This window comes from Sciurus carolinensis, chromosome 8 (genome assembly GCF_902686445.1).
Source record: "Sciurus carolinensis chromosome 8, mSciCar1.2, whole genome shotgun sequence".
Classification (NCBI taxonomy): Eukaryota; Metazoa; Chordata; class Mammalia; order Rodentia; family Sciuridae; genus Sciurus; species Sciurus carolinensis.
The window spans coordinates 28,559,625-28,703,803 of NC_062220.1; the positions used below are offsets into that span (position 1 = coordinate 28,559,625).

The 144,179-nt window shown below is 33.3% G+C and overlaps 1 protein-coding gene across 9 annotated transcripts; it reads left to right on the plus strand.

The window, feature by feature from the left end:
- The first annotated feature begins 3,805 nt into the window (after nucleotides 1-3,805).
- Nucleotides 3,806-118,664, plus strand: Pot1 (protection of telomeres 1). 9 transcript variants are annotated; one of them, XM_047561781.1, is made up of 20 exons: nucleotides 3,806-3,940; nucleotides 4,659-4,840; nucleotides 10,522-10,594; nucleotides 16,396-16,481; nucleotides 32,415-32,528; nucleotides 34,018-34,065; nucleotides 38,919-39,033; nucleotides 59,664-59,794; nucleotides 63,311-63,601; nucleotides 68,894-69,049; nucleotides 74,993-75,162; nucleotides 76,184-76,272; nucleotides 79,367-79,423; nucleotides 92,106-92,262; nucleotides 94,821-95,026; nucleotides 100,015-100,150; nucleotides 111,529-111,617; nucleotides 113,657-113,748; nucleotides 115,204-115,309; nucleotides 116,686-118,664. In XM_047561781.1, exons 2-20 carry the CDS (start codon nucleotides 4,718-4,720, stop codon nucleotides 116,796-116,798), a joined length of 2,352 nt encoding a protein of 783 aa, XP_047417737.1. In that variant the 5' UTR covers nucleotides 3,806-3,940; nucleotides 4,659-4,717; the 3' UTR covers nucleotides 116,799-118,664. The 9 variants fall into 9 exon arrangements, 8 of the variants coding, with proteins under 8 accessions (XP_047417737.1, XP_047417739.1, XP_047417738.1 ...); XM_047561782.1 differs by having other exon boundaries at nucleotides 3,866-3,915; XM_047561783.1 differs by lacking the exon at nucleotides 32,415-32,528.
- The last annotated feature ends 25,515 nt before the right edge of the window (nucleotides 118,665-144,179 follow it).

A 144,179-nucleotide genomic window follows, 5' to 3' on the forward strand; every position in this document is an offset into this window, starting at 1 on the left:
CTAAAAATGTATTGACTCAGAGTATTTTATGCTTAAAGCTATTTATTGTAATAGGACTGAAGTTTACTTTAGAAAATCAATGTGCCTTTATTTTTTGCTATATTATCATTCAGCTTAAATCTTAGTTTCTCGGGAAAGTCCACTATGGCTTTCCTATTTAAGTCAGTGGCTTAAGTAGGCTTGACTGTGATCTATGTATGTCCCCCAGGGGTTCATGTGTTAGAAGTTGGTCTCTGTGTGACAATGTTAAGAGATGGTGAGATCTTTACGAGGTAGGCCAAAGTGGGAGGCCAATGGGTTAATGGGAGCCATGCCCTTGGAAGGGATTGACATATTTTCCATGGACCCCTCAGTCCTGCTCTGGCTTCCCGTTTGCTATGTGATCCTTTTCACTCTATCTCCCTCCATGACGCCATCTACCATGAAGCCTTTACCAGAGTAAGACCAACGCTGGTGCCAGGTCCTCAAACCTCTAAAACTGTAAGCTCAGTAAACATCTTTTCTTTATAAAGCATCTGATTTCAGGCATTTTATCAGAGTAATAAAAAACAAACTAGTACATAAGTTCTTCCATTATATAGTTGCCTGTTACTACATTGTGTCTTCAAATTTTAATAAAAAATTGGGGTTGATTTCTCTGAATTAAAAAAAAAAAAGCCAGACATGGTGGTGCATGCTTGTAATCCCAATGACTCAGGAGGCTAAGGCAGGAGGATTACAAGTTCAAACCAGTCTGAATAACTTTGAAAGACCCTAAGCAACTAAGCAAGGTCCTGTCTCACAATAAAAAATAAAAAGGGCTGGGAATGTGGCTTGGTGGTTAAGTGCCTCTGGGTTCAGTACCAATACAAAACAAAACAAACAAAAACAAAACAAAACAAAACACCAGACACTGTTTCCACAGCTAGCTCCAAATTGTTAGGGACCTGGCTTGGTATTACTCAATATTTTGCTCCAGGACTCTGCTCTGTGCCAGTTACTCGTCAACATTCCCTGAATATTCATTGAGTAAGGTGAGTTTGCATAATGCCTTTTATTTATTTATTTATTTTTTATAGACTGCATTTTGATTCATTGTACACAAATGGGGTACATCATTTTGTTTCTATGGTAGAATGAGACAGACATCATTACCCTATGTACATGTATGATTATATGAATGGTATGAATCTACATCGTGTACAACCATAATGCCTTTTATTCACTTTAAAAATGTTATGTATAAGTAAAAATATTTATTAAGCTTTTTACTGAGAACTCATACATTTCTTAAAGACTTTGAACATGAGAACATATTTATAATTTATTTATATGAATTAATGCACTGTAAAACATTAATTTACATATGGTTTATAGTTAAAGTTTGAATACATATTTTTCTTAGACAGCAAAGACAGTTTTTAAAGTGAGTAGGATTTGAAGGGAACTGGAAGTTATACATGTAAACTAAAAATAATATTACCATTAAAATACAAAAGGTTTTGGGACACTCTTCAATGGACATTGTTTTCTTAATTTGTGGTACACAATAATATGTTTATACAATATTTTTATTGTCTTCCTAACATGCATTTAGTGACTACATGCCTTGTTATTTCAATTTACAATTTAATCATAAATTTGACATAAATTTATATATGAATTGTATCCTGGTTCAACTCTATACCAGTATAAAATGTGATGATTCATTGAAATATGATTTTATAAATCAATGAAGGTATTCAATAAGACTGGACAGAAGTGATATCAAAATAAGGTAAGGAAGTACAAGATATTGTCAGGCTGGTCCAATGTAACATGATAAAAGCTGGCAGGATAGATAGATTACAAATAGGAATAGGTTAATGATCCCACAATGAATGCAAAAGAAATGAATTTGAAGTGTTGGACTACTAAGGCAATTCAATTTAACATTTAGAGCTTGCAAAGCAGGTAGTAAAGAATAATTTGAAAATGCTAATGAGAGGAAATATGTACCAGAAATTTGCAGATTAATTTTTCATCTTTGATATATAATGCATAATAACTACAGACTCCTTATATTTATGCATTACCTAATAAAAATACCCCTTCTACATTTTTGTTCGTTACTGAGAATATGAATGACAATCTCATTTTAAACTTTCCTTAAACATCTTTCAACTATAGATTTTATATCAAAATTGTTTTGCATCACATATTTATTATAATTTGCAAGTTATTACATTAATTATTAGCCTTGGAGTAGTTATTTTATGCTGCTTCAGTAGGCAGAGAAAAACAATAGTCAATTGCTTTGATATTAATGTCTTTGGTGTCTTTTCTGGTTGATTCAATCTGTTTTTCTTCTCTTATTCTATCATTTTCCCCCTTATTTTAAATTGTCTGATGTGTTTGTGTTCAATTTTATTCCTTTATTGAAACTAAATTCTAATGTGAGGGAAAACAACACCGAGTCTGGTGCAACTTGCATCTCCAGCTCTGTCATTAATTGGGAGATTATGAAGAAGAATCAAGATCAGAAATTGCTTGGATGTGTACAAAGTTTTTGCATCCTAGAGAAATTGGGAACCACCAATACATACTTTTGTCAAGTATCTTCATCATATCTTATAGAATATGGATGTTAGGAGCTTCAATGGAGGAAGAGATAAAAGTTTTAAAAGATTCCTTTGATAGAGAGGAAGAGGACTACAGAGCAGCAAAATAAAAAAAGTTTTCAAAAAGGTGAGACTGGAAATGTCCTTTGGCTTAGCAACAAAGAAGTCTTCAGTGTTTTCCTCAAGGCAAGTTTCAGTGTAATGGGGTGAAGATGGGAGTGGAAGAGAAGAGTGTAAGTTAGAGGTGAGGAAAGAAAGAGTTTTCCTCAGCATCATTCATTTGACTAGTCAGTACCTATGATGCATCAGAAATTGCATAAGATCCATAGATATTATAGTAAACAATTCTCCCTGCTTTTAATAAGCTTGGGGTACTGAAAGAAAGTGTTAAAATGCAGATGGGAAAGAATGATTAAGGAGGGAAATTTGAAAACATGTTGTGAGTATATTATTGCTGACAGAGAAGAGATGTAAATGGTTGGGATACAACGCTCAAGAGGAGGAATTCATTTAGGAAGGAGGAACGTATTTCACAACTGGGTGAAGCCTGAGGAGGAACAAGGGCATGATCTGAGCCTATGGTTTTCCTCCAGTGGCAGCTCCTGAGCTCTCAGTTCTTACCCCTGGCTTATGTGAATACAGAGATGGGGAGGGAAAAGGGAAGATGGGCTTAATTTGTGTCATATTAGTTACACCAGTGTCATAGCATTGTACATCAATGGCAAGTTTAAATCAAACTTGCCTGAAAATAGCATAACTCATTTGTGGAGTTATGTCAATGCCCGAAAACTGCTATAAAAACTATCAAAGGACACTGCTACACTTGTAAATATTTCTTTGTAAAAAACTGCCTTCAGGAGCTTACTTGCTACAGTAAGAAAGATGCAAACTTCAAAGGTCCAGGTCCCAGCTCCCAGTTCACCAAATGAAATCTGCACTCTTGCTCTGGTTTGGAAGGCTTCTTATTGGCTACAGGATTTAGGAACCATGCAGCCTACAGGAACCAACTTACCCGCTCCTCCTACGGAGAAGGCGGGAAAGGCCGAGGGGCGGGGCAAGGGGGAGCAGCGAGAATCCTGGGTGGATGTGAACGAACTGGGCGGGGCTTGTACGGCGACCGCCCCTCCCGCCCCTCCTCCGCTCCTCTCCCTCCACGTATTTCAGGAAACCTGCACGTTGCCTTAGGTCTGGGAACCCTCGCGAGCTTTTTCCTCCACCAGTAGCGGTTGACCCCTAGTGACTGTGCACGCATGCGCGAAGGCTCAGCCTCCGGCGTGCATGTGACGTCACGGACGCGCCGGTCGGGACGCTTCCTAGTTTTCTTTCTACGTTGGGGGTGAGTGAATTTCAAAGTGAAAAAGGTAGGTTGGGCCCTGGGTGCACGTTATGTCGAGGTGGATTTAGTTTAGATCAAGATTTGATGTAGTAATTGCAGAGAAACTCGCCGTGTGTTTTTCGTGAAGCGGCTGCGCTCAGCATCTTGGCTGGTGTTTTGAGAGAAGCAAACGTAAATCCAAGTCCTTGCTCTAAGGGAGCTCAAGTGACTTGGGGAAGGTTGGCGCGTACACGTTAAAGTTGAGTATCGATACTAGTGAGGGTTCCAGGCAAACAGTTTGAGAAGGATTTAATTTACAGTGCTCAAGTTAACAACAGTTTATCTTTGAATTACATAGGGGTTGGAGGGAGGAGCAACAAAAAGATGTTTTGTTGCAGTTTGCTTACACAAAATTGCAATTGTCAAGGTTATTGAAAAAAATTTTTTTCAGCTCCCCGCTCCCAATTTTTTTTACAGTGATAACACCGGTGGAGTTTGTTAGTGAACTTCTCACACATCTTAAAGCTTTTAGAGGTATTTTAAATGCCTTCGCTAAATAGAAAAAAAAAAATTGTTTCCATTCCTTAGAATGTTCTATATTGATAATTGTAATAAGGTTATGAAATAATCCATTGTTCTGCTACTCCTTAAACCCCAACAGAGATAAGTAGCTTATTAAAAGAAAGGAAAAACCAAACTCAAAGAGACTTAAAATAATTTTGAGTATATTTTGGATGAAACCCTGGTCTTTGTATCTTTAACAGCGGGCTGTCAACTTCACTAGTTGAATTTGCTTTGGATGTCATTGTGAAGGAGAATTGATATGCCACTAGAATTAATAAAGGAAGTCAGTGGGGTGCCTGAAGTTCAGCAGCTGAGTAAATTACACAAGGTAGATTTCAGATCTCTACAGCCAAGTTGTGATTATAGCAAGAAATATATTCAGGTAAGACGTTTCTTAACTCAGAATGCTTTTTCTTTCTAAAGGGAATGCGTATTTTTATGTCCATTTTCTTTATGAGAATTATCTTAAGAATGGCTTTTATCTTTCACAGTAGACTGAATATTTCAACAAGTGATGCATAATTATCCATACAAATACTAGAATTTTGTAATACATTGGAGTAGGTTTCTGAGGTACAAAAATGAATAAATATAGTAGTATACTAAAGGTGATTATATTTTTGAGTTGTTTGATAGGATTACTTAATCACTAATTCTAAATACTAAGTGTGATAGTAGACTCGTGAACATGAGAAGACCTATTTAGTTATGTGAGTATTCACATATTTTGAAACTTATTAAGTTCATATATATTTAGCATTGTTATGTCTTCATAATGGTTTGATCCTTTTGTCATTGCCAGATGTCCCCTTTTGATCTCCACTAGCTCTTTTTCTTTGAATCTGTTTGGTCTGATGATGACAAAGCCTTGCTGACATTTTTATTTTTATGTTTTTTATTTTATTTTTGTGTTACTTCAGATTGAATCCAAGAGAATTTTATTTACTTCTATATCCTTAGGTCTTTTTTAAAAATTTTACTGTGAGACAGTGTTTTGCTGTGCTTCTTAGGTTGCTCCAAACTAATGATCCTCTTGCTTCAGCTTCCTAATCACTGGTATTACAGGCACGTACCACCATGTCTGACCAGGCCTTGCTAACGTTATTATCTTTACTGTTTGGATGTTATGACCTTGTTCTTTTGTTTTCTGCTTGTTTTAATATTTTAAATATGTCTTACTAGATTATGCTTCTTAATCCAGATGACAGTCTCACTATTTTAGTGTTCTCCTCCTAGATAGGCCTGCTGTACTTCAGTAGATTTAGCTGGTGAGGAGACAGGGCCTTGTTGCCGTCTGCAACAACGAGATCGCGGGAAAGAATCGGAGGCGGACTGGGAATAAACTACTTCTTTATTTTTCTCTGAATGTGCTCTCTATCAGAGGTGCTGCTTCCTATCAAAGGTGCTTCTTATCAGAGGTGCTTTCTATCTTCTTAGAGGAAGGTGCTTTTTTCAGAGGTTGCTGCTTCTTAGAGGTCTGCTTCCTGTAAGAAGATAGAAAGCACCTCTGATAGGAAGCAGCACCTCTGTTAGAAAGCACATTCAGAGAAAAATAAAGAAGTACTTCATTCCCAGTCCGCCTCTGATTCTTCCCATGGTCTCCTTGCTGCAGGCGGCAACAGGGCCCCTAGATGGATTTACATAGTTTATTGCTTAGGTCACAACAGGTGACACAACTTCACATTTGCATTGGTTCCCCTTCCCATCCAAGTCCTATGGTGCATATTCACATAGTTCACACAGAGTTTCCATCATAGCTCAGGGTCACTGAGTTCTGAATATTCCCAAATAAGCTTAACCTGAATTTTAAGGGGTGTTTTAGTCTATTAGGAATGTCGTAACAAAATATCCCAAAATCTGTGATTTAACATTTTTTTTCTCATAATTTCTGTAGACTAAAAGGTCTAGATCAAGGTGTCCAATTCCCAAATAAGCTTAGGAAACTCCTGAATTTTAATAGGGTGTTTTAGTTTGTTAGGGCTGTCATAACAAAGTACCACAGACTGGGTTGCTTAGACATTTATCTTTTCATAATTTCTGTAGGAGAGAAGATCAAGATCAAGGTATCTGCAGGCTTTGTTTCTTCTGACGCCTCTTTCCTTGGCTTGTAGGTGTTTACTTTCTTACTGTATCTTTCTTCTGTGCATGTGTGAGCTCCTGGTGTCTCCGTGTATCCTATTCTCTTACATAGTCACTGATCATGCTTGATTAGGACCCATCCTAATGGCTTCTTTTTTACTTAATTAACCTCTTTAAAAGCCGTATCTCTAAATATAGTTACATTGTGAAGTATTGAGGTATAGTGCATGAAATTTTAAGATAACATTCAGTCCACATCAAGGGATGTTATTTTTTTTTAAATATCTGTATTAATTCATTTTTATTCTGAAGGCAAACAGATTTCTAGAGTATAGGCAGATATTAGTATTACTCTCAGTACTCCCTGTACTTCAGCTTATCTCAGCAATAACATCATGCCTACTCAGAGTGATGCAGTGAGGACCCAATGTCTTCCTACATATGTACAGGGAATTTCTAGCACTGAAGAAGAGGACTCCTTAGATGATGAATCTGAGTTTATATAGGACAACTACCCAACTTCACTCTTCTGAGGAAGAGAAATATCATTTTCTTAAAGTAAATACATCATTTGGAGTAGAAAGGAATGACCCTAGGTTTCATCTCCTGTTGAATTCAAAACAAATAACTGTGGACATAAGTCATGCTGAAGTCTTTCGCTGTTCAGTTATCCTTTAACTTCCAAACTTGTTCTTTAACTCAGGTTCCATTTTTGTTTGCTCACTTCAGCTAAGGTAGGAACAGATTTCCTACCTTATGGAGGAAAATCCACCTTCCTAATGGAGTAACTTCCATTGTAGGTAAAGCTGTCAAGATAATATATAACTAAGGGCTATAGTATCAACCAAAGGTATTGTATTAAATACTTGAATGTTTATAAACTGCCCCTGGGTACACCTCACACTGCTTTTGTGGTTTTCTGTCTTTCACACAAGAAACACAATCCCAAGGGCACATTTTCCATCCCTGGAAACAAAATTTACAATTATTGGGAGCCCCTCAAAGAAGGACATAGATCACTTAGGCAATGTGACTTGACAGGATCCCTTATGAGGTCTGCCACTGATAAGCCCTCTGGCCCCCAGTTCAGTCCCAGTAATTCAATTTAGATGTAGTTTTCAGAGAGACTGCCTGAGGACAGTCAGTTTAATGTGTCCTGTCTGACCAATTCATTTGCCCTGAAAGTGAACAACATTTGGAGCTATTCTCCATTTGAAGGTGCAAGAGTGGGCCATGCCCTGATGGCTCATTGTGAGAGCCCTGGGGTGGTGGATAATAGTAGTCTCAGTAGTTATTTTACTTGCAAATTTCCCAGTTCTTTGTGAAAGTAGCACTAGTTCATTTTCCTTTGGGTTGTGGGAAGGCTTTTTGAGTAGTTCTGACATAGATCATTAACCTCCCCTTCCTTTGTACCTCTGGGGTCTTGGTGTTGCCTTCCCACATCTAGGAAGCACCCTTGTCCAAGTGTTCATATCCCTCCCCAGGTATGGGGATCTCTCTCTAGGGTACCAACTTTATGAAACTAGCTTGTCTCATTCCAGTAACTGAAACTCATATTTTCTCTGATCATCCTTTCTTCTCATCCAGACCTTTCTTCTTGTTGGACCACATGTAAGAAGAACGAAACCACTTTCTTTGAGTATAATTTGATTGATATCAGGTAATCTTACTCTGATTCTCTTGGTTGCTTTGTGTCTTGACAGTGTTACTTCTTGCCTTTTTATATGCCTCAAATATATTGTTGAAAGCCATTTACCTTGTATAGGACTATGGAAATTGAAGCAAATAATTTTTATTCCTGAAACTGTATGTGGTGCATTAAACTAATCTAGAAAGGAAGAGGGCAAGGTTAGTATGGTTATTTCAGAGCTCTATAGGCTGCAGATTTCTCTTAGGGTTACTTTGTATGTAGCATGAACACAGATCAGCCAGAGGATTTTGCTCTCTGTCCTTCATCTTTAGTTTTAGGTCTTTGCTTTGCTCTTTACCACAGATAAGGTCTCTCTCCATGCTGTGGTGCTTCTCTTCTAGTTGTAGACCATGTTACCTTTTACTTTGTATGTGTTAGTCTTTGATAGATGGATGCTCTCTCTTCTGATTATCTTAGCAGGCAGTGATTGGGTTCCTGGGTCTTGTGAGTGGATCCTTCTCGATGATCTTGTCCTGCCCCTAGATGCAGGTCTGAGCCTTGTATGGGTATTCTTGTTCCTGCCCATCCCTAGCAGAGGTAGAAGGTGGGGTTTTGTTTGTTTGTTTTTGTTTGTTGTTGTTTTATTGTTTCGTTTTCTGTAACTCCCTTCTAGCATTAGTGAGTTTTCACCAAAGTTATTACAGGTTTTTTGCCTTTTCCCGACATTATCATGCCTTTGTTCTGAAAAAATGGTTGGGGAGAAAGATCCAAGCAGGTGTCCTCCAGTTTCTGTAGTAATCCTGCCAACCTTACCCCACCTCTTGGTGTGAATCTTGTCAGTTCTTTGAGAAGAACCTGTAAGTGGATGTGAATTCCCATGTGTTTGCAGTTTGTTAAAAATGTCAGATGAATTTTTCTAACAGATATCTGGCAGCATCTGCCATATAAGCAAGTGTTGTTTACCATCTCTCACTGAAAGAGTGCTTTCCATTAAGATTTTTGATTAGTTGGTTGCCCTATGACCTTAACTCTTTAATGGATTAAAAAAAAAAAAGGGTTTGAAATTTGCAAATGGTTTATTTTTATTGTCAGTCTCTGACTTTCTACCTCCTAAGCAGAACTGTTTATCTTTACTTTTGAATCATCATGCATTCTTGATAGCTATATTTTTCTTTGTGAGTACTGTCTTACAAATAAAATTGACATATGTATTGATTTCTGTCTCAACAATAATCTTGATTTCTTTTTGTTGTTGACTGTATCAAAGTCTGGAATATTAATTAGGGTGGAAGGTGTGTGTTATAGGATCTTTTATAAGACTGTATTCAATAAGTAAAATAGATACCTTTTTGGAGGTTTTCAGAGCCTGGTAATGTATTCAAAATTATTAAATTTTAGAGTTGTAAAAAAGTAACAAACCATTCAGATGTAAGAACTTCATTTTATCTGAGACTCTGATGAAATAACTTTGTAAATCTGACAGTTTTGTTAGTTACAGAAATGAAACAAAGGTTAACCTGTATTTGTGTCTTAGTTTATTGATTTGGCCCCACTATCTTTACTTGTGAAATGACTTTGCACTTCAAAATTTTTCTTGTTTAGATTTTCATTCCTTTCTAGGAGCAAACCTTATTTTTTAAATTTTATTTTGTTTTATTTTTGTTAGAGAACAATATGATGGATTAAAGCAAAGCTGGGTAAAGTTGATATTTTAACTAATATGATTGTTCAAAAAATTAAATTACTAAGTATTTTTAGACCCTCTGGTTTTTCTCTAGAAAAATTTATTCATCAGTATTTAATGTCTTAGAAATTTTTTTTGAATATAATATATTGACGTCTTGATCAACCTCAATAAAAATTAGAGATTTTCTAAAGATTGATTAAGCTTATTTGGGAATAGAATAGCATTACAATGGAATGTGTTCCAGAAACTTGAGGCACAAGGAGATGTTTTTAAACGCAAAATGAGGAAAATTATGTATTTTGAGAAAATAATCTTTGGCCACAGGGATTAATAACAAGGACTACACCAGTCTTAAGCTGCTGGGCAGATGTCCTCACAGAAATATTTTATATAAGTTTGTAGTAGCCATTATACAATGTTTTGGTTCTGTCAGAGTTGTGATCATTACTGTCAGAATTTATACATAGGAACCCTTCTGTCAGAAACCTCCCAGTGACTTTATTTATTTATATAAGTAGTTAGGGTCTGTAGAAAGCAATTCTATTTTGATTTTGAGAGCATTCACAAAAGATAAAATTCTAATGCTTTAAAAATCATTCTGATTTTTATTTATATCTTGGTATTATAATAAAATCCTCTGTTAACTATTTTTTTTCTCCCATTTTAGGGAAAACTTTCATTTATATCTTCTTTAACTTATTCTGGAAATGGAAGAACTATTTTGAAGATTGGACTTCAAGGTATGTAGTGTAAGCAAACTGATTATGTTTAGCTTTTTCCTGTAACCTATAAATATGTACCTTTGTGTACTATATGCATACATACACCTGACTGATTTTAACAGGTAATACACTCACATTAATACAGAAATCTGTGCAATGAAGTTAGTTTTTCCTTTACTAAACTTGTCAACATCTCTTTCCTTCTTCCTCTCATTTCTTCTGTTTTATACTTAATATCCCTTTTTTTTTGTATCTAGGCTATTGCAATGATTGGTCTCCCTGCTTTTAGTTTTACTGATAATGACCTAAACATTGTAGTAACTAAACTTTCTTAAAAGTTTGCCTTCAACATGTTACTTCTTATAGAGGCGCCCTTGTATAGGTAAAAGTCCTATTTAGTAACCCTCAAATAATCTTGGTAAGCTAGGAAGAGTACCTTGTAGCACTTGAAAACTGTAAAGTAAAACACTTTAAATTCTGTAATTGGTTGGGAGAATGATCTAGAGCAGTGAATGGGCAACACTTAAAAACCACCTAACTACCAGACATTGATAAAGGTACTGGGTATGTAGCAGTGACTGAAACTCAACCCTTGTCTTCATAGAATTTACAGTTTAGGAGAATAAAGAAATGCAGTAAATAATTATAAAAAGTAATATTGGATTCTTTGGAAAGAGCAAATTTACGTTGGTAGAGCATAAAGAAAGATATTCTAAATTATTTTTCTGAGGAAATCTATGATATCTGTATTTTTCAAAGTCACAGATATTGGCAGAAAATTGAATTATATCAGGAAATGTTTTTTTTTGTTTTGTTTTGTTTTGTTTGTTTCTTTGTTTTTTATTTGTTTGTTTTTGGTATTTCCAGTGGTTAGTGTTTCATGTGTAGCAAAAACTTGGTAAAATACTTTTAAATGAACTTTAAATATTGAAGAAAGCCATAAATTAAGTAACTAGAACAATTTTGGACTTCCTGTATAAGGTCTTATCAGTTAGAGAAGTTACCCATTCATTATGAAAAAGAAGATTCTCAGATAAATATAATGTAATATGATAGAAGCATTCATAATTTTGGTCCATCAAAATACATTTATTTGAGGCACTGGATTCTTTTTTAACAAGTATAGATAGCATATATATATAGAGAGAGAAATGAACAAATATTGCATAATGATTTTTTATGAGGAGAACACACATTTGTAATTAGCATCAAAGTCCAGAAAAAAGACCTCCTTAATACTCTCTCCCAGAGTCGCTATTCTCCCATCTTATGCCATAGATTAGTTTGCTTGTTTTTTGAAATTTATGTTAATTGAATTTTATGGCATTATCTCTATTTTAATGTGTGGGGTGAACATTTTGTTAAAGAGATTTGACCAATATTGATATTTTAGTTCATTGCTTTTCATAGCTCTCCAGTATTCTGTTTTGTAAATGTATTAGAATTTTATTTGTTCTCTTGATAGGCAATTGGTTAGTTTTGTAGGTTTTGACTATACTATATATACCTGTTCATGTTTTTGGTAAATACAAAGCATTTCTTTTGAGCATATGTACATGGTAGTGGACTTAGGTATTGCCAGACATTTTTCCAAAGGATTTGTACCATTTTACATTTCTACAGTAGGATATCAGACTGAGATTACATGTTGCCATCATTATTTGATCTATTTAATTTTATTAGTTCATGTTTTTTCAGTAGGTGTAGTCCAGTTCAACACCAGTTCATGGTGAAAACACTTGGACAACTAGGAATATAAAGAAACTCTCTTAATCTGATATGGAATATCTTCAGAAATCCTACAGCAAATGCTATTCTTATTAGTGAAATATTTAAACCTTTCCCCTGAAATCAGGAATGTAATAGGGTTGCTCATTTTTACCACCCTTACTTGGCATTGTACAAAAGGTTCTTGTCATAAAAAGACAAAAGAATTGAAAAGCATACTGATCAGAAAATAATTAATAGAATGTCATTACTGACAGCTGCCATTACTGAAGATGTAAAATTTCTAAAGATATCTATGGAAAAATATAATATTTAATAAGCAAATTTAATGAGGTTTTGAATAAAAGGTTAGTAAACAAAAGTCAGTTTTATCTTTTTTACCAGCAATACCCAAATGGGATTAGATTGCTATTGTATTGAGTCTATAGATCATTTGGAGAGATTTCACATCTGAAACATGATACCCATGTTTCAGATTCATTCGCTCTGCCTAATGACCCATTATTTAGTTCTTTAATTTTTCTTAATACTGTTTTATAAGTTTGCAGTGTTCAGATACTACACATACTTTAATGTATCTCAGAATTTTCATGATTTTATTTTTAATAATTTTCCTTTATCAGACTTAAGGAATTCTTCTCAATTCTTACTTTGTCAAGAGTTTTATCATGATTTGATATTGGATTTTGCTAAATGCATTGTCTGCCTCTGTTGATGATCTTAGTTTCTTTTATTTCCATTGGTTAATACGTTTTATATCAGTTGATTTTGCCACATTAAACCAGTCTTGCAATCTTGGCTTAAAGCCTATTTAGTCTTGATGTATTATCCTTTTTAAATATTATTAGGTTTGGTTTGCAAATATGTTAAATATTTTGCATCTATATTTATGATAGATTTTGATCTAAAAATTCTTTTCTTATAATGATTTTGACTGGTTTTGGTATCATAGTGATGCTGTTCTCATGAGATGAGTTGTTAATTGTTTCCTCCTCCTGTTTGTTGAAAGTATGAAAAATTATTACTTCTTCCCTAAATTTTTGTACATTTCACTATTAAAGCCAACTATGCCTTATTTTTATGGGAAATCTTTTTAACTAAATTTAGTCTCTTAATTTGTATAGGGCTGTTCATTTGTCTCCTTCATCTTGAGGAAGGTTTGGTAGTTTGTGTTTCTAAAGGAAGTTATCCTTTTTATCTCATTTGACCATCATATTGGCATGAAGTTGTTCATACTATTTCTTTAATACTCCTTTAATGTTGATAGACTCTGTAGCAATATCTCATTTCTAGTTTTTGGTTTGGTAATTTGAGATGATTACTCTCTTATGTTCTTTCCTGATTCATTCTGGCTAGAGGTCTTTTTAATTGATCTTTACAAATTATTACCTTTTTGTTTTATTGGTTTTTTGTATTTTCCAGTTCTTGTAACACCTTTTTCTATATTCATTGACTATTAACCCCATTCAGTATACCATCAATTCTAATATTTTTTCAACTCTAGAAGTTTCATGAGTCTTCTTTCATACCTTACATTTCTCCTCATATTCATGATTTTCTGTACTTTTGTGAACATGTTTTTAACTTCCTTAAAGTCCTCTCTGCTAGTTCTATTTTCTGTTGTTTCTGCATTCTTTTCTATATATTTTTTTTCCCTTGCTGGTGATAATGCAGATCCTCAAGCATTTCAGCCTCTCTGCCACTGAGCTACTTATGTCCCGAGCCCTTTTATTGATTTCCTTTTTCCTATTTTATGTGCTTGTTCTTGTTTGCGTGACTGGCAGTTTGTTGCTGAATGCTGGACATTTAGAATTTTACATAATCAAATGTTGGATTTGTTACCCTTTGAATATTTTTAGTGTTTAGGGATACAATTTGTTGGATTTGACATGATTAACTTCATTAAGTTAGTTCCAAACTAGCCTTTATTCTGGGACATACTGACTTTGTCACTAAGAAAATATCCTTCTGAGGAATTCATTCTGTACTCTAAAATTGAGGAAGTCTTTCCATTCTAGCTGGTTGGTTGTTCCTGGCTCTTTGTGAATCTCAAGATGGTTCTGTATTCTCTGTTCACTTGACTTTTCTCTTTCCCAGAGGACTATCTACTCATACAGTTGTAGATGAGTACTTGGGCAAAGACCTGAGCACAACCTCTAAAGATATTCAAAACATTCATTTTACAGCTCCCTTCTTTTCTGCACTCTGTTCTGAAAATTCTAACCACTGTGATGTCCTCAGACTCCTAACTCTTCTTAATTCAGTGAAATTGCCTCACTTTGTTTGGATTCAACCCCCATATTTTCCTGCCCACAATCTCTCCAGCAAGTAAGCTGAGGTTATTGCTTTTATTTTCTCAAAAACAAAACAAAACAAAACAAAAAGAAAAAAATAGTCATTTTGTGCACTTTTTTTTTTTGTCTAATGTCCAAAAAGAGTTATTTCAAATACCTTTTTTTTTTTTCTTCCTTTTCTGGCTATTTTAAAGCTGCAGGATAAATCCAGTCTTAATTGCTTTTTCATGGCCAGAAACAAAAATTCTATAGGTTATTTAAGACATTGAAGAAATGTGTTATATTTTGATTAGTAGACACTAGTTTTTGTATTTGAGGAACAATAATGTTTGAATTTGCATATATACTTGTTTTGAGGGATGTAAGCGAAAGGAACAATAGATAGCTCTGTGGTAGTTGTTTCATTCCATATGCTACTAGATCTGATAGAATAGCAGATGCAAGAGTTCTCAGAGACTTCAGATTTTGGAAAGATGTTTCATGTGCTGCATGAAAATAATAAGGGAGTCTTGAACTAATTAAATGTTTGCAAATTCATGTAACTTTAACTTCTCTCAGATTGAATCTTAGCTTCTGGCCCTGCTGTAGTGGCTTATAGGAAGTGGATAACCTTTGGAGAATGAGAAAAATGGACATTCTGTCAACAAATCTAGAAGATCTCAGTGAGGTTCTTTATAGAACTTGGGTAACTCTTCCACAAACAATGATTCGGCCAGGATGTGCCATTATTTAGAAGAACTGATTATCACCTCACCAATTGGATTTGTTTCATGCATTTCCTTTCCTCACAAATCTTTGTTGAACATTTTTAATGAGTTTGTCACTGTTAAATGCATCCCTGCTCTTCAACACTTTCTAAATTTTTAAAGATTTGATAAAATGACATTGCCTCATTGGTTCTAAGTATTTACTTCAGTATAATTGACTTAGACATCAGTTTGAAGAATATTAATTCCTAAGTATGTTAGATCCTTGGTTCATGTGTTTGGATTGTGTTAGAAATAAAAGAAGTAATATAATAGGGTCTTTTAGGTACTTAATACCCTTGATATTTTCACTTAAAAAATAATGCATTTTAGAATGGAGCCCTAGTGTATTATTATACAATATGCAGTGTTTAGGGAATATTTTTAGGGACTATATAAAGAACTGATTGTAACCTTGTTAGTGAAATTTTTTTGTAATTCATTATTAAGGTTTTATCTAGACTTCTGTAGTCTTCTCTTCCAGCACATATTTATATATATGCAAGTATGAAAGATCAGAGTCTGTGTTGCAAAGTACCCTGTAATTTTGATAGAGAAAATAATTAGGGAAATAATGAACAATACAGGAGACTCTGCACTGATAACTGTAGATTACTTAAAGTTGACCATCATTAAAAATGAAATATTTTGTAAGATCTCAGGCCTTAAAATTAAATAATTAATTTAAATAGTAAATAATTAAGAAATTTTTAAAAATTTCTTTTGATTACAAATATGAAAAAAAAAACATAGTAGAAGATGGCTATTCTGGGATGTTAATGTGATATTTATAGAATGATATACAACATGCATTCCAGTTGAAACTTGTTACAATTTTGATTTTAATATGTAGTAACATTCTGTACATTATTTTTATAATTCTTTAGGTATTAAAGCAAGCTAAAATTGAGTCATAAGCAATTTAATTATTTTCTTCATAATTAAGTTTTGGAGTAAATAGTTTTAAGATATAGTTGTCATCAATTTTATTATGTTTATAAAACTATATCTAATACGCGTTTCTCTGTATGTGTTATGTTTTTCTCATTAGAAAAAGAAAATTCAGATGTCAACACCATCAGTGTATTATTTTTCGGAAAATTAGCAAAGGACTGTGCAAAAGTTTTCTATGAAGGGGTAAAATATTTTTATATTTATTGTTTTAGAAATAGAGTTATTATTGATGTTATGTTCATATTACAGACTTTATAAGATGTCATTTATTTTCACACATGTAAAAAATATAAGACTTATAAAAGTGACATCTTTGAATTGCAACAGTCCTAAGAGATGAATAAAACCAATCATTGGCATAAGCAAGAATGATTTCTCAGTTCATTTCAATTTTTAATATTAAATAAGATATCTCAATTTATATACATTTCTCCCTTAATTAAAATAAGTTAATTAAAGATTAATATGAGCTTTAATTCTGTGTCTATAGTCTTTTCTTATAGTTATTTTAAAAATACATGCCTTCAAAATCCTGAAAAAAATAGTAGTCAACCTAATCCAACAACATATGGAAAGGATTAAACTCTATGAGCCAGTAGGATTTACCCCAGGAAGGCAAAGTTCTTTCAGTGTAAGAAAATAAATCACTGCCTTACACCACATTCATAGAAGAAGGAGGAAAACAAACACACACATGATAATATCAGTTAATGTAGGGAAAAGGTTATTAGATAATGTAAGAAAGAAATCTCACACTTTTTATGACAAAACATTTAAAAAACAAACAATAAAATGGAACTTCCTCAATGTAATAAAGGACATTTATGGAAAAACCCATTGCTAATATAATGAGAGACTGAAAGCTTTCTTCTAAGATCAGAAACAAGACAAGTATGCCCCTGATACTCAGCATTGTACCAGAAGTTCTAACCAGAGCAATTAGTTAAGAAGAAGAAATATAAATCTTTCAAATTGGAAAGGGAGAAATAAAACAAGCATTACTTTAAAATGACTGATCCAATATAGAAAATTCCAAATACTTCAGAAGAAAGCCATTAGAACTAATAAATTAATTCAGTAGTGTTGCGAGGTATGATCAACCCACATACAAAAGTTAGTTGTTTATATATACCTGCAATGAATAGTCGGAAAAGGAAATTATGAAAGCAATTCTATTTATACTATCATGTAAAGGAATAAAATACCTGAATTTAACCAGACAAGTGAAAGAGTGGTGCACAAAAATTAAGAAGGCATTGCTGAAGGAAATTTTAAAAGACCTTAATGGTAGGAAATAACCTTCCTGGTGCTTAGGTCAGAAGAGTTAGTTTGTTAAGTTGCCTATACTAACTACTCAAATTGATTTCTAGGTTTAAGAAAATGTGTCTGTATCATAGTTCCAAATCTGTTTTGTTTCTTTTTTAAGAAGTGCAAAGAAAGGGAAAGAAAGAAAGAAACAAGCAAACAAACCCATTCCTATCAGTTAATTTTTGACAAAATATCAGGTCCAGTCAATGAACAAAACAATTAGTACAAAAAAGAGATATGACATCCAATATCCAAAAGAAAAATAAAGAAGTAAAACTATCTTTATTCACAGTGACCTTTTATCTTTTTAACAAAAGAAGAGGCACCTGGGTTTCCACAAGTAAGAAACTGAGGTAGATCCTTACTTGCACTATATACAAAATTTAACTCAAAGTAGATCAAGGGCTTGTGAATAAGGGCTAAACCCTTAATAAATACAGGAATGAATCTTAATGAGCTTAGGTTTGGCAGTGGATTCTGAAATAGGACTCCAGATGCTTTAGAAACAAAAGAAAAAATAAATTTGGCTATATCAGCCGTTTAGAATGCTATGTATTAAAGGACATTATCACAGAAGTGAAGCAGTTTATAGAATGGGAGAAATATTTGCAAATTATATATCTAATGAGGATTTGCTATCCAGAATATGTAAAGAAATTCTTGAGATGATCTACAAATGACCAAGAACTGCATGAAAAAGATAATAGTATTATTGGTTCTTAGAGAAAGGGAAATTAAAACCAAAGTGAAATGTCATTTCACAACCACTAGGATGGCTGTAATAAAAAAGACTCAGAAGTTCTTGTATTCATCAAAAGTTGAAGAAGTCGGAACCTTTGTATCTTTACTGATAGGAATGTAACATAGTACAGCCACAGTAGAAAATTGGTTGGTGGTTTCTCAAAAAACTAAACATAGAATAACTGTACGACCAGCAGTCTTAATCCTAGGTATATAACCGAAACTAAGAACTAAAAACTAGGTACTAACTACAGGTACTGAAATTCACACCTGTAGACCAATTTTCATTGCAGTATTATTCACAACATTTAGTAATGGTGGAAATCGTCCACATGTCTATCAACAGATGAATGAATAAACACAATATAAATACACATACAGTAGAATATTAGCCACAAAAATGAATGAACTTCTGATTCATGGTGTGTTTGAACATTGAAAACATTAAACTAGGTGAAATAAGTCAGATACAATGACAACTATTGTTTAATTCCAGTTAGTATGTAGGAAAAGCATATTCATAGAAAATTTAGAGGAATTAAGGGAAAGTAGAAATTACCAGGGCCTGAAAGAAGGAAAAACTGGGAAATTACTGCTTGACAGTTAAAAAGTTTGTGTTTGCAGTCTTGGAAAGTTTTGGAAATAGGGGTGATGCTTGCACAACTTTGTGTTTTTGATTAATTCTACTGAGTCAAATTCTTATATAAGTGGCAAGTTTTGCATTGTTTATATTTTGCCTAGGAATGCACACCTACTATACCATATTTAGACAATACAGATAGGTAATTGAAAAATGAGAATCTAAGTTAACTATTTCCCTAGACCAGCATCATCTAAACTATTTGCAATGATAGAAAGATGTTCTATATCCACACTGTTGATATGGTAGCCATGACATATATAGGGTAATGAGCATTTGAAATGTGGCTCATGTGGCTGAGGAATAGTGTTTTAAATTTTATATAGTTTATATAGTTTTGTATAGCTGATTGATACTATATTGAACAGCATATCTCTAGAGATTAACCACTATTTGGTATTTAATTTTACAAATTTCTTTTCTGAAAATGTATTGAAATGACTTAAAATTGATATTTTTAAGAATTAGATATCTTTGATGTTAATAAGAGATACTCTAAATATTTGACAAACCAGATTTGGCAGATGCTAATATCAACACATGTGGCTGTTAAATGTATCCTTGAGTCAACAGTAAATTTCCAAATAAGTTGTTTATTATTAGACCTTTCTTCTAAAACAGTGTTGCAGGAATATAACATGGTTTTGAGCTCTTTTGATTAGGGTTATTATTAACAAGTAAATGATATATGGGATAAAATGGCTTTTCTGCAAAACCACATATTTAAATGAGATTGTACTCTGTTTTTTCATTTATATTCACTTATATTCAGTAACTGTTTAAGGGCTGACATTTTAATAGGCTCTGTGATTGACTCTGTAGAAACCAAGATTAATAAGACATGGTGCTTATGGAGCTCACTATCTCCAATCCAATGGAAAATAGTTTAATAGTGGTAACTGTCAAAGAGCTATAGAAGCAGCCTTAGTAAACTGAATCTGCCTAGAGGATTTGGGAAAGTATCAAACAGTTGGCAGTTTTGTTTTTACTGGATCATTTTGTTTATTTATTTTTAAACTTTTTATTATGGAAAGTTTTCAGACATGTATTAGAATTGTTTCATGAATGTCCATATACCCATTGTCTAACTTCATTAGTTACTTCATCTGTTTCATCTTCTACTCTTTTTATTGCCATAGATTATTTTGAGTCATATTTCAGGAACTATTTAATTCAAACCACAAAATCCTAGGAAGTTAAATAGACTTCAAAAATTATTCACATACTTATTCACACAAACATATATATATATTTTTACATATATAAAATTATTCACCTATATATAAATTACTCATACATACACACACATACACACAGTGAGTATATGCCACAGTACCCCGGTGCTACCTAAATATTAATAGCAATTTCTTAACATGAAATATCAATACATTCATGTCTGTATATACATACCTATGTATGTCTCTTTTCCTGTATATTTGTACACATAATTCCATTATTTCACTTAAAATAATTCTAATTCATTTATATAATCAAACGTCAAGTCAGTGTTCCATTTTTCTTTATTAGCTTAAAATATTTTTCAGTGTTTTTCTTCTGTTAGAGGATAGACCAAGGTAGGGAAAACATTGTGAAGGTTTTACAGTAATTGAAGAAGGATCCTGAATGATCAGAACTAAAGCATTGGTAGAACTGACATGGGTTGATTAGTTATGCATGTATATGTGTATTCCTGTTGGGGGTAGGGGGCTTAGTTTTCAACTTTTGAGACAACCTAAATATAATATCTCCCTAAGTTCATGCTGAATATTAGTCCCTATTTTTATACCTTAAGTAAATAGAAATAGCAGTTTCAGTGTTACATTTCTATATAAATTTTGTTAATCTAGTTTAACATAAGTGGTTCATGTTTATTTGACACTAGAAAATGTATTACCTAGGAAATTAAATTATAAATTTGGGAAGTAAATCCTCTATCATTATATTCTGAAATACTTTCTTGACTTAACTTTTTCTTAAGCATTTAAATTTTGCATCCTAAATTAAGGAAGCAGTATGGCAAATTGCTGATATAGCAAAAAATAGAAGTTATACTGAAATGGTTGTCAAAAATCTCATCTTTAATAACAAAATTTTTCATTGTCATCAGTGTTACTTTTGTTATAATGAAATGAGCACATATGTAAGTGACTTGTGTAGAAATTTATGGCATTGTTTGGAATGTTCTCATTTGCTCAGGTCACATTATCTCTAATTCCTAACTTTTAGGGCAAACTTAAACTTCTTTTTTGCAGTTCTTTTAAATTGTCTTTTCTCTTCATATATCAAGCTAAGATTTGAGAGGTCATTATAATATCTAGTAATTGATGAATGGATTATGGCATTTATCTAGGTGAATTATCTGAATAGTTGTAATAGAACTGATAAGTATGTTGTGACTAACCAGTATGCTTAGGTATATGACTGTAGTGGTTGTTAAAAATATTTAAAATCTTTTCAGCAGATAGTAAGTGCCTTTGTTTGGAACTTCCCAAGACCTTCCCATAGCCTTAATGTGATTTTTCTTCTGTCTTCCTGAGTGCCCCATATGGTAGGAGAGACTATGCCTCTGAACATGGTGCTTAAGTTCTGGTGGGTTTCTTGTCCTAAGAGGCTGTGGCCCACTGCTAGCTTTGTAGGAATTGGAACATCTACAGTATATCTTACTAGTCCTGTATTTTAAATATTACACTTGATCATACCTAAATTTTCTAGAGAAACATGCATAGGATAATTAGTACGCATTTAGTTGGTCATTTACACACTTATTCAACACTGTTTAATACTTGTTAGGAAACAGCCTTTACCTCAGCACTAGTGGTCTAAACAAAGTTGTTCTTAAACAACTTACTTATAGTAGAGAAAAACAGACAAATAGGTAAATACATAAGTGTATATTTTTCTAGTAGCAACAGTGCTTAGGAGAAAATAAAACAGTGGAAGAGAAATGAGGTATATAAGAAGGGGAGGGAATGTCTTTTTATCTAGTGATAAAGAGAAGACTGATAAGGTGACATATGAGCAGGGACTTGACAGAGATGATTCCTAAGATATTTGAAGTAAGCTGTTCTAGAGAAGAATTAGCAAGTGCAAAGGCTCTGCAGTGTAGGTTTTAGACAGCAAGAGCAAGAGTCTGCTAAATTCTGGGGACGAAGCCCTTACCACTACTCACCTTTTTGGTTTTCCCCATTCTTTAAGATCAGGATACTAATAACCTGCCTTTCTGAATTTTTGTCCTGATTAGAGACAAACTGTACATATGATTACCACATAGTGGAAACTTGGTACATGGCAGTTGTTACTATTATTGTTATTGTCATGTAATTAGATAAAGCCCTATAAGAACCAGGCAGAGGGAGACGATATGGTCCCTCAGCCAAGGAGTTTGGTTCCTTGTTCTGCTTTTCCTCTTGTTAATTAATGTACCTTGAGTTACATTAAATGTCTCCTCATTGAAATTTAATCAGATGTAAAATAGGTACTGGATTAGTTCAGAATTCTCAGTAGTTTTTTTTTTTTTTTGATAGTTTTCAACCACTTTCATGTTATTTTTTAATTTTTAAGTCAAAACTTTTTTACTTGTGGTAAGTGCACACAACATAAGTTTACCATCCCAACCATTTAGTAGTCTCAGATACATTTTCATTTTTGTGCAACTAATCCCCAGGATTCTTTTCGTCTTGCAAAACTGAAATTTTATACCCATAAACAACCCTTCATTCTTTCCTTTCCCCAGGCCCTGGCACCTGCCATTCTTATTTCTGTCTTTTTAAATTTGACTACTGTGGGTTCCTCATATAAGTGGTATGCAGATCTCTCTTCAGACCCTGCCTTCAGTTCTATTGGGTATACATGTAGACTGTGCTGGATCTTCTGGTAATTCTATTTTGACAGTACTGTAGTAGCAGAAGTTGTAGTGGTTTATATTTCATCCAGTATACTTGTGAAGTGATGTTGTTTTTGCAAAACCTGACTTTAAAGTCTAGATTAAAGATCCATTTCAAAGAAACTTCGGTTTTTGCTTTGTTTTATTTTCCATGTACAAGATTGTCGTGGGTATATTGCTTAAATGAAGTTTTAATCTATTCTGTTTTGCTGATGCTTTTATAAAGAGGCAATAAATTTTTTCCTAATTTTTGTTTTGAACAAACAAAAGGAGAATCAGTATAGCAGTATTTTTCCTTGTGCAAATCTGTTATTAAACCAGTGGTATATCTTAAACTCTTTCTTTGGAATTCAAGGAAAGTCAAATAGTTGCTATATAGTTCATGTCTTAAAACTCATGGGACAGCTCATGAGACCATTTCTCCCAGGATGAAAACTAGAGTAGCTTTAGATACAAGTTTGAAGATTCTCATTGAGATATGTTTTTAATGTTCTTGGTGTGAGAGAGAAATTCTAGAGACAAATCTACTACAAAGTGTTAAATAGCAATCTTTTTTATCAGGGAAGGGGACTAGAAAAATAGGAAAAACCCTATGCCCATACAAAGTCATTCCTACTTGAGCCATTTATGCTAAGAATTAATAGCTGTAAGCAGGTTCTTATAAAACTGTCTTTTATGATGGGGTACTTTGGTGATGGGTAGCTCCAGTCAATCCCTGTTGTTATTACTATTATTATTCCTTTCTTTGAAGATGTGGATTTATATCAGTTTAATTAATACTTGAGATGACTGTTTTGAGTTATTAAAATTCAGTGTGTAAGAAGACCTGAGATGTAATTCGTTGAAGAAAGGTATTCTTCAGAAATGATGGAATGAGAAAGACAGGGAGAGAGAATATGAATGAAAGTTAGTAAGGAGGTGAATAATGTCATTGGTATTTTGATGGGGTAGGGATTGTATTGAATCTGTTTAATGCTTTTGGTAGTATGGCCTTTTTTTTTTTGGAGGTTATTGCGAATGAGTTAATTTTCATTCTTTCTTAGTGGATTAATTATTGGAGTATAGGAAAGCGGTTGATTTACTTATGTTTATCTTGTATCTTGTTAATTTGCTGATTTTATCAACTCTGTAAGTCTGGTTGAGTTGTTTGGGTCTTCTAAATGAAGGATCAGGTCATTAGAAAATAGATAATTTGACTTCTTTTCGTATTTGTATCCCTTTAATTTACTTTTCTTTCCTGATTGTTCTGGCTCGTTTGAAGAACTGTTTTGCATAGGAGTGGTGAGAGTGAACATTCTTGTCTTCTTCCTCATTTTAGGGGAAATTCTTTCAGTTTTTCTCAGTTAAATATTTGTTGACCTTGGATTTATTGTATGTAGCCTTTACAATGTGGGAGTAAGTTCCTTCTGTCCCTAGTTTCTCCAACATTTTTAACATGAATGGATGCTGGATTTTGCCCAATACTTTTTCAGATTGTATTGAGATGGTTTTTGTATTTATGGTAATGCATTATATTTATTGATTTGTGTATGTTGAACCAACCTGGAATGAATCAATTATGGTGTACTATCTTCTTCATATATATATATATATATATATATATAGAGAGAGAGAGAGAGAGAGAGAGAGAGAGAGGGAGATACACAGATTTTTTGGGGACAGGGGATGCTGGGGATTGAACCCAGGGCCTTGTGCATGTGAGAAAAGCACTCTACCAACTGAGCTGGTCCCCAGCCCTTCTTCATGTTTTTTTTAATGTGGTTTATCAGTATTTTATTACAGGTTTTTTTCAACTATATTCATCAATTATATTGGTCTGAATTTTTCTTTCTTTGAATGAATTTGTCAGTGTTCCTTCCCCCTTTGTATTTCATGAGTAATTTGAGGACAAATAAAGAGACCCAGAATAGCCAAAGCCACTACTGAGTAGGAGGAACAATGCTGAAGGCATCACGATACCAGATCTCAGAGTATAGTAACACAAACAGTATGGTATTGGCATCAAAACAGACATGAAGACCAATGAGACTGAATAGAAAAAACAGACAAATCCCCATAAATACAATCATATCATCTGGTACTCAATGGAGGAGCCAAAAACAGTGTTGGAAGAAGGTAGACTTTTTGAGAAATGGTGCTGGCAAAACTGGATGTCTGTATCTAGAAAAATGGAACTACATCTCTTTCACCCTGCATAAAAAAACCTGAGTCGAAGATCTAGGAATTACACTAGAAACTGCAACCGTTACAGGAAAACACATGATCAAAACTCCAACATACCAGTGCAGGCACCAACTTTCTTAAGACCCCTAATGCTCAAGAAATAAAACCAAGTCAATAAGTGGGATGACATCAAATTAAAATGCTTCTGCACAGCAAAAGAAACAAGAACATGAAGAGAAAACCTATGAAATGGAAGTCTGGGTTATAAATACTATCTACCATTATAGTATCCACAGAGGATTTTCAATGCCAAAAAATCTTCTATACTCTTTCTAATCATCTCTTCCTTCCCCGAATCTGTGACCACTTATCTTTTCATCTTTCTATTGTTTCTATAGTTTTACATTTTTCAGAATGTCATATAGATGGGATCATACGCTTTGTAGGCTTTTTTTTTTTTTTTTTGGCCTGTTAAATTATTGATTTGATGAACATTTTTTTTATGTTAAGAACACATATACTGTTTTCATTCTTTTTTTTTTTTTTTTTTTTTTTCCTGAAACTGGTTTGCAGTAAATATTCCTCTTGGCTGAACTAAACAGGGAATTGTTCAGTGACAAGGAATCACTCACTGTTCCTGAGACACAGTGAAGGATGGAAAAGGCCTGAAAAGGAAACAACACCTCTAGATTTCAGTTACACTTGAGTGTATGTTTACTTTTATAAATTCAGCATAGGCATCGATAAACCCTGTCAATTTTAGTAACATGGTATTCTTCTCAAGCTGATTTCTTAATACTTTTTTCAACAGATTGAGATAACTGCTCTGATACATCAGAATGTCCTCTTGGTATCAAACTAAGTGATTCCTATACTTTTTTGAATGACTTTGGTGTGCACTTCTCAGAAACTTAGAGTTTTAATACTACATTTTAAATCTCATTTTCAATTCAATCTTGAGTATTTATGCAAACTAATATTTTGTAATGTTAAATATCTTATGTTCTATTTATTTGAATAAATATAAAAATATGTGTGGATTCATGGGAACTAGAGTTGAAGAGCCATTTTTTCTCCTCCTTTGTTTGCTCTTACTTCAGTTTTTACTAATGTTAACTCATTTAATAGCTTTGTTGACTGCTGTGAATAGAATCCTGTCAGTCACACATGAGATGTACACCTGGGATCGGACATTATTTTTAAAGAGCTTAACGGGCTCTAACATGGCACTAGAGGTGTTGAGAAAAGTTTGAAGTTAGGAAGTAAAAGAGTACAAAGAATTTTTAAATGCTGTATGAGAGAATTCAGAAGAATTTTTTTTTTTCTTTCTGGGAAAGATATAATTTAAGATCTTATCAGAAAGAAACATTTATTCAGTTTTTGTTTGGAATAAATTGAATAAATGTTTCCAAACAAAAATTGAATAAAGAAACCATAGATCTCAATAACACAATCAGCAATTTAGGCTTAACCAACATATGTAGAATATACCATCCAACAAAGAACGAATACACTTTCTTCTCAGCAGCACATGGATCCTTCTCTAAAATAGACCATATTTTATGCCACAAAGCTACTGTTAGCAAATACAAGAAGATAGAGATACTACCTTGTACTCTATCAGATCATAATGGATTGAAATTAGAAATAAATGACAGAATAAAAAACAGAAACTTCTCCAATACCTGGAGATTAAATAATACACTATTATATGATGAATGGATAACAGAAGACATCAGGAGGGAAATAAAAAAATCCTTAGAAGTAAACAAGAACAAAGACACATCATATATCAAAATCTCTGGGACACTATGAAACCAGTACATAGAGGAAGATTTATTTCATGGGGCGCATTCAACAAAAGAAGTAGAAATCAACAAATAAACGACTTAACACTACAGCTCAAAGCCCTAGAAAAAGAAGAGCAGACCAACACCAAAAGTAGTAGAAGACAGGAAATAGTTAAAATTAGAGCCGAAATCAATGAAATTGAAACAAAAGAAATAATCGGAAAAATTAACAAAATAGTTGGTTCTTTGAAAAAATAAACAAAATTGATAAACCCTTAGTCACACTAACAATGAGAAAGAGGGAGAAAACTCAAATTATTAAAATTCGGAATGAACAAGGAAATATCACAACAGACACAAGTGAAATACAAAACATAATTAGAAGCTATTTTGAAAATCTATACTCCAACAAAACAGAAAACCTCGAAGACATCAACAAGTTTCTAGAGACATATGAATTACCTAAACTGAACGAGGAGGACATACACAACTTAAATAAATCAATTTCAAGCAATGAAATAGAAGAGGTCATCAAAAGCCTACCAACAAAGAAAAGTCTGGGACCAGATGGGTTCTCAGCGGAGTTCTACAAAACCTTTAAAGAAGAGCTATTTCCAATACTCCTCAAAGTATTCCATAAAATAGAAGAGGAGGGAACCCTCCCAAACTCGTTCTATGAAGCCAATATCACCCTGATACCTAAACCAGACAGAGACACATCGAGGAAAGAAAATTTCAGACCAATATCCTTAATGAACATCGATGCAAAAATTCTCAACAAAATTTGAGCAAATCACATACAAAAATATATTGAAAAGATAGTGCACCATGAACAAGGGGGTTTTATCCCAGGGATGCAAGGTTGGTTCAACATCCGGAAATCAATAAATGTCATTCACCATATCAACAGACTTAAGGTTAAGAATCACATGATTTATTTCAATAGATGCAGAAAAAGCATTCGATAAAATACAGCATCCCTTCATGCTCAAAACACTAGAAAAAATTGGGGTAGTGGAAACATTCCTTAACATTTTAAAGGCCATCTACGCTAAGCCCATGGCCAATATCATTCTAAATGGTGAAAAACTGAAAGCATTCCCCCTAAAAACTGGAACAAGGCAGGGATGCCCTCTTTCACCACTTCTATTCAACATTATTCTTGAGACTCTAGCCACAGCAATTAGACAAACCAAAGAAATTAAAGGGATACGAATTGGAAAAGAACTCAAACTATCCCTGTTCACTGATGACATGATTATATATTTAGAAGAACCTGGAAATTCCACCAGAAAACTTTTAGAACTCATAAGTGAATTCAGTAAAGTAGCAGGTTACAAGATCAATGCTTATAAATCCAATGCATTTTTATACATAAGTGATGAATCTTCAGAAAGAGAAATTGGGAAAACTACCCCATTCACAATAGCATCGAAAAAAATAAAATACTTGGGAATCAATCTCACAAAAGAGGTGAAAGACCTCTACAATGAGAACTACAGAACACTCAAGAAAGAAATTCAAGAAAACCTTAGAAGATGGAAAGATCTCCCATGTTCTTGGATAGGAAGAATTAATATTGTCAAAATGGCCATACTACCAAAAGTGCTATACAGATTCATTGCAATTCCAATTAAAATCCCAATGATGTACCTTACAGAAATAGAGCAAGCAATTATGAAATTCATCTGGAAGAATAAAAAACCCAGAATAGCTAAAGCAATCCTCAGTAGAAAGAGCGAAGCAGGGGGTATCGCAATACCAGATCTTCAACTCTACTACAAAGAAATAGTAACAAAAACGGCGTGGTATTGGTACCAAAATAGACAGGTAGATCCGTGGTACAGAATCGAGGACATGGACACAAACCCAAATAAATACAATTTTCTCATACTAGACAAAGGATCCAAAAATATGCAATGGAGAAAAGATAGCCTCTTCAACAAATGGTGCTGGGAAAACTGGAAAACCATATGCAACAGAATGAAATTAAACCCCTATCTCTCACCCTACACAAAACTCAACTCAAAAGGGATCAAAGACCTCGGAATCAGACCAGAGACCCTGCATCTTATAGAAGAAAAAGTAGGTTCAAACCTTCAACTTATTGGCTTAGGATCAGACTTCCTTATCAGGACTCCCATAGCACAAGAAATAAAAGCAAGAATCAACAACTGGGATAGATTCAAACTAAAAAGCTTTCTCTCAGCAAAGGAAACTCTCAGTAATGTTAAGAGAGAGCCTACAGAGTGGGAGAATATCTTTGCCTCTCATACTTCAGATAGAGTGCTAATTTCCAGAATCTATAAAGAACTCAAAAAACTCTACACCAAGAATACAAATAATCCAGTCAACCAATGGGCTAAGGAAATTCACAGACACTTCACAGATGAAGATGTACAAGCAATCAACAGATATATGAAAAAATGTTCAACATCTCTAGTAATAAGAGAAATGTAAATCAAAACTACCCTAAGATTTCATCTCACCCCAATTAGAATGGCGATTATCAAGAACACAAGCAACAATAGGTGTTGGCGAGGATGTGGTGAAAAAGGAACACTCATACATTGCTGGTGGGGTTGCAAATTATGCAGCCACTCTGGAAAGCAGTATGGAGATTCCTCAGAAAGATTGGAATGGAACCACCATTTGACCCAGCTATCCGTCCTTGTCCTATACCCAAAGGACTTAAAATCAGCATACTACAGAGATACAGCCACATCAATGTTCATTGCTGCTCAATTCACCATAGCCAGATTGTGGAACCAACCTAGATGCTCTTCAGTTGATGAATGGATAAAGAAACTGTGGCATATATATACAATGGAATATTACTCCACAATGAAGAATGATAAAATTATGGCATTTGCAGGCATATGGATGAAATTGGAGAATATCATGCTAAGTGAGATAAGCCAATCTCAAAAAACTAAAGAACAAATGATCTCACTGATAAGCGGATGAGGACATATAATTGGGGGTGGGAGGGGTTAGTGTTAGGGTTAGGGTTAGGTTTAGCGTTAGGGATAACGAGGGTGTTAAGAATGGAGGAAGGAAGGACTGTATAGAGGCAAAAGAGGGGTGGGAGGGGTGGAGGGAAGGGAAAAAATAACAGAATGAATCAAACAACATTGCCCTATGTAAATTTATGATTACACAAATGGTATGCCTTGACTCCATGTACAAATACAGAAACAACATGTATCCCATTTGTATACAATAATAAAAAAATATATAAAAATATATTTAATAAAAATGTTTCTAGATAAAAAAGTGTTTATGTGATAAAATAAAGCTGTAATACATCTAAGTAAGCAACTAGAAAAAAAAAAAAAAAGAAAGAAACATTTATAACCCAGACTTTGAAATACGGATAAGGTTAAATATATACAAATGGGGAAATGTTGTTCATTATTCATGGTGGCTTAGAATAAGAAAAGAATATATGTGGAAAAGTGCTAGATGTATAAGAGAATACAGTTTGTCCTTAATTGAATGAAAGTAGTTGGAAATAGGGTCAGCTGAGATGACATCACTGAGGGCCTTCAATACAATTTATATATGTGTGTGCATATTTGTGTACATATTCAAAAATAAATCTGTGCTTATAATAAACTTTCATTTTTTAAGAAAAGTTTGGTAATTTCTGTGTCGTCAAGTATATGGTCCGGAAATAATTAATTATAACTTCTTACTGAATCGTGCAACTAATATTGACATATTGAAAATTTTTTAATGAACGCTGGTGCACAGCTTTTAGTCACTTATTCTTAAAATATTTTCTACGTCATGAAAGATATTTCTTTACTGAAAAATTGAGACCAAAATGTTCATCTCTCCCTCATCTTTTGCTTTTGGTGTATTTTTTTTCCCTTATAATGTTTATGTTTGAAAATGTTTTTAAGTCAAATAGAGAATAACATAAGGACAGGTGTGTGTGTGTATATGTGTGTTTTCGTGTACTGATAAACCATGCTTATTTCAATAGACTTTGAATCTTTAACTAAAATCTTATGTTTTCATTTAAGAGAATTTATTGGTCTGTGGTCAGTTGAAAGCAGAAAATTTATTGGTCTGAGGTCAGTTGTAAAAATTTATTCCAGAAGCATGTTAATTGTATTCCCCTTTTGAACTTCCTAAAACATGGTAGATATTAATAAAATCTTAATGAGATTTTTCTCCAGTTTAACTATGAAGATTTATAGTTATTTTATGTTTGTAGTCTCTTAAGAAGAAAAACTAGTGCAAGAATTTGAAGAACTAAAATGCTTGGTTAAAGCAAGAGATTTTATAAAAGACAATATAACATTCTTCATTTGATTCAGTTTTCTTATAGAGGGCCTGCAAACGTTGTGACAAACATTGTAAACAGAAGGCATATAAAGATATAACCTCTTTTCTTCAAGGGACTTAGAGCCTAGTTTATGAAACCAAATAGAAAATTCTGGAGACCGATACTAGGCCCTTGTATATATAAAGCAAAATGTAGTAATGTAGAAGACTTTGATTTGGTGGAGATTAAAACTTTTGAAGAATGATGACCTAAAGTGCAGGAATTTAATTTTTTTTTTTTTTTTTTTTTTTTTTTGGTACCATGGATTGAACTCAGGGGCACTTAACCACTGAGCCACATCCCCAGCCCTATTTGCATGTTTTATTTAGAGACAGGGTCTTACTGAGTTGCTTAGCACCTCCCCATTGCTGAGGCTGGCTTTGAATTCACAATCCTCCTGCCTCAGCCTCCTGAGCAACTGGGATTACAGGCATGCACCACCACGCCCAGCTAAAGTGCAGTAATTTTTTATACATCTTAAGAGTTGTTATTAAAATTAGAAGAATAAGAAAACAAAATAAGTGCAATGAACAAGGCATAACTCAGTTTATAGTTCAGTATCTGAAAAATAAAAATTAACCGAAGAGCAATACAGAAATAAATGGAGAATGACTTCTTACTGTTCCAAAAATAAGTTTGAAATATCTCTTCTTACTTGGGTATAACTGGAAATTTACTAGTTTTGTCTCATGTCTGGATTTATATACACATGTATTTTGTAGTAATATGGAGTTTTTGCACTAACTATGCCTTTCTCAGTGAAATCTCTTGAAATTTATTTTTGTTCAAATATTATTTTTAATACTGCTAAACCATCTCTTATCTTGTGCTTATATATTTATATATTTACATAAACTAAGATAAACAATGATTTTTAAGTCCCACTAAACAGTCTTCTGAGTGATTTTGTTAGTGTTTTCCTGGGCCATGAAGTGGGGCATTATATATTTCTATGGCTACCTTTTGGCTGTAGAAGTTGAGAGTCAGAAGAGGGTCTAGTTTAAATCATATATTCAATAAACATGAAATCAATTTAGGTTAAGCAGTTTTCCATTTTATTCCTGTTTTGTTTTGTTTTTTTTTTTGTGGAGAGCAGTGCTGGGGATTGAACCCAGGGCCTTGTGCTTGTGCGGCAAGCACTCTACTAACTGAGCTATCTCCCCAACTCCTGTTTTTAAGTAACATAATGATTTATATAACATTCAGGGTTATAGATATTTAGTAATTGAATAACAAACTTTTTTTTCCTATGTAGGACACCATTGCAGTGGCTAGATTTATTGTTTTGTCAGCATCTTCATCTAAGAGCAAAAATACTAAACATTGTGTATTTTTGAAAGCATTTGAAAACTTCAAATCAACTGTTTATGTAAGTGGCAACTTTTATTCTCTAACCATGTGTATTATAGCTTCACTTAGCTGAAGTAATGGGATGGAGGTGGTATTTTTGAAAAACTGCAGATAAATTAGTCTGAATTGTGTAGAAAGCTCAAACTTCTGAAGTTTCAGTGGTTGAGTCTGCTGAAACAAGCAAGCAGATTAACAGGAGAAAAAAATGTACAAATTTATTAATCAGAACATATGTACAGGAACCATACAAAATGTGACATGTAAGCTATTTGAGCCTCAACAGTTGACTATTTCAAGTTTTAAAAAATTTGAAATGTTTAGAATTACTCTGAAAAAGGAAAGAACTATATGGACACAGTCATGTATTTCTTAATGATGGGAGTATGTTCTGAGAAATGCATTATTAGGTGATTTCATGGTTATATAAACATCCTAGAATGTACTTTCACAAGCTAAGATTGTTGCCATGTCATAAGGCAGTGTTACAGGACCACCATCATATATGTAGTCCCTTGTTGCCTTCTTGACTGACGTATCCTGATTGACATATGATTGCATTTATTAATGAAACTTATAAAACTGCATAGACATTCAAGACCTTATCGTATTCTTTGTAATTATCCTATTGGGCACTCTTGATAGTTGACTTGATTGCACTTCAAATTAATTAGGCAAAACAGATACTCTCCTGTATTATTCTTTGTGAAAATGACCATTCTCTTCTTTCTCTTGACCTCCTTTCTCCTTCACATGCTGGAAAGCTACCTTTTTGGTCAAAATCATATATTGACCAAATTATGCAATTGTTTGATTGTCTTTTTTCCTAGTATGCACAAAGCATTTCAGGGGCTATGGGTGACTTTATTTGATAGTAAAATTAATAAATTAGGTTGAATATGAGTGAGATTTACAGGTAAAGTGATCATTGCTACATTTATTTTTTCTTCTGTAAAGTTCAGGGTTCTGTGTAGAAGTTTTGAACACCAATTCTGATTTTCCATTTCCTTTGGGCTGAAAATTCTGTGTTCTTTTATATTCTTTCCCGAGAACTAAATATTGGTGTACTTTGAATTTCATGTCCAAGTTTTTTTAAAGTACATTTTCATTAGAACTTGACATTTTTTTAAGTTTTTTAATTTGTGTCTTAGAAAACTTTGTATGTGCTACCTTTTTTTTTTTTTGGTATCAGGGATTGAACTCTGGGGTGCTTAGCCACTGAACCTCATCCCCAGCCCTTTTTAAAATTTTTTAAGTTTTGAGAAAGGATCTTGCTAAGTTGCTGAGACTGGCTTTGAATTTGTGATGCTCTTGCCTCAGCCTCCAGAGCTGCTGGGATTATAGGTATGAGCCACCATGCCTGACATGTATCTTAATATATAATCTATAGCTCTTATCATTTTAGTGATTTTGAATATTATAGTGTTAAGTGTATTGTGTTACCACAGTTTAAGGTCTGTAAGCACACTGCAGATAGTTTGCATACAACTAAACCCTCTCTCTTTTTTCAGGTTTATGTCAAATCTGTGAGAGATTTTTCTACAGAATCAATGTCTTTGGTAAGATGATATTTTAGAATACATAACACCTACATCCACATATACATGCACAATGATATGCACAGACATATTTATATCTAATTTTTAGTCAGATCTCCTTTATAGTTTGATTTTGAATTAGTCTACCTTATCGTCTGATTTTGAAATAGTATCAGTACCATGAGAGTCTGATTTTGAAATAGTATCAGTACCATGGGAAAATGCAATTTTTTTTTAATATCAGATATTGTCATATCTCAGTTATATACTTAGTAATTAATATCTGCTTATTGTATTATCTGCAGTATTTACTAATAGTTTGTATAAGCTATATTTACACAAGAAAATTAAATTTAAAAAGATTTTTACTATAGGAAAACAATAATATTTTTGATAGTGTTAAATCATAGGAAGAATCCTTTCTTTTTCATCAAGTTATATATAAATAGATTATTATGTGCTGAATTGTGATTTGACAAATTATATAATTTTAAGTAAAGTTGTTCTTTATATTTGTGATACATTTTGCTTTTCTTTTTTTATACCATTTTTTTCACTCTTAAAGAATTTTGTTACAAAAGTAGGAAGGTTCCCATTTTACAGGTAGGCTACTTATGATGAATCTGTTAAAATTTAATTTAACATTTATGTTCTGCCTATATTTTTAAACCTTTACTTAAAAACAGGCAAATAGAGAATAGAGACTTTATTTCTTAAAAAAAAAAAAAAAAAAGAATATGAGACATAGGTTTTGAATTTGGAATAGTAATATAATTAAAATTTGTCCTTGGGGGAAACTAATCATAAGAGAGTAGATAAACTTTTTTAGAACGTGAATTGGCCCTGGTGTTTGTATTTCCTAAAATTGTTATAGATTGATCAACTTCAAATACTTGGTACATCTTTGAACCTGCAAATAAGAAAGAAATAAAAGTCTCTAAATTTGGCAAAAAAATTTTTTTTCACAAAGCTCAGGCCTCTTAAATAAATCAAGTACAAATTTATTGGACTTTATTTTCATGATTCTAGTGCTCATTTTCACATTTTTATACTGAACTTGGACCTTGCAGTGTTTTCAACAAAGCATCCAGTTATTGTTGGTGAGGTTTTTACTATTTTCCTAAGAAGATTTTGAGGTTTTCCTGAGAATGTATTATTTAATGGCTAATCTGTCATTGGACCAGTAGTCTTTTAGAATTTAGGAAATGGAGTATATTGTTTTATAGTTATGGAAGGATTGCCCTTTTCAAATAACACCAATTATTTGATCTTGTACTGTCTTCAGGATTTAAAAACATTTGGCCCAATTCTATTATCTAAAGGGTCAACGTATAGACTAGCCCCTATATTCCTATCCAACCTAATCTTGGTATTATTAACTTTGCCCGGTATACTCTAATCATGTACACCTTCTTCTGGATTCTCAGACATTATTAAATTTGTTTTCTTAGAATGCTCTTGTTTATCTCATTCCCAACTTCTGTTCTTTACTTAATTGGTTCCTTTCTGTAAATATCTTTTCAAAGGGAATTTTCTAAGCACACACTCTGCTGCCTCAAAGGGACTTCCTAAGACTACTCCATTTCAGTCATCTCTCCCAGTTTATGGTTTGTCCTTCCAATAGCGCAAGAAGTGGTTGTGTTATATTCACCTCTTTATTTTCAATACCCTGTGTGATACATGGCCCACTGCAGAGGAAAGGAGGAAGAAGGAAAAGAAGGAAGGAAATTTATGATGTTATTGTCTTTTTTCTCTAGGCTTATATTTTCTGCTGTGCTTGATTTTTATCCATTAGTTACCTTCTCTGCCTATATTGTAAATCTCATTCCATGTTTTAACCTAGTGCTCAACATTTTCTTGACTAATTCTCTGATGGGCTACCTCTTAACTATTGGAACATAAAATAACCTTTAATGTCTATGTGAAATGAAGACCAAGTGATTTACATGCTGAATGTTTTTTTAAATGCTATTAAATTATTTTTAATGTATGGGCCCATAATTTTCTAAGAAGAATGTTTTAGTGAATGTATAGATCTCTGCTATTGAGTACTGTAGTAGCTAGACATGTGTGGTGATTAAAATTAAAAGTTCACTTCATAATTTGCACTAGTCATATTTAAATTTCTTAGTGGCCGCAATATTGTGGAACATTTTCATTGTCACAAAAGGATCTGTTGGACAGTGATGATGTATTTTTTTACAGTTATTTGTAGAATAATGTGTTCAAAGGCATTGCCATAGCAAGTACTGTTTCCTCTTAACAACCTAGAAGGTGGTAGCTTGCTGTAAATATTCTATACTTATTGTTATTGATATTGATATTAGAAAAAGCATTTGCATCAATTTTGTCAAGCTATTTTCAGATCCCTAATTATGTAATGTTATAAGCAATCTCTTGTAAGTACCGTTCTCTTTCTTGTCCTTCCATATTTCATTATTTATCCCCTTCAGAAAGACTTTGCTTACCACTCTTCTTACTTAACCACACCATATCCCTTCCAACATACATTTGTCTCCTAAGTTAAAATTGATTTGGGTGTCTCCTCTGTAATCATTTCTTGTGGAATGCCATATTTCATTGTCAGCAAGGGAGACAAATTAGTTACTTAGGTAAGGTTTATTTATTTATTTATTTTTTAATTTGGTGGCATGGATTAACCTCAGAGGCACTTGCCCACTGAACCACATCCCTAACCCTGTTTTGTATTTTATTTAAAAAAGCATCTCACTGAATTGCTTAGCACCTTGATTTTGCTGAGGCTGGCTTTGAACTCATGATCCTCCTGCCTCAGCCTCCCGAGCTGCTGGGATTATAGGCATGCACCACTGCATCTGGCAAGTAAGGTTTATTGGGAATTATTATGTAAGTTTATTTGCTGTCTTCCCAAATACATACTTACTTGAGAATTCATTAACTGCCAGGTGCAGTGGTGCATGCCTGCAATCCCAGCGACTTGGAAGGCTGAAGCAGGATGATGATAAGTTTGAGGCTAGCGTCAGCAACTTAGCACACCCCTAATCTACTTGGTGAGATCTTGTCTCATAAAAACAAAGTACTGGGGATGTATATCAGTGAGCCCCTGGGGTCAGTCCCCCATACCCAAAAAAATACATTATCCAAACTTTTAAGAGAATATTAGCAGAAACATCAATTTATAAATATATCATTAAAAATACAGCTTACTTGCTACATACACAGAGAGTCTGATTACATGGAAAGCCTAATTTATAATTCATAAGTTGTGTTTGGTCATGAATTAACAAGTACAGTAACTCGAATCATTCCATTAGCTGTCCTAACATTCCCCTTTAATCTGTGTATTTGACTATATTGTGTCCAGGCATTTTGTCAGCCAAGGCACATCTCACCTCTTTTCTGTTCATTTTGCTGAACATTGTTCTTTCATCATTGATGAGCTACAGTTTTCTTTTGTGTTAAACTTTGATGCAGTTTCTAAGCCCCACCCTTCCATGTTTGACTCAAGGAATCAGCTTCCTTGAAAAAATGAATTAATTTAGTTTTATTTGAGTTTTAAAATTTTCGCTTTCAGAGTGATGGATAATCTTATTTTCTGTTGGGGTAGAGGCAGGTGGATGACAGCACCACCCAGCTGAAACTATAGGATTGATTTACATCCCTCTTGATGTGCAAACATAGCTTCACAAACCACTTTCTCTTTTTTCCCCACACTCACGTAGTTATTTCAGTAAATATTTTTTCTTGTTACCACTTTTAATCACAATATACTATTATGAACCAAAATCTATATATTTAAGTCCATGTGAAGTCTTTGTTACAGTAGAGGGGAAAAAGAAAGAGAAATTATACAAGTGTTGAAGTGATATTAGTTAGTTACAAACCAAATCCAAAATTTCATAGACTACATTTTTTAGAATTTTTTCTGATAGCACTTTTTTTGTCCTTTTTGTTTAAATTAGTTCAGTGTAGTTACACATAATAATTGATTTCATTTTGACCTAATCATATAAGGATGAAATATAATTTGCTTCAACTTCAGTCCTTAGGCCTTCCCTTCCTTACCCTCCCCTCCCCTGTTTCCTTTTCCCCACTCTACTAGTCTTCATTCTGTTTGTTTATGGTTTTTAAAATTATGCTTTGTAGATCACATAAACTGTGAATTTTACCTTCCAGTTATGACTTCATTTCCACATAAGTTGGGGAAGTATTAGAGTAAAAGTATCTAAAATGATTGAACAACTGAAGGGCCCCTCAGAACCTTTAGTACCCTTGGGAATATCCTAGACAAAATATTTTTCCTAAACTTATAAAACATAGAATTCTTTATTAACAAGACCAATATTCTTACCACTCTTTCAGGGCTTTAAGAAACATCTCACTATATCTGTTTATTCCTTTTCTTTTAAGGGAAGGGAAGGTACTGGATTCAAGTTCAAGAGCTTGCCTGTGCTAGGCACATGCTCTACCTTGGAGCTGCATCCCCAGCTTTATGCCTCATTGTATCTCTTTAGTAAAACACTTTTTCTTAGGAATTTCTTATTTTCTTTTGTAGCTTCAATTTACACATTAATTACTGATACTTTAATATATTGTTTTCTATTTTCTTTTTGAAGAACTATAATGTTTCAAAAAAATTGTACACTGGTTATACTTTTATGGAGTAGTGTGCTAATTATACCATTTAAAATAACAAGTTATTTTAAAGAACACTAGTTGATTTATATAGTAAACTTTATAAACTGCACATTTTCTTTTTTAAAGTTGTATCTTCTTTGAGATACTTAAAAGGACAATATACGGTTATGTATATTTGCTAAGTTATAACTGTGATCATATGATTCTAAAAAATAAATACTTAATAACATAATCACTGTTTTTTTTTTTTTCTTCAGGTTCCAGCAACAAATTATATATATACACCCCTTAATCAACTTAGAGGTGGTACAATTGTCAATGTCTATGGTGTTGTGAAATTCTTTAAGCCCCCGTATCTAAGCAAAGGAACTGGTAGGTATTAAAATTGGTGGACCTTTTATATGATATAGTTTATTTATTTTTTTCCCCTGGAGCTGGGGATTGAACTCAGGGCTTCTACCACTGAGCTACATCAAGCACCGGTGAACTTTTTATGGACTAGAACTCCCTATTAGTTGCAGGAACATGGCTATTTCAGTACCCCAAGTCTTTGAACAGAATCTTAATTCTTATTTGTAATTGCTAAATAACACTGATGTATATTCTTTAGCAATTTTAATTTATGAAATAAATATGGTATTTAGATTCAGAAGTTTAAGACAGTAAAAATAAATTTTAAAAAGGATGCCAAACAGCAAGATGAAAGCATAAGCAAATATAAAATTTGCTGGTAAAGGGAAATATGTAAACAGATAAAGAATATTGCAGTATTCTATCAGTACTATTATAGGATGAATGATTTTAAACCTGATACATAAGTTGAAATAACTGTAGCTATATAAATATGTTAATGGATACAAAATATACCAAGATGCAAATTATAATATCAATAAAAAGTATGCTGGGAGAAGAAGTAAAAGTATAGAATTTTTTATGTGGCATAAATTAAGTGATTATGAGATTAAAATAGGTTGTTATTATAAGATGTTTTATGTAAACCCTGTGACAACCACAAAAATATTACCTGTAAAAAATGCACAAAAGAAAATGAGAAAGGAATTAGAAATGAGTTTTATCATTATAAAACCTCATCCAAACATAAAGGAAGATAGCAAGAAAGAAAAAAACAGAACAAAAGACTTGCAGTACTCATAGAAAAGTACTAAATGACCACATATCCTTCCCAGTCACTAACTCCTTATGTTATAGATGAATTAAATTCTGCAATCAAAAGACATAGATGATTGAGTGAAAACAATTAAGAAGATAACCAAAGAAAGCACAAACAGTACACTTATATCAGGTAAAATAGACTTCTAGGTCAAAAACTATTACAACAGTAAAAGGATACCAGGAAAATATAATAATTATATATCCAGCCAACATCAGAGCTCCCAGTATATGAAACAAACATTGCAGATATATATATGAAGGAAGAAGTATGTAGCCACATAATTACAGCAGAAAATTTCCATATACCATGTAAAATAATAGATGGAACGTCCACACAGAAAATTAAATAAAGCAGAACATTTTAACAAAACTATAGACCAATTGAGCTTAATAGGCATATACAGAACATTCTTTTTTTGTACCAGGGATTGAACCCAGTGGTGCGTAACCACTGAGCAACATCCCGAGGCTCTCCCCCCACCCTTTTTTTTTTTTTTTTTTTTTTTCCTTTTGAGACAAGGTCTCACTCAGTTGCCAAGGCTGGCTTTGAACTTCTGATCCTCCACCTGGGAATTATAGCATGTGCCACTGTGTCTGGCAGAACATTCATTATAACTAGAGACTATTAACATGATCTTCTCAAATATACACAGTACATTCAGCAGAGTAGGTCAAATGTTAGGTTAGTAAACAAGTTGGTAAATTTAGGATTGAATATATACCAAGTGTTATGTCCAGCTACAATGGAATGGAACTAGAAAACTGTAACAGGAAAATTAAGAAATTCATAAATGTATGGATATTAAATAATATCTCTTAACCAGTGAGTCAAAGAAGAAATCAAAATGGAAATTAGAAAATATCTAGAGACAAAAATGAAAGACAACATACTAAAACTTATGAGATGCAGCAAAAGCAGTTCTGAGAGAGCTGTATAGTAATAAGCACCTATGTTAGAAAAAGGAGAAAGATCACAAATAACCTAATTTACAAAGAATTACAGAACTAAACAATTCCAAAGTAGAGAGAAGGGAGTAAGTAAGTAAGATCAGAGTACAAATAAATAAAACAAAGAAGAGTAAAACATTGAGAGAAAAAACTTTTTTTGAAAAGATAAATAAAATTGACTTTTAGCCCGACAAAGAAAAAAAATTCAAGATCAGAATTGAAAGGGGAAATATTACATCTGATGCCACAGAAAATAAAGGATTCCCAAAGAATAATGTAAACATAAGAATGAAAAAATAGAAAATTTGATCAGACTTACAAGGTGAATGAATCATTAATCAAAAAATCTCCAAAAGAGAGAGAGGCTCAAGACCAGAAGACTTTACTGGTGAATTTGACCAAATATTTAAAGAAGAATTAGTGCCAATCCTTCTCAAACTCTCCAAAAAAAGAGTTCAAAAAATGTTCCCTTTTCAGAAGGGAACATATCCAAACTAATTTTGTGAATGTATCATTACTATATCAAAATCAAAGACTGAAAAAATAGAAAACTACAGACCAGTATCCCTAAAGAACATTGACATAGACATCCTCAACAAAAAACGAATAAACTGAATTCAACAGCACATTAAAATAATGACACACCATGATCTAATGGAATGTGTTCCTGGGGTGAAGGATATTTCAACATATGAAATCAATCAGTTTGTTCTACCATCCTAATACAATGAAGTATAAAAATCATACCACCTCATTTGATGCAGATACAGCATTTAACAGAATTCAGTACTTTCATGAAATAATACTCATCCTAGATATGAGAGAATATTACTTCAACTTAATGAAGACTGTGTATTAAAGGCCCACAGTTTATATAACACCTGATATTCAAACTGAAAGCGTTTCCTCTAATGTCAAGAAAAAGACAAGGTACACACATGCTTCACTTCTCTTCAACATAGTACCTAGAGCAGTTAGGCCAGAAAAATAAATAAGGCATCCAAATGATAAAGGAAGAAATAAAATTGCCTTTGTTTGCAGAGGGCATGATCACGTCATGTACCCTCCCCCACACACAAATACCTTAAGAAATAATAAATGAGTTCAAGAAAGTTGCAAGATTGAAAATCAGCATTTGAAAATCAGTTTTTTGATTTTCATTTCTGTATATTAACAGTAAATAATTTCAAATGAAAATACAACAGTTCCATTTACAGTAGCATCAAAAACTAGAAAATGATTAGGAATATTTAGCCAAGGAAGCCAAAGATTTGCACACTGAAAAATACACAATATTGCTGGAAGAAATTAAAGAAGATAAAAATAAAAGGAATGATATTCTGTGCTCATGGATTGGAAAACTTAATATTGTTAAAAGGTCTATGCTACTCATAGTGATCTACCGATTCAATATAGTCTATAAAAATCCCAGAATTCATATGGAATCACAGAGAATTCCAGAAAAATGTGGAAGCTTCTCATTTTCTGATTACAAAATATATTATAAAGCTACAGTAATAAAAAATATGTCATACTAGCATAAGACAGATATACATCAGTGAAACAAAATAGCCCAGAAATAAACCTATGTGTATGGTCAACTGATCATCAACAAAAATGCCAAGAATATACACTAAGGGAAGGATAGTCTCTTTAACAAATGGTCCTGGGAAAACCAGGTAACCACGTTTTAAATAATGAAATCAGTTTATTCTCTTATACAAAAATCAACTCAAAGTGATTTAAAGATTTTAACATACGACTTGAAACTGTAAAACTTCTGTACTAACACAGGAACATGGTTTCTTGACATTGACCCTGGAAATGGTTTTCTTATATATAACACCAGAAGCAGAGGGAACAAATCCAAAAATAGACAAGCAGAAATACATCAAATTAAGAAGATTCTTTTCAGTGAAGGTTACTATAGAGGAATTGGCAATCTATAGGAGAAAATATATGTAAACGATGTATCTGATCTCCAGAATGTATAAGCAACTCTCGTAACTCAGCAAAAACAAACCAACCAATCAAAAACTAATATAAAAAATAGGCTGCAGACTTGAATAGACATTTCTCTGAAGAAAGCAGTTGGATAGCAATTCAGTATATTAAAATATATTCAGTGACGCTAATCATCAGGAAAATGGAAATCAAAACCACAGAGAGATATCACTTCGTGCCTGTTAAGTTACCTTTTTCTTGGAGGAAATCTTTGCCAACTCTACCTCGGAGCATTAATCGCCAGAATATGTAAAGAACTCAAAAAACTTAACACCAAAAAGCAAATAACCCAATCAGTAAATGGGCAAAAGAACTGAGTAGGCACTTCACAGAAGAAGAAATGTTCAACATCACTAGCAATTGGAGATAATCAAATTAAAACTTCACTGAGATTTTGTCTCACTCGTCAGAATGGCAATTTTCAAGAATACAAGTAACAATAAATGTTGACCAGGATATGGGGGAAAGGTACACATATGTTGCTGGTGGGACTGCAAATTGGTACAACCACTCTGGAAAGCAGTATGCCAAGATTCCTTAGAAAACTTGGAATGGAACCACCATTTGACCCGTTATCCTATTCTTGGGCATGTATTTAAAGGACTTAAAATCAGCATACTATAGTGAAACAGCCACATCACTGTTTATAGCAGCTTGGTTCACAATAACTAAGCTGTGGAACCAACCTAGAAGCCCTTCAACAGATGAATGAATTATGTATGTATACACAATGGAATATTACTCAGCTATTAAGAAGAACAAAATTATGGCATTTTATGGTAAATGGATGGAGTTGGAGTCCAAGTGCAATAAGCCAATCCCAGAAAACCAAAAGCTACATGTTCTCTCTGATATGCAAATATTATCTCACAATAAGTGGTGGTTGTGATGGGGAAGAATTTCACTAGATTAGACAAAAGAGAATGAAGGGAAGGGAGGGGGAATGGGAATAAGAAAAACAGTAGAATTAATTGGACATGACTTTCCTATATTCGTATATGAATACATGACCAGTGTAGTTGCACCTCATGTACAATCATAAAAATGGTAAGTTTTACTTCACGTATATGATATGTCAAAATATATTCTATTGTCATGTATAACTAAAAAGAACAAATAAAAAAATTTTTAAAAGTTGAGTATTTCCATAAAAAATAAAATAGCAAATGTTTGTGAGGGTTTGGAGAAATTGAAGTCCTTATATACTATTGTGTGACTGTGAAATGGTATAAGCATTCTAGAAAACAAATTTTCTTAAAAATAGAACTGTCCTTATAATCCACCATCCCATTTGTAGTTATTTATCCAGAAAATTTGAAATCAGAATTCCTAAGGGATATGTGAACTCCCATGTGTTTTCATTGCTTCATTATTTGCAGTAGATAAATCATGAAAGCAATCTAAATATCCATCAAAGATTGGCTACATACAGTGGAATATTGTTCAGCTTTAAAAAAAAAAAATACTGTCATGCAACAACATAGGTAAACCTTAAGGGTAATATGCCAACTGAAACAAGGCGGTCACAGAAAAACGAATACTGTATGATTCCCTTTCTTTGTTTGAGGTATCTAAGGTAATCAAACTCAGAAATAGAAAGTAAAATGGTAGTTGCCAGTAGCAGAGGAGAGAGAAAGTAGAGTTGCTATTCAGTGGGTATAAAGCTTCAGTTAGCAAGCTGAAGGAGTTTTAGAGACCTTTTATACAATATTGTGATTTTATAGTACATCACACTGAACACTGAAAAAATTGTTAAAAGGTTAGATCTCATTTTCTATTTTTTACCCTTACAACCCCTTTTGAAGACAAGAATAAATGAAGAAATTAGAAGACAGATTAAACCTCTACATCATTTTTCATCCACATACTTAGGTAATTCTTAAGTCGAAAAGTTATAATCAGTAAATTCCTATATGATAATGTAAGGCCTAAGCAACAACAGTAGCATCAACAAAAAACATGTAAAATAGTACATTAAAAACTGTGAATTTCTGTTTATTATTATTATTGTGAGATAATAAATAGGGAGCAGGAGAAAACAAAGTTCACCTATTTAATCCAGTTCAACTAAATTTAATGTTGTATTTAACCTATTCTAAAACACAATCATTTGTTAATGGCACGATTTTGTGTTTTATTAAGAAAATAATATTACCAGTTAAAATAGGTGTGTTTTTTAAGAGGAACCCATATTTCTGAGACATTAAAAATATGAAACTGAATGTCGTTGATGAAATACTATCTATATATTGTATACTAGGTCCCTAGGTCATTCTGGGAACACAAAAAGATGTTCTCATTGAGTTCATATTACAAAGCCATTTTATTTATAAGGATAAATATATGCAAATTATGTTATCAAGGATTCTCTGGTGTAATCTTGAGTGGGTTGATTGGGGAAAAAAAATCTCATTTTCATGTACTCAGCATATGCTGTTATTAATGTACAAAAGACATTGTACATTAGTTATACTGTACAAAAGACATTGTAAAAACTTAAATCTGGAAATAAGTTTAAAATAGACTTCAAATCAAGTCTGAAGAAAGCTAAGGGTTTTATGGAAAAATCTTTATGATTTGTATTTTAGGGGAAAGAAGTCGAAGCAGAGAACTTATTGTTCAAACATGCTTCAAATATATTCATTCCAACTTTATTTTTCCTCAAAGTCTGCATGACCCTACCCCATTCAATGTATATACATATACTTTAAAATTAGTAGTCTATTTTCACAAAGTTTTCCTTGAATTTTACATGTGCCCCTCTGGGTATTATTAAATATAATGTTGTGATCACTGTGATCCTCTTCCAAATTGTCAGTTTTACGGGTTGATTTTTTTGGGGGAGGGCATGAAGGGGATACCAGGGATTGAACTCAGGGACACTAGACCACTAAGACACATCCCAAGTCCTATTTAGTATTTTATTTAGAGACAGGATCTCACTGAGTTGCTTAGCACCTTGATTTCGCTGAGGCTGGCTTTGAACTCATAATTCTCCTGCCTCAGCCTCCTGAGCCAGTGGGATTACAGGAGTATGCCAGCATGTCTGGCTTACTAGTTGATTTTGATTGACTTGGTAAGCCTAGAAAAGAGATAGATTACTGTTAATAATGTCCATCTGTGGTGTTAGAAGATACCATTTTAAAACGTCTTTGCATTGGTGTGATGTTAATTCTTAAAACTTTGGTAATAAATTGTTCACCAAATACATCTTTTTAGAAAATAACCTAAAAATGATAATATAAAATAAAATGATAGCTGGTTTAAAAACACTAATAACTCTTAATTTTTATTTATTAGAGAGTATAGTCATAATTTCTTCTGATAATGTTATTAAATCATACATAAAAGTGAAAGCGACATGTAACTATAATATTTATTATATATGTGTATGCATTTTACATCTTTATCAGATATGTTTAGCTGAGGTATGTTTCCTAAGATGTGTTAACTAAGGAATTCAGTCCCTTAGTAAACATTTGTGGCTAGTAAAGAACCATCTGTTATTGCAGAGGTAATATGTTTCTTCTGAAATACTAAATTAAAATAAATGTCATCAGTTTTATTTTAGCAGTCTTTGAAACTTTAAAATCCTTCAGACATAGCAAGATGTCTTAAATACTAGCAAGAGAGTAAAGGTTTAAATTATCCATCTTGAAGTTTTAGTTATAGTTAACATTTTTATTTCTGTTGACAGAACTCATCCTTCAACAGGAGTAAGTGCTATAGGAGAGTCAGACAAATGTCATTCATATTTGTGTTCAGGAGAGGATCAGCTTCATTAACATTACCAGAAAAAAAAGTACTAAAAGAAATATATAGGAGCAGTGCACATCTGTGCCTTTTAAGAATACTACATAAAGTAATATTATTTCACAAATGCAGAGCCACAATCTCAATAACATCCAGATGTACATACAACACCTTCATGTGACTCAAATTTAGATGGGGAAGAGTTTATGTTCTTTGATGTATCATTACCTACAATTTTTTTCACTAAAATTCATTTTATAAATGTTAAATCTATTGTAGTGGAGTCAGGTATGATTTGGCATTCTTCTTGACTAAAATTTTTTTTGAAGACCTCTTTCTCATTCTGAGTACTAATAATTGCATATGACCTATAAAATGCTTTCTTACTCCTACTAGTTATCGCCTTCTGGAAGCAAATGCATCATTTCCCAAATGTTATCAACAGTCATTGGCTTTTATTCTTGTGGAAGTCTATCAGTCCATCAGTCCTATTTTTAGGACCATAGATACTAACACTTTTACCCAAGAGAACTAAGAAAAACTTTGAGGAGTATAGAATCAGCTAACATTAACATATCTGTATGTCATCAAAATTGACTCTTCATGGGGAGTAAAATACAATCTTAGGAAGACAGGATCATTGCTTTCTTCTTAGGACTTTGGAGATTTTGTAGTAGTGATTTTCTATCAGAATTTTGTATCTTATTCTGTGCTTTTTGAATGTATATTTTAAAGTTGAGTGACAACTTATCTATTTTAAAGTGGAGTTTTTGAATCAGGCAGGTACTGAGTTTTCCATTTTCCAAGAGCTAAAATGAATTACTGCATTATTTCTAGGTGAATAAGGTGAATATCACCTTATTCTAGGTGAATGAGGTTCACAGGTACTTGACAATCTTTCAGAAATGGAAGGCATCCAGGCCAAGGATAGTCATCAGTTATCTCTTTTAGAACCTGGAAGGTTGAGCTAAGCTTGTCTTCTTCATGTGCCTCATTCTGTTTTGCAGTTAGTCTGTCCATTTCTACCTACAGAATGGAGATGGGGAAAAACGATTTTCTTTCCATAACCTTTGTATTGTTACTTACACGCAGGAATGACTTGAATGAAGCTGAGGCTTTCATCTGTCTTTCTGTGAATATTCTAGCATTTGTATTTTATGACCTTTTCCTTTAGCAAATTTAATAACATGTTAATTTAGAGAATTACCCCTATATTTTGTTAGTTTATAATTTGAATTGTTTTTTTTTAATTTATTTTTATTGTAAACAAATGGGATACATGTTGTTTCTCTGTACATGAAGTAAAGGCATACCATTTGTGTAATCATACATTTACATAGGGTAATATTGCTTGATTCATTCTGTTATTTTTTCCCTTCCCCCCAACCCCTCCCACCCCTCTTTTCCGTCTATACAGTCCTACCTCCATTCTTGCCCCCCCATTATGTGTCATCATCCGCTTATCAGCGAGATCATTCTTCCTTTGGTTTTTTGAGATTGACTTATCTCACTTAGCATGATAATCTCCAGTTTCATCCATATGCCTGCAAATGCCATAATTTTATTATTCTTTATGACTGAGTAATATTCCATTGTATAAATATACCATAGTTTCTTTATCCATTCATCAATTGAAGGGCATCTAGGTTGGTTCCACAATCTGGCTATTGTAAATTGAGCAGCTATGAACATTGATGTGGCTGCATCTTTGTAGTATGCTGATTTTAAGTCTTTGTGTATAGGCCAAGGAGTGGGATACCTGGGTCAAATGGTGGTTCCATTCCAAACTTTCTGAGGAATCTCCATACTGCTTTCCAGATTGGCTGCACTAATTTGCAACCCCACCAGCAATGTATGAGTGTACCTTTTCCCTCACATCCTCGCCAACACCTATTGTTGCTTGTATTCTTGATAATTGCCATTCTAATTGGGGTGAGATGGAATCTTAGGGTAGTTTTTTGATTTGCATTTCTCTTATTACTAGAGAAGTTGAACATTTTTTTATATGTCTGTTGATTGCTTGTAGAACTTCTTCTTCATTGAAGAAGTTCAGTGAAGTGTCTGTTCATTTCCTTAGCCCATTTGTTGATTGGATTATTTGTATTCTTAATAGATTCTGGAGATTAGTGCTCTATTTGAAGTATGAGTGGCAAAGATTTTCTCCTACTCTGTAGGTTCTCTCTTCACATTGCTGATAGTTTCCTTTGCTGAGAGAAAGCTTTTTAGTTTGAATCTATCCCAGTTATTGATTCTTGCTTTTATTTCTTGTGCTATGGGAGTCCTGTTAAGGAAATCTGACCTGAGGCGACATGTTGAAGATTTGGACCTACTCTTTCTTCTATAAGATGCAGCGTCTCTGGTCTGATTCCGAGGTCCTTGATCCCTTTTGAGTTGAGTTTTGTGCAGGGTGAGAGATAGGGGTTTAGGTTCATTCTGTTGCATATGGATTTCCAGTTTTCCCAGCACCATTTGTTGAAGATACTATCTTTTCTCCATTGCATATTTTTGGCCCCTTTGTCTAGTATGAGAAAATTGTATTTATTTGGATTTGTGTCTGTGTCCTCTATTCTGTACCGTTGATCTGCCTGTGTATTTTGGTGCCAATACCATGCCATTTTTGTTACTATTGCTTTGTAGTGTAGTTGAAGATCTGGTATTAATGAACCATAAAAGTTAATACATTTTTCTCAATCTGTCTTAAAACTTGTAATGCATTCTTTTATTCACTCAGTTAAAATTTTTCTTTTTTTTTTTTCTTGCTCGTAGCTTTGGGTTAGACTTAGTTGTCCACAGTGATAAAGCAGTAGAGACTGAGTTTTCAAGGAAGGCATAAATGTGATCAGTTAGCTAATATGAGGCATATTTAATTGTATGCTGTATAACTAAAGGAAAAATAAAGGACTCTGGCAGTGAACAGGGGAGAGGCTTCTAAGATCTGGATTTAATATTTTATTTGAACTTTCAAGGGTAAATTGAATTTTGATAGATGAGGAAGAAGAAGACAGCATTCCAAATTTTGTAGATAGCAGCAGTAGTTATCAGAATTCTGTAATAAAAGAGAGAATATTTCAATTACAGAAGTCAAATGCTGAGGAAGTTGACAAATATAATTTGAAACAGTAAAATATCAATATTATATTGAAACATAATTTTATGCTGTTGTGGCAGTCTTAGGGATCATTATTAAGAGCCTGAGATCAAAGTAAAATTATTTTTATATTTAATTTATGGTTTTCTAGATTTTTTTAAAAATGTGATAAACTGATTTATTCAGATTATATTTGTTATGTATGCAACCAAATACTTTATATGATAGAGCTCTCATAGCGTGAATTAGAACTTTGGAACCTTAAAATTAAGAATTGTTTTTACATCCATCTGCATTTTCGAGAGCTCCTTTTACTTGAGTATACTATCTCCCCAACACATACACTTTCTATATCATTGGTCAAGACATTAAAAATATCTTCTCTATCTTATTTTTTGATTTGTTTCTTTCTGTTATTTCTGGAGCTTCTTATGTATTAATGATATTAATCTCTCTTCTGTCATATTTGTTAGATGCTTTTCCCAGTTACTGCATGCATTTCAGTTTTTCTGCTGGTAATTTTCAAAATACAGATAAAGTACTATGGAGTAGTCTCCCCTCCACACACCTGTTTCTTTGGAAAGACCAAAGCCATCCAAGATCTGATGATATGATGTTTTGTTGGTAATCGATCTGTTGTTTCAAAATCACTTACTAGATAATGTGATATATAGATCACTTACATGTGTGTACTGATCTGTAGGGACTGAGATGCATTTTCTGATCCCAGTATGTGACCTATGATAATTTGTCAGTTAAAAAAGACAACCTCTCAGATGTTGATCAATTTTTTTGACATTGGCCAGAGTTTTTGCTGCAATTTGTATGGGAACTTTTGGGGGGTGTTGAAGTTGTTAGGATTCTTTTATTTCAGTCTTGATTTTCTTTGTAATTATATAATCTACTTGTGAATTTCAGGGTTTTTCTTTTTTCCTTATTTATTACTTGAGTGAATTTTTGTGGCTTGCAGGAATATATTGAATGTTTTTACCATTCATATGCTGGTATATGGAATTTAATATATTTAAAACCAGATTGGATTTTATATAAAACTCAACCCCTAGGTTCTGATTTATTTCTTCTCTAAATTTAGGATAGTTCAACTTCTTAGAGAAATTATGTATACGATATACCAAAGGACAAATTCATACACACACACACACACACACACACACACTATATATATATATATATATATCTCCATGGGGCATTGGTTCCAGAACCTACAAGGATACCAAAATTGGCAGATGATCAAGTTCCTTATATAAAATGATGAAGTACTGCATACCTACATATATCCTTCCTTTTAGTTATCTCTAGATTACTAATATCTAATATAACATAAATGCAATGTAAATAGGTGTTATACGGCATTGATCTGGGAATAACAACAAAAAATGTCTGCATATATTCAGTACAGATTTTTTAAAAAGTATTTTTGTGATTGTGAGTTGCAACTGACTACCAATGTTGAGCATCATGAAAGAGTATCAGGGAAGATAGCACTAACGTAGCAAAAGACAAAATTTGATGAATGGGTTCTATTGAATGTGTATCTCTTTGTATCATGATAAATTTAAAAATTTTTAAGTTGAACGCTTGTTAGGAGAGAACCACGTATATTTCTTGTAACAGGAGCATTTTTATTAGAAGTTAAAAATGCTATATACATCTGATTCTGTTTGGGCTGCTGGAGCAAAATATACACTGGGCAGCTAATACACAAGAGAAATATATTTGTTATCATTCTAGAGGTTAAGAAGACTAGGATATGCCTATTCTTGATATTCCTTATAAATTTATCATTTAATATGTGGCATTAGTACCTGGCTTCTTTCACATGGCCTGATTTTTTTCAAGATCAATCCATTGTTGAAGCATGCACGTATCAATTCAACTTTCAGATTTACAGTGGATCAACTTGGAATTTTTCAGTTTTGTTGTAGAAACTGTGTCTTGTAAAGCCAAACATATTTTCTGTCTGGTGCTTTATGACCCCCAGATTAGTTTAATGATGGACATTGCAACCCCCCCCCCCAAAATGCCATGCAACCTAAAATCAATTGTAGGCACCATGTAAATGAATGTATTGTAGTAAAGCTTTATGTAAAAACAGGCAGCTGCCCCACGGGTCATAGTTTGCTGACTTTGTTTATGTCTGTTATTTTCATCCAGTTTAAAATGTATTTATTTATTTACTTTTTATTTTTTTAATTTAAAAATTTTATTTTTGTTATACATGACAATAGAGTATAATTACACTTATTCATACAAACATGGAGTACAACTTATTCTAATTAGGATCCCAGCCTTGTGGTTGTACATGATGTAGAGATTCACTGTGGTGTATTCATATATGTATATAGGAAAGGTATGTCAGAATCATTCCACTCTTCTTTCTGTTCCTTTACCCCCTCCATTCCCTTCATTCCACTTTGTCTAATCTACTAAACTGCTGTTCCTCTCCATATAAAATGAATTTAGATGGTAGAGCATGTGTTTATATTTGCTGTCTCCCAAGTTATAATTGAAATGTCAATTAAAAAAAAGTTCTGCCACCTATCTAATCTGTCACTATGTATTATATAGTATATATAATATGTCATATATAATATATAGTATGCATAGTATTTATGATATATCACTGTATGTTATAATATACTAGATATCCTACTATTTGCTTTCCCACCTTCAGTGCTCTTTTACAGTATAATAAATATGAAGGGAAATCATGTAACTTCACACCACATAATAAAGAAGTGCTCTTATTACACAAGTTTCCTTAGAAAAGAAATAAGATTGTAGTATATTATGTGGCCTTGATTGAGTGATTTACCTTCATAGCTTGTACTTAAATATTTCCATAAGATACTTCTATACAAATGGAAGAGTGTTGCTGAAATATTGATTGGTTTAAAAACAGCAGTACCGAAGTAGATAAAAAGGAGATGAAGCAGCTTTCATGGAGAAATTTTTTGCAGATTATATAATTTATGCATGCATGCTTCTTTGATTAAAGACCTTGCTTAGATGAAGTACTAACTTTTCCTTATAAGAAAATTCCAAGGCAATTTACACTTAATCAAGCTGAGGAAATTAGGTGAATTGCTCAAGATTGCAGAATAAAGTGCTTAATTTGTCATTTGTTATCTTTTTAGATTTATATCAAGTTATGGGAAGTATCACCAAAGTGTTAAACCAGTTAAATACTTTATCAGCAATTTAATTGTAAAGTATCACTAAAGCATTAAAGTCAATATTCTCTCAACAGTTTAAACACATATATTTTGGAGGCTATATTTAGGTAAAGTAAAAATACTGATTTGTTAAAGTTCTTTACCAACTTTCCCTGGTGATGTTAACTATAAAGAAAGACCTAAATTACCTTTAGTTTGTATCTTCATTTAAGAAAGAGTGAAAATAAGTCATATGGAAAATAAATACTTGTATTACTGTGTGGATTCATTATTGAAAGTTGTGGGGTTGATTTGTTTTTTGAATAAAACATTTCCATGGAGCAATTAAAAAATCTATTTTAGCATTTTTTGCCTTGCTAGTAACATTTGGTGAGCTTCTTTATCCTAAATCTTAAGCTAGATATTAGATCTTTTTGGCCCTTGATTACTCCTTTGCTCTATGAGAATTGTCTTATTTTGTCTGTTTGGTGGTTTAATTTTAAGATTAAGGTAGGGCGGGTTAATGGTTATTTTCCACTTTTCCATCTTTTCAGAAACTCTTGGGTCCCAAGTGAATTTTCTTTTCAGGATGAGATGCTCTTGTTAACTACAGGATTCTGGAAAGATAACTCTGGAAAGAAACCATATTTAATAGTAACTAATTGAGAATCCAGTAGAAATTCAAATCTAAATTTGTTTGTAACCCTTTGAATCTATACTTTCCATTTCATTTGCCAAATTTAATCAGGTTGGCACCATATCTTGGCAAAGCATTTTTAGATACTATATATTTTCTTCAGACAGATTCTAAGATCACATGTAGGTTTATTAGAGAAGGCTGTTGTTGTGAGTATTAGAAGAACTACCGTCAGTCTTTTCCTGCTACTACCACTCAGCACTTGCAGAGCATTTTACCATGCTAGGCACTATTCTAAGCACTGCACAAGTAATCACTTGTTTAATTCTAACAGTTCATTAAGGTGAATATTATTACTTACCCCATTTTTTTCAGATAAGAAAATTGAGACTGTTTGCCACTGGCTTCAGGGGGGATGAATTATTACAAGTGCCATATACTTGCTGTAGGTTAAGACATAAGTTGATTAATCAACTGCAGTGTGTTATAAGTGCTGTGAACTGAGAAGACTTGTTACTAAATCTAGAAGCCTATCTTTCTATGTTTTCTGATTAAAAGGTGTCCACTTTCCCTTTGATATTCTTCAGAAGTCTTGTATTTTCTTTCTCATTCCATTTGTATTACATATATTATTTTAGTGTCACGTTTGGCATCTGCACATAGCTAAATTATTTAAATAACAAATTCCTAACTCCTGTCCATCATCTTCTTATCTGTAAAACCATGTAACTGATGCTTTGTCATCCTGAACTCTCTAGAGTGGAGTTGATCAGTGCACCTGCACACGTCTACTCCCACAAGTGAAGTTCTTTTTTTACAAGAATTGTATTCTGACATTTTGTTTTGTTCCCACGTCTCTGATACTTATTTTACTTGTTATTTGAATTAAATAACTTAATTAACTATATATATCAGTGTGAAAACACCATCTTTATAAAAACTAAGTTGAATGCTTTGCAAAGGTAACGAATAAACAGTAGGCAAGATTTGCCCCTTGGGCCATAGTTGGGCTTGTTCCTACCCCATTCTCCCGTCTCTTTTTTCTTACCACTCAGATTCAGTAGACTCCTCTTTAAGTGGTCTCACTTAAACATAAATCTTTGATTGTCTTTTCATTAGTATTTAACTTTTTTCAAATGCCTGAGGAGAGACTCCTTTTTTAAAAAACTCTTATTTTATTCATTCAGTTTATGAATCATAAACAAATCTTATCTATCACTAAGAATGCAAAAATAGCACATATGATAAGTTTCATAGGAATGGCATACAATAATAAAATCCATGATAATGTCCTTGGGGTCTGTTTCTGTGGAGTAAATTTCTGTATTTTTTTCATTATAATGTGTTAATTCTTCAGAAATGACCTATTTCAAGATAATGCATGAAATTGTAAAGACTGCAAATATAATTCAGATACAGCTTGATTTTATGTAATGAGAATAAGGAAGCCTTCATCACAATTTTAAGTGTAATATTTTATGTTTTGGGTGTTACTGTTCAGGTTTTTAAAAGCATGCAACATGGAAATATATGATCCAAACATGCTAAGTTTGCATCCCAGCTTTGTGACTTACAAGGTGTTAGAACTTGGATACCTTGACTAAACTTTTTAAGAAGTTGCCTTGTTTTAAAGCTAGAAGCAATTCTTAAACTATGTAAGAATTCAATTATGACCATTTGGAATAAGTGAAACCAAATCCCTATCTCCTACCAGACATGAAAACTAATTCCAGGTAAATAACAAATCTGTATGTGATAGGTAAAATAATAAGTTTCCAGAAGACAAAAAAAAAAAAATTAAGGATATATATATATATGTATATATATATATATATATATATCTCCTTTATATATATATATAAACATAAACTTGTGTGTATATTGTATATATATTGTGTATATATAATGTATATATATAATATACACAATATGCAGAGAGAGAGAGAGTGAGAGAGAGCGAGCTTGCCATATTGCCTGGCATATAGTAATCCCTCAATAAATGTTGACTATTAATTGAAGATCTAGGAATAAAGTAATTTGTTAACAGAAATAGTATATCTTCAGTTGGTTTTCTTTCTGAGTAGTAGTAGAATGCTTTGTTCAACTTCTGTAAATTGGAATATTGACAAGTATTAGTTACAAAACATGACAAAAATAATCAATTATTAATAATAGTTAACTTCCCTTTATAGACTTAATTTCTACCCTTTGGTTAAACTTGAATCTTTTCTAGAAATTTAATTTGAGATCTGCACTGCCTGACATTTTGAATTACAAGGATGTGTCTGAAATTTATAAATACTTTTGTTTTTACCACTTTTCTAAAATGTGAATATTTAAAATAATGCTCAGCAAGACTCTAGGACTATCTTAATACTGACTGTTCACCTGTGCCAAGTTTAAATGTCAGTTTCCCTTTTTTCTGGAAAATGTCATGTATGTCATTAATTCTGCCTTTACCATGATGAGTCATTACCTATTTAGGGAATGTGAACTCTTCACTAGCAAATAGAGGCATAAAATTTTGCATTAGCTAATATGATAATATCAGTTTATAAAATTATAAACTGATACAAGGAAATCAATAAAGTAAACTTCATGGGAGGAAGGACCATGTCTCACTCATTTAGTACTCTCACTGAACTTTGTTTATATGTGACATAAAGTAAAGTGTGAATCTGCTATTCACTTTGCTTATGTACAAAATTTTTAAAAAGACACTGGGGTCTGGAAAAGAGTAAAGAATAAGCTAAGCTATTATCACTACTGAAGTACAAAATATTAACCATAACCAAGAATTTAATGTTGTAGGATAATGGAGGGAAATCCCGAAGGACATTTACATTTTAGGCAGATTTGTGCAAACTGCAAGGGAAGCTATTTTCTTATAATAGGTTTGTCAGGTGATTCAACTGTTGCATAGCATCTACTTTATTCCACCCCTTTTACTGAATTAAGAAGATCATGCCTACATTCTTATTTACCACTTTGGGTGTGTGTATGCATACACACATATATATGTATGCATTCATATATATATATATATATATATATATATATATTTATAGTTTTTGCTTTCAAGGAAGCTCTTGCTCTGTAGAAATATTTTTTCCTTCCTTCCCTTCTTGTTTGCTCTCTTCCCTCTCTTCCTTGAGCACATGGTGAGTCTCTTTGGTTTACACTTGCCAAAAGTCACAGGTGTAGTACTTCCAAAGGAGAAAACATGGGTCAAGTGAAAGTTAGGAACATGGACTTAGCCTGCTGTTGGTAAAGATGCATATTTCATTCAGGTAATAGAGTTGTTTAGGTGAGATCACATGGAAGAGATTTCAGGCTTTACAGCTAAGATGATGAACTGAGGAATGCCCTCTCTTGCATAAACCTATATCAGATCCTCAGCTATCCTGTTTACACCGATTTTTGAGCATACAGACAACACTCCCAGTTGGGCATCCTCTGAGGTTGTTTCTCTCTTGGCTGTCCAATCCCACACAAACTCTGAACCTAGCATGGTCACTTCTGGGGAGTGGTGATAAGGAAGGAATGTGTGCATTTTATCCCAGTTTCTGGATGTACATGGGAGATCAGAATTGGAGTACATATGTGTGACTAACCAAAGCTACTGCTTTCATGGTCTCAATAAAGTTTCTTTGTAAAATTGATTAGAATCTACAGTACTTTTGAGAAAGGAGAATCTATTCAGTTTTGCGCAAAGGACTACAAAGCTAGTGATGACCCTGTAAAGACTCCTACATCAGTGTTTACCAAAATGGGCCTACATCAGTGTTTACCAAAATATTACCTAGAGTCTTCAATCTATGAACTCATCTTTTGAAGGTTGGCATTCCCCTGGTGATGGTGGTGATGCTGTGTTAAAACTTTTCAATTTTAAAATTTAAATTAAACCTAATTTTTAAAAAATCAAAATCCCAGTACTCCCCACCTGCCCCTAATTACTGCATCCTTCATCTTAGTACTCCAAGGACTGGACTTTGTTCATCTTGGCTAACACTGAAATTCAATATATATATGCCATGAATTCGCAGTTTTGCTCTTGCATTATACCCCCAGTGTACAAAATGGTTCATTTCAAAGCATTTAAAGTGAGAAGAGTAATGTAGAGTTGCTGCAGCATAAAATGACATAAATACAAGTAGTAAATAGTTCTCTGGTACAAAATGAAATGCAAGTTTTTTTATTCTGTTACAAGTGAATCAGCCACATGATTTATAAAGGCTGCCAAGAAACAAAAATGTGAAAGGACTAAGTTTAATGATGTGTACGATGAGTTATGCCGGATTTTGTTAGAATAGTGATCTCTGCCCTTATGTTTTATCTGTCATAAAATATTAAGGAACTTAAAACCTTCAAACTATTGGTGTTTTATTCAAAGTATGATCTTTCTGGCAAATGAGACATGCATTTCACTATGAAATTGGTTACTTGTATCACTGTTGTAGAAAAAGGGACCAAAACTACGGAGGTATTATTCAGTCTTAGTTATAACACAGCTCAGGTGGCAGCATGGTAACGTGTGTGTGCAGTGCAGTTGCAAAGGTAACAACCGGTGTAGTACTTAAAAAAGCACTGGAAGCTCTTACCAAAAATCCTCTATTAAAGTGTATCTGTTGAATGTGAGACAATATTAGTGATATGGTGTATGGGAGAACAGTGACTGAATTATATATAGAGGAATTTGTTTTCTGATAAAATTTTTAATGTACATAATAGAAATTAGGTGAGTTACAAATATAAAAGTGATAAGTATTTTTATCCTTAAAAACTAATAATGCTCTAAAATTAATTTTCTCTTTGAAATTACTACTGTATCCTAGTTCCTTTAGCTTTTTTTTTTTTTCATTCCCAAACCATTGCATATTTGGATAAATTTTCTTATTATTTTCCTATATTGACAGGTGGTTTTCTTTCCCCGTCTCTGTCTTTTATGCTAACTAATTTATTCTGATATCTGTTTCAACTTTCACCTTGCAGTAGGTCAAGATACGCTTCTTTTTCAGACTTGATCTATAATTTCCAAAGCTCTAGATTTCTGGTAAGAGTACTGACCGATGCTTTTTAGCTTTACATTTGCTTCCCACCCACCCAAGTTGAGCTCTTGCTATGCTTGTTTCTACCTAGGATTTACTTACCAGTTGAGAAATTTTTTTTTTTTGGGGGGGGTACTGGGGATTGAATTGAACCCAGAGCACTCAACCACTGAGCTACATTCCCAGCCTTTTTTTGTATTTTATTTAGAGACAGGGTCTCACTGAGTTGTTTAGGGCCTCACCAAGTTGCCGAGGCTGGCTTTGAACTCGTGATCCTCTTGCCTCAGCCACCTGAGTCTGTAGGATATAGGCATGGGAGAGAAATGATTTTTAAATTATGACTATGTAGTGTAATTTATCAAGTAATTAGTATTATCAGGAGGAAAATGCTTTTAAATTATTGAAATCCTTTTACTCTGGAAAATGTTATTCCTTCTGGATATTTATTATTCACTTTTTCCTTATCAGAGCTTTGATTTTAAATAATATGCTTATCTTTCATTCCTTGTTCTTTGGTTTTTCTCATTGTTATTGCTCTTCAGTACCCATACTCCTCCCATCTCTGTCAGGTATATCTTTACTTCTCTGTTGTCAAAACTATTTTCTATGAATTGTTCATTTTTTAAATACACTTACTGTAAAAATCTAAGTTTTTAAAAAATTGGGGGGCCAGGGATATAGCTCAGTGGTAGAATGATTCCCTAGCATGGATGAGGCCATGGGTTTGATCCCCAGCACTGTGCTCATATATAGCATCTTTATGTAGTTACAATATGCCTTCATAATATTTGGTGCAAATATAGTCTTTTTATTCTAAATTTACATATGCTTACCTTATGAATAATTCTTTGTTTATTTGGGTAAGTTCACCAACTTTATGATTTCTAAACTTTGAAGTTATAAAAGAAGTTACTACCTTTCCAGAAAAATTGAGTCTTTATTTTTGTTTTACTAAAGTAATTTTTAAGAGAGTACTTTTTGTGGAACACTTTTACAGATTAATTTGGCAGGGCATATTGAGAACCAAGAAAATGTCTTTGTTTTTCATCTTTTTAAAAAAAAAAAAGTTGAAGAATAAAGTTTTTTTTTTTTTTGGCATTTTGAAGTAAGCATGTTCTTATTTAGTCAAATGCTTTGAAATACTAAGTTAGGTTAAATATTTTTGTGTTTTCCAGATTATTGTTCAGTGGTAACAATTGTGGACCAGACAAATGTAAAGTTAACTTGCCTGTTTTTTAGTGGAAACTATGAAGCCCTTCCAATAATTTATAAAATTGGAGACATTGTTCGCTTTCACAGGCTTAAGGTATAATTCATACTTTCTATAACTTAACATTCTTTTGAAGACAACTCTGTTGTTCACTGAAGCTTGTTAGCACCATTTATATAGTTGCTTTGTTAGAGCATGACATCAGGTATTTCAGAAGATAAGAAGAAAAGTAATAGTTTCCAACTTCAAGTAATTTATAGCAGGATACCACTTCATTTAAATAAGTTTCCTGTTCTTCCTCAGAAATGTATCAGATGCTCTGATCTACACTAAGCTTATTCTGTGTTCTTACTTCCAAATATAGATTAATGCTATGAAGTCTTTCCATGTTGCATTTGATAGAGGATAGGAGTAAACAATCTCAAAAGTTCTTTTTTAATTTATTTACTTAATTTTTAAGACAGGGCTCTTGCTATGTTGCCCAGGCTAGCCTCAAACTCCTAGGCTTAGGCAGTCCTTTTTTTCAACCTCCTCATAGCTGGGATTGTAGGCATATGCCACCAGGCCTGGGTCAATGCTATGATTTCTAACATGATACCAGTTTTATCTATGTTTTTTCTTTATATTCCCTTTATAATATAGTTAGACACTGAATGGTTTTGGTTTTCTGTTTTAAATGTCTGGCCTGTGCTTGTTGTTTCATCCATATTGCTTACATGTTTTGGTTATTTTCATTGCTAATGCATCACAATTTATATATTCATTCTGTTGTTTTTAAACACTTAGGTAATTTCCAGATTGTGGATATTATAAATATTGTAATGAACTATCTAGTACATCTTTTAGTGAATATGAATATATATTCAAGTACATACCCATATACACACATATATTTTAGTTATGTATATACTAGCAAGTGTGGTTGCTGGGTCCTTAAGATGTACTTATGTTCACCTTAAGTTTTTCAAAGTGATTGCTACCACTTTACATTCCCACTAACAATATAGGAAAATTCTAGTTGTTCTGTTTTTCACAAACACTTGGTATTTTCCATTTTTAATGTACTTGGGTTTATATTAGTATCTCATGGTTTTAACTTGAATTTTTGTGAATATTTGTGAAGTTGAGAACATTTCAAATTTATTTATCTACCAAAGTATAAAATAACCATTTTTTAAGTATTTTGTTTCTTTTTTATGGGATTTTTGTTCCCCTTTCTTATTTGTGGAAGTTCTTTGTGTATTTAGGCTACAGATCTTTTTAGTCAAATATATGGATTGTGAGTACCTTTTCCCTCTGAACAAAGGTGAAGCAACTGTTTTCACACATTGGACAATGGATATCTATAATCAAACAGTGATAAGAGACTTAGAAGATGAGCCACATTATAACCACATTTCTATGTGGGTACAGTTTCTCAGCAATTGCACAGAAAGCTGAAATATAAACTGTTATCCTGCTAAACTAAGGAAACTATGATCAAAATTCAAGACAGTGAAAAACCTACTTAGTGATAAATAACCTTGATAATATATCTCTTTTACACCTTGGACATTCAGCTGAGAAAACATAAAGCCCTTCCTTACAAAGGGCAACATCCTAGAATAAGGCCTACTCCATACATATTCTGTCAAAACCTGTAAGAAGATCTACAAAGAAGACATGTTGCAGGTCAGTCCCACCAAGATAGAAGGACTTTGGAAAACACCATGAGGTTTACATAGATTCTCCTTAAGAAAGCATAAAATCAGGTCATCCTGGATTTAATGTGTTTCGCCATCAGATAAGTAAGCATAAAGAGGATAACATAATTCAGATTCTTAGAGTATACCAAAGGACAAAAAAATACTAAAAAAGAATATATGAAAATATTAACCTGAGCCAAGCTAGGGGAGGGGAAGGAGACATTCCAAACCAATTTCCTTTGTCCCAGATGCCACATGTTGGATTTATTGAATTTAAACTTTAGATACTTATATAATATATAAAACGGGTGATATTCAGATATTCAGACCTTAGGGGAGCACTACCAATTGGAAAGTAAATAGGAAGTTAGAAATGAAAAATAAATTTTAAAATAATAAATATGGGGGGACAGATCCCACAAAAATAAGGGGAGAATAGTGGAAGAGATTAAGGGGATTGAGGGAAAGGGAAAGGAAGGAAACATGGAATGAATTGATGGAATTCATGCTGTGTACATATATGAATGTAGTACACAAAAAATTCATATTAACAAATGGATATGCTAAATATAACAATCTATGGTGTAAGTGTAAGAAAAATGAAATAATTGCCTATGTGTTTGAAAGATGAGTAAATATGAAGGACAGTGTTTTCTATTTCCTCCCATAATTTCATTAAAAGAAATGACTGGGCTGGGGTTATGGCTCAGGTAAAGTGCTTGTGTGAGGCACTGGGTTCAATCCTCAGCACCACATAAAAATAAATAAATAAAAATAAAGGTATTGTGTCCATCTGCAACTAAAAAAACATTAAAGATAATTTGACTAAAGCAAAAGCAATACTATTATAAGATAAGGTTAATAAGATATGGAGAAACTAAGACAATAGTAACACGAAGGCTTCATGAAATGATTTATACAGAATTATGCCACTGAAAAGTTACAGCATTCATGAACTAGGAAGTGGAATACGGAAAGTAGGAAGAATGTATACTGTTGACTCCAAATACACTTAGAGAAGCTAAGGATTCATTTATAGATAAGAATAAGCAAGTGGAACACTAGTAAGTGTTCCAAAAGAAGCCAAAAAAAGAATAACAGAAGCAATTTTTATAAAGCAAACAGTGAAGAGCAAAAGGAAAACAAGATAACAAAGTACAACCATAGTGATAATTGCATATATGTAAGTGGAGTGAACTGTATATGTACAAGGAGAGGATCAACTGAATAAAAATTCAAAAACTAAATATATATGACCTACAAAACATACTTAAAATATGAAGACACAATTTAGTTGAAACTAAAACTAGAAGAAAAAATACACCAAGCAAACAGGGGACATACAGAAAATGAAATAACCATTAGCATTAGACATATAGTACTAAAAAAGATTTTTAAAAAGGGAAAAGGAGCATTTCATAAGGACCAAAGTATCACTTCATGAAGAAGATACAACAATTATGTGGGTAGTAGATGAGTACCAAAATTCATAACGCAAAAACACTCATGGCTTGTCAGTGAGTAAACTAGCCTCAGATCCATTTATTCATAGCACACACTCATCTTCTCATTATTCCTGTTTTCCCTCTAACACTCATTAATAACTGTCACTTGTCCCCTTTTCCTTGTATAAGTTATTCCTTAATAAATGAGTGTAAAAATGAAATCTTGATAGTCAATGACTACCTCTTTTAAAATATAAATACATTTTGTATAGTGTTTCAAAATTTTATGGTACTTGTGTATATTGATATAATACCAGTTGATTTTACATTTCAAGTTAATTTAATGAAAAATAGTAAAGAACTGCATATTTCTGTTAATTATGCTGGAAAATTTATGATCACTCAAATTTCTTTGATTCCTGAGTTATGGGTTAATAAACTATTTTGTTAGTATCTGTTTCTACTTTGCCCTACTTTCTTAGATTCAGGTATATAAAAATGAGCCTCAGGGTATCACCAGCTCTGGGTTTGCATCTTTGACATTTGAGGGAACCTTGGGAGCTCCTGTCATACCTCGTACTTCAAGCAAATGTTTTAACTTCACTGCTGAGGACCACAAAATGGTAGAAGCACTACGAGTATGGGCATCTACACATATTTCACCTTCTTCAACCTTAGTACAGTTGTGTGATGTTCAACCAATGCAGTATTTTGACCTCACTTGTCAGCTTGTGGGGAAAGCAGAAGTGGATGGAGCTTCATTTCTTCTAAAGGTACTTTTAAATACTTTAAATGATAAATTAGTGCTACATATGAAGAACTTTTAGCATTCTTATGGAATAAGTTTTCATACTGTTTATTCTACTAAGAAGTTAAAATTGAACTTTTTTGATAAGCCCAAGTATCTTTTTACTTTCCTTCCAGAGAAAAATACTTTTATCAGATCTGTATTTTAAGTATAGTGTGATTAATGGTGTGTTTGTTTATTATTTTAGTAGTAATAGACTTGTTTTCCACTGCTATTTTTGGGGGGTGGGGAGGACCCAGGGATTGAACCCAGGGTCACTTGACCACTGAACCACATCCCCAGCCCTATTTTGTATTTTATTTGGAGGCAGGATCTCTCTTAATTGCTTAGCACCTTACTTTTTGCTGAGGCTGACTTTGAACTCATGATCCTCCTGCCTTAGCCTCCCGAACTGCTGGGATTACAGGTGTTCACCACCTGTACCTTATATATGCACTTTATATATGGAGATTTCTGCTTCCTTGTCAGGTCGTCTATTTTGTCACTCATTTACTTTCTTGGTCGATTGATAATGGGTTTTCTTTTTATGTTTTTCACTGACTGCCTCCTGGGTAGGTCATGGATAACTCTGAAATGTTTCTTGTTACTGTTGTGTTGTTTATAAATCATTCAGAGGAAAAAAAAGTAACATAAGACCCATCTAATCTTAATTTTATCACTATCCCAGATTAGCTCATGAGTAACTTTTGGAGGGATTACCTGATACTTTTCTTTCTAGGCCATTTGAACAACATTGCCTTAGCCTTTTTTTTTTTTTTTTTTTTTTTGCATATTTCTCTGACCTCTGGAATTACAGGACAAGGAACTGAATGGAGTGTTGTGTCATTTGGAGAAGTCTTAGTATTATTATCATTAAACCTTGCCCATTGTTTTAGTGAGCTTTGTTTTATTGCTGTGACCAAAAGATCTGACAAGAACCAACCTAAAGGAGGAAAAGTTTATTTGGAGCTCATGGTTTCAGAGGTGTCAGTCCATAGATGACTGACTCCATTGTCCTGGGCCCAGCAGTTGGCAGTTTGTGGACTGAGACTTTTGAAGCCAGGAGCCCCAAATAAACTTTTCCTCCTGTAAGCTGTTCTTGTCAGGTATTTTGGTCACGATGATAAAAAGCTGACTAAAATACCCATATTAAGGAACAGTGAAGAACAGAAATTATTGAATAAAATATGGAAGTTTAGAAATTGAAAATAGAATCTGTATATACACATAGAATACTATGTAAAAGTAAATGCATACTGTAAGGAAGGTTGGTGAAGTCAATTGTGACAAAGCTGAAGCTAAAGCAACATAAAATCATCCAAAGTTAGAAGTCATGCTCTCTGGCCAAAGTGACACCTTTAGCCAGTGAACATTTTGTAATCATTGAATATTTTCAATCTACTTTTGATTAGAGAGCATATTTTGACTTCTGTCATGTTAGAAAATTCTTAAATTTTGCATTAAAATCTGCCACCCTTTGGCTGACATAGTTGAATCTACTTTTTTTCTCTAAAGAAATGGTGTATGCTTGCATCTTACTCTGATAACTTTTTCAGATGAGAAAAGCTTTCAAGTAACTCTTAAAATACGACATTAAAAAGTGAATGTAAGAAATTAAATTAGTAAGTCTTGGACAATTTTAATATAAACCTAGAAGTCTTTGTGTACCATTTGACACTACAATTTTATTTTCATGTATTTGTTTTAAAGAACTAACTTTTAAATATGTACAAAGGAAATTTAAAAGAATATTTATCTTTCTTATAGTACCAAGACTTAGAGGAAGATTCACCAACAGTAGAGAATTGTATGAACTATTTATGTGTGATAGAATGTTCTGACTATAAAATAGCATTCTAGACGTGCACTTGTTCAGATAGAATGTCTTGATTGTCTATATAGTAATATTGTTTCATTTATTTATATAAGTGTACATAAACATAGCAAAATTTTATTAGAAAGCATATAAAACTTTCCGATATTTTATTGTTAACTCTAGAAGGTAGAGTTATAAGTGATTTTTTTTCTGATGTTGGATTTTCTTGTGTATCAGGAAAAGTTTATTAAATTATTTTTCAAAACCAGGAGGAGGCAGACATTACTATAAATGATATCTGGTCAGCATGCAATGTAATATTATTCCTTTTCTTAACCTGGGCATGATATTATTATTGGTCCCTTTTTTAGTAGTTATCATGTACTTGATTTAATTTATTCAGTAACCATGGTTTTTCCAATGATGTACAATAAAGGCATAAATTAATGAGTCTGTAGTCATTACATCCCACCTTTTTTCTATTATTCTGTTTATACAGCTTGTCTTCTGTATACTTTTAAATTAAATTTTCTTTAGTATATTCTGTTTCCTCAGTGTCCACAGTATGTTGGTATAACCTCATCTTTATAGTGTTTTTAGTTTGTTTTTTATGTATTTATTTATTTATTTTTTGGTTTCAGGGATTGAATCCATGAGGGCTTAGCCACTGAGCCATGTCCCCAGCCCTTTTTTTTTTTAATTTAAATTTCTTACAGGCTGCATTTTGATTCATTGTACACAGTCTCATTAGGTTGCTTAGGGCCTCGCTAAGTTGTTGAAGCTGACCTTGAACTCATGATCCTCCTACCTCACCTTCCCAAGCTGCTGGGATTACAGGCATGTGCCTGTGTCCAGCTCTTTTATTTATTTATTTATTTATTTTTTATAAATAACCAGAAGTCATGCGTAGCCAGAGCTGATGGATCATTGTCTAATCTCTAGTGTGGTTTGGAAAACAAAAAATACTGTGAATCAGGAAATCATCATATTAAAGGGATTACTATTCATATTTGTAATATTTACTTCTTTGTATGGAAGCATCATAAGAATGCTGTGTAACTTAAAATGAGATGAAATCTTACATAAATAATTGTATTAATGTGGATGTGAACCACAATCTTTGATCAAATATCATCAAACAGAATCATCAGTAGAGTAAAAGGATAATATACTATTATCCAGCATAATTTATTTTTATAATTCACATTTTTTAATGACAGGAAAATATAGTAATCTCCATGAGTATTAAAAATTGTATGTTCATCTCCATGAACATTAACATTATTATGAAAACATTTAGCAAGATAATATTAGAAATATGCCTCCTTAACTTGTTAAACATGAAATACTTACTGATGAAATTGTAGAGTAAGAAACAAGTCCAAATTATCTGCTGCCTTCCTAATTTGTAATATTGCTCAGGAAGTCTCATGAATTCAATAAGATATGAAATGAAAGGTTTAATTCTTAATGAAAAAGGAAAAATCCATATTAATATTTCTAAGACATAAATAAAGAATAGCTTTTTCTTAATTATTTTCACTATTTCTAGAGTATGTGGTACTTTTGCAAATTTTTTTTCTCAAATTATCACAACTCCTCTAAAAAAATTGCACATGAGTGAATCCATGGTTTTCAAGGGTTAGCTCTATGTGTGTATTATTTTTCAAGCAATTAAAACTAAAGCATAAAAGCAGTTTTGTGACTTTTCACCCTCACACCCCATTCCCAGAGACTCTTAGATTGATCTCTAAAGCCCAAATTGTTAAAGGCAAAAGCAGTACAACAAAAATTAACAAAGTCTGGATAGAGAAAAATGTTTTTGATATAAAATGTTACTGATTTTGACCTGATTGTTACTTTAATCTTCCTACTGTACAGGCATTATTCATTACTGTGCCCTGATACTGATCTGTCACTGATCTGACTTTTTCTGTAATAATCTGGTGCTTTGGGTTGTAGGTGTCATGCTTCCTATGTCTGGTCCTATGTTTTGAATTCCTATTGAATTCAAAATTTGAATTCAATAACTAGTATCACACTCACACACACACACACACACACACACACACACACAAAGAGAGAGATAGAGAAAAAATTTAGTGTTTTCAAATAGCCTATCCTTGTCCATCCACACTTTTTCTAACATTCCCACGCCATACCAACTGCCCTTCATCATACTCATTTGTAGCACAGCATAGCATCTCTTAAAATCCAAGCACAACATAGATTGGCTCATTTGTTATGGAAGGTGGAATGCATACCCATCCTGCACCCATATCCTGGCACCTTTAGATAGCTTACATAGCAGTCCAGCATGACTTTTCTTTTCTAGTTGCTATTATTTTCATTTATTAATATTTTTAAATCTATTGTAAATATAACATTCACATCTGTATTTTTTAAAAGGATATTCAAAATCAGAACAAAATGGAATAAATTGGCAAAAGTCAGAATACATTTCTAATGTTAGTTTAGAAAAAAATTTAAGAGAGTAAGCATAGGTACTCAAAAAGGTTCAATGTGAGATAACTGCTATATTATTATTTAAAATAACAAAATTTGAAACCCCCCAACTGACTAAAGAAGGTTAGTAAATTTGTGTCCATCGATATCAAAATATTATGAATATACTGTAAACCACATTTTAGGATAATATTTAAATTGCTGAAATTAAAGTACTTAATCATAAAGTATAGAGAAAAAAACAATATGTTTTAGTCAGCTCTTTCACTGCTGTGACTAACAGATTTGACAGGAACAATTATAAAGGAGGAATAGTTTATTTGGGGATTCCCAGTTTCAGAGGTTTCAATCTACACACAGCCAACTCCATTCCTTGTGGCTCAAGGTGAGGCACAACATCATGGCGGAAGAGTGGTGGAGGGAAGCAGCTCACATGATGATCAGAAAGCAGAGAGACTCCTATTGCCAGATACAAAATATATACCACAGAGCATGCCCCCCATGACCCACCTCTTCCAACCACACCCTTCCCTCCTTCAGTTCCTACTCTGTTAGTCCGATCAGGGGATTCAGTGGTTTAAAATCTCATAACCCAATCATTTCTCTTTTAAACCTTCTTGAATTATCTCACACATGAGCTTTTGGGAGACACCATATCCAAACCATAAGTTTATATAAAGTCAATTTATTTAAAAGTTTTAAATATATATATATATATGCACACACACAAATACAAACGAGAAAAATAAAATAGAACAGCATATTAATATTTTGTTTAGGCTCATCAGAGTGAATTTTTTTTCTTTATGTTTTTTACATTACCCATAGTTTATCTTTAGTGATTTTATAATCAAAAGATAATATATCATTTAAAGTATTACAGATATTTAAATGCATACATTTAATTATTTAAGTACTGTTACCACAAAGTAAAACTCTTACATCAGTATTTTTTCATAAATATCATTAAACATTGCTTTACCCTTCCCTTGGCAGGTATGGGATGGCACCAGGACACCATTCCCATCTTGGAGAGTTTTAATACAAGACCTTGTTCTTGAAGGTGATTTAACTCATATTCATCGACTGCAGAATCTGACAATAGACATTTTAGTTTATGATAACCATGTTCGAGTGGCAAGATCCCTGAAGGTGATGTTGAGTGGCATAAAACTTTTGCTACTTTATGTTTTCATAATCCTTTTTTATTTTGATGATTTTTTGTAACATAAATGTTAGTGATAAATGATTATAGGTTAGAGGTGAAGTCTAGAAATTAACTTCAAATTTACATTTTTCTTGAATTTTTAAGTTGCAAAATGTGTACCTAAAATTAAATAAATTAAAAGATATAATAGACTATTTTTTAAAATTAATCTCTCCTGGTATCTTGTAAAGAAATATTCAGTCAAATGACAAAGGACTTGTAGAATACTGTTAATAACAAATTTGAAGCTTGTTAACTGGTTCAATTTAAGAAAGTGTTAAATCACCTCCAACGTAATAATTTAAGTGTATATGTTTGTATATATTGTAGAATTTGTAGAATTTGTTTACTGTTTTTGAGAATTTGCTTATAGTTTTCAGGGGAAAATGCACTGTTTAGATATGGCAGTTCCCATTAAATTAGAAATACAAATTGCAGGGAATATTTTTCTTTATTTTATCATATCTTAATGGTTTCATAAATTATAATGATAGCATTTGCTAAGTACTTCATTTGTATCTGGTATTATCCTATGCTATAGGTGCTATCACCATCCCATTTTATAAATGAAACAGTGAGGTTTTCAGAGGTTAAGTGAACTTTGCAAACAGCTGTTTGATGATACCAGTGATTGAATCCACAGAGTCTGTTTCCAGAGCTAATCCTTTTAAGCACTAAAAGGAAATGACCTTTATTACAGATGTCTTCTAGCCTACTTATGGAAGTTAAAAGAAAATAATAAAAGGGCAGATGTGCATTTTTTTGCTCAGTTTCCTTTCATAAAAATGTGAGAATACATTTCCACTCTCACGTTGTTTTTCAAATAAACTCACCCAACTCAAACAATAAAATTGGGTTAAAATTAGGGCCCAGGAGGTAATAAATGCACTTTCTTATCCTTTAGAAGTGTTTGTGTTTGTGTGTACATGTGTATACCAGACATATTAGAAAAAAAATGGACTGTTGAAGATATACCTTTGGTATTTTTCCTGTGAAAGATATTATCTGTACTAATTAGTTCATTTCAGAAGTAACAATGATGACAAATCCCAATTCTGAGGTTATTTTTTAATACTAAAAGAGTTCTCATGAATAAAAAGGATTTACATTTTGGAATCACCTCAGTTCCACATCATACACATGTACTATGACTATTGTAATTCCATTTTCTTTCCCTCTATAGTTTCATAAATTTATTTTCCTTACTTGTCCTGCTTTTTTTGTGTAAGTCCTGAACTTAGTACAGTGCTTTCCATATAGTAAGGATGAAATAAAATCAGCTGGTTAATGAGTAGATGAGTGAATGAATGCTGTGAATTTTTTCTAGTTTTCTTCTTTATATCTTCTGTCTTATCTTGCCCACTAGATGGTGATGTGAGCACATATTCTAATTAAGAAAATATGTGGCATGTTGTTTCTCTCAAAATACTTAATAGTGTTACATATTTTTTCATTTGTTGGGCAGTATAAAAATGAAAATAATTATCTCTGCATTTAAGTACTATACCTTTAGACTGTTATTTAGTGCACTTTGATACTCAATATCTTCTTTTCTGACAACCTCTGTCAAATTCGTATTAATGTAGGAAATCTTTCATCATATGATTTTGATATAAATGAATATATATCAGCATTTCAAGACAACTGTGTAAGTTTGCATTTTTATATCAAAATGTTTGGAGTCAATTCTTTTTTTCTCCACATTTTTATTGGTGCATCATAGTTACACATAATGGTGGGATTCGTTGTCATGTTAGTTTATTCACACAATGTAACAGTATAATTTGGTCAATATTCCTCCCTAGCACTTGCCCCCTCCTTCTCCTCCTTCCACTGCCAGGTTGCTTTCCTCTCTGCTACTTATCTCCCTTTGCTTTTCATGTAATCATGCCCACACACCTTTCTTTTGCTTTTTCTTCTCTAGAGTCCACATATGAACCAGCCTAGTTGTCCATAAACAGATGAATGGATAAAGAAAATGTGGTATATTATACTCAATGGAGTTTTATTTAGCCATGAAGAAAAGTGAAATACTGTCATTTCAAGAAAATGGTTGGAACTTTAGATGATTATGTTAATAGATAGTGGTTTCTTAATAGCCATATTTGTTTTGCTTTTTTCAATGTTTCTGTATCGAAATAGATTTTTATAATAATTTTTAAATTTTTTTTTATTTTTAAATTTCTTCACATGCTTTTGAAATCTTACTACATTAGTGATAAGACTAAACAACATTCATTTTTTATACTAGAGCATCAGGCATATTTCATGATATATTTAGTCAGGTTTTAAAAGATACAATGCTACCTCCATAAGGAATTTCTGATAATAACCATTGTCATTTGTATAGTCTGTTCATATATGAATTCTAGTCTGGCCTTTAAATTTTGTTTAATAGTAAAATATAATACTAGAAAAGATAAACACCCATGTGCTCATCAGTTAAACTTTTTTCTAATTGTTTTGACATGTTTACTTCAGATACTTTTAGAATCAAACTCTATACATGGATTTTTTTTATCGCTGCTTGATCCTTTAAAAAATTTTTTTTTTTTACTTTGTATGCTTTTTTCTCTAGGGCAGGGCCCCCTCTTCATCTTCAGAATTGTCTTGATTATTCTCTTTCACATAAATTTTTGATTAGCTGTTCAACTTCTATGAAAGACACTAAGGATTTTGATTGAGATTGCACTGAATATTAAGATTAATTTGGAGGGAATTAGGTTTGCAATATCAGAGCTTTTTGCTTATGAACATAGGATCATTTTGGGCGTCAGGGGATTGAACTCAGGGGCACTGGGCCACTGAGCCACATTCCCGCCCTGTTTTATATTTTATAATAGAGACAGGGTCTCACTGAGTTGCTTAGCATCTCACTTTTACTAAAGCTCACTTTGAACTCACGATCCTCCTGCCTCAACATCTGGAGCCGCTAGGATTACAGGTGTGCTCCACCACACACTGGCTGAACATAGGCTCTTTCTCCATGTGTTTAGGCCTTCTTTCAAGTTCTTTATAGATTATAGACATGTACTATACTAGTGTAATTGATGTATAGATATATTTATGGATTTATCTACATATATAATTACAAAACAATAAACAATTCAAAACCAGTGAGCTGAAAATAGAAATTTGTGTATTTTCTTCCACTATTGCACTTTGGAGACCATGTAGGAAATGAATTTTCTCTTCTTTTTTTCTCTCTCTTCTTTTTTTTTTTTTTTTTGAGAATTAAAAACTAGTTTATTTTCAAAAAACAGTTGGAATGATTACAATATGAGACGACTCTGTTCTTAGCGAAAATATAATGCTCAAGATAAAATTACTTGTCCAGTTAATTGGGTAAAGAGAAGACTAAAACCAGAGTTTTTTCAAAACACTATCTTCTCTTTACTGAATATAGAACTTATTATATTCTGGTTACTTTATAAGAATTGAATCTCCAAAAACAATGGGGTAAATATCTGTATGTAAGAGATAATAGTAATAATATAAACTTGAAAATTAGATATTACTCAAGATTCTACTCAAAAGTTATATTTACCTATATAAATCATCCACAGGATTAAGCAGTCTCTGGATTAATTTTATATTTATAATTTTGAGTGGTAACAAAAATTACCTGGATAAGAAGTAGCTTCTTAGAAAAGTTGGGGTAAGAAAGATAGGCCATGCAAGTTCTAGCATTTAGCATACCCATAAGACTAATCACTAATAATCACCATCACTAAATACTCACTTCAAAATGTTTTCCTTCCTGTAATATATACCCCTCAGGATGGTCATGTGCAGGCAAGACAACAGAAGTTTAACTTAGTAACTATAGGCAACTGAGCTCCAGTAACTTAAACACTTCAAAGTAGTTAATATTATTTTTGTGTTATATTTTCATTTTGTAGAACATCATATTTATTTATGATTTAAGTGAAACATAAGATATTAGAATGTTCCAAAGCTAAGGACATGGCATTTTCTTGAAAAGTAAATAAAGAAACAACAACTATAAATCATACTAAAACCAAATATAATACCAGGACACGTATACAATAAAAAATATTTAAATCGCCTGAACCTTAACTCTTTTTAAAATAACCTAGTTCAAATATGGAGTATAGTTCAGTGGTACAGCACTTGTCTGGCACCCACACTCTACACACACACACAGACACACACAAAACAAAACATGAAATCCCAATTTCACTTTAACTGTTCCTTCCTTTTCTGAATTTTTCTTCTTATTATTATTGGTGGTACTGGGGTTTTCCTGATGCTCTTCATCCTATTCTCCAGCCATGATGTTTAAATAAGTAGAAGTCAGAGGAGAAAAGACTACCTTCCTTACTTCCTCCTTACAAACCAGTTATTGGATGGGAAAAAAAGAGCTTTGACAATGAAAGAGTAGATCTGGGATTGTAGATTTACTCCCTTACTTTCTTTCCCCTATTCCCCTCCCATCCAAGCTAAGGAGTAAGGAGGAGAAATGTAATAAAGTTACAGTCAGTGTTAGAAGATGATTTGCTATTTGTCTTTATTTATTTTTTGTATTCTCCCTTATGTGGCTTTTCTGTTTTATTTGATATCATCACTTTTAGACTGAATTTGTAGGAACAAAAAGAAAACCAGATGGAAAAAATAGGAAGGTAGCCTTACAGTCTTCTAGCAGTAGGAGTGCTGTTTTTATGCAAGTTAATTAAATTCCCAGCTTAAATTTATAAATTTTCATGAAAGTAAATCGTGATTCAGGTTGTGTTGCTTCTTTAAGTAGATTTCAATCTTTGATTAGCATTCAACATTTCTTCTTCAAGATCTTCCTTGAAAAAAAATATCAAGTTCTCTGTAATTGAGATACTTTCAGACTAAGTTTACAAAACATCTAAGATTAACCATAGAATAGTTAGTTCAAAATATGATCAGTCCTATATTTGAACTCATAGATTGTATTCCCAGAACTGGTGCATAAACACAAATGCTTTATTATAAAAATTGCCTTTCCATAAAACTTGTGGGATAGGGTAATGTTTATTATTTTGATATAGTTGCACTTTTTGTTTTTTCTACTTTGTCACAGTGAAAGTATTTAGTGATGATATTTTTAAACTAGTTAAAGCATGTTATTTTCAGAAATGTTAATCAAATAAAGGTCTTGAATTTTGTTTAGAGTGTTAGTTTCTTTACTGTATTTTATTGATGCCATCACTGGAAGAGGTCAGAGGAATTCCTATAGAGGAGGATCACTAACGCTGGAGAAATGAATTTAAAAGACACGTCAGTTAGATTCACAGATAGTGTTGTAATGTTTAAGAAAAACAAGATATATTCAAGGAAGAATGTGGGCCATCTCAGGAGCTAGAGAAGTACCCCTTGGTCTAGGGTATTAACATTTATTGAGGAATAGTAGGTATGGATTAAACCAGAGGTGGAGGCAGGGCAGAAGTACACAGTTTCAAGCCAATTTTTGTACCAGTTGTGCATTATCCCGGTATGTGACTTTTTTTGGGCAAGGCCATGGCCCAAGGGTGTAAGCTGGGTTGCTCATGAATTGTTTTGTTTTGAATTCCCAACAGTTCATGGGTGCTTCTCTTCTTTTGAGACTCAATATATCTTTCTCTACATCCCCAAATTTCTATATCAATTTTAAAACAGTATCTTCTTTCACATTGAGTATGTCTGAAATAGGACTGTCTTACAATTGAATATGTGGTTTGAATGTAGAACCCATATAGCTGATATTCAGCCACACTGGTATAGCATACCTCCTATATTTTTTGGTTAGGCAGTGGCTGTGATTGTTATAGCTGGTCATTGCCTCATACTGGTTCTAACATTTTTAAATGTCAGAAATTGATTTTTTCTCTCTTTCTAAATAATAAATGATCTATTTTTAGGTTGGAAGCTTTCTTAGAATCTATAGCCTCCATACCAAACTTCAGTCAGTGAATTCATCAAGCCAGGCATCATTGTTAAGCCTAGAGTTTCATCTCCATGGAGGTACCAGTTATGGTCGAGGAATCAGGGTTTTGCCAGAAAGTAACTCTGATGTGGACCAACTGAAAAAGTAAGTAAGCATTTTATATACACACGTATTGAGAAAATATACATAAGGTATTCATTAAACTAATTTCTAAGGTAATAATATTGTTCCTGGTGGGTCTCTGATAGCTTTGACCCTCATGTCTTTTATGCTATTCTCCATATTTTAAACAGATGGGCCAAATGATACAAATCAAGTGACTTAAGTTCTAGTAGCCAATTAATAACAGAACCAACCTTGTAATCTAAGTTTCCAATAGTTGAAGTCTGCTATTTACACTTGTGCTTTTCCTATACCATTTGCTATATTAAGTGTAGCAGTAAATAGTGGAAAGAAGCTTTTGGTCAAAGTTTGGAAACTTTATTATATATCTAAAATTTCCAAAATACTTAATCCTACTGTGTGGCGGGGCAGTGTCTTTAAACTTTTGATTATGCTCAGAAAGTAAATAGTATATTAATTTAACTGCTGTATACTCAGTACTTTTTCCTGAGATACTCCTAGTGGCTACTGTGTACAAAAATATCTTGAGCAGTATTATAGATGGAACAAAAACAAAAACTTCTGTGTATCTCTAGAGATTGAAAACATTGAATTTTACCAAACAGTAGATTGATAAGTATTATCTAAATTTTCATGTTTCAGTGAATTTGCCATTAAAACTAAAGAAACTTTTATTTTACTAATTTTGTCATTTTTATTCATATTTGTAATATATAACAACATAACATTTCATTATTTCATTTCTTGAATCTAGAGTGAGATTGTTCTGATTCAGAGTGTCATCTGTTAAATTCCCAGCTTATTTTTTTTGTGGTATTTCATTGCCTTTCTGTTCCACTTTTATCTTTCTAACCTCAAGTTTTTAATTATGAGGGCTGTGGAACCCTGATAGAAGGAATCTGATAGAAGCTGTAGACTATTTGCAAATACACAGGAAATTGTATAAGCAGTTTCAGTGAAATCCTGGATTTTGTGACTGGAGCTAAACTTACTGTTTTGATTTTGTGTTGTGAAATTTGAAATTATATTCTTTCAATTTTAGAGCTTTAGAATCTGCAGATTTGACAGCTGGTCAACGTTCAGATGTTGTCTGTCAATCAGAACATGAGGACAGCTTTCCAGCTCTTTCAAGTAAGGACAGGTTTTTTTGTTTTGTTTTGTTTTGTTTGTTTTTTTTTTTTTTTCTTTTTTGGTACTGGGGATCAAACTCAGGGCCTTGTGTTTGCAAGGCAAGCACTCTACCAGCTGAGCTATCTCCCCAGCCCCACAGTTTTTAATTTTGACAGTTTAGTTCCTAATAAATGAAATAGCTGCATCAGCTTCATTATTTTCTGTAATGTCTTACAGTTTCTATCTCTCTCATTTTATTCATACATATATATTACAGAACACCCTAAAGATTTGTCTGGGTTCCATGCAAAAGTAAGCATACCTCCTTAAATTTATAATTGCATTTTCAAATTAGGGTGATAGTGATTACTTGATTTGTGATATATATAATGTGTGTATTAATTTTTGTTAAAAATTCTGTATTAATTTCCAAGGCAACTATTTTCACTTGTCAATTTCTAAAAGGAACAAAGGATGATTGTGCTGCTTTACTTCAAAAAGCCCAAGAATTTTTTTGCTCATATACATATTAGATGTACACATAGTTCCCATTATCTAATTATAAGATGCTATCAAAAAGTCAAGTGTATGTTTATATTCTTGTCTTCCTGAATAAATGATTACTGTTCAAGTCTGAACCTTTTAACTCTTCAGTGTGCAATATATGTTTTCCTTTTCTACTTTGGACTTAATACCTGATTGTACCTTCTGAGTCCTAGAATGTAAGTCAGGTTTTTAATCTGATATTCGTCTTTAACAGTCTAATTTATGCCATGCTATGATCCAAATAACTGTTTTATCAATGTTTACTTTCTGGCTATACCACCAATGTAAATTAGCATGCATTTCTTAATAGGCATTTAGTAAATGCCTGTGTGTATTATTTTTTAATCTTAACAATAGTACTATGAGATGTATTATTTTCCCTCTTTTACAGAAATGAAACTAAGACTTTGAGTGACAGGCATCATGTAATTTGCTCAGAGGTATTTAGTTTTATTGACTGATGATAAGCCAAATCAAGTTCAAATACAGGCTATATTTGACTTTTTGGGTTTTAAATTTATTTCCTCATTCTGTCTTAAAAATTTTCTTCATTTCCTGTCACCTCAATAATCGTGTTTTAGCCTGATATATGACTACTCACACTACCATTAAAAGACCAATTATTTAAATTGACAGCCACTTAGAGATAGTGTAATTTGTAGTTATACTTTCTTACAATATCTTTTCTCCTTCTAAAAGTATTTTATTGTTTTTAAATTACAGAGTAATACATATCATAATATTAAATTGAGTAGCTTTCTATATGCCTATATCCCCTCTATACCTTTTTCTCTGAAGTAAGGTTAATAGTTTAATTCTGTCAATACCTTCATATTTCTACAGACATATATAACTAACCACACATAAAGAAATAAGACTTTGCTCTGAATTTTTTACCAAAATGGAATCATGCTGTAATTGTTGCTTTCTTTAACAGTATATTATAAATCTCTCTCTGCACTGATTCATATAGCTTAAAACATTATTTTAGTAATCACACAGTATTATATAATACAGGCATAACAATATTTATTTAGCCATTCTCCATTTGGTAGACATTTAGGTTGTCAACAAGTGTTTATTATTGCAAGTAATGTTTTAATAAATATTAAACATATTTACTTCTATGCTTTTACTTCTCTTAAAAAAACAACAACAACTCCTACAAGTGGAGTTGATATTCAAAGGATAGGCATATGTTTTATGTTAATAGATGCTGCCAAATTTCTTACCAAAAAGGCCATCAGAATTTGTACCTGAATATTCAGCATAGGATAATGTGGTTTCCTCACAACCTCACAGTTCTGGAGGTTAACAACGTGTGTAACTTTTTGACAATTTGGCAGTTAAAAGGTAATGTCTTACCTAATTTTCATGAGCACTTGGAAACTTGAATAATCTCAATATATTTAATAACTCTTTTTATTCTTTTTTTTTTAATTGTCTGTTCTTACTTTTAATGTGATTTTCTTTTAGATCCTTTAGGCTTTTCCTCAATTTGTAGTAGATCATGTATATATATTTTACCATACTTTCTCATTTGCTCTTTTGTTTCTGCATTGTTTACACTTCATTTTGGAATGGTAGATACTAAGTAATAAATTAGGTTCATTGAAATTGTACCGTGTTACCTTGAGCTATCTCTCCAAGTTCTCTTGCTTTGTGTTCTTAAGTCATTAGTGATGCTGAAAAAGAAAGGCTGATCATGCATGTGTTGGATATGATGCTCCATTAAATAAATAATAGACTGTTACACAGAATAGAAGATAAAGAAATTGCAAAATACTTATCTTAAATCCTCATTTTATAAATTTGAGAGCAGTTTATAAATTACTGGTATTACTTTTGCTTATTAAAGTAAAATCCTGTTTTACGCTGTTTATCAGGTCATTGTATTACATTTAATAAGTTTACTGTTTTGTTCAATTCTCCATTTTCACAGTGTATTTTTTTGATGTGATAAGAATGTTTAAAATATACAACAAGGTTAAAACAATTGTAGAGAGAATAGTCATATACTCAGTACCTAGATTCTCTAATTTGCATTTTCGTTTATTTGCTTTGTCACATATTGGTCTACCTATTTGTCCTTTTGTTCATCAATCTCTCTTTTTTGGTTCATTTTAAAGAAGTTGCAGATATCAAAAATTCTAAACAAGGTTTATTTATAGAGTCTATATTTAATTACTTTAATTTGTCAGTCTTTATACCAGTACTAAATTGTCTTGATTACTATAACTTTATAGTAAGTCTTGAAGTCATTTTTAGTATAAATCCTACAATATTATTCTTTTTCAAGATTTTGTTCACTATTCTAGATTCTTTGCATTTCCACTTAAGTAATAGTATCTGCTTAACAATTTCTGTGGTAATGCCCATAGTATTTTGATTAGAATTGTAGTTAATCTGCAGAATATTTGGGGGAAAATTGATATCTTAACGTTGCAAAACATGATGATAACTTATGTCAACATTTATTTAGATATTCTTCAATTTATCTCAGCTTTGTTTTATAGTTTTCAGTGTCACAGTAAATTTGTAATTGTTATGTTTTTTCTTCTTCCTGTAGGCTCTGGATCAGTATCGCTATATGAGGTAGAAAGATGTCAACAGCTGTCTGCTACAAGTAAGACCACATATCATTTTCGAGATAAGGAATAATACTACAGTAATGTTCACCCTTATACTTAACTAATTCCTTCTTGCCTAATAGTGAGAGTAGATATCATAGAACAAAAATAGGTCTGCATATAACTTTTATTCCTCTATCTCATCCTATAGTGGCATAAAAATGGAACCCTGTCTCTAATTGAATACATATTTTAACTCATGTATCTCTTAAGATTTATAAAAGATATCATTGTACAATTTAACTGTGCATCAGGGTTTATTTTTAGTTTGAGGATCTAGAATATATTCTGTGACATTAATTTTAATCAATTCACACTATATCTTCAACAGTGTGCAGATAAAGGAGCTTCTTATAATATTCCACACAACTTATTTAATGTTATCAGTGCTAATATACCTATCAGATATATTCCTTTTGTTACTTCAGCTAAGGTAAAAAAATTTTTTCAGAAAATTAATTTAAGCACAGTTTAAATAAATGATGGATACTATTATAAAGATTGGAGTTTCTCATATGAGAGAAAGGATATACAAAATATGGAATGGGGGAACACTCGATAAAACTTGGTATTATATTGCAATTGAAGATGCCATGTAATCATGGCATGGTTTTATAGACAACTACAGAAATGGTGAGTTGTGTATGTGTGCGTGTGTGTACATATCCATGTATTCACATGTATACATATTCATACAAGAGTACATGTGTGTGTGTATACCAGTATACATGTACATATGCCCACCTGCATCCTTGGCAGGGCACAGAGGCAAGGATACTCCACTAACAATAAATATACCTAGTCTACAGATTTTTGTTTAAAAATATTCAAGGGTTTCTTGGAGAAATACCAGATTTGAGGGCTAGGACAAGAGAATTATAAGACAAATCTGAAATATAGTGCCAGAAAATAAGTAAATTCTCAACTAAATGATTGGACATGTCATATCTAGAACAATTTGAGCATCAAAATATATAATAATAGTGATGGGTGGTGTTCCAGTGTGTGGTGCTGTTTCGTCTCTTCTTTCGTGTCCGAGTTACTTTTTTCGAATGGAAGCGGTGGACGGTGAGCTGCTGGGGTGTCCTTCTACGCTTGAAGGCGTGGACCATCGTTAGGACCTGCGACATTTCTGGGCAACAGAGATGTGCAGCTTGCACAGATCCCCCCCACTCACCTGCAGAAGCAGTGAATGGTGTTTCATCACGGAATTCCGTAACAAAGGTAATAATAAGCCTCATGCTGGAGTGCATCAACCAACTGCACGTCTACAGCAGTGCCACATACTTGTCTCACGTGACACCACTGGGCAAGGAGCCAATGAGTTTTGGAAACCATCCCAAATTCTCTGTATGACTTGCTGGGATTCAGGATTCAAAAGAGGAGATATTGAGAGACTTGGGACCAACTCAAAGCAGCCGAGTGAGTCTCTCTTGTGGGGGAGGCGTCCCAGATGGGGCGGTAGTCCTGGAACGCAGGGAACTTTGTGAAGTAGAGTTGCCCAACGAGACACCCCTCCCCCCCTTGAACAGTGAACTCGGACAACTGGGAGCATCATAGAGGAGGCCGCTCAGCACAGCGCTGGGACTCCGAGCAACCACTGGGGCTCTAGGCAGCTGCCTGAGGAGGAGCTATGTGGCGAGCTGTTTGGACTCAGAGCAACCGCTTCTGAACACCGGGGTTGGGGGTGCCCAGAGGAGGAGGAGGAGCGCGGCAGGTCGCTTGGACTCAGAGCGACGGCTACTAAACACCTGGGGGACTACCTGGAGGAGGAGGAGGAATGGGGCGGGTCACGTGGACTCAGAATGACTGCCCAGGGTTACAGGCGGTTGGCGGGAGGAGGAGGCGCACAGTGAGTTGTTTGGACTCCTAGTGACTGCAACGGAACACCCGGCGGCTGTCTGGAGGAAGAGTTGTGCAGTGCGTCGCTTGGACTCGGAGCGACTGTACAGGGCTCCAGGTGGCTGCTCAGAGGAGGGGCCACATAGCCATGCGATTAGGTGCAAAGCAGGGTCCCAGGACCTAGGCGGCTTCTTGGTGGAAGAGCCGCACAGAGACATGCTTGGGGGCAGAGCGAACGTTCCAGGAATGCGGGCCGATTCTCTGAGGAGGGGCAGCCTAAGGAGACTCATCTGCGAAGGGTGAAGATCCTAGACACAGGAGTAAGGTCCAGGCCCCTGGGAACGTTGCAGAGGAAGGCAGCCCAGCCCAGGTGGTAGTTGTAAATTGAGGGGAAACTCTAGGAGGGGAACTGACCAGCGAGACCTCCCCACTGGGTGAGTCTTCCCTGCTGGGTGAGGTTTTCCCACAAGGACAGTAAAACCAGAGACACAGGCCCAAACAGGCCTTGCCTCAGCCCACAGCCTAGTTCCCTTTTGGATGACCATTGGTGAACAAGTGGAGGCACCTCTGCCCACAAACAGGGAATATACCCCACCTGAAGGCTACCACCCCTAAAGAGGCAGCTTCCTTGTGGAGCACTGCATTATCAACTTCCTTCAAGACTTCAGGCTACTGAAGGCTAAGAGGGGATATACTAGAAATCTTCAGAGACATTATAAGTCAATAGAGGAAATCTGTAATATCTTAGCAGTCCACTGATATCTGAACAATATGAGAAAACAAGGGAAGAAAATGCCCCAAACAAATCTAGATGTTACATCAATAAAATCCAATGACAGCATGGCAGAAGAAATGACAGAAAGGGAGTTCAGAATGTACATAATTAAAATGATCAGGGAAGCAAACGATGAGATGAAAGAGCAAATGCAGGCATTGAATGATGAGATGAAAGAGCAAATGCAGGCATTGAATGATCGCACCAATCGACAGTTAAAAAGAGCAAAAGCAAAAGATCATTTCAATAAAGAGTTAGAGATATTGAAAAAAAACAAACAAACAGAAATCCTCGAAATAAGGAAACAATAAACCAAATTAAGAACTCTATAGAAAGCATTACCAATAGGATAGAACACCTGGTAGACAGAACCTCAGATATTGAAGACAAAATATTTAACCTTGAAAACAAAGTTGACCAAACAGAGAAGATGGTAAGAAATCATGAACAGAATCTCCAAGAACTATGGGATATCATGAAAAGGCCAAATTTAAGAATTATTAGGATTGAGGAAGGCTTAGAGAAAAAAACCAAAGGAATGAACAATCTATTCAATGAAATAATATCAGAAAATTTCCCAAATCTGAAGAATGAAATGGAAAATCAAGTTCAAGAGGCTTATAGGACTCCAAATACACAAAATTACAACAGACCCACACCAAGGCATATTATAAAGAAAATACCTAACATACAAAATAAAGACAGAATTTTAAAGGCTGTGAGAGAAAAGAACCAAATTACATTCAGGGGGAAACCAATATGGATATCAGCAGATTTTTCAATCCAGACCCTAAAAGCTAGAAGGGCCTGGAACAATATTTTTCAAGCCCTGAAAGAAAATGGATGCCGACCAAGAATCTTATACCCAGCAAAGCTTACCTTCAAATTTGACGATGAAATAAAATCCTTCCATGATAAACAGAAGCTAAAAGAATTTACAAAGAGAAAGCCAGCATTACAGAACATTCTCAGCAAACTATTCCATGAGGAAGAGATGAAAAACAAAGAAGCAAATCAGCAAAGGGAGGAATTGTCAAATAAAGGAGGAACCAAGTCGTGTCAAAATAAATAAATAAATAAAATAAAATAAATGAACCAAATGACCGGGAATACAAATCATATCTCAATAATAACCCTGAATGTTAATGGCCTGAATTCATCAATCAAAAGACATAGACTGGCAGATTGGATGAAAAAGAAAGATCCAACAATATATTGCATGCAAGAGAATCACCTCATAGAACAAGATACCCATAGACTAAAGGTGAAAGGATGGGGAAAAACATACCATGCAAGTGGACTCAGCAATAAAGCTGGAGTATCCATCCTCATTTCAGATAATGTGGACTTCAAGCCAAAGTTAGTCAGAAGGGATAAAGAAGGACATTTCATACTGCTTAAGGAAGCATAAATCAGCAAGATATAACAATCATAAACATCTATGCCCCAAACAGTGGCTCATCCATGTATGTCAAACAAATCCTCAATTTCAGAAATCAAATAGACCATAACACAATAATACTAGGTGATTTTAATATGCCTCTCTCACCACTGGACAGATCTTCCAAACAGAAATTGAACAAAGAAACCATAGATCTCAATAACACAATCAATAATTTAGACTTAACCGACATATATAGAATATACCATCCAACCAAGAGCGAATACACTTTCTTCTCAGCAGCACATGGATCCTTCTCTAAAATAGACCATATATTATGTCACAAATCTAATGTTTCCAAATATAAGAAGATAGAGACACTACCTTGTATTCTATCAGATCATAATGGATTGAAGTTATAAATGAAAGAGTAAAAAACAGAAACTACTCCAACACCTGGAGATTAAACAATATGCTATTATATGATGAATGGATAACAGAAGATATTAGGAAGGAAATTAAAAAATTCTTAGAGGTAAATGAGAACATAGAAACATTATATCAAAATCTCTGGGACACTATGAAAGCAGTACTTAGAGGAAAGTTTATTTCATGGAGCGCATTTAATAAAAGAAGTAAAACTCAACAAATAAACAACCTAACACTACAGCTCAAAGCCCTAGAAAAAGAAGAACATACCAACACCAAAAGTAGTAGAAGACAGGAAATAGTTAAACTCAGAGCTGAAATCAACGAAATTGAAACAAAAGAAACAATACAAAAAATTGACAAAATAAATAGTTGGTTCTTTGAAAAAAATAAACAAAATTGATAAACCTTTAGCCACACTAACAAAGAGAAGATGAGAGAAAACCCAAATCACTAAAATTTGGAATGAAAAAGGATATATCACAACAGACATTATTGAAATACAAAACATAATGAGAAGCTATTTTGAAAATCTATACGCCAACGAAATAGAAAATTTCAAAGACATTAACAGGTTTCTAAGAGACACATGAATTGTGTAAACTGAACGAGGAGGACATACACAATTTAAATAGACCAATTTCAAGTAATGAAATAGAAGAAGTCATCAAAAACCTACCAACAAAGAAAAGTCTGGGACCAGATGGGTTCTCAGCTGAATTCTACAAAACCTTTAAAGAAGAGCTATTTCCAATACTCCTCAAAGTATTCCATAAAATAGAAGAGGAGGGAACCCTCCCAAACTCATTCTATGAAGCCAATATCACCCTGATAACTAAACCAGACAGAGACACATCGAGGAAAGAAAATTTCAGACCAATATCCTTAATGAACATTGACGCAAAAATTCTCAACAAAATTTTAGCGAATCGCATACAAAAACATATTAAAAATACAGTGCACCATGATCAAAGTGGGTTTCATCCCAGGGATGCAAGGTTGGTTCAACATCAGGAAATCAATAAATGTAATTCACCATATCAATAGACTTAAAGTCAAGAATCACATGATGATTTCAATAGATGCAGAAAAAGCATTTGATAAAGTACAACACCCCTTCATGCTCAAAACACTAGAAAAAATAGGGATAATGGGAACATTCCTTAATATTGTAAAGGCCATCTACGCTAAACCCATGGCTAATATCATTCTAAATGGTGAAAAACTGAAAGCATTCCCCCTGAAAAGTGAAACAAGGCAGGGATGCCCTCTTTCACCACTTCTATTCAATATCATCCTTGAAACTCTAGCTAGAGCAATTAGAGAGACCAAAGAAATTAAAGGAATACGAATAGGAAAAGAAGAACTCAAACTATCCCTATTTGCTGATATGATTATATACTTAAAGGAACCAGGAAATTCCACCAGAAAACTTTTAGAACTCATAAGTGAATTCAGTAAAGTAGCGGGATATAAGATCAATGCACATAAATCTAATGCATTTTTATACGTAAGTGATGAATCTTTGGAAAGAATTATTAGGAAAACTACCCCATTCACAATAGCCTCAAAAAAAAATAAAATACTTGGGAATCAATCTCACAAAAGAGGTGAAAGACCTCTACAATGAGAACTACAGAACACTAAAGAAAGAAATTAAAGAAAACCTTAGAAGATGGAAAGATCTCCCATGTTCTTGGATAGGAAGAATTAATATTGTCAAAATGGCCATACTACCAAAAGTGCTATAAAGATTCAATGCAATTCCAATTAAAATCCCAATGACGTACCTTACAGAAATAGAGCAAGCAATTATGAAATTCAACTGGAAGAATAAAAAACCCAGAATAGCTAAAGCAATCCTTGGCAGAAAGAGTGAAGCAGGGGGTATCGCAATACCAGATCTTCAACTCTACTACAAAACAATAGTAACAAAAACGGCATGGTGTTGGTACCAAAATAGAAAGGTGGATCAATGGTACAGAATAGAGGACACGGACACAAACCCAAATAAATACAATTTTCTCATACTAGACAAAGGGTCCAAAAATATGCAATGGAGAAAAGATAGCCTCTTCAACAAATGGTGCTGGGAGAATTGGAAATCCATATGCAACAGAATGAAACTAAACCCATATCTCTCACCATGCACGAAACTAAACTCAAAATGGATTAAGGACCTCGGAATCAAACCAGAGACCCTGCAGATTATAAAAGAAAAAGTAGGTCTAGATCTTCAACATGTCAGCTTAGGACCAGACTTCCTCAACAAGACTCCCATAGCACAAGAAATAAAAGCAAGAATCAATAACTGGGATAGATTCAAACTAAAAAGCTTTCTCTCAGCAAAGGAAACTATCAGCAATGTGAAGAAAGAGCTTACAGAATGGGAGAAAATCTTTGCCTATCATACTTCAGATAGAGCACTAATCTCCAGAATCTATAAAGAACTCGAAAAACTCTGCACCAAGAATGCAAATAATCCAATGGGCTAAGGAAATGAATAGACACTTCACAGAAGAAGATCTACAAGCAATCAACAAACATATGGAAAAATGTTCAACATCTCTAGTAATAAGAGAAATGCAAATCAGAACCACCCTATGATTCCATCTCACCCCAATTAGAATGGCGATTATCAAGAATACAAGCAACAACAGGTGTTGGCGAGGATGTGGGGAGAAAGGTACACTCTTACATTGCTGGTGGGGCTGCAAATTAGTGCAGCCACTCTGGAAAGCAGTGTGGAGACTCCTTAGAAAACTTGGAATGGAACCACCATTTGACCCAGCTATCCCAGTCCTTGGCCTATACCCAAAAGACTTAAAATGAGCATACTACGGAGATACAGCCACATCAATGTTCATAGCCTCTCAATTCACAATAACCAGATTGTGGAACCAAGCTAGATGTCCTTCAATTGATGAATGGATAAAGACACTGTGGTATATATATATATATATATATATATATATATATATATATATATATATAAAATGGAATATTACTCAGCCATAAAGAATGATAAAATTATGGCATTTGCAGGCATATGGATGAAATTGGAGAATATCATGCTATGTGAGATAAGCCAATCTCAAAAAATCATAGGACGAATGATCTCGCTGATAAGTGGATGATGACACATAATGGGGGGTGGGAGGGGTTAGTGTTAGGTTTAGAGTTAGGGTTAGGGAGGGGTGCAAGAATGGAGGAAGGAAGGACTGTGTAGAGGGAAAAGAAGGGTGGGGGGAAGGGGAAAAATAACAGAATGAATCAAACAACATTACCCTACGTAAATTTATGATTACACAAATGGTATGCCTTTACGCCATGTACAAACGGAGAAACAATATGTATCCCATTTGTTTACAATAAAAAAAAAGTAAAAAGAAAAAAATAGTGATCGATTAGGACTCATTGTATGAGCCCATGTTGATAACAAAAAGCAAAGTGAATAAATGGGGTTTAATGGAAATCTCTTTCTTGTGGTAGAATGACCACTAATAAATGTAAAAGGAACAATTAAATTAGGAAAAAATCCACTATTTTGCAACCATGATAATAATTATTGATTTAGTTCTGAAATAGTGGCTCCTAAGCTGTTGGGTATTCAATATTTGATGAAGCATAGCATGTTTGCTTTTTCTTAGGTACATCCTTACTAAACATGAGGGTGGAAAATAGTTACTAATCACCTTAACCAACTGGAAGAAAGTCATATCCCCATTCATGGAAACACCACTATCATATTCCCTTTGATGGATGCACTGAGCATCTATTATCACAGATATTGTCTTTTTGCCAAAAATGCATTTGAGGCTGAGGGAAAAACAAGACGCGCCCAAATTGATATTTATTCTATGAAGTAAGTGGCCTGAACTCATCAAATAAATTTCATGAAAGAAAAAAAAAGAAAAGTAGGATTGGACTCTGGACCCAAAAATAAAATGCTATAGAGAACATTTTAGAAATAGTTGCAGAAACTTGAATAATGTCTATTCAGTGATAATATTAAATTCATGTTAAATGTTCTGATGTTGAAAATTGTTCCATAACTATGTCAATGCAAGACCTTGTTCTTGTGAAATACACACTGAAGTATTTGGCAGAAAGAGGCATAGTATCTAAAAATTATTCTAAAATATTTCAATAATAAAAATATATATGCAGAGAGAGATAAAGGCAGACCAACAAAGGTAAACGTGACAGAATTTAACAGTTGTTGAAGCTTGGGAAAGGGAACATAGAGGTTCTTTGTATTATTCTTGTAATTTTCTTTAAGTTTGAAAGTTTTTTAATGAAAAGTTAAAAACTTTGTCTCAAAATATTAATTGAAGTAAGTGCCAATTTTATACTAAACTGATTGCATCTACCTGTGGCCTTTTAGTTTTTAAAACAGAACAACAGCAAACACTGTGAATTCTTGGCCTCTTACCTCCTTGACGGAAAATTTATTCAATGATGGTTTAGTTGGATTAAAGCTAGGGATAGGAAGATAATCCTAACCATTTGAGTGTCATAAAGTTTGCCAACCATTCCATTTTTGAAAGTAGGAAAGTATTTCAGTAGTGTCAGTCCTGATATTTCCTTTTTCATCACAAATTTTAGTAATTTGAGTTTTCTCTCTCCTTCTCTTCATTAGTGCGGATAAGGGTTTATCAATTTTGTTTATTTTTTTCAAAGAACCAACATTTTGATTTGTCAATTTTTTGAATTGTTTCTCTTGTTTCAGTTTCATTGATTTCACCTCTGATTTTTAATTATTTCCTGTCTTCTCTACTACTTTTGGTGTTAATCTATTCTTCTTTTCCTAGAGCTTTGAACTGTAATGTTAGGTCATTTATTTGTTGACTTTTTCTTCTTTAATTGAACGCACTCCATGCAATGAACTTTCCTCTTAGTACTGCTTTCATAGTGTCCCAGAGGTTTGGATATGTTGTATCATTGTTCTCCTTTACCTCTAAGAATGTTTTTATTTCCCCCTCATGTCTTGTTATCCATGCATCAGTCAATAGTGTATTATTTAGTCTCCAGGTGCTTGAGTAGTTTCTGTTTTTTATTTTATCACTGATTTCTAATTTCATTCCATTATGATCTAATAGAATACAAGGTAGTATTCTCTATTTTTCTGTATTTGTTAAGAGTAACTTTATGGCATAACATATGGTCTATTTTAGAGAAGGATCCATGTGCTGCTGCAAAAATTCTTGACAAAATTCTAGTAAATCATATACAAAAAAAAAAATCTTATTAAAAAGATAGCACACCATGGTCAAGTGGGGTTAATCCCAGGGATGCAAGGTTGGTTCAGCATCCAGAAATCAATAAATGTCATTCATCACATCAATAGACTTAAAATTAAGAATCATATGATCATCTCAATAGATGCAGAAAAAGCATTTGATAAAATACAGCACCCCTTCCTGTTCAAAACACTAGAAAAAACGGATAGTAGGAACATACCTCAACATTATAAAGACTGTCTATGCTAAGCCCAAGGCCAACATCATTCTGAATGGAGAAAAACTGGAAGCATTCCTTCTACAAACTGGAACAAGACAGGGATGCCCTCTTTCACCACTCCTATTCAACAAAGTTCTTGAAACTCTAGCCAGAGCAATTAAACAGACCAAAGAAATTAAAGGGATAGGAATAGGAAAAGAAGAACTCAAACTATCACTATTTGCCAGTGACATGATTCTATGTTTAGAGGATCCAAAATTTCCACCAGAAAGCTTCTAGAACTAATATATGAATTTAGCAAAGTAGCAGGATATAAAATCAACCATCATAAATCTAATAGTAACAAAAATGGCATAGTATTGGCATCAAAATAGACAGATCAATGGTGCAGGATAGAGGACACAGAGACAAGTGCACATAAGTACAGTTATCTCATACTAGACAAAGGTGTCAAAAACATACAATGGAGAAATGATAACCTCTTCAACAAATGGTGCTGGAAAAACTTCAAATCCATATACAGCAAAATTAAACTAAATCCTTATCTCTCACTCTGCACAAAATTCAACTCAAAATGGATCAAGGACCTAGGAATTAGACCAGAGGCCCTGCACCTAATAAAAGAATAAGTAGCCCCAAATCTTCATCATGTCAGCTTAGGAGCAGACTTCCTTAACAAGACTCCCAAAGTGCAAGAAATAAAAACAAGAATCAATAAATGTCATGAATTCAAACTAAAAACCTTCTCAGCAAAGCAAACAATCAATAATGTGAAGAGAGAGTCTACAGAGTGGGAGAAAATCTTTACCATATGCACTTCAGATAGAGCACTAATCTCCAGAATTTATAAAGCACTAAAAAAACTTAACACCGGGCTGGGGAGATAGCTCAGCTGGTAGAGCGCTTGCCTCAAAAGCCAAAGGCCCTGAGTTCAATCCCCAATACCGCAAAAAAACAAACAAACAAAAAAAAAAAACCAAAAAACTTAACACCAAAAATACAAATAACCCAGTCAACAAATGGGCTAAGGAAATGAGCAGACACTTCACAGAAGATAGACAATTAACAAACGTGAAAAAATGTTAAACTTCTCTAGTAATTAGAGAAATGCAAATCAAAACTGCCCTAAGATTTCATCACTCTAATTAGAATGGCTATTGTCAAGAATACAAGCAACAAAAGGTGTTGGTGAGGATGTGGGGAAAAAGGTATACTCATACATTGCTGGTGGGATTGCAAATTGCTGCATCCACTCTGGAAAGCAGTATGAAGATTCCTTAGAAAACTTGGAATGAAACCACCATTTGACCCAAATATCCCACTCCTTGGCCTATATCCAAAGGACTTAAAATTAGCATACTACGGTTATGCATCCACATCAATGTTTATAGTAGGTCAATTCACAAGAGCTAGATTGTGGAACCAACCTAGATGGATGAATCCAATAGATGAATTTATAAAGAAACTGTGGTATGTATACACAATGGAATATTACTCAGCCTTAAAGGAGAATAAAATTATGGCATTTGCAGGAAAATGGATGGGGTTGGAGAATATCATGTTAAGCAAGATAAGCCAATCTCTGAAAAACAAAGTCCAAGTGTTTTCTCTGATAAGTGAATGCTGATACATAATAGGGCGGGAGGCAGTGGTAATGGAAGAATGGAGGAACTTGGATTGTGTAAAAAAAAAATGAGGGAAGGGGAGGAGCAGGGGGTAGGAGAGATGGTAGAACGAGACAAACAGCGTTACCCTATGTACATGTATGATTACACAAATGGTGTGACTCCATCATATACAACCAAAGAAATGAACAGTTGTTCCATTTGTGTACAGTGAATCAAAATGCATTCTACTGTCATGTAAAACTATATAGAACAAACAAAAAAAATAAATAATAGAAATTAAAATAAAGAAAATAGGAAAGTATTAAGCTAGCATGTTTAGCAAGCAGAGTAAGGGTTGCTGCCTTACACGGAGGGTCACCAGCAGTTTTGTACTTATCCCTGTGTAAACTGACCACTGCTATCCCAAACCTTTTCATTTTACCAGGCTAAGCCTCTATTGCTTTTCATTTTTTTCCAGTGTTCCTCTTTTATTTCTTCCCTTCCTCCTCCCTTCCCTCTTTTTCCTCCCTTCACCCTCCTCTTTCCTTTCCTTCCCACCAGCCTCTTTTCATTCTTGTACTCTACTACCACCATGATAATTTGGTATCCCTTAATGTCCTGTGTCACTCTTAAAATTGTTTATTATAAATGAAAGTTCAGGAAAGAGTCTCTGGACTTAAATACCAGGAAGAAGAACTTGTCTGGCAATTAATATTGAGCAAATGTGTTTTGTTATATTCTGTGGAACAATGCCAAATACAACTTAAGCTATTGCCTAATAGAGTTGTTACAGAGATCAGTATTACAGTGAAAATTTTAAAGTAGTCCACAGGTAACATACTCATTTTCTTGATGAAATGTTTTCCCCAATTTAGCCAGGAAATCTCTATTAGTTTCATATAAAAATACTTATTGTACACTTACCAGACAAATTAGCTCATACCCAAAGTATTCAACATTTAGTCAGTATATTTGTTGGACACCTCTTGTGTGCCTGGCACTGTGCTAATGGTTCTTCGGTATGCATCCAGGAGTAGTATAACTTTTGCTTTCATGGAATTGACAGTTAACAAAGTGTAAGTTAATTTGACTTTATAGTATATATTTGGTTCTGGGGGATGTCATGAATACACTTAAGACTATTGTAAAATATTCTGATTTGATATAAAAATTATTTGCAGTACTTACAGATCATCAGTATTTGGAGAAAACACCCTTATGTGCCATTTTGAAGCAAAAAGCTCCTCAACAATATCGAATCCGAGCGAAACTGAGATCATATAAGCCCAAAAAACTTTTTCAGTCTGTGAAACTTCATTGTCCTAAATGTTATTCAGTGTAAGTATTCCAAAATAAAAAGGTTTCATATTATTTGTTTTTTATTTATTTATTTATTTATTTATTTATTTATTTATTTTTAGTTGTAGACAGACACAATACCCTTATTCTATTTATTTATTTTTATGTGGTACAAAGAATCGAACCCAGTGCCTCACACTTGCCAGCCTGCCACTGAGCCACAACTCCAGCACCATGTTAAGTTATTTGTATATGTGCATTACATATATATAGTTTTAAGTCCTGACAGTGAGCAAATTGTGATTTCACGTATAGTATTTTGAAAGAATGATGATGTTTTAAGGGAAATGTACAAAGTCTTAGAGTAAATTCTTCTCATTCATTCTTTTTTCCCCTATATTTCCTTCCAAATCATTCTTAGTAGTAATGAATATAAATGTGTGCTATTTTTAAATCTGAAATTCACCTTAGCTCTGATGAATGCCCATAAAAATAAAAAATATGAATATTTTTGGGGAGAATTTCTCATTTGTCACAAAAGCATCTTTGTAAATATAAACTTGTATTAACTGGAATTCTTGAAAAAAAATCTAGGTGATTGATATTTCTAGTTAAATGGTATAAAATTCTCATTAGAAATGTTTCTGTTTATTTGAGAACTATAATATAATAAGCACAACTTAAATTTTCTTCAGTAACTAAAGTTCTCAGTTCCTTGATGTCTTTACTCCAAACATTAATTACTATAAATAGATAAATAAATGTATATATTTATAGGATTGTTTGTAATCTTGTTAACATGTTCTCAGCTCAAGACATTTGGAAAATTAATTTTTGTTCATCTTTTTAATGCAATTTACCTGTCTTCTCTCTAGGTATACAAAAAGATGTTTAGGAAAAGGTAGCTAATGGATGGATATGAACATTTGGATACCAAAAATCAAGCTTCTTTGTAGAGTGCTAAAATGTACATGATATACATGACCATGTATATTTGTGTTTTTATGTTATTTATGAATATCTGTGTACATTAACATACATGTTTTCCCTCCAAAAATCTAAAAATAATACCATTTGGAGTGGTTTTTGATCATCAAATATCTTTAAATACTACGTGGGACCCATTAGACCTTGAATGGTAGCTGGGATTAAAATATGTGTAAAGATTTTACTTAATTCTTGAAATGTTATCAAATTTTGGATCATTAAATTCTGTATAATCACGTAACATGGGGCATGATGTCAGGTGGGTTCTTTGTCTCTCAGAGTCAAAGATCCATCCATAAAACACATGACGGAAGAGTAGCAAGATTTATTTAAGGCAATACATGCAATACAGGCCTGACCTGTCCCAAGGGAGGGTACCGCTGACTGTTTTTGGGGGGATTTTAAAAGCATGTCTAATGGCCCCATGGTGGAGCGTATGTAAATGAAGAATGCTAGTATGGATCAGTCAAGCTTTTCAAGCTCTGGTTTAATAGACCAGTCAGAAGCACACAAGTTTAATCCCTTATTTACATAATTAAGAGGACTGGCCCAGCCTTGGTATTTGTTCCTTCAGTTGGAGAGAAAGTGCTTCAGGTAAGGGTAGGTTTTGTGGTTGGTGGTTTCTTGGGGTAGATAAGGACAAGCCATTGCTGTTGAAGCTTGCAGAGGCAGCTACAGAATGTTCTTAAGGCCTGTTCCACCCTTCTTTTCTCCTCAGAGTCCCTCATTCCTATCTGCCTACAGGAGTCTACCTTCCTATCTTAATCATACAGCTTGTTAAAATAAATCCCCTATGATCTTCTTTTAAACAAATAAGGAAATCATTATCAGTTACATAACTAATTGAACCAGGACAAGCACATAGACCTTTTGATTCCAAATCATGCCATTTCTACTCTATGATACTTTAACCATGTGACTTTTAAAAATTACTAATTATTAAAGGAAATTTAAAGTAAGATTGGTTTAAAGTAGGTACTCTGTGAAAGTGAGTTTAACTGTATAAGGAAAGAGAGAGGGAGCTGCTGCATTTTTTCTCCCACTGGAAATTTTCACCTTCCTTACAAAGAACAGATTGATACTAAAAATAATAGTAAGTAACCTTCATTTCAAAGTTAGGCAGTGTTTAACGAAATTATGATGTAGATCTGCTTAGCCACAAAATATCAATTATCTGTTGAATAAAATTATTTAATTTGCATAGTGAGTTATTTCCTCAATTTAAGAAAAAGTGTGTGACTTGATCTGTATGTAAGGGGGTAGGGTGTGAGAGAAGAATGGAGGAACTTTAGATTACGTAGAGGGAAATGAGAGGGGTTGTGTGAAAAATGGTGGAATGAGACAGACATCATTACCCTATATACATGTATGATTACATGAATGGTATGAATCTACATCCTGCACAACCATAGAAAAAGAATGATGTACCCCATTTGTGTACAATGAATCAAAATGCAGTCTGTAAAAATTTTTAAAAATGAAAAAATGGAAAAAAAATTTTCATTTAAAAAAATTAAAAAGTGGAATTTTTAATTGGATAATTTCTTAAATTGGAATTTCTAAGATCATACCAAAATTGTTTTAAAATGCTTCATTGTCATTGATTTTAGGCAAGAAGTTCCACATGAGGGCAATTTGGATATAATTTTGCAAAATGCTGCGACTCAAACTCCAAATACCAAATTACAAAATACATCATTATATGATTCAGAGATCTGGACCACCAAAGACCAAGGAGGACGAAAAGTAGTTGTTCATTTTGTGAAAAATAATGGTATTCTTCCACTTTCAAATGAATGTCTGATTTTGATAGAAGGTAAGATATTTAAGCTACTGTTTTTTAGAACACTGCTTTTATAGATTACTGTTAAATGTATTTTACAGACATCTAGTACATATAAATTTAAAATATTAGTAATTTAAATTTCACACAACTGAATATATTAACTAGATTCAAATACACACACACATATACATTTATCTGAATTACATTTAGAAATTAGATGGTAAACCTAAATGTTTACATTCATCCATCTTGTTGAATTCTTGCATGTGATCTTGTCAGTTTCAAACTGATTATTTAGCTGAGTAACAGTAGTGAGGTGGACTACTGTTTTATAGCTGCTGTTGTCTTGGCCTCTGGATGTCACTGTTGTTTCATAAAAATAGGATGAAAGTCTTGTATTGATGTCTAAATCAAGGAAGAGACCATTAAACAAGTAAGAATAGCTTGACAAGTTTTAAAAGAAGGAAAACTGGAGACTGGGTATATACCTAAGTGATAGAGTACCTGCCCTAGCCTACGTGAGGCCCTGTGTTCAATCCCCAGCACCACCAAAAAATGTTAATAAAATGAAAGCATAAATTTTTATTGTTTTCTTTTTCATCTTCTTTCTAGTTCTTTTAAATATTATCTAATATTTTATATATGTACCACACAACTTTTCTCAAGAAAAGTTTAAAGTTCTATTATTTTCCTAAAAGCTTTTCTTCCTATATAATTTTCCATGGTAAGAAGAAAATAACTAATTTGCACTGGAGAAATGTTTTTGTCTATTTTACAAATGGACTTAATCATTCTATTATCATTTTTATTGCTGACTTTTTTAATTCATAGGAATAATACTGATGTTATAAAGCATATGTATGCATGAATATACATGTTTATAAATACGGATATCATTTTCATGAACATAGGACTTTTCTTCAAATATAATTACAGCGTGCCAGAAACTACTCTAATGATGTTTGTTATGTATCCATTTAATAATCACAAAGAGAGTCAAATCTCCTTGTGATTTGTGTTACTTTGTTTGTTTATAAATTTGTTTATCTACTAGATTATAATCTCACTGAGAATAGGGTACTTACTATTTTTGCTTATTAGTTAAGGAATTTTTTTGGTTGACTCTTCATAAATTTCGTGGACGCAAAGACAGTTGTTTGTTTTTTCACCTTCTTAATATACCAATCTTTTATTTATTTTTCTTCTCTTACTGCATGAGGTAGGGCTTTCAGTATGAAGTTTAATAGGATTGGTGAAAAGGAATGTTCTTACTTTTTTCCTGAAATTAGGTGGAAATCTTCACCAGTAAATATGATTTTAGTTGTAGCAATTTTGCAGTTTATTTTTGTATTTTACATTGAAGAAGTTCACCTCTATTCTTAATGTGCTGAGAATTTTTATCATTAATGAGTGTTGGATTTTGTTAAATGCTTTTTCTACTGCATCTATTGATGTTATATTTATTTATTTATTTATTTATTTTTGCAGTACTGGGGATCGAAATCAGGGCCTTGTGCTTGCGAGGCAAGCACTCTACCAGCTGAGCTATCTCCCCAGCCCTATATTTATTTTTATACTTGTGAATGTGTCAAGTAACATCAATTGATGTTTTTAATGTTGAACTACTTTTGCATACCTCTAGTATATCTTATTTGTGATGGTTACTTGTGTACATTTTTTATAGTCTATTTCCCGATATGATACTTGTTGAGGAATTTTACATATGTCTTCATAAGAGATATTAGTTGGTAGTTTTCCTTTCTTGTAATGTCTTTGTCTGATTTATGTAGTAGAGTAATGCTGGTATCATAAAATGGGTTAAGAAGTGTTCTCTCCATGATCTGAGACAGATAACATTTTTTAAAATATTTGTGTAGAATTCACTATTGAAATTCGTTATTGAAATTGGGCCTGATCTTTTTTTTCCCCCTTAGGTTTAGGTATGAATTCAATATCTCTATAGATAAAGTTTTATTCAGATTATCTGTTTCTCCTTGTGTGAGTTTTGGGAGATTGTATCTTTTCATGTGTTGGTTCATTTCATCTAAGTTAACAAAATTGTGGGTATAGAGTTTGTAATAATATTCCTTTTTTAAAAAAATTTTGTTCTTTCTAGATGTTTTCCTTTTTTATTAATGCTATATTTTTAAAACTATTTTAAACATCTTCTGAAACATAATTCATTTGCAACTCTAATGTTGAGTCATTTTATTATAATATTTATTAATTCCTTGCACTTACTATGTGCCATGCACTGTACTACTTAGTTTAATATTTTATCTTTAGCTCATAACAATTCTTCTGTAAGCTATATATTATCCCCTTTTTCAACAGATGAGGAAACCTGGGACTGAGAAGATGATAAATAGCCTAAAATTAAAGACCTAGTAAAATGGGAGAAAAAAGTCAAACATGTCTTTCTCTCTCCATAGTCCATGCTGAATCTTTGTACCCATTATAAATATAGTGTCTTTCAGTGAGAATGTCTCTAGTTATACAAGGACTGCTATTCATACATATAATTTTAAGCATCTTTTATTTGTACTCGTTCATTCATTCAGCATATGTTTATAGAATGCTTATTATTTATAGAATGTGCCAGGAGCTGAGCTCGGCATTGTTGGTATTGTAGCATACAAGATAAAGTTTTCTTTTGTGAACTTTATATTTAAAGAGGGGATTGCAAATAATTAATAAAAGTAGTCACTTGTGACTCTAAGTACTTTATAAATACTAATATTCAAACTTTATAATGATCTTACAGCATAGCAGTATTATAATTCAGTTTTAAAAATGAGGACACTAAGCCCTACCAGTTGTGGTGGTGCATGCCTATAATGCCAGCGGCTGAGGCCAGAGGATTGCAAGTTCAAAGCCAGTCTCGGAAACTTAGTGAGGCACTTAGCAAGTCAGCAAGACTCTGTCTCTAAATAAAATATTTAAAAAGGTCTGGGTATGTGGCTCAGTAGTTAAACACCCCTGGGTTCAATCTGTAGTATTAAAAAAAAGAAAATGACACGAATATATCAAAGTTTAAGTAGCTTAACCAAGGTCATCCAACTCATGTGTCAGAACCAGTGTTGGGTAGTCCAGTGCAGATGGCCATACAGAATGCTCATGGGGTTCTTTGGAATGTTATTTTGCAGGGAACATTCATGGAAAAAGAGTTGGCGAATGATCATTCATTGCAATTTTGAGCAGAGTAGAGTAGGCAGGATTCAGTGGGGCTAAGTATAAGTCTCCAGAGACAGGCTGTAGCTTTTGGTATATGATGCTTTTAAATAACTTGCTTCTTAAATTTTGAAATTTTAAGCAGTCACCATCAGTATAATAGAGCAAAAGCATGACTTCCAACTGACTCAGAACTAGGGAAACAAAGATGATGACAGACAAGATAAAATTCAACCAAGCTCACTGTTCCTACCAAAATTCAGTCATTTATCTGAAATAAACACTCATTGGATTATTGCAATCTTATATTGAACTTCCAGAGTTCTGAAAAGGTTAATTTTGGTAGTTTTTGCCAAATATTTTTATTACTTTTATGTAAAAAAGTAGTTTTGAAGGTCAAGAAGTACTCTACTATGCCAGAAGTACTTCTCCCTTGCAATTTTATTACAGTTTCTGTCCAACTGTCAGGAAATGCACAAAGCTGTTTTTTAAAAATCATGTTCTTTCCTTGGAGAAAAAAAGACGTTATCAATCTAAGTAAAAAGATAATGGTGAGTTTGAGTTTCAAAGATAATGCTATCTTCCGATAACAGAGCACCATTGAGCATACTGTTTTCTTCTTAGTCAGCTTGGTGATTTTAATGTTTTATCCTGTCACAGAATTAGGGGAAGTGTGATGATTTTTCCAGGATAAATGAATAACACTGTATTTGAGTTCATATGACATAAACTACTCTACAAAGGTATATTTAAATTTAATATTGATCCGAAAGTTTAAAAGATTTAAAAAATGAAGGTAAAGAATAGCTAAAAAACATAGAGGGTAGAGTGATCATATATATTTAATTAATTACAGAACTATAGACCTGCACTATCCATTCAGTAGTCACTGGGCCACGTTTCTACTGAGCATCTGAAACTAGCACGTTGAGATTTGTTATAAATATAAAATGATTTTATAGCAGTTTTTTGAAAATTTAGTGTGAAAAATGTAAAAAATAACTTACTAGTATTTTTTACTGACAATATGTTGAAAATATTCTGGATATATTAAATAAAATATATTAAGATTTAATCCTATTTTAATATAAGTACTAGAAACTTTTAAATGAGGCTTGTGATTTATTTCTGTTAGACATGCTACTCTAGATGGATTGTAGGTGAAATCTGATCAGTCACCTATTTTTTGTAAATAAATTATTAAACTATGGTCATGAGAAAAAAGATATTTCAAACTCAAAACTGTATTTGTTTAGACATTAAAAGCAATAGCAAATTTAATAGTGAGAAACCTGTAATACTTTGACTCTTAACTTCGTTCTGTTGGTTATTTGAACCAAGGTGTTCCTGGCATAAGGAGTAGTTTGTTTAAGAAGAGTGTAATGGTGGAAATTTCACAAACTTTGTATTTTAATCAAGTCTCAGTATTTTTTATTTATTTTTTATTTGTTTATTTTGGTACCAGGGATTGAACCCAGGGGCACTTAACCATTGAGCCACATCCCCAGCTCTTTATATTTTTTAAATTTATTTTGAGACAGGGTCTCACTAACTTGATGAGACTGGCTTTGAACTCATGATCCTTCTGCTTCAGCCTCCTGAGCCTCTGGGAGTATAAGCATGCGCTACCGCACTGCTCAAGTCTCAGCATTTTTGTATACTGATTTGTTTAGTTAATTTGTAGTAATTTTTTACAGTGAGTGAATCTTTAAATATATGACTTTGATTATTTTTTTCTATTAACCTCTTTAGTATTTACTGTATCTTATGTGTTACTTAATAGGTACTCCATTTTGCCTACATTATATTTGTACTATCTGAATAACTTTTTTATTCTTTTTTAATAGGAGGTACACTCGGTGAAATATATAAACTCTCAAACAAATTTCATAGTGTAATTCCTGTGAGATCTGGCTCTGATGACCTGGAACTCCTAGATCTTTCGGCACCATTTCTTATACAAGGAAAAGTGTTTCACTATGGGTATGTTCAACCCAGGGAAATTTTGGAATGAAAAACTATACGTTAGTATTTTATCCCACTGACTATTATATGTTCAGCAGATACTTAGTACTAAATCACCTGTATAGACAGTTTCCAACTTATAATGGTTAGAGTGATACATATTCAGTAGAAACTGAACTTTGGATTTTGTTCTTTTCCTGGGCTGGTTATATGAATACAGTACTCCCCTCACAGGGCTGGGCACTGGTAGCAAGATGGAGTTCTCAGTCAGCCACAAGATCAAAAGAGGGTAAACAGCTAACACTGCAGTGTACTGTGTTGCTAAGCTATATGTTCTCTAGGTTAGATGTATTGAATGCTTTTTCTGTTTAAGATATTTTCAACTTAAAATTGATTTATTAGGATGTAACCCCATAGTAAGTCAAGGATTACCTATACTAGGTTTTTCTGGTATATGTGTATTATTATATTAAGCATGTGTATGTTAGGTACACAGTGTGCTAAGTGTAAGCCTACCAACATTTTGTTCCTCAGAGGCAGATACTTGTTTTCTTTAACAAGGATTTAGATAATAACCATAGAGAAAATTTCAGAGCTGCAATCTTAAAATAAGTGATTGAATTCCAGAATTGTTGAGACACTGGATTAAAAATTTGATGCCACTGAAAATTAGAAGGTAAAAGAATGCATTATGATGTGTAAACAGATACCTAGGTTTAGAAGGAGAAGATGGAGATAAAAATGCCACCTACTGCTTGAAAAAACAATCACCATGGAAATGCTCTGCTTTGAGAGACTTTGGATTTTAGGATGGATGCATATTATACTATGCTTTGCTTTTCTTTTCCTACTCCTAAATTTGTAGCATCTGTTAGTCATTGTTACATCTTGATTTCCATTGAAAAATTATTTACTGCAGTTATCATGTCTCCCAGATTGAGACCTTGGAGTCACTGGTAGGCATCCCCCAGGGTTCTGTCCCATATAAGATACATCAAAATGCTTCTGTCATAAAGTGGAACTAATTATTTGCATCACTGAATTAAATCCCTAGGTTAATATTGATTTTTACCTTGATGCACCCAATGTCTTTATAATATCTCTCACTGGATGCATGACTTCAGAGTCATCTTCAAGATTTATCCACAAGTTAATTCAAAAATCAAAATCTTTTATATTCTGTATGTTTCTTTTTGAATAAATTCACTAACATAGGGTTTTCATTTGTTTTGTTTTTTTGGGTGTGTGTGTGTGCATGTGCACCTCTTGTCTCTCTCTGGCCCTTCTTCTGACTTGATTTCTGTGTACAGGGTACTTAAGCTGTCTTAAACTAGGAAAGCGAATAGTTATGAACTCATTTATTAGTAGTCTATTTTAAAAAAAAAAAGTTATTTGAAGGCTGTCAGTTTTTCCTACCACTTCCAGCATGAACCAAGACAGAAATTTTGTTTACACATTAAATTTTAAGACATTTTTAGATTTTCTATTACTTGAATGCCAGCAGCAAAAGCCAACATGTCTCTTAATTGATTTCCTTTTTTAGCTTTAATTATAAAATGACTCTAACTTACAAAAAAGTGTCACAACAGTTATGTACTCTCTACTTAGATTTAGCAAATGTTAACATTTTAACATTTTTCAGACCTTTACATCTAAGAACTGGCATTTTACAGAGAAGAAACATGTCCTTATTAGTCCCTTTTCTAACCCTTTTTCTTACAGGTAACTTCCCAAGTTGAGTCAGTTCTCACCAGTGTTTTGATGCTTCTGTTATAATATTATATGAACTCTTAAGCAGTACAGCTTATTATTTTGTGTGTTTTTAAATGTGTGTAAACTGTTATATACCATATCTATTTGTGTGCAGCATTTTTTAAATTCAGTGTTTTTTTTAAGACTTATCCATATAGATGACTGTAGGTTTAGATTATTTTACTATCATATTCTATCAATGTATCATGATTTATTAATCCATTTCCTCTTAATTGGTATATGATTTTCTGTTTATTTCATTTAAAGAGGACAATACTAAATGAACTCCTGTTATACATTTTCTTTGTCATAGAATCATCAGTGATCATGACCAACAATTTTATTTTTTAGATTTTTTAATATATTTTAGATCTTTTTTTAGATTTTTTAAAGATACATACTGGTACATAATATAAAATGAATTTACTACTGTGAGTCCTTGCCAAAAGTGTTTGAAAGTGACTTCTAAGGTGTTTACCTAGAACTGGAATTACTGGATCATAAGATAAGCATGCTTTTTGCTTTTTGGGGGAAAAAAGCCAAATTGTTCTCCCGTGCTTTTAACAATTAATGACCCCATCATTAGTATATAAAAATTTCAATATCTATGATATTTTCTCCATGGGTTAGTATTAATTGAACTTGTAATTTTGTTATGCTTCAAATGGTATCCACGTAATTTTTCTTTGTATCTCCTAGATGACTAGTGGGTTTACAACCCATATGTCTGTTGACTGTTTCAGTAACCTGTTCCATCAGTTCTAAGGTTGAATCTCTTACCTGTTTTTCTGTGATTACTGCTCTCTTTTTGGTTTAAGTTTATGCATGTGCATGTAACTGCTTGTAAAGAATTTTCTGCAGTAGAGATACTAATTTTTTGTCAGTTATGTCCATACTCCTAGTATATTCTACATCTTTCTAACTTCATGATTTCTTTTGTTTTATAGATTTTTAAAATGTTAATAGAGTCATATTTACCAAAATGCTTTCCAAACCCATAAAAGTTTTTTAAAACTTTCTTTTAGTTCTTTGGACCTGATTCTTTATAAATAAAATTTAAATAGTTCAGTGGATCTCTTTAATGGTTATACATCTTCTAAGGGTTTATATCTTGTTAATGAAATTTTTCTAAAGAAGTATTTGTTTTATTTATTTTTAAATTTAAATTTTTTGACATACTGTTGTTGATAATATTTTCAGATTATTTTTAAATACCTGCTTTATTGTTGTATCTACTTAATATTGTTTGTGGGTGTCTTTTTTTTTCCTTGAGCTTTCTTTGTCAGAACAGCTGACTTTTGCCCATAATAATGCTCATTATTATTGTACTATTGCTCCTTGTCTTATTTTGCTTTATTTAGGTCTTAGTTTTTCAGTCTATATTGAATGTTTACCTCACTTACCTAATTAATTTTTAATATATTTTAACATTTATATTTATAATTTTCCTCCTTGGAATATAACCATAGTTTTATCGCAAGTTTTGATATGTAGTGTTAGTCTTGTCACATACTTCTTAATGTCTCATAATCCCTATGAGTTCTTCTTTGAACTAGGAATTATTTAGCTCTGTGTATGACATTTTTCAGATGTGCATTTTAGGTGCTACATTATCATTTATATTTTAGTGAGATTGCTTTTTAGCTAAACATTGTAGAACATTGTTCCCATCATGATTCTTTGAGATTTGTTCAACTTTGCTTTATCCTACAATATATACGTCTAGATTTGTACATCTTGTATGTGTGTTTAAAAAGAATGTATATTTCTTCATAGTTGAGTTAGAATTTAATGTGTTCATTAGGTCAGGCTTATTAGCCACAATCAAGACATATTTCTTTTGTAAATTTTATTGATTTAAACATTTTCTTTTAGAGATATGTATAAACATCCTCTGTGATTTTGAGTCTCTGATCTTTATTCTGTTACCATTTGATATATATATTTTGTGAGACTTCTGTGTTCATTTAGTTGAGTATTGTTTGTCCTTACATAAGGAAAACATTTCCAACCATGTTTTCTTTTTCCTTAAGGTTTGTTTTTGCTAATATTTTTTATTGTTTTCAGCTTTTTTTAAGTTAGCATCTTATTCTGTTTTCATATTTGTGTCATCCAGTTTTAATATGTCACTTATAAACTTTTAAATTGTAGTTAGCAGATGAATTTAAATACATTTTAATTATTAGTATTTAATATGTATATCTCTTCACTTTTATTACTTTCTCCTTAGTACATCTTTATTGTATTTTTACCTTCTTTAAAAATTTTTCCTGTCTTGTGTTGAATTGATTTCCTTTACTGTTCCAAATTTTCTATTTCAGCTTTTACTGCTTTGGAATTAATGAGTTCTCTTATTTTGACTTATTTCCTTAAATCTTTATTTAGTATATTTGCTTTATCAGTGTCACAATCTAATTAATATTGCAGTCTCCTTTATTAGGCAATATTATTATGTTATTCACTTGAATTTTTGGTTAAAGAAGAAGCATTTATGTATTTCATAATTAGGTGATGAAATTTAATTAAGTTACATTGTTTTCCCCAAAGTGAGAATAAAAGGAATCTTTTGATTTGAATTTCTATGTTTTTATTCAGTTATATTTTCTTACATATGTCTTAAACATTATGGTGATGCGTGATTAAAAGCTAAATTACACTTAAAATATGTGGTATGTAAGCAAAGAAAAATTTCTGTTCTAAATAATGTGTAACTTTAATAGTAACAAATTTAGATTTATTTGCATTTGAAAAAAAACTGTAGTATTAGGCATCATAAAATATAAACCTCTGTATGTGACTGTTGAAATATTAGTCAGAATCACAGTCCTGACAGCTGTGAAATCAAAGACATTTCATTCAACTTTTTTTTTTTCATAATATTTCTTATTTTTTTTCACTCTTTTTGGTATACAGGTCTGTGAGTTTTGACAAAGACTTGTTATGTATCTGTCACCCCATTTCTTAGAGTGGAGTTTCATCACCTCCTAAATTCATTGTTTTGCTCCATTGTAGTCAATATGTAATATGTGCCCATTCCCAACTGATCTGTTTTCTGTGTTTATATTTTGGCCTTATCTACAGTGCCATTTTATATATTCCTTTTAGGGTCTGGTTTCTTTTACTTAGTAAAATGTGTTCAAGATTCATCCATATTACATATATATTCCTTTTCATTGATAAGCATTTTTTATTGTTTGTTCTATTTAGTTATGCACAACAGCAGAATGCATTTTGGTTCACTGTACATAAATGCAGTATAACTTTTCATTTCTCTGGTTGTACACAATGTAGAGTCACACCATTCATGTAATCATACATGTATGTAGGGTAATAACATCCATGATATTTCACCATGTTTGCTTTATCTTAAATAAATAAAGAGAAAATTTGAATTTCCTTTATTTACCCAGATCCCTACAACTTGCAATGCTTGTATTCCTTCCTAAGGACTGCTCTTAGCCTCTGGTATCATTTTTCTTCAGCCCAAAGTACTTCCTTTATTATTTCATGTAATGCAAGTTTTCTAACCATAAGTTTTCTTCGTTTTTTTATATCTTAAAATTTCATCTTAATTCTTTTTTTTTGTTTTGATTAACTGTACACAAATGGGGTATAACCTTTTTTCCTCTGGTTGTACACAAAGTAGAGTCACACAATTTGCATAATCATACATGTACATAGGACAATGATGTTTGTCTCATTCTTTTTCCTTCCCTCTACCCCCTCCTCACCCCTCATTTTCCTCTATACAATTCATCCTTCCTCCATTCTTCTCTTACCCCCATTATGTATCATTATCCACTTATCAGGGAAATCATTTGGCCTGTGGTTTTTTGGGATTGGCTTATTTCACTTAGCATGATATTCTCCAATTCCATCCATATGCCTGCAAATGCCATAATTTTATTGTTCGTTACGGCTGAGTAATATTCCATTTTGTGTGTGTGTGTGTGTGTATATATATATATATATATATATATATATATATATATATATATATACACACTACAGTTTCTTTATCCATTCATCAATTGAAGGACATCTAGGTTGGTTCCACAATCTGGCTATTGTGAATTGAGCAGCTATGAACATTGATGTAGCTGTATCTCTGTAGTATGTTGATTTTAAGCACTTTGGGTATAGGCCAAGGAGTGGGATAGCTGGATCAAATGGTGGTTTCATTCCAAGTTTTCTAAGGAATCTTCATACTGCTTTCCAGAGTGGCTGCAGCAATTTGCAATCCCACCAGCAATGTATGAGTGTACCTTTTTCCCCACATCCTCTCCAACACCTATTGTTGCTTGTGTTCTTGATAATCGCCATTCTAATTGGGTTGAGATAAAATCTTAGGGCAGTTTTGATTTGCATTTCTCTAATTACTAGAGAAGTTTAATATTTTTTCATATATCTGTTGATTATAGATGTTCTTCCATGAAGTGTCTGCTCATTTCCTTAGCCCATTTTTTGATTGGGTTATTTGTATTCTTGGTGTAAAGATTTTTGAGTTTTTTGTAGCTTCTGGAGATTAGTGCTCTATCTGAAGTGTGTGTGGCAAAGATTTTCTCCCACTCTGTAGGTCTCTCTTCACGTTATTGATTGTTTCTTTTGCTGGGAAAAAGCTTTTTAGTTTGAATCTATCCCAATTATTGATTCCTGCTTTTATTTCTTGTGCTTTGGGAGTCATGTTAAGGAAGTTCACTCCTAAGCTGACATGATGAAGATTTGAACCTACTTTTTCTTCTATTAGGTGCAAGGTCTCTGGTCTAATTCCTAGGTCCTTAATCCACTTCAAGTTGAGTTTTGTGCAGGGTGAGAGATAGGGGTCTAGTTTCATTTTGCTGCTTATGGATTTCCAGTTTTCCCACCACCATTTGTTGAAGAGGTTATCATTTCTCCATTGTTTTTGGCACTTTTGTCTAGTATGAGATAACTGTATTTATGTGGATTTGTCTCTGTGTCCTCTATTCTTTACCATTGGTCCACCTGTCTATTTTGGTGCCAGTACCATGCTGTTTTTGTTACTACTGCTCTGTAGTATAGTTTAAGGTCTTATATTGTGATACCTCCTGCATTACTCTACCTGCTAAGAATTGCTTTAGCTATTCTGGGTCTCTTATTCTTCCAAATGCATTTCATAATTGCTTTCTCTATTTCTATGAGGTATGTCATTGGGATTTTAATTGGAATTGCATTGAATCTGTTGATAATATGGCCATTTTGACAATATTAATTCTGCCTATCCAAGAACATGGGAGGATCTTTCCATCTTCTAAGGTTTTCTTTAATTTCTTTCTGTAGTGTTCTGTAGTTCTTATTGTAGAGGTCTTTCACCTCTTTTGTTAGATTGATTCCCGAGCATTTTATTTTTTTTTTTTTTGAGGCTATTGTGAATGGGATAGTTTTCCTAATTTCTCTTTCAGAGGATTTGTCATTTACGAATAAAAATGGATTAGATTTATGAGTGTTAATTTTATATCCTGCTACTTTTCTGAATTCATTTATGAGTTCTAGAAGTTTTCTGGTGGAATATTTTGGCTCCTCTAAATATAGAATCATGTCATTGGCGAATAATGATAGTTTGAGTTCTTCTTTTCCTATTCCTTCCTATCCCTTTAATTTCTTTGGTCTGTCTAATTGCTCTGGCTAGAGTTTCAAGGACAGTGTTGAAAAGAAGTGGTGAAAGAGGGCATCCTTGTCTTAATCCAGTTTTTAGGGAGAATGCTTTCAGTTTTTCTCCATTTAGAATGATGTTGGGCTTAGCATAGACAGCCTTTACAATGTTCAGGTATTTTCCTATTAGCCCCGTTTTTTTCTAGCGTTTTGAGCATGAAGGTGTGCTGTATTTTATCAAATACTTTTTCTGCATCTATTGAAATAATTATGTAATTCTTAACTTTGTCTGTTGATATGGTGAATTACATTTATTGATTCCTGTATGTTGAACCAACTTTTCATCCCTGGGATTAACCCCACTTGATCATGGTGTGCTATCTTTTTAATATGTTTCTATATGCAATTTGCCAAAATTTTGTTAAGAATATTTGCATCAATGTTCATTAGGGACATTGGTCTGAAGTTTTCTTTTCTTGATGTATCTTTGTCTGGTTTTGGTATCAGGGTGATATTAGCATAATAGAATGAGTTTGGAAGGGTTCCCTCCTTTTCTATTTCCTGGAATGCTTTGAGGAGTATTGGCATTAATTCTTCTTTAAAAATCTTGTAGAATTCAGCTGAGAATCATCTGGTCCTGTTTCCTTGGTTGGTAGGCTTTTGATGACTTCTTCTATTTCATTGCTTGAAATTGATCTATTTAAATTGTGTATGTCCTCCAGATTCAGGTTGGGTGGATCATATGTCTCTGGAAACCTGTCCATGTCTTTGAGATTTTCTATTTTTTTGGAGTATATATTTTTAAAATAGCTTCTATTCGTGTTTTGTATTTCAATAGTGTCTGTTGTAATATTGCCTCACGAATTTTAGTAATTTTGAGTTTTCTCTCTGTTAGTGTGCCAAAAGGTTTATCAATTTTATTTTTTCAAAAAAACAACTTTTTGATTTATCAACTCTTTGAATTGTTTCTTTTGTTTCAATTTCATTGATTTCACCTCTGACTTTATTTCCTGTCTTCTACTACATTTGGTGTTGACCTTTTTTTTTCTAGGACTTTGAGCTTTAATGTTAGATCATTTATTTGTTGACTTTTTCTTCTTTAATTGAATGCACTCCATGCAGTGAACTTTCCTCTTAGTACTGCTTTCATAGTGTCCCAGAGATTTGGATATGTTGTATCATTGTTCTTGTTTACCTCTAAGAATTTTTTTATCTCCCCCCCTCATGTCTTCTGTTATCCATGTATCATTCAATAGTGTATTATTTATTCTGCAGGTGCTGGAGTAGTTTCTGGTTTTTATTTTATCATTCATTTCTAATTTCATTCCTTTATGATCTGACAGAATACAAGGTAGTATCTCTTTTTTTTGTGTTTGCTAAGAGTAGCTTCATGGCAGAACATATGGTCTGTTTTAGAGAAGGATCCATATTCTATATATGTCTGTTAAGTCTAAATTATTGATTGTGTTATTGAGATCTGTGGTTTCTTTATTCAATTTTTGTTTGGAAGATCAGTGGTGAGAGAGGTGTGTTAAAGTCACTTGGTATTGTGTTGTGGTCTATTTGATTCCTGGAATTGAGAAGGATTTGTTTGACGTACATGGATGCACCATTTTGGGGGGGCATAAATATTTGATTGTTTTGTCTTCTTGATTTATGCTTCCCTTAAGCAGTATGTAATGTCCTTCTTTATCCCTTCTGACCAGCTTCGGCTTGAAGTCTGCTTTATCTGATATGCTTATGGAAACCCCCACTTTTTTATTGAGTCTGTGCGCATGTTATGTTTTTTCCTATCCTTTTACCTTTAGTCTGTGGGTCTTTTTCTATGAGATGAGTCTCTTGAAGCAGCATGTTGTTGGGGCTTTATTTTTAATCCAGTCTGCCAGGCTCTGTCTTTTGATTGATCAGTTTAGGCCATTAACTTTCAGGGTTTTTATTGAGATATGACTTGTATTCCCTGCCATTTTGACCTATTTTTGGTTTTCAACTTGACTTGGTTTCTCCTTTAATTGGCTAGTCCTTTAGGGTAGTTTCTTCCTTTGCTGACATACATTGTTTTTTTTCATTTCTTCCTCATGGAATATTTTACTGAGTTTGTTCTGTAGTGCAGGCTTTCTGTTTGTAAATTCTTTTAGCTTTTGTTTATCATAGGAGGATCGTATTTCATTGTCAAATCTGAAGGTAAGATTTGCTGGATATAAGATTCTTGGTTGGCATCCATTTTCTTTCAGGGCTTGAAGTATGTTGTTCCAGGCCCTTCTAGCTTTTAGGGTCTAGGCTGAGAAACCTGCTGATATCCGTATTTGTTTCCTCCTGTATATAATCTGATGCTTTTCTCTCGCAGCCTTTAAAATTCTATCTTTATTTTTTATGTTAGGTATTTTCATTATAATGTACTTTGATGTGGATCTGCTGTAATTTTGTCCATTTGGTGTCCTGTAAGCCTCTTGTATTTGATTTTCCATTTCATTCTTCAGATTTGGGAAATTTTCTGGTATTATTCCATTGAGTAGATTATTCATTCCTTCGGTTTGTATCTCTATGCCTTCCTCAATTGCAGTAATTCTTAAATTTGGTCGTTTCATGTTATCCCATAATTCTTGGAGATTCTGTTCATGATTTCTTACCATCTTCTGTGTTTGGTCAACTTTGTTTTCAGTATTAAATATTTTATCTTCATTGTCTGAGGTTCTGTATTCCAAGTGATCTAGTCTATTGGTTATGCTTTCTATTGAGTTTTTAATTTGGTTTATTGTTTTCTTTATTTCAAGGATTTGTTTGGTTTTTTTTTCTGAATCTTTATCTCTTTATTCAAATGATCTTTTGCTTCCTGCATTTTCTCTTACAACTTTTTTAATATGATCACTAATTGCCTGCATTTGCTCTCTTATCTCATCGTTTGCTTCTCAGATCATTTTAATTATGTATATTCTGATCTCCCTTTCTCACATTTCTTCTGCCATACTGTCATGGCTATTGATATAATCTAGGTTTGTTTGGGACACTTTCTTCCGTTCTTTTCTCGTGTTATTCATGTATCTTCCCCTCTAGCAGTTAGAATCTGAGGTATGTCAGTCCCCCCTATTGACTTACAGTGTCCCTGCAGGTTTCCAATACCTCACCTTGAAGTGAGAGAGCAATGTTAGCAGCACACAATACAAAGAATATGCATCCTTAACCCAGATAGTTCCTATTAAGATATTAACTGTATTGTCTTAATAAACAGAGATGATGAGTTTGATTATTATCTACAGCATAACCAATAAGGTTTGCAATAAGGACCACAATTTTTAATGGTGGACGAAGAGGATGGGGAGGGGTATAGGATATAAAGTTAATGAGATAAGAAGTGAGTCTATAGAGGTACTATGTTGTAGGTATAGTGAAACCAGAATTAAAAGAAATTGGTTGTTAGCATAAGAAAAGGAAACAGATAAGAGGAAAATAGAGTGAGAAAAATATTAATAGAAGAAAAGTAGGAATAATAGTATGTATAATAGGAATAATCGTAAACTACTACTAATAAAAAAAAAAATTCTACACGGAAACTGTACTGTACTGTTCAAACCTCCTATTCTTCAGAAGCCTGATGCCTGAGAGGAGCTGTAGTGTCCCAAGAAGGGTGCCACCCCACTATGGATGGTGGCCTCCAGGTCGGGAATAATCCGTGCAGGTAGAGGCAAGCCCACATGTTGATAGATGGTCAGCCACAGAGCCCAGCCTGGCGCCGGCACTGGAGACAGTGGGCTGGGCCAGGTGGTGGTGCTGGAGATGGCGGGCTGGGCTGGGTCTCAGCTTGGCAGATCTCTCCTTCAACTTTTTAACAAATTATGAAATGAAGAGCCAAATTAATTAATGATTGGGATCAGGAATTCAGTCCCAAGTGAAACAAGTACATTAAAATGTAGGTAGTACAGTAAGTATCTTTTGTTTAATAATTCACCTTCTAATCCTATGTGTGCTTTAGCAGCAAAAATGTTATAATAATTAAATTACTTTTAAATATTCACCACTTTTTCTTTTATTAATTTCAGATGTAAACAGTGTTCTAGTTTGAGACCAATACAAAATCTAAATTCTGTTACCGATAAAACATCATGGATTCCTTCTTCAGTGGCAGAAGGTTAGCTAATTTTCCATGTCATTCAGTCTTAACTATATGTGTATGAAGTCATCTCACTGATTTATATTTTAATTTTTGTGGATATGAAAGGCAGAACTAGGTTAACTTTTTTTGAGTGAAACCATTTATAGTGATTTTATTTAAATGTAGACTACATGTTTGAAATATTTGCAATCACATTTCAAGTGCCATCCTGTATTTTTAATCATAATGCACATTTTAATTATCAATAATTTGTTTTCTCATTAGTCATTGATCATAAATACAGGTTCTGATAAATCACTCCAACTTTTAAGTGCTCTGGGATCGGAAAGGGTTTTTTAGAGAGCAGTTACCTTTTTCCCAGTACAAAAATCTTTTTATATTGCATTTTTAACGATGGTCATCTAGCCTTTTTTTAAGTCTTTCAATGACAGGGTACTCATGACATTTCAAGGCAGATTGTACTAGACACTTTCAATATTGAAGCAAAATCTTCCTACCTGGAACTTTAACATGCGCCATTCTCTCTGTCAGAATTATTAAGCACATCTATTTCCTATTCTGGACAGTAAACAGACTTTGCACTTTGAAGTTCTCTGTCAGGCCTCTGGAATCTTTATTTCTTCAAGCAGGCATCCTCACTTACACTGGTACTTCTCCACATATCTTACTATTTTGTTTATCCTCCTTAGTAAACTTTCTACTTTACCAAAATTGTTATTCGGGTTTGGCATTCAAAACTGGATACAGTGTTGCTGATGTTTGACCAGTTCAGAATATAATGAAAGTTTTAATTTCTCTAATACTGGACACTTATCTTTTGCTAAGTCAAAATTTCATTGTTTAGATATTTCTATACCTGATGGTATTCTGCTCCTTTTATAATACAGATATATGATACTGCTAGCTCATATTTTGTGTTCTAGTGAAATCCCATGATATTTTCCTTTGAACTTCTTGATGTCAAGCTTGGTCTCCCCATCATATTCTTTTTGTTGTTGTTGTTTTGTTTAGTTTTGTTTGTTTTGGCAGTACTAGAAGTTGAACTCAAGGCCTTAAGGACATAGTGAGCTACATTCTCCAACCCTTTTGTTTCTTTCTTTCATTTATTCTCTCAGACAGGGTATCACTAAGTTGTCCAGGCTGACCTTGAACTTCTGACTCTCTTGCCTTAACCTCCTAAGTAGTTGGGATTATAGGCAGGAGCCACTGTGCTGATTTCTATCATATTTTTAATATAATTTTTTGTTTGTTTTTGTGGATTTTCTATGTAAGTTATAGTTGAAACTTTGTTTTAGTTCACAGTTTTAACCTATTGAGACCTTTTGAAGCCTGAAAATCAATTCCTCTGTAATAACAGTATCTATTATATGCTTAAATTCATGTCCGTGTGCCCTGATTTATTATTTGCCTACTTGATTAGTCCAGTTCATCCTACAGTTTAAATATGGGTTTGGTAGATGGAAACTGAGACTTCTAAGCGTATTGAGTGTCTTCCATTTCCATATACAAACATGATTTAGTATCTCTAATTTCTTTTTTATTCATCTTTTCATCATTATGAAATGCCAGATTCTAACATTTTTGTTTATTCAACCAGATAATATCCCTTAAAAACATAAGTGATTCCTTATACTTACAAAGATGTGAGGCATGTTAAAAATAAAAACAACTGCATGCTATTTTTTAATCCTGCTGTTTTTTCATAAGACCAAGTACAATTTGTTGCATATTATGAAATACTTTATGATTTCTATCAAAATATCAACTCATTTTATAGATATATTATAAAAATAATTAAGGAAAGACTAAATTGCTATAATATCATGAGACATTATCCCTATGTAAATACAGTGGAATGTTCCAAACTAAACCTGCTAAATAAGCTTAATATTTTGGTTTTGGTGAAAGTTTCTTGATCTCTTAAAGTATTTTAGTAAACAGTATTATATAGGTCCATACTATAATAAAATAAGTTTGACTTGTCCTTGATAATTAGGAATAGCAGACTTATAGTTTTTTTTGTTTGTTTGTTTGTTCATTTTTTTCTTCATTAGTACTGGGAATTGTACCCCTTGAGTATGTGTTTGTTATGACATTTACTCTTGATGATGGAACTGGAGTATTAGAAGCTTATCTCAAGGATTCAGTAAGTAACAGAGCTGGTAATGACATTTCTATCTAAAAGAGTAATTTTTAAAATTTTAAGACCTATTTTATTCCTAAAATTTTTAAGGGAACATGAAAGTTTAAATAAAATAAGCTCATAAGGTGTCTGTCAACAATCTCTCTTTTGATTTGATATTATAAATCTTGATATTTGAAAAACAAAAACTTGAAGAACAGAAATTTGAAGAGTCATTCTCTATATCATGCTTAAGTTTTACTGCAAGGCCAAAAATCAGAGGTAATGTCCACACTATATAAGCATTATTTATAGTCAGCATTTCAACATACTTTGTAAGCCTCCACATTTCATATTAGAAGTATAGCTACCTTGATAAGCTGTGTTTGAAACTGTGGAGCATTCCGTATGATCATCCTCACTTCTGATATTTCTAAGTTCAGAAGTCTCCAAGGCCATCTTTAGTTTTCATAATTTACAAGAAAACCTCAGAACTTAATGAAAATTGTTGTGGTCCAAATAGAGGACTACATAGTGAAAGGGTGTAGATTAAAGTCAACCAAAGAAAGTGATATATAGTTAAAGTTTGGGAAAGTTCCAAACATGGAACTTACAGTCATCTTGTCCCCATGGAGTTGTGGACTGTGTTACTTTTCCTGCATATAATGGAGTATTATAAGCAGGGAAGCTTAACTGAGTCATCATGTCAAAAATTTTTATTGGGACCCCATCACCTTGGCACTATTGACTGCCCATGTGACTGAACTCAGTCATCATCAAGCTAATACCGCATAAAAACTTCCCATGTGAATCACATTGTTAGACTATCCAGAATGACCCAACCCCCACCCCCAGACAAACAAAAGTCGTCCTCCTCTCAGAATATGCCACTCTTATGAATTTAGAGATTACCCCACAAGCAAAGGGCTTAATTAGGGATGGTTAAACTTCTTAGTAAACATCTTGAAGATGAGGTGAGCTTGAGTGGAGACTTTTTCTCCTACTTTCACAATTCATTTAGTCATTTATTAAATAAATATTTAATTATAACCTTCTGTGCACCAAGTCCTGTTCAGTATGATGAGGATATAGCACTGACCAAAGTAAGCAAAACCTCTTCCTCCCTGCACATTATAACCTAGAGAGAGAAAAGATAAATGCCTACTATGTTATGTTATTTTAAACTTAACACTAGATTTGTCTTCTCATGTAGCAAGAGAATTGTCAGTCTATTTTTTTTATCATCATCAAGTCAGAGTAACTTAACCGGATTGTATATATCACAAAGTTGTTATAAGATTAAAGAAGTGAAGCAGATTATAAAGATGGGCACTCTAATATATGAATTCTATAATCTTGATAAAGTGAAATAGTCTAGATTATTTTAGTATATTAGATAATATTAAAATATTTTTGTATTAATTATGTTTAAAAAGATTAATATCATTTCATTTTTCTTTCTGTCATAATTTTTTAAAGGAAAAATTCTTCCAGATTCCAGCATCAGAAATCCTAATTGATGATGACCTTCAAAAAAGTGTGGACATGACCATGGATATGTTTTGTCCTTCAGGGATAAAAATTGGTAGGCAACAATGTTTTCACAATCCCTTTCTTGGTTGTTCTTAAATGAGCATCTAGCATATATCTAATCTGCAGACATTTAGAAATTTGAAAGCTTTGAATTCAAATGAATTGTCGAATAGTGATTACTATATTACCTACCTTTTGATGAGACAGTGACAGGGATAAAGAAGGTATAAATGAAAATATTTCATAAATACTCTGAAATGTAGTAAAAGGGAGGCAATTTTGATCCATAAGCACATTTGACACTGAGTTTATGCATATACACATTTAGGTTGAAATTATACCAAAACCAACTGAATTTTTTATGTTTATTTTCTATTATAAACTCCATTTAGGCAGTTAAATTCATTGACAGATTTTTTATTCATTGATAGCTTCAGATTAATAAAAGTTTTATTTTACTAATTTTTATGAACTTTAGTTATTTTTCATATAAGCAGTTAATTAATCAACTAGGTTTTCTTAAGATTAAATTGTACTGATTATACCTGCTGCTCAAGTTTTCCTTCCAAGACTTTTATTTCTATTTATGTTGAAACTTGCATTTTAAGACAATTTGATTGTCCTAAATGTTTTCTCACTAAGAAATTTTACCTACTCTAGATCTTGCTCCTGTAGGTTTAATTTTTGTGGATAATTTTTAATCACTCTACTTCTCCGGTCATTCTGCATCTGTGACAGTTCCAAAGAAATAGTTTTGTTCTCTCAAACAAAGCTTATCATCTATGCTTTTATTAGTTGTCAGTTTTTATTTGTGTTGGTTATTTGGGTTTTGGGGGTAGATTTCTGGAAGCAAAACCCCTATGTCTAATAAAACAAAACAAAATAAACACAAAACATGAACCTTGTAGTTTTTGATATATATTGCCAGATTATTCTTCTCTCAGCTGTGTAGGATAGTGTCAGTGTCAGTTTCACTTGCCAAAATTAAGTACTTTATTAAATGCTTTCATATTTGAACTTGAAGAAACACACACCTTTTCTAGAAGTTACAAATAAACTTACCATGATCATAAGTGAAACTTAGAAATGGCATCTGTGACTGCCAGCATTGCTTGGACTCCATATCTGCTACCTGATGTGGGTCCACCTGGGCAAGTGTAAGTGCTAGAACTAATTTCAAGTTCAGGTTTTATTTTTTTTTTTTCATCATTCAAAGAAAAAAATTTTTAAAGTATGGGGAGAAATCACTAAGTAGTCATCAGAGGAAAACAGAATAAAAGATGGTTTACTACTTTTGATATCAAATATTTTGAAAATCCAGATTTAATCACTTTTATCTGCTATTGGGAAAAATTCAGATAGTCACAATTGCCAGTTATTTGTTTAGTGTTAATGGTTAAATAGTGTTTTTTTGTTGTTTGTTTGTAGATGCATATCCGTGGTTGGAATGTTTCATCAGATCTTACAATGTCACAAATGGAATGGAACAGCAAATTTGCTATCAAATTTTTGACACCACAGTTGCAGAAGATCTTATCTAATATTGCCATTCAACTTAGCATAAGTAAAATACTGTAAATTAAAAAAAAATACTTTCTATGAAATTCTTGAAAAACAAGGAAGACATTTGACTGTCACTCAAATAACATTTTCATTTTTACTACTGTTTTAGGCTTTTTAATAGACATTTTGTAATCTTAATGCCTTCTGACTATGTTAAAAATGTGCTTGTTGCTTAAAATGTGACATGGTGACTGCCAAGGATATAAAAGAAAAAATTGAATAAATAAGGAGGGTGCTTTCATTTGATTTTTGCAATCCTTTCAGAGAAGGCCTGTTTTATTACCCTACACTAAAAATAAGCTTTCCTGTGGCATTTTTCATGTATAACCACTGATTTCTGTGCTATATACCATTCCATGGTGCCTGATTTTTATATCAGCAGCATTGATAACATTAAAATGGATGTGAGGTTAGGGGATGTCTTTACCTTTACTCTCAGCTTTCACTGAATGCAAGCTATTGGTTTTATTTTGATTTGTTTTTCTACAGAGGGATCTGCTTAACCAAGTTCTGCTTAAAAAAGTGTTTGTTGGAGTGAACCAGTTTAGTAAAAGTGTGATTTACTTTAACTGTATTTAACAGAAATGCTTGTTTCAGTTCTGATATTGATCATTTTAGGATAAATCCATTTCTTTAGATCTGAATTATGTGTCCTGATTGCTTGTTTCTCTTGATGATGCTAAGACATTTTCCATTCCACACTAACATAATAAAGTTAATAATGTTAGTGAGTCATTTATATTATATACCTTTTCATAATCTTATATAAAATATACACATATTAGGGGTTTTAATTAATTGAATGTGATGTTAATGCAGTATAAGTCTGCTTTTTTACCTGACAGTATTTTTCAAATGTAAAATCATGAATATTCAATTTATACAAATATTCCACATATTTATATATATGTATGGATTTGCATATTTATTTGAATAATGATTGAAAAATACCTATCTGCCTAGTTCAGTATTAGTGAAGAATAAATAAATGCACATTTCAGTGGTTTCATTTATTTGCTGTATGTTGAATGGTGGAATAATATGATGTGACAAAGAATCAAAGCAACATAATAGATACTTGGGGCTGTCTACACATCACACACTGTGCTAACATGTCTTTGAACCCCTGAACAATGCATTTTCCTAATAAGAAACATGAATCTTGATTGATAAACTAACTTGAATAAGTTCACACAATCCTAAATGCTGGAGTCAGTATTTGTATTCTGATATCTATTTAGAGCCTATACTGCTAACCACTCCAGTATTCTAAAACAAATGATAACTGGACTATTCTGCATTAAATCCTGCTTTAAATACCTAAAGTAGAAGTAGATTATAAAAGAAGTCAATGTATTTTCCTGCACTATCAAAAGGCTTTCAATGCCTTATTGGGAAAAAACATTGGATAACTAATTTTCTTTCCTCATAATAATAAATAAATTCTGTATTCTGGATATATGAACACATTTCTAAACCTAGTTACAAACTCCTCTCCCACTAGCATGTTTGAGACAGTGAGAGAGACTCATGACTAGTGCTGCTGTATTAGTGATAAAAACTCTTGGTTCAAAACATAATCAGGGAAAATTTTTTTAAACCCTACAGTTGAACAGATGTGTTGCAGTATTGCTGATGTGCTAGGGATACAAAGATGAGATCGACATTTTCTCATCCTTCAGGAAACACCCAGTCTAAAAGAGTAGGGATCAAAAGGTGTCATGTGTCCACAACTATGAACCTGTGGGTTCTCAGATTTTATAATGGAAAGCTCTTCCCTTGAATATTTATGATTAAAGGTCATTTCTGTCACTCCTTCATGTTTTAAATAAAACATTACATTAACATGACTTCTTGTAGTTTGTAATGGGGTTTTTTTGTTTTGTTTTGTTTTACGTTTTCAGTTGGAAAAAGAAGAGTTCCATCAACACCTGGTATTTATCCAGCAGTGATATGCACATTACCTTAATCAGGAACCCAGAGTATTAGGAGAACTTCATTTCTAGAGCACCAGAATGATAGTTTATTTTACCAAGATTTGTTCTCTGACCCCTTGATATGACATCTGGTTGAATCTTAGTGTGATTTAAAGTGACATAAATTTAGGAAAATAATTTGTGTACAACTTCTGATTTCTTTAATATTCATTTCTTAGATACCTGTTTTAGTCAACTTTTTCACTACTGGGACTGAAAGACCTGACCAGAACAACTCTAAAGGAGGAAAGGTTTATTTGAGGGCTCATGATTTCAGAGGTCTTAGTCCATAGAAGACTGACTGCATTCCAAGGGGCTCCAGATGAGGCAGAACATCATGGCAGGAGAGTGGTGGAGGGAAGCAGCTCACATGATGAGAAAGCACAGAGACTCCATTCTCCAAATACAACATATACACCCCATAGTCACAACTCCTATGAACCATTTCCTCCAGCCACACCCTACCTGCCTCCAGTTACCACTCAGTTAATCCCATCAGGGATCAATTCACTAATTAGGTTAAGGATATAATCCAATTATTTCTCCTCCAAACCTTGCATTGTCTCACATGTGAGCTGTGGGGGACACTACCTAAACCATTGTCTCTCCTTACCCTTGCATTGCTCTGTATGAGGAAGAGAATTCAGGTCTTAAAAATTGGAGACAGTCATTTGTTCTTGATCTAGATGCAGAGAAAAATGTGTTGCTCAGTCAACTTCAATTCCACTGCTTTTCTTGAGGGAACTATACGTGCCAAGACAGTGCATCATCTAGCGGTTTGTTGTTTTTAACCCCTGGCCTTCCTATATACTAGAAGTTGTTTCTAAATGAAAATAGAAATATACTGGTGTTGATAGAAGGGAAGGAAGCAACTAAAGGTAGAGACCTACTTCTACCTTAAAAAGTAATCTTCACAAGTTAGGACATTTGGTACCCAGGTCTTTAGCTGACATAGAACCTGTACCTTAGGTTCTTGTAGGCCACAGAGTGGGCCAAAATCTCCCCTGTCCACTGTCCAACTGACTATGAAGTTCTATTTCAGAAGTCAAACCATGAATTCGTCACAAATTATGACAATCCAACCAATTGTCTTCTGTGCTTTCTGGAAGTTTTTCTTGATATCTATGAAAAACAATGTCAAACTCTACTGATAATTTTTACTGTTAAATTTTGACGTTGCATTTCATCAAGATTTGTTTTATACAGACATTTCTTAATAAAAGTAATAGGGCTAAGGGTTTAGCTTAGTGCTTGCCTAGCATGTACGAGACCCTGGGTTCACACCACACAAACACATGCACACACACACACAAAGTAATATATACTATGAAGAACTTTATAAACAACATAGCATATGTAAAGTTGAAATAATTCCTGCACTTGCTGGTATCCCAGAAGAAAGCACTTTTAACAGCTTGGAGTGTAACTTCCCAGACTTTTCCCTAAGAATATGTGAGTATGTGTTTATTCACATATTTTTCACTGAATTATGTTAATAGAGTTAGTCCTTCAATTTTTCTTTAGTCAATTCTTATACTGGGCCTTTTTATCATGTCAGTACACACAGAGAAACACATTACTTGTAATTACTCAGTGGGTAGTTCTCTGATTATTTCACTATTTCTGTTGTGTTTTTTTTTTGTTTGTTTAAATATTTCTAATGCCAGTTTTGGAATTTTATATTTTTACTAGAATGTATCCTTGTTATTTATTTTAGTATTTTTTTACCTATAATATTATTGTATGCATCATGATTTAGTCTGTATTTTTTCTGATGTTATTTCTCCTTAAATCTGACACCCTGGAGTCTGGTGTCACCATATCCTTTAGAGGATTTTAACCGATTAGAATTGGAGGCCTATACAGGATGCCTAATATATAGGTTAGAATTCTACCATGACTCAGTTACCTTGAAATATCCTTTCTTGCTTTGACAAAATCGTGGATAAAAAGATAATAAGAAAGAACACTTTCTCTGACATTTTATTAGGAATTTCAGGTTCTGTGAAGGCTATGATGGGTCACACTGAAAATCTAGAACATCATTTTAGGTGAAATAAAAAATTTCTTCCTCTTTTGGTCTGTAGAGTCTCTGGATAGTTTCAAATTCTAGTCATCTTTTATTTAGATATGAGGTGTCCCCCAAAAGTTCATATGTTAAAAAAAAATGCAAGAAAGTTTAGAGGTTAAATGATTAGGTTATAAGATCCTAAACTGTATGCAGGTAGGGTGTGACTGGAGGAGGTGGATCTTCGGGGGGCATGCCTAGGGTATAAATTTTGTCAGTGGTGAGGGCACTCTTTCTCTGCTTCTTGGTGGCTATGTCCGAAGCCACTTTCCTCCATCACATTCTTCTACCATGATGTTCTGCCTTATCTAGAGCCCGGAGGAATGGAGTCAGCCATCTATGAACTGATGAGACCTCTGAAACTGTGAGTCCCTGGTATACTCCTCAAAATTTTCTTGATTACAGCAGTGAAAAACTTAAAACATCACCAAAACCAGGAAACAGGGACCTAGCTAAGTAAAATCTGGGCAAAATGGTCTGTGTTTCCCTCTGGTACTTGGAAGTCATGAGAATTCACCAGTGCACTCAAGCATGAGATCTAGCTTCTTTTCGAAGTTGGGATATTAATTGTAAATGCTGTGTTATTTTTCCCTGTAGTATTGTGATTTAAGCTATTAGGAAATTTGAGATCAGTTGGAGTTTCAGTAACAATCATGTGGAGATAAATGTCCCTCCATTCAGTACTGCATTTGATGGGTCAAGACCTCGCAGACTTCATTTACAATAGGGAAGATGTATCTGTAGTATTTTGTATCAATTATGAAACTGATAGTTCCCAAACTCCTCTGATACTCTTTTAGACTATAGAAACATCTTAATGATTTTTTAAGCTTGAAATCTAGTCCACAAAGTCAGATTGTTATTGCTTGTGTGTATGTTTGTATGCTTGCTTTTATCCTCTGCTTTGAGTTCTCTCCTTTCAGGATATTGTATTTGAAGATATCTGACAACTTCATCCACAATTGCCAAAGTTTTCAATTTGTATAAAATATTCTTGTATTTTATGTATTTGTTCACAGTACTGGAAGGTTAAAACATGTCTGTTAAAAACTTTAACCTTCTCATCTGTTAACAACATATTACACCAAATATTGTTACAGTTTCTAAATAAGTATCTGTTTACATGCAACCCTGTATTTTTTTTCCTATACCTTCAGGATGATTTCTGCCTCTTTTGAAATATGAATTCCCAAAAGCCATTGGTCTTTACATAGATTCATTGCTCAGCAGATTTCTGTCTTCCCTTAGAAGGCAGTGTCTTCTAGAATTTAAAGTTTGCTTGCAAAGTTTGGCTACTTCATAAGTGACTTTCTGTCCCAGTCTTTCATTACAGTTAAGACATACATAAATAATACAGTGAGTCTCTTGTAGCACTGGTAAGGTAAGACATTTTGAAAACAAAACTGTTAATCTGTGGAGTCAAGTGAAATCTGCTTGGAGTAGATATCCATGGTTGTGGGTTGGTTTTGGGTAGGAAAACTTTTGTGCTTATTCCTCACTAATAAGGTTCTGGAATGATGAACTTATCCTTAAATTTTGAAATCATTAATAAAATATTTCTGAACAATGATAAAAGCTTAAATGGAGGTTCAAAATACAAGCCAAAAAAAAAGTTGGTATTTAAAGGTCATCTTGTCCATTTCTGTTCACTTATTACTCATACGGTATCTGTATCCAAAAAGGATTTGACGTGACTTACATTAAAAGACAAACATGGGGCATGTGTTTAGAATTAGGGCAAGAAGACTAGAACCATGTGAGAGGAGTATTACAATTCAAAATCCTAACCTAAGGGACACAGCAGAGAGGTTTTGAACAAAACTTAGCATACATGAAGATGCATCTTGCTCTTATTAAATAAGGGTTATTAATCATGTATTGCCTAGTAGGTGATACATTTTTATTAATCTCAATAGTAGCAAGGTGGATTTTTATTTTAAATACACTAAATGACCCATCAAATGCAGACTGATTTATGTAATCAATAGTACTTATTTTAAAATGCACAAACAATCCAGAATAGTATAAGGTAAGTTCTGAAGATGACAGAAATAGAATAGGGGAATTTTCAACTAAACATCCACCTTTTGATTTATAGGTGAGACAATTTCTGGTTTGTTTTAATGACTAAAGATTCTTAAACATCTGCACATTTAAAGTAATTAGAAATGCTAAGAAATTATGACCAAACCATAAATATTTTTCTGACTTTAAGAAGAAATTCTGTTCCCCTCTGATACATTGAGAAAACCAGTAGGTTTCTCTTTTACCTTTTGCTTTCCTGGTTGCACTTAGCAAAATAGGTGTCTTGAATTCCATGTTTTATGTCAGGAGTAATGTGGGTTTTGAAGAATCACAATTCTGTGAAAGGTGTGTTCCAACTTTTCACCTTCAGTGCTCCATGAAACATGTTGCTTCAGTCATAGACAAATAGACTTCACACTGATGTCCAGCTGGAAATTTGCTGGGAGAGTATTTTATGTACACCAAATTCACTGAGCCCTGAATGCCCAAACAATAGATCATTAGATCTGGTCTTCCTGATTCATATTCATATTCTCTCTCTCTCTCTCTCTCTCTCTCTCTCTCTCTCTCTCCCCCCTCACCCCATCTTTCTCTGCTTTTTCCTCTCTCCTCCTCTTTTTACGTACCCTACATTCAATCCATGAGAAAAAATAACCATGGCTTGCTCCATAAACTATCCAGAAATGGGCTACTCCTGACCCCCTCTCTACTACCTCACTGACCATTCTGTCAGCATCTCTTTCCTGAACTTCAGCCATAGCCCTCCAGCCAACCTTCTCACCGCCACAATTTCCCAGCATCATATTCTCAGCAGAGAGGCTAATGTGTTCCTATACGTGGCAGATACTGTTATTTTCCATGTTTTCTAGTCTCACCTATGTGACATCACCAGGGCCTCATCACCCATTGTGATCCAATTTCTTACAACCTCTCTGATCCCATCACTTTTCTCCTTTCTCAGTCCTTTCTAAACACTGGTCTTGTTCCTTCAACTAGGCAAACACTCAGGGTTTTTGAATTTAATGCTGTTACTATATACTGAGCACTATTGAGCTGTTCAGTTTCCATGATTCACTCACCAATGTCTCATGTACCAAGGTGACTTTATCAAGAAGGACAACTTACCTCATCACACTCCATTCCCCATCCCTGCCGCCTTTTTCTTCCTTGCACTAATCTATCTGATACATTTATTTGTTTATACTCTCCGTTTCTCTTTCCTAACAGAACATGAGCTCCTTAGACAGGGAGTTTGATTTGTTCATTGCTTTTCACCCAGTGTCTAGAAATTCTTGCCACATAATAAGTTCTCAGTCAATGTTCCTAGAAGGAATGAAGAAATTAACTCATATTTGAGAGTCTTAATCTAAAATATGAGAATATTAAAATTAGCACCGGAGTGATTATAGAGGTATGGTTATCTGGAACCCAGAATTCTGCATTTAAAAATAAAACAATTTTGATGCAAATTAGTCAGATTCTATGGAGCTGATATTCAGGAATCTGCATTTTAAGCAATGTCCCAGGTGATATCTCCTGTGGTGAAAGATTCTGACCTTTTTGTAGACATTTTTTGAAATGTGGTATCTGTATATGATTCAGAACTTTATTTGATCTGCCTGGCCCTAAACAATTTTGCTGAAGCAACTTGAGCTAGAATCTGGACCTGTCATTGGTTCTAAACTCTGGCTTCCTAACATAATCACCTGAGAGAAGATGATTTAACAGTGTCAGATCCTAGGGTTGGCACCTTGGATTCTGGCTCAGGGTTGTACAGATTCAACCCCTGACCACACAGCTAACCAACCACCTGTTTGACCTTAAGCAAGTTAGTTAGCCTTTCTTAAAAACTAAATGTTAGTAGTACCCACCTAGATTGTCCTAGGGAGCAGGGAGAACAAAATAACATTAAAATACTTAGAAACTGGCACATGGGAAATCCTTATAAAGGATGAGATGTCATTAAACATTAATGACAAAAGCTAACCATCTTTCTTGTTGCTGTCTTTGGAAGATTTAAAGTTTATTTCATCCTTCTGTTTTGCTGATGTCTTAGCGTTCTAACCAGCCCTGCTGTGGAGGTGACCAAGGAACACAATAACCTACCTCAGGTTATTTCAGGCCCATCTAGAGCCCATTAGAGGAATGGGAACGAAATGGAACAGTCATTGGGTCAATCGACCAAAGAATCCTCCCCTAATTTGGTTATGTTAGGTAGTTTTAGGATTTCAGATCCTGTGTTCTCAATATCCCATTCCTATCATGAACAAATAAATCCAAGAGAGAAACTCACATAAACAGAAACTGTCGTGTGCCAGCAGAGCTACTTTATAAACTAAGGTAAGCTGGTCAAAAAGGGATCTGAAAAGAGTACACAAGCTCTAAGAAAAAAAAATGAAAAGATTCATAATTTAAAGATATAACTCACATGGTAGGAAGAATGTCCTTCGCAGACTTTATGGGGAAAATGCTTGCAGTATGACTGGTTTGTAAGCCTTTTCAGTTTTTTTTTTTTTTTTCATTTGGGTCACTTAAAACTAAAATATAGATAAAGCTATGGATTTCCCAATGTGTTTTATCATTCAGAAAACAATGAAAACATTGTTTATATGCAATGTTTTCAAGAGAGTCACCAGGACTTTTTTCTTAATATTTTGTGTAATCTAATTTGGAATGGAGTAACTCAATGTACCTGTCTTTTCTTAAAATAGAGATTTAAACCAAGAGTAACAATGTAATACACACTACTGGTGTAGAGTCCCTATGGTTTTAGTTAAATCAAAATGCAAATCAAAATGCAATTTTTATGCTGGGATAGCTGGTGAGATATTTTACTACTTATTTTATGGTTCCACAGACCATAACTGACATTTCTCTGAAAGCACCGAATTTCCAATATTGAATCTGAAAATTGCTTCCTTACTGTAAGATCACAAAAGGAGTCTGTGTCATAGATCACAATTTATCTGCCTTAAAAAATAGATTTGGTTCTTAGAACACAATTAGATACTTAAAATTAACTGAAACCTGGCTTCAATGTATTCTTCAATCTTTTTGACATGACACTTGGTTATCCTACGACATGATAAAGCAAATCTTCCAGAACAATACCTCACCATAGAATCATGGCAAAGAAGGTTAAACCACATGAAAAGGTGTTACTGCCTTATAAGGGAAGTCACCCCATACTTGCCTTTGTCATTGACCCTCCTCCGTAAATCCCTCTGTACCAAAAGAATACCTGACAAGAGATTGACCGTCTCCTAGAAGAGCTTTGTTCTTTGCTTTAAGCCTTAAGCCTTCGCAAAACAGAAATCAGTCTTGAAAAACACAACTTTATGTTGGTATCAATATTTAAATAGGTGTAAAATTTTTATATGTATACAGTAGGTAAAAATATTTAAATAGGTATAAAATCAATGACATTTTATTGAAAATAGAGGATTTACAGCATACAAAGCATAGGGTGTGAGAAAGCTACATTGCACAATTCCAGGGATTATACCTCACAGGCTACAGTGTGGATGACACCAGCCTCTATGACATCGGAATGGAGGCCAAGGTAGATGATGAGGTTACTCATCTTGACCTTTACTACTGTCAGTTAGCAAACTTGAGATCCTGTCCCAGCCTTCACACTAACGTACTTAATCCTAAGAAAGTCACTTCTCTGGACACTAATCTATAGTACATTTTTAATATTGTATTTTTAATTCATGGTTGGTTGAAAACATAGATGTGGGACCCCTACAAATAGAAGACTGACTATGTAAGGGATGAGTTAAATAGATAAATTGATCAATGTGACATAACACTTTATTTAGTCACCTCACTCCAGGTGAGGGTAATCATGAGAAAACTAAAGGATATACTTCAAAGACAATAGATGAAAACTATTGTTTTCCCTTGTTCACATTCTTGCATTAGAAGAAAAATCAAATTCTCACCATTGATTCATTTCAAAGATTTCACCTCTGAATTTTCTCTGTTAAATAAAAATTTATTTCTCATTTTTATTTTTTAAAAACAACTAAATAGGAGCACGTGGTCCCATTAATCAATACTGATTTTTTATATAACCAATTTCATCTAATCCTAAATAAAAGCAAGGAATTAGTGCAGATTTCTCATCGTACAACTTTTTAAGCTTTTTGTAATGTTGAAAAGAACCTCACTTTCTGCCCTTTGCATCTTGAAAGTCACCAATAGTTCAGGAATTCAGATTGCAAACCAGTGAACCAGCTGATCTTTAAGATCTCCCAGTTCTGACATTTCCTTGATTTGACGATTGATTCTTTGTTCAGTTTTACTCAGTAACATTTTTGTTGTATCCAGCTGTTGTCAACTGACCAAATATAGGTCTTCACTCTAAAAGGCTTAATGAGCATTCTCAGTGGAAAGAGTATAAAGGAAACCATAGAGAACTGCTTCATAGGGTGTTTTTTGAAGATCATTTAAGAACAAACCAACCCTTAAGGAGCTGAAGGGAAAAGAAACAAGAGAATACTTCAGTCCAGAATCATTGTGGACAATTATTCAAAATTATCTACCTCTTGGATTTCTTTCCTCTTCTGATGAAAGAATTCTTGCCATTTCAAAAGATGTGTTTTAATCTCATCTTGGAGGACTTTGAATTGTTCATATTCAGATCAGTTTTTTTTTGTTTTCTGGTTTTTTTTTTTTTTTAAGAAAGAGGAGAGTTCATTGCTTAGTTCCTTTATCTGAATCTACATTGAGTGTGTGCATGTGTGTGATATTTTTGTTTGTTGGTTGCTCCCCACCTCATTCATTTCAATCCACAGCAAATGAAAGGCTAGTGTTCTGGCAAACCAAAATGAATGGATGTGATGTCACACTATTTAGTCACCTCACTTCAGATGAGGAGAATCATGAGAAAACCAACCCTAAAAGATATACTTCAAATATACTAGATGAAAACTCTTGTGTTCTTTTGTACACATTATTGCTCAATAAGAAGAAAAATCTAACAGTTCTTATAGGATGAGTTGCTGTTACTATGAGATACTTAACTTGCAATACTTTTAGTTAATTAAAGACAAGTTGTTAATGACAAAATATGTTAATTAGGGGAATTGCTATAAACACCAAAAGGAAGTTTAAAATAAAAATTAATACCACCTTTGTATAATATTATCTTTTCATTGTGATTTATAATATAACTTGGTCTTTTCAACAATAATCTACTCTAGGAAGATTCTGCTATCTTCCTAGCAACCTGTGGAAACTGTATTTGAAGACCTTTACCCCCATGGAGGCTGGCAGTCCATTTGGGTTGCTATAAGATTCATGCCATAAACTGTAGCTTAAAAACAAATGTATATCTTACAGTGGCAGAGGCATGCATTTACTTAAATCTGAAATAAATTAATATATGCCCAGCATTGGTCAGCTGAAGCTATTGAAGTATTTCCATCTTATACCTCATTCTTTTGTTCACCTGAAGTCATAGTTTAAACATCTCAGAACACCACAGTAAATCCACAGGATGGTCAGTGTAATCTCAGTAACCCAGAGAAACCACAGCAATGTCTGTCAGAAACAACATGACGTGCTAACTTGAGATAATTTTCAACTTCAACATTAGGATGCTGCTTTTTCTAATGACATCACTTATTTTTAAAGCAAGACAGTTGAGTAGAGTCTACTAGAACTTACTTAGTAGTTTGACCTTTAATCTAAGTTAAATGGGAAGTTTGATAACATCTTAAGCAGCAAAGTAACCCAAGAATTACATATCAGACATCATCATCTTGAGGAAATTTTCCCACAAATATGAATTCTTGGACTTTTGGAAAGAAATATATGAAAGATCCTATCTCTTGATTTACAAATAACACCATTGGAAATAATCCTTAAATTACATACACTGCACTCAGAAGTTCTACAAAGTACTGCATTTCAAACCTGATGAGATCATCCAAAGTGGGTTTGACTTAAAAATGATAAAAACTATAGTGATTTGGGTTGTATATATACCATTTGTATTGAATGTTAACATAGTACGGTTGCACTTTTAGACACCATTTAAATTGTATTATCAACTTCTTATATTTAAAATTGTGTAATGATTAAGAGGAATTTCATCAGTACTATATTTAATGAAATAATTGTTTTTAAATATACTTTGTTCTAACCAAATTTTCTACAATAAGCCTGTGTCATAATTGGAAAAAAAAACTTCCATTAAATTTCTTTTATAATTACATTTACCTTGCTCTTTAAATTTAAAATTTGTTTACATCAGTAAACAAAAAATGTAAGTCAAATAATTAACTATGAAAAAAATAGTAATGAATATATTAGACTAATGGTGCAAAAAAAGAATAACTTTATAATATTAACAAATTCACAGGAAAATAAATTCAAATGATCAATTGTATAATTGATAACCAAGTGCAAATTAAAACAACTATTTTGTATATGAAATCAGGAAAGATTAAAAATGCATATTTTTCTAAAGATAAATTAAAAAGACACCTTTATATATTAAAAGTTAAAACATTCTGGAGAGTTATTTAGTGGCATAAATAAAATATTTTTAAAAACTGTTCCTCTGTGCTATGTTTTCCTCTTTTGTAAACTAATAAAAATTTGAGAATGACCATATGCCAAATAAATACTATTTAGAAAAACAGGAACAATGACAATGTCCCACAATGCTGATTGATAAATAGCTGATTATTAAAAAAGGGAATATAAGGCAACCTTCATAGGTCCTATTTTCAAAGAATATTTAAGACCAATAAACATTCTTAAATTTACTGTTATAGAAAAAAGAAAGAAGTGCACTAATAATCTGACCACCTGTTAAAATGTGTCTTTACATTTATTTGAAAAGTAAATTTCACTGAGCTCTTACTTTGTATAGAGAGCACAAATTGATGAGAACTGGGAATGCAACAGTGAAAACATGGTACCCTCCCTCAAGGATGACGTTAGTGCCCCAGATCACAGGCAGAACCAGTCAGAATGTGCATAGTGATAATCTGCTTCGTAGGATTCTGGTGTCTGTTTACATTTTTGGACCCATCTAGCGTTTGCAGAATCCTACTAGGAACATACATAAATTCATATTCAGGCAAAGCATAAAGACAATTTTGTAAGTATGTCATCCACTTTACTTCATGCATAAATGAGAATCCCTACTAAAATGAAAGTGGTTTTCTTAAGTAAGCTGGTGGAAATTTGTCTCATTACCACATGGAATTTATGATCATCTTCACAGCACACTTATAGAATTAGAAGGGAAACACTATTTTCTGGCATTTCCATCTTATAATTGAGAATCATTATTTAAAAATTTAAATGTTTCCAGGGAGAATTTAAAGCAAAAACAGATGAACCATACTATACCTACCTTTTATCAATGCTTCTGTTATTCAGAATTTGTTTAAAATCATTCCATTTAGCGCCTATTTGATAAAGTAGAAAGCCATGTATGATTTATCCTTTTTAATTATTCAAAAAGACTTTAAAAGATGTTACTTAACATCTTAAATATCAGTTTATCATCCCCTAAATTCTTAGGTACAATAAAGCATCATATAAAATATGTCTTCCACATTTTTCATAAGCTTCAATTAAGTAGAATTCATTACTTCTCATGTCCTTGGTAATGAAAGGCTAATTTTATAATTATTTGTATAATTATAAGAATTTTTAATCAATTCTAACAATTTTTATCTATGAATTAGGCCATGATCTTAATGATTAAATTTAGCTGCACCCTTAATAGACATTGAAATCATGGTACAGAGAAAATGACACTTGAAATAACCAAGGGAATTCAAATTTCTACTGGCAATAGGCTATTTCAGACTCATGAAATTACTTGCTATGTGTCATTGGCTTCACTTTCATGATTTTGGGATTTGATAGAAAATAATCCATACATATTTTCTTTCAAACTCAATTTTTTCTACTTCACTTTGGGCAAATGTGATTTGTATATTTGCATTTGTTTATTCCATTCTCAGAGATTCATTTAAAATTGTTTTTCAAAAGGAAAAGTGGGCTTAATTTCAAAAGAAAAGGGAGATTCGCTTGTGAATGCCAAAGAAACATATTGTATTTATTACAGAGATGCGCTTTAGGCTTCAACATCTTGAAATATGGACTTTGTATCAGATACTTGATGTGCATCTTTGTCTTGGGCATAAGGGAGAATATCATTATACAAATCAGTTTGTCTATGCAACCACTATCCACATCTATTTAAAGAGCAACAAACTTTTGATCTTATGTAAATCTCAGTAAAAGTATCAAAAGTAAAGTTTTATTAGGTTAACTTGCATGAAATCCAAACCAAATTGTCTTTGTTTTTGTCCTGACAGGACAAGTACCACGAAGCAATTGTATATATTGGAAAGTCAATATTTGTCTAAAAGTTAAAAACCAGAAATGAATTCAGATGAGTTTAGGAAAATTTCATTCCAAAGTTTGTCTATTCATGTAAGTTTTGTTAACCAATTATTTTTACCAAATTATTTGCATGATTCACATTATTTGCATGGATGAACTTTCTGTTCATTCGTTCAACATATATGTATGAGTATCTGCTATGGAACAATAATAAGAACATATTGATCAGCTCTGTAGGTGTGGGATTGTGAATAAGAATGGAAATATTCATTAGGTCAGGTTGTTCCTGTAACACAGAAAAGCCAGACAGAGCCCTGCAAGACGGTGAATGCCTGTAATCTGAGATACTCAGGAGGCTGAGGCAGGAGGATCCCAATTTTGAGGATAGCCTCAGGAACTGAATAAGTTGCTAAGCAACTTAGTGAGACCCTGCTTCAAAAAAGGGAATGTGGCTGGGGATGTGGCTGACTGGTGAGGTATCTCTGGGTTCAATACACAGTATAGAAGGGAGGAAGGAAGGAAGGAAGAAAGGAAGGAAGGAGGGAAGGAAGGAAGGAAAGTCAGATGGAATCAAATATCAAATAGTCTGTTGGTCTGGTATTAACTCATGTGATCTAATTCAAATGACTCTCCATCCTAGGGTGGCATATTTCTCAACCTCAAGTATAATTACATTTCACAACTTTTTAAGCATTGTTAATCATCTGTCTTTTGTATGGAATTTTAGAAGAATTAAAGAAGATATTTTTGGAAAGCAAGATCTTGAAAATGATCTATTATATGTTTTCCTTTTAAAAAATTAGTGCTCTATCTGAAGTATGGGTGGCAAAGATTTTCTCCCACTCTGTAGGCTCTCTCTTCACATAACTGACAGTTTCCTTTGCTGAGAGAAAGCTTTTTAGTTTGAATCTATCCCAGTTATTGATTCTTGCTTTTATATCTTGTGCTATGGGAGTCCTGTTAAGGAAGTCTGATCCTAGGCCGATATGTTGAAGATTTGGACCTACTTTTTCTTCTATAAGATGAAGGGTCTCTGGTCTGATTCCGAGGTCCTTAATTCATTTTGAGTTGAATTTTGAGAAAAACTTTGCCACCCATACTTCAGATAGAGCACTAGTCTCCAGAATCTATAAAAACTCAAAAAACTCTACACCAAGAATACAAATAATCCAATCAACAAATGGGCTAAGGAAATGAGCAGACACTTCACTGAAGAAGATCTACAAGCAATCAATAGACATATGAAAAAATGTTCAACATCTCTAGTAATGAGAAATGCAAATCAAAACCACCCTAAGATTCCATCTCACCCCAATTAGAATGGCGATTATCAAGAATACAAGCAACAATAGGTGTTGGCGAGGATGTGGGGAAAAAGGTACGCTCATACATTGCTGGTGGGGTTGCAAATTAGTGCAGCCAATCTGGAAAGCAGTGTGGAGATTCCTCAGAAAGCTTGGAATGGAACCACCATTTGACCCAGCTATCCCACTCCTTGGCCTATACCCAAAGGACTTAAAATCAGCATACTACAGTAATGCAGCCACATCAACGTTCATTGCTGCTCAATTCACCATAGCCAGATTGTGGAACCAACCTAGATGCCCTTCAATTGATGAATGGATAAAGAAACTGTGGTATATTTATACAATGAAATATTACTCAGCCATAAAGAATTTAAAAATTATGACATTTGCAGGCATATGGATGGAATTGGAGAATATCATGCTAAGTGAGATAAGCCAATCTCAAAAAAAACCAAAGGAAGAATGATCTTGGAAGGGGAAAAGAATGGAGGAAGGAGGGACTGTATAGAGGGAAAAGAGGGTTGGGAGGGTTGGGGGGAAGGGAAAAAATAACAGAATGAATCAAACAACATTACCCTATGTAAGCGTATGAGTACACAAATGGTATGCCTTTACTCCATGTACAAACAGAGAATCAACATGTATCCCATTTGTTTACAATAACAATAAATTTTTAAAAAATTAGTATAAAGCATTTTCATGAAGGTCATCGAAAACTCCTCAGGATTCTAGAAATATTTATTTTCTGTTTCGAATGCAAATGCCTTTAGCCTTTAAGTTCCCTTCACAATTTAAATCAAAATGATGATCATTATTTGTATTTGGGTCCTAAATACCAAACTTTACTTTCCTCCTATAGTAGCAAGGAGCAACAAAATGAATATTTTATAGATATGTGCCATTAGATAAAGAAAATGATGGGTTAAGAGGGTTTGTTAATACAGATTTCATTTTAAATAAGCAAAAGCAGAGATATTCTATTACAGTCTGATAGCTATTTGTTGTCTTTTCAATCGTCTTTCTCTACAGGTGTCAGCTGAGACATCTCTTACTCCCCTACTGTGTTTACTGTGAAGCTCTGGTTATCTCCAGTGTCCTGCTCCACTTTCGTGAACTTTTGTAGACAAGAGAGATTATCTGATTAAAATGAATTTGTTTAAAATTCAGTGTGAGAAACTGTCATACAATCTTTTCCAATTCTTATTCAGTGTTTTGGTGTGAAGCACCTCAGATCTTTGTCCTTGAAGTGGGTATTCATAACAGAGAAATTCTACTAAAGAAATCAGTTGAGAACATCCTAATTTTTTAAACTTTTTTCTCAATTTTTTTTAACTTTTTAACTTTTTTCTTCTTTTGTATAAAGAAGAGAAAGATGTATACACGTGGTACCATGGAGTGGCCTATACTTTTCTTATCTCACAAATATCAAAGATCTTACTAACACTCTAGGGACAATCAAGGGACTAAAACTTTTGAAGTTCTTCAGATGCCAATGACGTTGAAATGTCAGCATGCTAGGAATATATTGTCCTTGTTCTCCCTCTTCTTTCTTTACATCTATGGGTGGGGGTAGGAGAATATTTAGGAGTGCAGAGAAGTGTATCAGAGGTAATTTTTTTCCTGTTAAAAAGCAATGAAGAGTCTCAGTAAGAGTGTAAAGTTTAGAGTCAATGCAGTCTCTTAATTTTTTTTTTATTGTTACTATTTGTGGCAAATACTATTGGTCCACGACCAAATACCCATCCACAGGCTCCTTCTCCCTAGCAACATTTCAGCTAGTGATGACGCATGATACCTGTCTGCGTCAGAAATAGAAGATACTGTGGGAGAGGTGTGCTCTCCTGAAGAGAGATTGAACTGACACCCAGCTCTAGCTCTCCTATTTTTTGTTCCTTCCTCTTTTTTCCTGCCTGGAGTGCAGATGTTGATAATAAGAGATAAAGCATCACTTTACAATCAGGAGGCCATAGTATAAACACAAAAACCTTCACATAGTATAAACACAAAAACCTGAAGAAAGTGGACGATAATGTTTAAAAGGAGTTGTGTCCTGTTAATGTCTTTTAGAGGACAAACTAACTTCCCTTCTGACCACTGAGCTTTCTGTTCCTTATGAAACATGAACCCCTCTCTGCTCAAACATTTATTTATTTTTGTTGTCTGTTATTTGCAGCTGAATCCATTCTTAGTCAATTTAGAATTTTAAGCTTTCCTGTTATCTGCCACTGAGTACTTGTTATGTGCCAGATACGGTAAAATATTTTGCATATATTAATTTAATCCACATAACAGACATGAGGTAAGTAATATTTTATTTCAGATTGCATACTGACATCCATGGTGGATGGAGTGTGGATCCCTGTGTGACTGGATAGATTTATAAATGAAGAAATTGATGCACAGAAATGTTAAGCAGTTTCACATAACTAGTTAGTAACAGTGCTAGGATTCAAATACTGCCAGTCATATTAAAAAATTTAATGATGACAAGTTTCATAAACTACAAGAAGCTTATTTTTTCTTGCCTTTGATTTATTGGGAGACTGAGATTCTTTTCTAAAGTTTTTGTCTATTTTCCTATTATGACATTTCCATGATAATTAGTGGAACTTAATTTTTATCCTCTTTTCATTTGTCATTTTTACTTTGTTTAGATGTTTTATTTTTTGTCATGGAATATCATTTTACAATTATAAAGTTAAATCTGTCAATTGTTTTATAGTTTCTGGTTATTATATCATACTCATGTCATTCTTAGGCTTCTAATAAAAGTAGATTTCTCCCATCATTTTATTGAATGCTTCATAGTCTTTACTTACATATTTGACATACCTAGAATTTATTTTAGGGTAAGACATGAGGTAAGACTGCAGTTTTCCCATCTCATTGGAATGCTACTGTTGTCCTATATAAAAATAAACAAAAGCCCTGTGCATTTTTGTGTGCAACTTTCTATTCCTTTCTATTGATCCTTATAATAAAGAATATATCTTTCATAACCACAGTCAGCATCACAACTGATACAGATTATAGGAAGCTTTTCTGATATATTTAGGACAAATAATAAATGCATAATGATTCTATCACTTTTTAAAATTCTTGAGGATATGGACAATGCATGGATTTATGAAGCAAATTCAGTAACATCCTGAAAGAATGTTACAGGGAAAGAAAGCACAACATTTAAATATTCATTAAAAATTCTACTATACAAGAAAATCCAAGTGTTAACTGAAAAACTATCAGATCTAATCAATACATCTAACTTTTTTAGTCAAGACAAGATTTAATACAAAATTCTGAGTTTTCTTAAACATCCCTGAGACTGGATAATGCTTTGAGACTATAATCTTTGGTTTCTCATATGTTTTTTTTTTTCCTTTAGCCACAATTTAAGTAGATCCCAATTGTATATTTCAGTTTCACAGGGAATTATTAGCTAAGCAAGAGGAAAGAATGACCTGAAATATGTCTGGCTTCTTTTGTTCAGACTTACAAACAATACTTCAAAGAGCTTGGAAAGCTTGTGGGTAAGGTCAAAGGGGTGAACAAGGTTGTTCGTAGAGTCAAATGTCTTGAAGATGCATGTAATTAAGCTATGGGAGGTTAACCTTATGGAATTGTATTCTGGCTTCTTACTCCTTTGTATATGTTCTGCATTAGAAGTTAGGATAAAAAGTCTCAAAAATAAACATGTCATGCACCTCCCTGAGGGCAGAGTGGAATAGGCCTTTGGTTCTTGGTGCCACCATGAGGCTGAGGTGACTGGGAGGCTGAGTTCTTCACCTCCTTTTGGATCATATTTTCATACTTTTGAAGACCTAAGAAAGGTCCATAAAAATCAGGATGAAAGACTGTGTGATATTTCTGTATAATGAGTGCTGCCCTCTATTTTAAAAAGTTCTTGATGTGACTAATTACATATTCAAGTCTTATAGGATGAGAAAGAGAGAGAATGTAGAATGGGGATAGATTTTTTTAAAGTGTGTTAGACAATCTACAATACTATATTTTCTTTACTATTATAACTTTAAAAGGAAAAACTAGTGCTTATTATATTCAATACTTTGCTTAAGAGCACATGTTTGTTAAAATATAGGTAAGGAAGAATGAGGCCAGCCTTTTCTTCTTTCTCATCAGTAAATTTGAGTAGATCCATAAAACTACTTAGTCCCCCAGCTTGACGTTTATAAACTTCAAGTTTGGGATTTTGATTAACTTGAGAACTATTATAAGCACTCGCAAAGGGTTACTGCAATTCTGGACTATCTGCAGTGTCTCTGTTATTAATCTTGGGTGAACACTTAGAAAACATGTATCTGGAAGACCACATTCATTTATTGAATTATGTATTGAAACACACACACTTTAACACCTCTATTTAAAATGCATGGTATGAATGATTTTTAGAAGGAAATGAAAATGTTAATGATACATAATCTCATAATCCTTTTAAGCTAACAGAATATAGCATTTTAGGAAGAGATGACCATATTACATAATAGTGACTTCAGTCTCCTTTAAATTGGGGGTTTAAGCAATTATTTCTAGTTTCCTTATTCCATCACTGATTCACTGAAAGGGCTATGGTCTGTCTCTGGGGATTCTTTGTATTTAATTACCTGTAAACCAACCATCTGTTTAACATTCAAGAATTATATTCAAATTTCAGGATCATGCAAATATGTTTGAGAAAACCTGTCTGGCTTTGTTGTAATTTTAATCTTTTTCAATGAATAATGCATTTGACCATAACTCTAAAATTTTTGTTTGAGCTGCTTGAACCTGTAAGTCATCTTCCTATTTTTGCTTTGAATTTATTTTATCTACTAATACAATACTGTGACCTTAGAATTTTCTTTCTTATACACATCTCCATATATCTCGTTGTAGAATTCAGTATGACAAAGCAGTTGTAGAATTTAATATGACAAAGAACATTGACCATAGCCACAGTGTTATGACTCTCCATTTAACAAAGTACAATTGTTTAGGATCCAAGAAAAAAAAATACGTTCTCAGAATTTAAAATAAGGAATTTAATGTAGGAAATAGATTTTGTAGGTAATGGAAGAGAGTGAGAGGCTAACTAAAGAATGTGAGGCTATTCAAATATTGACAAAACCCAAAGCACCCACCACATGAAGACGGAAGAAATGGTGGGAGCAGGAAGTGTGAGATCTGGGGCTACTGAACACAATATGGAGCCCAGGGAACTCTCCTTGCAGGAACCTTTAAAAAGATGGTAGCTACTGCCAAAGACAGAGAACAGAGTACCTTGGATTCTCCCTTACACTTGCCCTCTAGGCAGTTTGAAGCCTGGAAAATGCAGGCTGCAAGGTCAGGCTCCCTGGATGCATAACTGGACTGAGAAGGGCAAGGACAAAAATGACCAAAACAGGTTATTACTTAGCCATAAAGAATAGTAAAATGATGGCATTTGCTGGTAAATGGATGAAGTTGGAAAATATCATGCTAAGTGAAATAGGCCAAGCCCCAAAAAACCAAGGACCAAATGTTTTCTCTGATAAGTACGTGACAATATATAACGAGGGGGTGTGATGGGGGGAAGAGAAGAATGAAGGAACTGTGGATGGTGTAGAGGAAAAAGGGGTGGGAATGGAAAAACAGTAGAATGAAACAGACAGTATTACCCTAAATATATGTATGATTACATGAATGGTGCCAGTATACATTGTGTACAACCATAGGAATGAAAAGTTGTACCCCATTTGTGTACAATGAATCAAAATGTGTCTGTAAAAATAAAAAAATATTTTAATAAAAAAAAAAAAAAAAAAACAAAAACAGGAAAGCAGGACATGCAATTGGAGCAATTGGAGTCTTATCCAGAAACCAGATTGGGTTTGCTCAGAATGGTTTCCATCCTATTTATCTCCTCAGTCCCATAGTCTGACTGTTCTCTTCCTGGAACACAGCAAGAAGACATTCAGCAATAATATTAGAGCTTCCATGGCATTAAATGGAATGAGAGCTGTCTCATTGAGCCAATATTACATCTTGTTGAACACACCAAGCCACATAGAATACACTTTATTTTTCATGACTGATCTTTGTTAAACACACACACACACACACATGTTGTTACTTCACCACGCACTTTAGTGATAGCCACAGGGAATTCTTTTGGACCATATGGTAGTAAAAAACATTTCCCTAATTAAGACATTTATTTATTTTGTTGCTTCAGAGTTAGTCTTTTACTCACAGTTTTTCTTATGTGTGACACATACAGCTATTGTTCTCATTAAAGTGAAAATACAGAGAATAAATGATGCTAAGAGTTAGGAGCTTGAAAGTGGGATATGAATCTAAGGAAAAGGTCAGTATGCTGCAATTGTTGCACTGCCCTACAAGAATAATTATGTAAGTCTCAAAGAAATCAAAATCTTTATGGCATGTGTAATAACTGTATTAACAATGGCATTGACAAACCTGCTGAATGGAGATTCAGGGAAGGATTCAGAACAGACATTAGTTACATCCAGGTGCTTCATGACTTGGCCTGAAATATTTTCTGCCTGATTTCCTTCCGCTCCCCCACATATACCCCACATCAATTCACAGCGACAGAGATTTTGAATCAAACAATATTCTTTAATATAGAAATGATCCATTAAGCATCTCATAAATGATCAGGTATTTTAGAAGAGGAAAGAGAAAAAAAATTCAATATAGAATGACATGATGCATCAGTATGGAGTGGAATATATCAGCCAATAGTCAAGAATTAGTCACAGAGAACCAACACATTCAAGACCCTTGTGATAGGCACTGTACACTATAAGTGGCTGTGAGATTCTAAATGTTTACTTATGAAGTTTACAGTCTATTTGGTGAACAAGGCCTGGTACATTGCAGTGTATGATAATTGATAAATAGATGGTTCAAAAAATAAAATAGTGTAGAAATTCTGTTAAACAGAAACACATCAGATTGTACCTCTTAGGCTTACAGGCTTTCAGTGGGGCTTCTGAGTGCAGCCTCCTTAGGACACTGTAGAAGGAACTTCACATCTCAGTCACAAGTATTTTCCGCATCTTTGATGGTCTCTCTTGCCACTTCACGTTAACTCGACTCTGCACTAGAATTCTCATTTTCTCCAAATGCAGCATACAGTGTCACACCTCCCCAGCCCCTTAGCATGTTATGTCCTCTTCCTGTCAGGTCCACTCCACTCATCTCTTGGCACAAGATCACTCACCTTTCATGGATTATTTCAGACGTCACCTCCTTTCCATCATTTTCTGTGACCAAATCTCCATGAAAACTCAATGGCTGTCTCCCACAGCACTTGGTTCTCGCTCTTTAGTATGCTGTTATGATAATTTGTAACTGTATCTTCCACTAGACTCTTTCAAGGGCAGAACCTGTATAATGACTTCTTTCTCTATTTTAATTCCTGGCTTTTATCACAGTGGTAGTGTATAATGGAAGCATGATGCATATTTGCCTACTGAAATGAAGCCACAGGGGAGACCATTGTGGATAGGGCAAGGCAGAGAGGAACTTTCAGTTTTAACCCCAGGGAGAATTGAAGAAATGAGTGATTAGGGTAATAGAATGAAGGAATGAAGGCAGACAGGGAGACTATGTACAGCGTCGGAAATGAATACCTGAGAATGATTGCTAGTTAAGAGGTGAATTCAACTAGGGATCTTAAAATTGTCTCTTTACAAATGCAATTATACAATAACAAGATTGTTTTACAATATTAACTTTATTATATCTCCAATAATTGACTTTCTGGAGTTCATATTTTTTATAATTTAATAACTCTTACAATAAGATGTTTGTAAGTTATGGTATAACACCAGATTACAGGCTAGTTCTTAACCATTTTGATTTATATGATAGCCTGTGCTTTTTTAATTATATGTTTTTGTTTTTATTGTAATGATTAATTTTTTGTAACACTTTTAATCATTTGAAGGGAGAAGAGGAATAGACAGCCATGTTTGTGTATATGTCATTTGTTGCCAAGTTTTTAAAGAAATATGTTACCAAAATGTTTTCCCAACTAAGGTCATTAAGATTGCTAAATTTTATTTTCAAGTATTACAGTTATTTATTAGCTATGGATCATTAATCTTAAGTAAGAAACCCAGCAAATTAAGATAATGTCTTATCATCCTTACTGTAAGAAAGAAAAAAAAAACCACTAATTTTAATAGTGAGGACCTAGGAGAGCATTTCTTGAAATATGCCATTGTTATTGTTTTATATTAGTATTCATTTTAAAAAATAAATTAGAAACTCCTAATTACTATTCCTTTTGTCTGGCATGAGCATTTTCTCCAAGACTATGAATGATCAATGTCAAAACATTTTGTTGCAAAGTAAAAACTGCAATCAATTGTTACCGATTTGCACATGGAGATAGGTAGTATGGGTGGTCCAGAAAGGAGGCTTGGAGAGGGACAGGAAACTACCAATTAAGAGTAAGGTAGAGCTGACCATGCTGCATACATATAAATAAAACTTTTTTTCTCAGAAAGGTAATCACAAATTCAAGGAGAGGCTGAACATGTGAGGCAGTTCCATGTTCTCTCCCTAAATTCTCACCTCTCTTGACTTCTTTTACATATATATGTATATATTTCTTTTACATATATATATATGAAATGACACAGGAACTCAGAGGGAAAGATTATGCTTATAGAGCAAAAGTAACTCATTTCTAGCTGGGACTTTTTTTTTCTTTTCTTTTGATGGATGTGGTGCTATTGAAAGGTAGGAATGGCAGGTACAAACAGAAATCCCAAGAGGGAATAAGATGAATTCTGATTCGGTAGTTCTATATTGGGGTCTGAGATTCTTCAGTGGATGCTGCTGCTGGTGGTTTGGACCTTTAAACATCAAGGTAAAAAGGTAGCAGTTTCCAGTTTCTGTACAATGCAAAAACATATTCCCAAACCTATTGATGACTAGAATCACCAGAGGAAAATCATGATGTCACCTTTGCAATATTCTTCAAATCAAAGCCATGGTGATTCGTTTTCAAAATAAACCAGGTTCTATGATTTCCCCACTCAGAACTGTCTTTTCATCAGACTTATTCAAATCTGCTCTCACAAGGCTCCATGTGATCCTGCTGGAGTGACTTCTTTAATCTACCAGACTTAATTCCTCTCCACAAGCACTGATCCTCTTATTTCTAGAATGTGTCTCCAAATTCCTTTGCTGAGGTTTTTGAGTTTACTGCCTTGGATCTAGAATGCACTTTTGTCAAATGTCCTCGGGATGACTTCCTCACCATAGAGGTCTCTGCTCACCTGACGAAATCTTTAAAGAAGTTTCTCTAATGACCTGTCAAATATTATCCCTATCTCTACTCCTTTATTCTGTTTTATATTTTTCATAGTACTTCTTGGTATATGACATTATCTTCTGTATATGTTTTTTCTATCTCCATATTTCACTTGAATTTCAATTTCTCAAGGACGGGGAATTGATGTTTTGTACACTATTGAATTGGTAAGAGTCTGAAAGTGTGCCCAGCACATAGAAGTTGCTCAACAAATAAATATTTGTTTAGTGAATGAAGAAAACAGGAGTTTTATTTAAAAACCAGCCAGACAAAATTACAAACAAAAGTTTTGTATCAGATAGATGGTTGGGTAGGTTTTATTCCACTAGCATTCTTCCCTCAGCTCCCAAGTAACAATTATAAAATCTGTAAGAGTTTATAAATGAAGGTGCTGGAGAATAATCAAAATCAGAGTTTGACTCTTGACATATAGGAACTGCCTTTATCCTGCTTTTTCTTTCCATTTTGCATAGTATAAGAGAACAAGAACCAAGCAGAGAGTTGCAGTATTTTTGGTTTGAATTGCAAGAAACAGAATTTGGGGCTGCCTTGGTGGCAGAGGAGCCTCAGTAAAGGAAGCCGGACAGAGAATGGAGCTGCAAAGTATAAATGCAAACTTTCCTCAAAGCCTTGGTGACTGTGTAAATGTAAGGGAGAGCCCAAGGAGCTTGGTGGAAAACAGTAGCTTAGAATTTTTAAAAGGCTCAATAGAGATTTTAGCTGATTTCCACATCAAGGAAGACAAACATTTGGAGTGTGAGTCATGGCAACTTAGAGGACTTGATAAATACCTTGGGCTTTCCATTGAAACCGCATACTTTCAGATTAAAAACTATACCACAGGATTTGCCCGTTCACCCTAAGATATGAACAACCTAAAAATAGACTAGGCTAGGCTGCTTTAACAATATGTAAAAGCAAGCCTTCACAAGTGGAAGGTGAGCAGTCAGTAATTTAACAAGCGGCTAGGGGGGAAAATCAATAGTACTCAGAGAACAATAACGGAATCCAGCATCTCTCCCTAGTATAATCCATCATGTCTAAAATACAACAATCAGTAAAAACAAAAAATAAAACTATGACACTGGATCAAGAGGAAAAGCACCTCAGCAGAAACAGATCAACAGATCCAGAGATGAATTAGATTTTGGAATTAGCAGCTGCCACCTTTAAACCACAGTTATAACTATATTGAAGGACCAAAAGAAAAGGATGGTCAAGTGGAATAAACATGTAGAGAATCTCAGCATAGAAATACAAAATATAAGACAGAACATTATGCTAATTCTAGAGCTGAAAATTAAAATATCTCAAATGAAAATGTCAGATGGTAGTCTTGTTAGTACAGTGGAGATGGAAGAAGAAATAGTTGAATGTGAAGATAGATTAACAAATACTGTCCAATTTGAAGAACAAAGAAAAGACTAGAGTCAAAGAACAGAAATTCATAGATTTGTGGGTTAAAATCAAGCTGTCTAATGTAGATGTACATGGAATTTTAGCTAATGTAGAAAGAGAAAATGGGAAATAATGTATATTAAAAATGTAAAGGCTTTTGCTGAGACTGGCTTTGAAATTGCCATCCTCCTGCTTCAGCCTCCTGAAGCTCTGGAATGACAGGTAAATAGATGGAACTAGAGATTATCATGCTAAGTGAAATAAGTCAATCCCAAAAACCAAAGGTCCAATGTTTTCTTTGATAAGTGGATGCTGATCCACAGTGGGGGAGGGGACAGATAGGGGATAATGAAGGACCTTTGGATTATGCAGAGGGGAGGGGTGGGATGGGGTTGTGGGGATGGGAAGGATGATAGACATGAGACAGACGTTATTAACCTAAATATATGTATGTTTACACTACTGGTGTGATTCAGCAGCATGTAGAAAAGTTATGCTCTATTTGTGTACAATGTGTCAAAATGCATTCTACGGTCATGTATAACTAATTAGAACAAATTTTAAAAAATGAAAAATGTAAAGGCTGAAATTTCTCAAATTTGGTGAAAAGCATAAACTTCAGTTTAAAAATTTCAGATAATGTTTAGTTGAATTATAGTATGTAGAAAACCAAAATGGTATGCATCATAATTAAACTGTTGATAACCAAGAATTCAAAAAATCTGAAAGCCAGAAGGGTGTGTGTGTGTGTGTGTGTGTGTGTGTGTGTGTGTTTGTGTTTACCTGCACATGCGCGCTAGGCCTGGTATGGTGGCATATTATGTAGAGTGAAATAGTAATTCAAAGATGATTGACTTCTCACCAAACGGTGG

Bases quoted from the DNA above. Each gene is read 5' to 3' on its own strand.
- Pot1 (XM_047561781.1), top strand. From the start codon at position 4,718: ATGCCACTAGAATTAATAAAGGAAGTCAGTGGGGTGCCTGAAGTTCAG. The intron at 76,273-79,366 runs GTAAGGACAGGT...TTCTTCCTGTAG, and splicing joins CAGCTTTCCAGCTCTTTCAA to GCTCTGGATCAGTATCGCTA. The intron at 111,618-113,656 runs GTTAGCTAATTT...TTTCTTCATTAG, and splicing joins TCCTTCTTCAGTGGCAGAAG to TACTGGGAATTGTACCCCTT.